The 144,179-nt window shown below is 33.0% G+C and overlaps 12 protein-coding genes and 1 long non-coding RNA gene across 20 annotated transcripts; 4 read left to right on the top strand and 9 right to left on the bottom strand.

Moving 5' to 3' along the window:
• Positions 1-7,835: 7,835 nt before the first annotated feature.
• On the bottom strand, positions 7,836-13,249 carry LOC117680703 (transmembrane protein 163a). The gene is made up of 8 exons (XM_034443032.2): positions 12,995-13,249; positions 12,640-12,762; positions 10,695-10,738; positions 10,239-10,327; positions 9,714-9,810; positions 9,398-9,509; positions 8,560-8,701; positions 7,836-8,451 (listed from the first exon to the last, which is right to left on the bottom strand). Exons 1-8 carry the CDS (start codon positions 13,062-13,064, stop codon positions 8,406-8,408), a joined length of 723 nt encoding a protein of 240 aa, XP_034298923.2. The 5' UTR covers positions 13,065-13,249; the 3' UTR covers positions 7,836-8,405.
• A 3,041-nt stretch (positions 13,250-16,290) lies between these two features.
• Positions 16,291-20,434, bottom strand: LOC105318798 (elongin-B). Its single transcript, XM_011416083.4, has 4 exons — positions 20,308-20,434; positions 18,962-19,105; positions 18,278-18,377; positions 16,291-16,721 (listed from the first exon to the last, which is right to left on the bottom strand). The coding sequence occupies exons 1-4, from the start codon at positions 20,308-20,310 to the stop codon at positions 16,606-16,608; spliced, it is 363 nt and encodes a 120-aa protein (XP_011414385.1). The 5' UTR covers positions 20,311-20,434; the 3' UTR covers positions 16,291-16,605.
• Positions 20,435-21,408: 974 nt separating this feature from the next.
• Positions 21,409-22,710, bottom strand: LOC105318790 (interleukin 17-like protein). Its single transcript, XM_011416071.4, has 2 exons — positions 22,648-22,710; positions 21,409-22,310 (listed from the first exon to the last, which is right to left on the bottom strand). The coding sequence occupies exons 1-2, from the start codon at positions 22,660-22,662 to the stop codon at positions 21,780-21,782; spliced, it is 546 nt and encodes a 181-aa protein (XP_011414373.3). The 5' UTR covers positions 22,663-22,710; the 3' UTR covers positions 21,409-21,779.
• Positions 22,711-23,795: 1,085 nt separating this feature from the next.
• On the top strand, positions 23,796-30,765 carry LOC105318778 (mitogen-activated protein kinase 7). Of its 3 annotated transcripts, none has more exons than XM_034443025.2 (9): positions 23,796-23,877; positions 24,486-25,058; positions 25,285-25,470; positions 25,689-25,796; positions 26,189-26,400; positions 26,560-27,031; positions 27,928-28,056; positions 28,496-29,717; positions 30,072-30,765. In XM_034443025.2, exons 2-9 carry the CDS (start codon positions 24,506-24,508, stop codon positions 30,229-30,231), a joined length of 3,042 nt encoding a protein of 1,013 aa, XP_034298916.2. In that variant the 5' UTR covers positions 23,796-23,877; positions 24,486-24,505; the 3' UTR covers positions 30,232-30,765. The 3 variants fall into 3 exon arrangements, with proteins under 3 accessions (XP_034298916.2, XP_034298918.2, XP_034298917.2); XM_034443027.2 differs by lacking the exon at positions 23,796-23,877 and adding an exon at positions 24,037-24,109; XM_034443026.2 differs by lacking the exon at positions 23,796-23,877 and adding an exon at positions 24,075-24,223.
• A 1,536-nt stretch (positions 30,766-32,301) lies between these two features.
• LOC105319259 (serine/threonine-protein kinase WNK2) lies at positions 32,302-42,719 on the top strand. Of its 5 annotated transcripts, XM_034443028.2 has the most exons (9): positions 32,339-32,460; positions 34,801-34,845; positions 35,537-35,878; positions 36,354-36,602; positions 37,901-37,969; positions 38,454-38,522; positions 40,232-40,321; positions 40,656-40,796; positions 41,286-42,719. In XM_034443028.2, the coding sequence occupies exons 1-9, from the start codon at positions 32,412-32,414 to the stop codon at positions 42,032-42,034; spliced, it is 1,803 nt and encodes a 600-aa protein (XP_034298919.2). In that variant the 5' UTR covers positions 32,339-32,411; the 3' UTR covers positions 42,035-42,719. The 5 variants fall into 5 exon arrangements, with proteins under 5 accessions (XP_034298920.2, XP_034298919.2, XP_034298922.2 ...); XM_034443029.2 differs by lacking the exon at positions 34,801-34,845 and having other exon boundaries at positions 32,302-32,460; positions 41,286-42,703; XM_034443030.2 differs by lacking the exon at positions 40,232-40,321 and having other exon boundaries at positions 32,344-32,460; positions 41,286-42,695.
• A 4,411-nt stretch (positions 42,720-47,130) lies between these two features.
• Positions 47,131-53,819, bottom strand: LOC117680702 (blastula protease 10). Its single transcript, XM_034443023.2, has 13 exons — positions 53,701-53,819; positions 53,469-53,517; positions 51,112-51,214; positions 50,890-50,996; positions 50,499-50,616; positions 50,057-50,126; positions 49,592-49,795; positions 49,128-49,254; positions 48,721-48,954; positions 48,487-48,594; positions 47,852-47,983; positions 47,597-47,614; positions 47,131-47,442 (listed from the first exon to the last, which is right to left on the bottom strand). The coding sequence occupies exons 1-13, from the start codon at positions 53,743-53,745 to the stop codon at positions 47,351-47,353; spliced, it is 1,407 nt and encodes a 468-aa protein (XP_034298914.2). The 5' UTR covers positions 53,746-53,819; the 3' UTR covers positions 47,131-47,350.
• A 5,847-nt stretch (positions 53,820-59,666) lies between these two features.
• Positions 59,667-65,863, bottom strand: LOC105333268 (low choriolytic enzyme). The gene is made up of 13 exons (XM_011436171.4): positions 65,749-65,863; positions 65,579-65,633; positions 63,933-64,041; positions 63,742-63,845; positions 63,389-63,506; positions 62,978-63,044; positions 62,486-62,689; positions 62,221-62,347; positions 61,963-62,124; positions 61,754-61,861; positions 60,780-60,905; positions 60,421-60,456; positions 59,667-60,171 (listed from the first exon to the last, which is right to left on the bottom strand). Exons 1-13 carry the CDS (start codon positions 65,833-65,835, stop codon positions 60,098-60,100), a joined length of 1,377 nt encoding a protein of 458 aa, XP_011434473.3. The 5' UTR covers positions 65,836-65,863; the 3' UTR covers positions 59,667-60,097.
• A 17,487-nt stretch (positions 65,864-83,350) lies between these two features.
• Positions 83,351-86,082, bottom strand: LOC105333267 (mitochondrial import inner membrane translocase subunit Tim10-B). The gene is made up of 2 exons (XM_011436170.4): positions 85,921-86,082; positions 83,351-83,691 (listed from the first exon to the last, which is right to left on the bottom strand). Exons 1-2 carry the CDS (start codon positions 85,995-85,997, stop codon positions 83,490-83,492), a joined length of 279 nt encoding a protein of 92 aa, XP_011434472.1. The 5' UTR covers positions 85,998-86,082; the 3' UTR covers positions 83,351-83,489.
• Positions 86,083-86,472: 390 nt separating this feature from the next.
• On the top strand, positions 86,473-94,145 carry LOC105333266 (zinc finger MYND domain-containing protein 12). Its single transcript, XM_011436169.4, has 8 exons — positions 86,473-86,664; positions 87,750-87,891; positions 88,593-88,764; positions 90,476-90,645; positions 92,415-92,537; positions 92,666-92,786; positions 93,223-93,368; positions 93,895-94,145. Exons 1-8 carry the CDS (start codon positions 86,558-86,560, stop codon positions 94,009-94,011), a joined length of 1,098 nt encoding a protein of 365 aa, XP_011434471.1. The 5' UTR covers positions 86,473-86,557; the 3' UTR covers positions 94,012-94,145.
• A 1,989-nt stretch (positions 94,146-96,134) lies between these two features.
• LOC105333265 (uncharacterized) lies at positions 96,135-129,050 on the bottom strand. Its single transcript, XM_034443022.2, has 35 exons — positions 128,895-129,050; positions 127,678-127,993; positions 127,084-127,280; positions 126,592-126,809; positions 125,691-125,988; positions 124,309-124,451; positions 123,333-123,531; positions 118,982-119,116; positions 116,878-116,966; positions 116,604-116,741; positions 115,819-115,914; positions 113,868-113,951; positions 113,163-113,308; positions 112,824-112,929; positions 112,009-112,176; positions 110,364-110,483; positions 109,543-109,665; positions 109,167-109,324; positions 108,147-108,353; positions 107,889-108,023; positions 107,628-107,795; positions 107,261-107,429; positions 106,899-107,051; positions 106,493-106,673; positions 106,311-106,383; positions 106,124-106,213; positions 105,517-105,649; positions 103,948-104,049; positions 103,698-103,817; positions 102,695-102,876; positions 102,319-102,458; positions 101,879-102,031; positions 101,621-101,719; positions 98,886-98,977; positions 96,135-98,416 (listed from the first exon to the last, which is right to left on the bottom strand). The coding sequence occupies exons 1-35, from the start codon at positions 128,938-128,940 to the stop codon at positions 98,309-98,311; spliced, it is 5,085 nt and encodes a 1,694-aa protein (XP_034298913.2). The 5' UTR covers positions 128,941-129,050; the 3' UTR covers positions 96,135-98,308.
• LOC105331033 (uncharacterized) lies at positions 100,291-101,460 on the bottom strand. 2 transcript variants are annotated; one of them, XR_010712244.1, is made up of 3 exons: positions 100,926-101,460; positions 100,643-100,762; positions 100,291-100,487 (listed from the first exon to the last, which is right to left on the bottom strand). It is a non-coding gene; the product is annotated as an uncharacterized lncRNA (long non-coding RNA). The 2 variants fall into 2 exon arrangements; XR_010712243.1 differs by having other exon boundaries at positions 100,643-100,753.
• A 2,041-nt stretch (positions 129,051-131,091) lies between the features above and the next one.
• LOC105333263 (uncharacterized) lies at positions 131,092-136,016 on the bottom strand. The gene is made up of 5 exons (XM_011436165.4): positions 135,857-136,016; positions 134,874-135,675; positions 134,576-134,713; positions 133,863-134,025; positions 131,092-133,515 (listed from the first exon to the last, which is right to left on the bottom strand). Exons 2-5 carry the CDS (start codon positions 135,646-135,648, stop codon positions 133,263-133,265), a joined length of 1,329 nt encoding a protein of 442 aa, XP_011434467.1. The 5' UTR covers positions 135,649-135,675; positions 135,857-136,016; the 3' UTR covers positions 131,092-133,262.
• A 116-nt stretch (positions 136,017-136,132) lies between these two features.
• LOC105333262 (RNA polymerase II subunit A C-terminal domain phosphatase SSU72) lies at positions 136,133-141,780 on the top strand. The gene is made up of 7 exons (XM_011436164.4): positions 136,133-136,287; positions 139,279-139,369; positions 139,517-139,660; positions 139,894-140,033; positions 140,471-140,589; positions 140,847-140,963; positions 141,160-141,780. Exons 2-6 carry the CDS (start codon positions 139,284-139,286, stop codon positions 140,946-140,948), a joined length of 591 nt encoding a protein of 196 aa, XP_011434466.1. The 5' UTR covers positions 136,133-136,287; positions 139,279-139,283; the 3' UTR covers positions 140,949-140,963; positions 141,160-141,780.
• Positions 141,781-144,179: the final 2,399 nt, after the last annotated feature.

The raw sequence follows: 144,179 nt of genomic DNA, 5'->3' as shown, positions 1-144,179 counted from the left end.
GATGTTGTTTTCTTTGCTCTCTGAGATCTCCTTGGTAATGGTTCTGTCTGCTGTTTGTAAGCTGGATTTTCTCTAGAATTGGTACTATCCAAATCATTATCATCATCATCATCTTATTCAATTTCATCTTCAGCATCATCACCATCTGTAGATGTATCTACTTCCTTTATCTGAGTATCTTCTTCATTTCTATTTTCTTCATGGTTGTCTTCTTCATTGTTGTCTTCTTCATTGTTGTCTTCTTCATTGGCCAATGAATTCTCTATTCTCAAAGCAACAGTATCGTCATTGCAATGTGCAATGGAATCTGCTTCATGCACCATTATCTCATCACTGTTGGTATCTGAGTCAGAATCTTCATATTTTGAAGCATTCAGTTGAGATCTTCTTTTCATTTTGATGGATTTCCTTGGTGCTGGCTTTGGTTTTTCTTCTAGTTAATCAACATGTCCAATTGGAAGTAGCAGATTTCTATGTAAAGTTCTTGATTTTGAAAAGTTATTTTCCTTTTTAACTATGTATACAGGAATGTCCTTGTTAGGTTGACTAATTACAGTGTATGGGTCTTCTTCCCACTTGTCTGACAACTTATGCGAACCATCGAAAGCAACTATCTTCACCAGTACTTTATCCCCGGGTTGAATAACAGCACCTCTTGCTTTAATATCATAGTTTTTCTTCTGCTTTTCCTGAGAAATTTGGATAGATTTCTTTGGCTAATTGTACGATTGTTCTAATTTAGATTTTCAAGATTTTATTTAAGTGTTGAGATTTTCTGGTTGATTTTGTTCTTCTGTTCTGAATAGTAAATCTATTGGAAGTCTCGCTTCTCTGCCACACATTAGAAAGAAAGGTGATTGACCTGTTGTCTCTTGCTTCATAGAATTATATGCATGGACTAAACTTGAAATATGTGACTTCCAGTCTTGTTTTTGTGAATTCTCAAGAGTTCCCAACATCTTTATTAAGATTCGGTTAAAGCGTTCTGTCAATTCATTTCCCATTGGATGGTATGGCGTTGTTCTAGACTTGTTAATGCCCAATATATGACAGAGTTCCTGTATAATCTTAGATTCAAAATTGACACCCTGATCACTATGAAGCCGCAAAGGTATTCCATAATGGACTATGAAATGGTTAAACAATACCTCGGCTGTAGTTTTGGCAGTTTGATTTCTTGTAGCTATAGCCTGGGCATAACGAGTGAAGTGATCAGTGATGACCAACACATTTTCATATCCTCCTTTTGATTTCTCTAGTTTTAAGTAGTCCACACAAACAAGTTCCAAAGGCTGTGATGTTTTAATGTTGGTAAGTGGAGCTCTTTCTGTAGTTGGTGTTTTTCTGAGAAGGCATCTCCTGCAGTTTGATATGAAGTGTTCAATATCTTTCGTCATGCCATACCAGTAAAATCTATCTCTGATTAGACTGGTAGTCTTCTCTCGGCCAGGGTGTCCCATGTCCGTATGAAGGTGGTACAGTACTGTTGGAATACATGATCTCGGTATAATGATCTGTGTCTTCTTATTTTCATTGACAATTGTCTCTCTGATCAATACTCCATCTCGTAGTCTTAGCTTTTCGAAATTCTTGTCAAGTAAAGCATGGTACTGTACATAGTTGTATGGTAGATGATGTTTCTCTGGCTTATACCCATCTCGCACATATGGTATCCAGAATCTTAGTACTGGGTCATTGTACTGATGACGACAAACATCAATCTCTGTTTGATCACTCAAATCCGGTTGGTTGTCAACTGCTGATGAAGATATGGATAAGCATTGTACATATGGACCATTGTTTCCAATTGAGTTGCATATGGTCTTTATGGAATCAGATGTAATGATTTCTTGGTTTGGTATTCTGCTTAATCCATCTGCATATGCGTTAAGTTTTCCAGGTCGATACAGAATCTCAAAATTAAAGCTGGCTAGATCTGCGATCCATCTCTGGCTCGCTGCATCTAGTTTTGCTGATGTTAATACATAAGTGAGCGGATTGTTGTCTGTGTACACTTTAAATGTGCCTCCATATAGATAATCTCGAAATTTTTCACATGCAGCCCACTTTAATGCCAAAAACTCTAATTTATGAACAGGATAATTCTTTTCAGATTTTGACAAACTGCTGCTTGCATAAGCAATAACTCTCTTGAAATTATCTAGCGTCTGAAATAATACAGCGCCAATGCTTGATGATGAAGCATCTGTATGTAACTCGAATGGTAATGAGTAATCTGGGAATCCTAAAATTGGATAAGTAGTGAGTTTCTCCTTTAGTTTTCTGAATGACTGTTCTTGTTCATCTCCCCATTTCCATTTGTCATCTACTTTTAATGTCCTAACACCTTTTCTTGTTTTCTTCTTAGTATTAGGTAGGAGGTCATTTAATGGACGAGCTATTGTTGAAAATCCCTCAATGAATCTTCGGTAGTATCCAACAAAACCCAAGAATTGGCGAACTTCATCTGAATTTCTTGGTTTCGGCCAATTCTGTACCTTGCTGATCTTATCTGGGTCTGGCTCTATCCCCTCCTCACTGACAATATTTCCTACATATTTGACTTTCTTTTTAAAAAATTCGCATTTCTTTGGTGATAGCTTCAAATTTACTTCCCTAAGTCGCTGAAAAATCTTTTCCAAACGTTCTACATGCTCTTCATAGGTTTTGGAGAAAATTATCAAGTCATCAAGATAGATGAAGCATATGTCTAGGTGAAGTCCATCAAAGCATTCTTCCATAAGCCTTTGATAAGTGGCAGGAGCATTGACAAGACCAAATGGCATGCGATGGTATTCATAAAAGCCTAGAGGTCCAACAGTAAATGCCGTTCTCTCTTTGTGCTTTTCATGTAACTCAACTTGATGGTAACCACTCTTCATGTCCAGTATGGTAAAGAATCTATTTCCTGCCAATGCATCCAAAATTTCCTCTATACGTGGCAATGCGTAGGAATCTTTCTTTGTTCTCAAGTTCAGTTGTCGATAGTCTACGCACATGCGCAATTCATTATTCTTCTTTCGACAAAGGACAACATTACTCGACCATGGCGACTTAGATTTCTTTATAATTCCTCCTTCTAACAACTTTCTTAAGTGATCTTTAACCTCTTCAAACATAGCAGGTGGAATACGTCTTGGACGTTGTTTGAATGGTGTGTCGTCATGAAGATCAATCTTATGTTTCACAATGCTAGTATGTCCAATATCTATATCTGACTTGGAGAAAACTTCCTCATACTTCCTCAATAAATTCTCTGCTTGTTGTTTCTCTAAACTTGTGAGTCCCTCATCTTCAATTGTAACTAAGCTCAGGACATCTTTTGCTTGTTGGAGATTAACACAAGGTATAGCTCTTTGTTCTGGTTCACGTTTTACTGGCTGCAACTCACACAAGATAGATTTTGGTGGAACTTGCACTGTCCTGGTAGTGATATTATCAATGTCCACTCTTATCACATGATATGCTGGATAGCAGTAGTCTGTAAGTGATGGTACAATATCCAGGTCTGATGGAATAACAGAGCGAGATGTAGCTTGTAGAGCTGCTGTTGTAGATTGATATGGTATTGCTTTATCAATGTATCCAGATATTGAGACTGTTGAATTTGGTGGTATAGAAATACAAAAGTTTTCAGCTGATTTTACAATTTCAAGTCTATTGTTGTTGCGAGCAAGTTCTTTATCTCGTATGGTCATGCCTCTAAAAGCTAAATACCAAGGCGTAAACAATGCAGCTTCCTGCAGATATCTGTCTCCGTATTTGTCTTTGACAACATCTAGCATGTGTTGTAATATGTTGGTCCCAATAAGAAGTGGTACTTGGCTGTTGTAATTGCTGGTGGATACAACAAGTAATGGAAAATTAAGTGGCTGTTCCAGTGATTGTGGTATACCAGTACTTTGGATATTAGCCTCGATGTAACCACAATATGGCAACTGTTGACCATCAGCGCATTCCACTTCTAAAAGTTCTCTTATTGGGTGGAGTTCTAAATGACGAAGGTGGTTTGTATAAAAATCATTGCTGACTGTTGAAACAGTAGATCCAGTGTCAATCAATGCTCGAACTAAGTTTCCTTCTATACTTGCTTCAACTTCAGAGGTACTTCCTACTAGTTCAACTGGTCTACTCTGGTAAGGGCGTTTCTTGTAATGACCTATCGTCTGCCCCGCAACGAAGGTCTCCTGATGTTTAAATTTCTCCGGCTGTGATCAATACGCACAGTACATCTACGTGCTATATGTCCAGGTTGTTTGCATCTATAGCATATTGGTTGTCCATCTTCGGTCTCTTGTAGATTAGATTCTTGGTCACCATAGCCATACTCATATTGGCGGTAATATCCTTGATTATATCTTAGACTACGGCTATAGCTACCATATGATCTTCTGGATTGGTAGTTTCCTCTATGGAATTGTTGTTGCTGATCCTTATGATCCCAACTTGTTGGTTGTTGTTCGAATCTTTTGTACGTACTTCCTTGTTCAATAGCACTGACTTTGGTGGTAAGCTGTTGAATCATTCCTTTGAGTTCCTTGATCTCATCTTGTTTCTCAGGTTCACTCGATGTTACAGCCATGTTTGATTGTGCTCTTTTCGTTACATGTTCTTTTTCTACCAGTCTGATTTCCTTCCTAAGTTCAACAAAATTTGTGAGTGTATCAAACTTGTATCCTGTGATATCCTTAATCCATTGATGCAATCCATTCCAGAATTTGGATCTTAATTTCTCATTAGCATCTGCCTGTGTCGCAACTCCTGTAATGACCGCCTTTCTATAAATCTCTTCTAACCTACAACTCCAACTCATGCTATCCTCGTCTTTCTGTTGTCGAGCACTGTAAAATTGTTCCATAATGGTTTCTCCTCGTTCTATTGTTCCAAATACACTCTCCATCTTGTCCAGTATCTGGGTTACAGTGGCTCCAGAACCAAGTCTCATTGCAACTTTTCCAGCATCTCCTCTTAGTGATCTTCTAATTGATTGAGCGATAGATTCCTCTTTGTATTTCTCTTTAATTAAACAATCCATTTCATATAGCCAAGATCATAAGTAGTGTCGTTCTTGCTGCCGTCTCCAGAAAAGCAAGAGATCTTTGGGATATAGGAGCTAGTGTTGCTTCCTGATGCTGCTGATTTAACAATTTCAGTTTGTTGTTCTGTTTTAACATTAACAAACTCCTCTTCATTCATTTGTGTGACATATTGAGTCATCCATTGTTTGAAATCTTGAGCAGAATCAGCTTTTGGTTTTACATTCAGTTCTTTAAAAACTGACGCAATTTGATTGAGCTCATCTGGGGATAGTTCTGTCATGCTGAATTGTTTATGTTTCGATTTCGGAACACGGTTTGCTAGCTATTTTCAACGGATTAAATTCAGAATCGGTGTTTCGGAAATTTATAACTTAATTTTCTAAATCAAATTTCTAATTAAATATTTATGACTACTACTAACTGATAACTTATCTAATACTATCTTAATAAAATCTTAATGTTAATTTAAGTAACTAACTAGATTAATAAATTGATTGACTTGTAATAAACCTTAATTAAATATACTTTGTTAAACTAATGCTAAATAAATATTCTTATAAGAATAACTACTGGGTAACAGTATCTAAATAAATACCTTAATGTACTAAATGATGCTCTATCAAAATGATAAAAAAAAAATGAAAAATATCTAGTACTGTAGTACTTGAAATAAATAGAAGATACAAAAATTTAATTAACTTTATAGAAAAATAATTACTTTCAATGAAAGATAACTCTCAAGAAAATGGCAATGTTTGGCTTGTGCACTCAAGCGTGACAAAAATTTAAACAGGAAAATATTACTTATATGTCATTATATTTCTTAAATGATAGTGTTTTAAATCATTTCAATGCTCAAAAAGAAAATCTTTCAAAAAAGAATTTATGATTACCAAATAATTAAAGAATATGAAATGAAAAATGAAATGACAAATTTACTGAAAATAAGTGCTAATTATAACACTTAAAAAATAACTATGTGATGTTTATGAAAAAATTGAATATATATTACAAACTAATCTAATCAAAGTCTCTTAGATGACAAGAATCTAACTTAAATACCAATAAATACTTATTACAACTCAAGGGGAATTCAGACGTCTGAAACTAATTATAAGGTAGACAAAAAATGTGCTAAGTAATCTTAAAGATTAACTTAAAAAATGTTACATGCACCAAAAAATTCTACCTTACCGTGCTGGCAAATCTTGAAACAATGAAAAACACATGCAGTTCAATAAATTGACTGTCAGAGGTTCAATGGATAACACTGAAGTCACTATCTTCACAATGTGAATGATGCTGGTCCTTGACAGGGGTCCTAGTCCTGGGGTTGATCCTCAGTCCTGGTCCTGATAGGTCCCTTCTGGTCCGGTTGATGGCTCCTCCTGGGGTTCCTCCTGATTCGTCCTGGGGTTCCTCCTGGTCCGTCCTGGGGTCCTCCGGGTTACGCATCCATCGTAGGGCGCATCTGCTTCAGTATGTATGTCCAGCCAGTCCCAACGTGGGCGCCATTGTAATGATGGTGTTATTGTAGATAAAGACAACAACTCCAACGTAGGGTTCTCTATTATGACTTTATATTATATCATAAGCTCTGAAATATTTAACAATACATGTATCACAATAAGTAATTTATCAATATCACATCATCATAAAAATAAAATAAATCACACATAATATATCATTTCATTGTATAAGATCAAAACATCCATTTCATGATTTTGCCAAGCACAGTTTACAAGCAAGAGTTATTCCCCTTATCACAGTGCTAACTGACATATAAAGAGTTCAATAATATTTATCCTGTGTAATTAATAATTTAGATAGTTATTAATGTTTGATAAATAAAACATATTAAACTTGACTTCGGCAATAAGTATCAAATCTGATATTTATATATATGCATACCTATGTGTGACACAAAGCCTAATTGATCTGCATCTGCATGATCCTTCTATATTCTTCAGGTATGGAATCTATATACATATAGCAATACTCTTAAAACTACATTTAGGTTATCTAGCTTAAGATTGTTAAAATAACAGTTATCAAATAATGAGTATTGCTCAAACACTAAGTTTTCACTCATGATAATTTACATTTAAATAGATTTACATTTCACTATATATCATTTACTTATCTAGCAAATATAACATACTTTATTAATAAGCAGTAATCTTAATAGCATAAAATATAAAACAATTACTTACAGTTTATAGATTTCTTCTGGGTCTTAAGATAAATACATCTGGTCAGTATGAAGATCAGATCAAAAAGGACAAAGCAAAGAGAGGGAATTTAAAGGACCAATGAAATTGAGAATTCAAAAATAGAATTGACCATGAGATATATAATTAACTAAAACACTGACCATAATGACCATTGTGATGTCATACTATATAAATAACTATGTAGCTATTTACATACTGTAAAGTTGTACATAAAGTTGTTTATATTGACAACTTTTATAGTAAATACTGTAAACTTATAATTTATAGAACTATTAATTAATAATTTCATGATAATGAAATTATGACTTAATTAATATGAAATACCGGGTATCACCCTATCACATAAGTAAATTCTTAAGTGAAACCTGCTACGAATGCGTTCGTGAAAAGCACTTAAGATTTCTCGTAAGATATTCTTCAGTTGAAATTTTACGCAAAACGTTTTAAAGATTTTTTGTGAAAAGGGTTACTGATTTTTTTTTATGGTTTTCATTTCTTGAAAATATTCTTAACAATTAAGACATTTTATGATTTTTTTAAGAGATCATCCCCTTAGATTTAACTTTAGTGAATCAATTTCTCAATACTTTTCATTTTTTTTAGCATACCTGTAGTTGGTAAATGTCTACGTAAGGTTTTTCAGTTAAAAGGAAATTTCGCCCATGTTGTCATAAATGAAATAAGTGCCGTAATAAAATAAGATGTATGTTTCTTATTTGGCTTTAATTGGTGAAATAAAGCAAACTAAGACTGTGTTAGATTGTTACTTTTCACTTTGTTAGTAATCAACGAGTTTAAAAATAAGAGCCTGTTTTATTTATTGAATAATTATGTTCTTTGTAAAGTTTCGTCAATGATAAGAAATAGTCAACATTAAAGCTTTGAATAGCATTAATTTTGTTACAATTCGTATTAATAACAGTTCATTCAAATCCATGCAATAAAGTTCACTTTGAATTACGGTGAAATATGGAATAGAATGAACAAATGCAAGTTCTTGAATATCCACCAAATTTCGACTCATAATTAAGTGATTCATTTATACAAGTAATTCACTATCCATCCAAAATCATCATTTTGCATCCAAAGGATTTGATGTTTTGAAAATCATCGTTTCTTAAGTCTTAATTGCTCATTTTTGATGACTATCATTGGCAAGATATCGCTGGCAAAAGAACCTGAAAATAATCAAACAACAGCGGTTTTACATTTACATGTATATAAATAAATATGAAAACCATTTCAAACATAGTTACTAGTAATGTGAAACGAGAAACTCTACAGACCTTATTGCAAATAAGTACAGAAGCACGCTACAAACAATGGCAAACACGTGGTCTATGTACCAAAGCGAGGCATCGTGGACATACAAATTAATCGCCAAAAAAGCTGATAAACTCATCAGGAAGCCGACGAAAGTTATTATACCTGTTAGAAAAAATATAAGAGATGCTGAGACAGAGTTTTTGTGACTTGTATTTGTACATAGACCTACTTATACATACACTGGTTAACTCGTTAACATTAAGTGAGCTTATAATCAAAATCGAACAGTTGAGTTGTTTACTTCTACTTTATACCTTGCTCATAAGCAAATTAGTGAACACGTCAAGTTTTATACACAAAGGGAAAAGGTATTTTTACATCAAAATATTAACCCTAGATCTGTTGCTATGGCTATCGTTTGAGTACTTCTTGACTGTTCGATTTTGTATGAGTTAATTTGTCATCGACAAAAAGAAGAAGAGGCAGATTATACTCTACTAGTTAAAGTATTAAAAAATACTATTGAAGATGAATTCATGGATGAAGTACTTAGCAGATTCACATATGAAGTTTATTATGATTTATATTTTGAACCAAATATATTAAGTCCAATTGGAAAGATGCAATCACAACAGAAGGATTTCCCGTCTATATAGCCTTTTTGTTGTTGCATGAAATGATTTGCTTTCATTCAATTTTCATAGAAAATGTTGAGCACAGACATGAACGAATTTCGTATCTTATGCAACGATGTTTCAGACAAAGACTTTATGTTCTGTCATAATTTATATATACATGTGATCACATCCAATATGATACGGTGCCTTGAAAACGCCATAGAGAATCAAACAGACTTACTATCGGTCATAAGAGATTTGCTCTCCAGTTTGTATCCTAAACAAGACTTCAAAGTTCCTAGCACCAAATTACAGACTCCGTTTGTAAGAGAGATAATTTCCAGTGTAATTAGCTGGAAAATATAGACTGTCAAACACATGCATATCCATAAAATTATTAACATCTCTTTTGTCAAAATATTTTGCACAATATGCTTCACAATGTTTTGGGTAAAAATAAGAGTATGAAAAGGATAGATTGAATTTATTTAATATATGATGTGGTAAAATGTACAATGTTTTACTGTTAATCAAACACGTTTTAATCATCATCGTACCTCTTTTTCTTTCTCTTTTCTGACCAGAGAAATGATTGTCATCGTCAGCAGGCTAGTACTCGACGCCACAAATAGAATGGCGATGACAAAGCAAGCTCTACAGAGGAGAACAACAGCATGATAAAAGTAGAAATTTTGGGAATAAATCTTTAGCAAAACTGCGTGGATCTGCTTACTGCAAAAAATAGAAAAACTAAATAAAATATGTTGCAAATTTGTAGCAGGTATTGTTCTGTAATGTGTACGTTTCACAAGATAATGCAATATGGACCCTCTTTGTGCTGCACACTGATTTTAGGGTACTTGATGTTGTTAGGATAGAGTCCAATGTATATTTTAATTTAACAACGCCAAGAACCTGGAAATCAGTGCGCAGTGAATAGACTCCTTTATATTGCATTATCTTGATCAACATACTAGTAACACAGTACAGAACTACATGTCACGCAATATGCAAATATTCTGCATTCACGTCCATGTATACTACATCAACATTAACAAAGAATAGTTAATTATAAGACATACTTCTGTTCTCGACTTTCTGAGTACAGGTCGTTGCTATGAAACCGCCAAAGTACAACAATGGAGGACAAACTATCCAGTATTGCATTAAGCTGTGGGATAAATTGTCATGATTAGATTGTGAAAACCTTAAATGTAATTTTTTAAGATGCTTAATAAATTGAATAGATTAGCGCATGTAATATTATGCAAATTATTCTTCAACAACTGATAAACGGTATCACAAATAAACCTATCCAATTTAAATAAGATACTAATTTTTTCAGACACATGAAAACTGCTTTATTGTTGCGGATCAATCAAATATATCAAAATAAATATCAACGTACAAAGCCAAAAAATAACGCGCGAATGGGTTACAGTATTATTTCCAATACTAGTAAATCAAATGAGTAATTTATTTTACATTTGACATTTTACATTAGATAATATTTGAAGATTATATGTTATTTGACTTACTCCAAATCCAAATATAGTGTCACTACCCAATGTTGATGCGTATACTGAAATTGTGGAAGTTGAAAGGTTCGATTATTTATCTAACATGCTGAAGATTCATTTAAATGTAAAAATTCATTGTGAAGCATTGCAGAACAAATGAACAGTCTATTCTTAGACAAATAAAGACTCGGTGTTTTTTTTCTTCATTTTATCAATGACATAAAATGTTTGGTACCAAGATAAGACCGCGGAACATTAACTGGCAAGGTTGGAAATATACACGTTAATTTCACCTGTTACAGTCAAAACATTTGAAATAGCCGGGAGCAAATTGACGCGGACGTCTGAGAAAACATTGGATTGAAACTGTAGCTGAAGGAATTGAATGAGTGGCGACTAATTCTCGAAGTCATCGGGCAATGCTTTGCCTTAATTGCGCATAATCTCTCCCGAATCGGGATATCCTCATATTTGCTGATTATATCTTATTAGTGAAAAAAAATGTTTTTCAATCGCTTTGCTGATACTAAATAAAATGTGTTTCGATCGCATAACTTATATACATGTAGCAAGTTATGAACACTGAGGTGGATTGAAAATACACTTCCTATGCATGCAACTACAGTTTCAATCCAACGTTTTCTCAGACGTCCGCGTCAATTTCTTCCCATCTATATCAAATGTTTTTGGCTGTAAAAGGTTAAATTAAATTGACGTAAGCTGTATATTTCCAATATTGCCAGTTAATGTTCCGCGGTCTTATTCACATCATAAAATAAAGTTGATCAACTATGACTGTTTAAGACAACATATGTTAATGTTAATTGCCGATATCAAAATCTAAAACCGCCATCTGCTGGTTTTAGAAAGACGGCAATAATTTCCTTCAGTTTTACTTGCATCATTCGCATTTTCTTCTTTTTCTTTTTTTTTTTAAAAATGAGGCCAGGTGGTCAATTAATTGTAAAAGAAAGATAGAATCAACAATAGAAATAAAACAATATTATGTTGTTGATAATTTTTAAAGTTTATTTCATTCCTTTTGGCAAAGTAATTAGTGAAATGCGTAAGAAAATGTGGGTGTCAAATGTTTCCGAGTGAACAGATTAATTCTAAGCTCTACGGCCTGTCAACATATTTTTTTTTAAGGATAAACTACACAAAAATTTCATTTTATTCCTGATTTTAACTGGTTTTCGAAAATTGATATAATGTTTTCTTTCCACAACGCATTAATCGAATGCTGCATTGTATTGTTGAAGGTTTAGTGTCTAGATACAGAGATGTCAGAAGTGCTGTGAATATTTACTCTATTTCGCTTATTTTTGTCAACGCATTCTAACTTTCTTCACATCCAGTTAAAACTGAAGCCCCACGTGTTTGTTAATTTGATTCTGAATGTATAAACATATTGCTGTCGAAATGTGGTACGAAAACCAAGTTTTTAAATAAGGAATAAGGAATCATTCTTTGAGTATTATGAGGTGATAATTTTGGTCGGGGCGTGATCAAATCCAATAAAGCCCGAAGGGCTTTATGATAGATTTGATCACGCCCCGACCGAATTTATCACCTCATAATATTCAAAGAATGATTCCTTATTACTTATATTTATATAATTTTAAGCAATCGTACGATTAAATATTTAAATATCAAAAAGCAAACCCCGCTGGCGCCTCAATTTGGCGTCATTTGTATTATGGGTTTTATACTACAAAATCGATACGTAGTGTTATCACAGGCAAAGACACTTGAAAATGTAAATATAAGCGAGTATTTTTGTACCGTACTTTGTACGCTTCTGTTTGTTAAAGTTAACTATTACAACATATTAACTTCGAAGAAGAATAATTTCACAACACTTCTTTATTTTGTATTTTATAACAGCCCAAATTCTGTTACAGTATACGTGCGCGCTCGTGTGTGCGTGCTGAAGTACAGTACTTGTCAGAAAACAGCCTACCGGTTGCAGTCAGACCTTGGGCGAACCCAAACACAACAGACACCCATGATATGACAATGGCGGCTTTGCGCAACTGCACGGCTACTGTCATTTCAACCCGATGTTTTATGAGAAGCAATTCCGCTACAAAACATTAGCATGTCAAAACAACACAAGATAACGATCTTAAAATGTTACAAATTCTGCAAGTGTTATTCAAACTTTTTCGAACAGCTGCATAAATACTAGTATTTAGTATAATATAGTAATTGCTACAAATCCGTTTAATTATCATTTGGGGGAAAATTACAAGAACAATATAGTGTTGTAATAAGAGAGAGAGAGAGAGAGAGAGAGAGAGAGAGAGAGAGATCACCTTTTTCATTTCCCACTGCATTATTATAAGTAGGACATTTCTGAAGTGTAGATCCAGCATCTTCATTCATGATTCGTCACCTAATTAGTTGTTGGTGATTATTTTATGCCAGTACAGGTACTTGAATTCATCAAATATTTCCCTATGAATTATCGTGGCGTACATGGATACAGTATATTGAATTTCGTGCAGCTTTTGGATCAATTATTACTATAACTGGAAACATAAGTATTTTATTTGCAGTGTATACAATCGATAAATGAATTGATATATGTCTCCAGGATATTAACAGATGTATACAATGTACAATGCATCTATAGTTTTATATATGAATTGAACATAAATTGACAAAAAGTTGAAGGGATTAGACGTCAGTTCATAAAACAGCCTCTTCCTTGAGAAATAAAAAAAATCTTTAATATTTTCATATGTTGATATTATTTAATGTTGATGTCGTCAACAATGGTTTACGAGCAACCATGATCTACTGTATAATAATTCTAGTGAACTTACTGTTCAAAATTTAAAGAAAAAAAAAAAAAAAAATTTCGGCGTACTCTAAACTTTTTCTTCTGACATCTCATTTTCACTGGTTGAGAAACTCTTATTTTGCCAGGCCCTCTTTCAAAGAGAGATAATCAAAAATTGATGAAAATTTGGTATTTTTCAAAAATCTTCCCAAAAACCGTTTGGCCAAAAAAGCTGAAACTTGCGGGGAAACATTCTCAGGTAGAGTGGATTCAAGTTTGTTCAAATCATGATACCTGGGGGTAGCTAGGGTGGGAACACATTGGGGTCGAATTTTTACGTACTAGGGATATATGGAGTGAATTTTTAAAATCTTCTTAGAAACCAATCGGCCAGAAAAGCTGTAACTTGTGTGGAAGCATCTTTAGGCAGGGTACATGTACATGTAGTTTTATATTTTTATAGGTTTGTTCAAATCATGATCCCCGGGGTAGGGTGGGGCCATAATGAAGGGGTCAAATTTTTACATAGGAGTATATGAATAGCCCGCCCCTTCTGCAAAATTCAAATTTCGTTATTTACATTATAAAATTACCAAAAATGCACCTCAGACCCTCCCTGGCAAACTGAAATAACCTTGAAAAAATTTCTTGATCCGTGCATGTTAAGTCTTAATTGTGCCCAGATGCGCCATAATAATATGACACTTCTCATATGTTTCTTCTGTTTATGCAGTTATTTTCACAATTTTAGTTATGGGGAAAGGACAGTCTTTCAGTGATATACTGGTTTGTGAGTTATTGTATTTGAACCTTTGTTACCGGAACTCTGGAAATCTCTTTCCCTCGACATGGGGAGTAGCCAAACGCTGTATAAAATAGGGAAAACAAGACAGCTTTCACTCAACTACTCATTTATTGAAATATAATTGAAACTTATTTGAAAACTATTCAAGCGATGTGCTATACTACAGAATCATTCTACACGTACAATATTTCCTGGACCTAATTGTGTGACTCCATCCGCCAAACCCCAGAAATGCTCAAAAACTTTTATATTTATATGTATGTACATCATTTTTCATTAATGCATTCACCTAGGATTGCAGCTTTGCTAAATAATTTTCAAATCTTTCTACAGAACTCCGTTGTTTTAGCCAACCATTAATAATTCTAGAGCAACTGAGGTATTACTTTTGCTTCCATTTATAGAGAAAACATATTTCAGTTCTGCATACAAAGATCAATAACTTTCATAGAATTTCAAAGCTGTTTGTTTATCACAAGTAATCTTGACCATCTCCATTTGCATGGAAGCATATCGATTCTTAAACAGGCTGACTGTTGAATCATTTGTCACAGAGAGACTGTAACATCATATGCTGGTTGAGCAGTTTAACGCTATGTTCGAAGAAGCCGTATCCATGTCCCTCTCCCAGCACGCCTTGGAATACATGTAGATTGAGGAATGGCTGAATCTGGGTCATATTTTGCTTTTAAACGGATCTCATTTTATCCCCGTCCAAGTTTTTACCTTGTGTCTGTCTTTTAAAGTAATCAAAAGTGTGTCCGTCTTATTTCTAAAGTCCCGGAACCAAGCTTAACTCTACAGTTATTTGAAAACACGTAAATCTAGTATCGACCTTTAAAGCAGAAAGTTGGAAATGTGTATGAGCAATTTGGGGTGAATTCATAGCGAAAAAGTCGCACCATCCAGTCATGTATTTAGTAATGTATAGGTATGATATCACGTGTCTATCGAACACGTGTTTTTATTTATTTATATATTATATCATTTTATTGTTATTAACATTTTTTCCTCATTATTGCAGAGAATTGAGATTTTACCGGAAGATATTTGTGTAATTTACATGTAATAAACTGCACTCATGAGAGCGCTTCTGTACCTACACACTGTGTTTATTTATTTTATAAATTATTAATGTTCTGTTGAGCGTAACGAATTAGAACATAACGTTAATTTAATATTTACAAAGAATTAAATTTTGAAGCCAACTGTCTGTCTTACAGTACATGTATATTGAAAGCATAAAAAATAGTAAAATAAACTACACAATATATCTTTATTAACTAATATTTACATTTTCAACTGTCTTTGTCCGTGATAACATTACGAATCAATTTTGAACCCTAAAACCCAATAACTTCATAAATTACGAGTGACACAAAATAGGCGTGTCTTATAGCATAACCGAGAAAGGTATTGGCTGCGGCGCGTAGTAAATTAAATACATAGCATGTGCTACACAAGAAAATAGTGGTTTTAAAATAATATTGTTTTAAAGTGTACAAATTGGAAATAATATAAATATAAGTAATAAGGAATCACTCTTTGATTATTATGAGGTGATAATTTCTGTCGGAGCGTGGTCAAATCTATCATAAATCCCTTCGGGCTTTATTGGATTTGACCACGCCCGGACCGAAATTATCACCACTCATAATACTCAAAGAATGATTCTTTATACCTTAAATAACCCAAACCCTTATTTTTAAGGTATTTTAAGATAAAGATTTTGCGAGGCACATTGGTTTTTTTATTTTTATAAATATCATTTGGGAAATATTTAAACCCCCCCCCCCCTAAAAAAATACCTTGAAACACGATACTACTTACCAAGGAAGTTTATAAATGTCGATTAGTTGGTACATGTACTTCCTCACTGAACAAACGCCTGTTTCAACTTAAAGGTAATTGGCCACAGAATACTTTTGATTTATTAAAATTCCAACAAAAAATATAAAACGAAGACATTTTTTATGTTTAAATTTTAATTATTAAAAACAAGACTGTAACTTTTTGAAACATTGAAACAAATTTACACTGAAAAAAAATCTTACATAGTAATTTTTGTAATCAACAGCGCTTTGAAACTTTAGCAAGGTACAGACTATATTTAAACATTAGTGACTTTCGTACCTGTATTATATGACCGCACTTTACATACCAATAATAGCTAATGGAACAAAAAAGAAATCTCTTAAAGCTTGGATATGCACATGCAGGAGGGTACTCACATGGATATTTGTATCACCGTTATTTTTGTTTTGTTTTTGTTTTACATAACAATTATAATAAACTTCCTAATGAACTTTGAGAAAATAAGTTAGCTATGAACAAGATTAAGATGCTGTTTGTTCTTGTGCATGTGCCGATGTGGAGTCTTGTTGTTTCATCACATCTGGTAGCTCCGGGGGACTGGATAGGGGGGTGATCTCTAACTGTTCAAACTCGCCATCTACACAAACAACAAACAGGAAATATAATATGGTCAAAAGATCAACCCATTTTAAAAGTACCTTAAAGTAAGTAGCATGCATGTCCTATGAATGTTTGTAAAATTATATCAAATAGAAATAGATTCTCTTACATCAAGAAAAATATTTATCACACAAGTCCTAACTAAGGAGTCTTCGGGCAACATTTACGTTCAAATTGTCATCCAGAGCATTGAGAATATGTGCCGCCCTTGATCAGTGAGTGTTTATAATTATTTTGAATTCATTATAAACATCAGACATTTTTCTAAATTAATCATTTTGTAAATAGGAAAAATATGTGAATGTACTTTATTTTCTAATAACATTTTCACTGTACTATCAGTTGGTACACTGTAAAAACTAGTGCATAGTACCAGTCTATGAACAGGTCAGCTACAAAATATTTACATTCAGTGTATATTTCCCCTTATGTTTGCATTGGAAATCTGCAACGTTCAATTTCCTTTGTTTACAACTAGCTGATTCATGCACCATAAGCACAAATATATAAATGCATTTTGAGTGTATTTATTGTTGCAATATTAAATGTTCAAACTTACATAACCAATTTGATATAAACTAATGAAAAATAATTGTTTATTCATATCTAATCGTTAATAAAAAATATTTTTTGACAAAGTTTCTGGCACTTTATTTTTAGGCGCAGAAGTGAACCAAATAACATGTTAATATGGCTGTTCCATGTATGTTTCATATCCCCGACTATGAATTTATGTAATAGCTTTAAAGAGACAATACAAATATATTTCATACAAATTGACATCAATATCCATATAAATATAAGCATTGAATGCTTGTTTTGGGGTGTTGACTAACCTATAACACACCAAGCGCTGCAGACAAATTAACATATTGCCCTAACGCACAGCATTCAATTTGTCTGCAACACTTGGTGTGTTATAGGACCGACGACTTCCAAATATAAGCATTCAATCCTTAAGTGAAAAAAGGAACTGATATAAGTACAAACAATACTTATAGACATATACATGTATAGGGTATTTGAATGTTTTGCTAGATTTTATCTTTTGCAACAATACAATCAATCAAGTAAAAATCTGACAATTCCATTGATTGTTAAAAATTGATACTGAAATCTAATGATCCGGATACAAACTTCAGTGTATGTTAAAAGGAATATGGTATGTGAAATATTACTTCCAGACATAGTTCCAGTAAATTGACAAAAAATCAAAATTTCTGTTCACTTTTTTGTGTAACTTAACACTCATAGAATGCCTTTCCTACCCAAAAGCAATCACATGGAAGCGTCACAACAAATTCCAGAGTGTTAAAATTTCAAGATTTTACAAAAAAGTACCAATCGCGATGTTCTTAATTTCACGCTTTCAAGAAAACCAGTTGATCAAAGTATAAGCATTAACACGTTTTAAAAAAACTTATGTTAATATTTACGATGGGTTTAATTTAGCAAAAAAACGATAAATCGGGAACAAAGTGAAATTAAAACCATCCTGATTATTTGCCAATCTACAGTATTGATAATACATACCATCTTGTTTACAAGCCAGTCCGATAGTAGCTGGAGCTTGTGCTCTTGCTGTTGCAAAAGTAAACCCATAATCTCCTAGCGTTTTGTTGTCATCTAGTGGCTACAAAACAAAATAAATCCTCAAAAACAGTTTAACAATCTATCATAGGTATTAATCTGCTGCCTGTTTTTTGTGGGGGGGGGGGGGGGGGGGGGTGTTAAGGGAAGTTCAATAATTTCCGAACAATTTGAGCCTCTTCCTTCAGATTTACATGTCAACTGACTACTTTTATGAAATTTTAAATTTTATATTTCAAGGATGTAAAGTTATTTTGTAATTGTCTGTTTGTGCATTTAAAATCTTTGTTATGGGAAGCTAATTTGTCAAAAAACATGCAGGTATCTGACCGGACTTACATGAAGACTTAATTTACACTACAGTATTACTCTTTGGCATTCTCTTGGTTAAGTATAAGCCAAAGTGACTAAGGAGAGAGAAATTATGTTCAAGATAAAGATTAACATAAAGATCCATCATGACCTTGACCTCTAACAGATACATAATTCAATGTCAATACCCACTCTATACCCTTTTGCATTTTAGGGGTGAAAATGATTTCCTGACCAAACTTTACAAAACCTTTGGCATTTAAATATCTCAAAATGAAATTTAATACTTGGGAGACTGCAAAGAAGAAATCCTACCTGATCATCTTTGAACAGCTTTTGATCTTCAGGTCTGATCTTTAGAATACCTTCTACAATTTTTTTCACATCGCTAACTGGGGTTGACTCTTTTGCATCTGTAAAGATGGTAGTCTTTTTTCTTCTGATCATCAAGAACACATCCTAGAAAAATACCCGTATATTTAATTTATTTACATCACAGAAAAAATCTGAATAAAAAGGAAAATAATTTACAAATTGAATATATTCAGCTTTTTTAAGCACTTTAAAAAAAACATGGATTTTTATTAATTATCATTTTTCTTTTTCGTTCCTTAATGCAACAAATACACAATTTAAAAAATTTGATGATTTGATATTGATCTTAACAGAGACTGGGAAACAGCTGTTAATTTACATTAAAAAAAAAAAGAACTGGAACTTTGACATGCATTTTTTCATATATTTTTCAATGAATTATGCAACAACTTAGACATATTTATAGAAACAGAAAAGGTGATAAAGACTTTGCATTTCTTTTATATAAGAGGGCTGGGTGGTCATGACATTTTTAGACTATACAAATTTCCTAGATATTGAGCACTATGTAAATAGGTAGGAAATTGCTCAAATTTTGAAGTTAAAACATCGGGATATTTTCTTCACAAAATGATAGTTTACAGCCTGAAATTTCAAGTTAATTTTAATAGGTTATTCGTTGATCATCCAGCGTTCTTGTCAAATTTAACGCCTTATACCAACAGCAAATGATTGGGATGCAAATAATACATTAAGGAGTGGAACCTTACACCAACATCACGCAGCCTATCTTTACTGGCTATCAGTTCATTGTCTAACATGCAAATCAAATTAACAGAATTTATCTTTTAAAAAAGCAGGTATTTATCATCAAAGAAAAATATAAAAAAGTGCCAGGAGAATGGATAACATGGATCATGGAAAATGCTTAACCTGATAGTTTTGTTTATATTTTGGCTAAATTGAGGTTAGGAAATTATTAAGGCAACTCTATAACCTTTTTAACACCGCCTTTCCCCCACTCTTTAAATTTTTGCGCTTCCCTTCATTGTTTTGCGTGAATGATTTCAAGATACGCAATATGAAATTAAGGAATACACGAAAAAGACTGCCAGGGTAGTGGGTACGATAGGACACGGTGATTTTTGTCATGCTTTGCCTTTGGTAACAAAAACACTAGTCACTTTCATACGATTCAGTCAAATAATTGATTAATATTTCTCGTTTTGAAACGTAAACATAGTTGATGCTTTATTATACAATCCCCTCATTACGATTTCTTAACAGTTTCCATACAATCGTAATAAATTTCTCAGAGATAATGTGTTTACAACAAATATACCCACCATCTTGGATAACTACGGTTAACTGGTTCTCTTTATCGCTCAGCGTTCTTTCCTTCTTGACGAGGACCAGTTTTTGTGACTAATCGGGCTTTTCCGTAATACCGAATGTTATCGGTGTTTTTCAATATTCCGTTTATACGTCAAATCGGTAACATGAGTTTATTTCTACATAATTCCCATTAAAACATGAATTAACATAGTAATGAACCTGGCACTGTAAAATAAACAAAAAACCATTTATCAGACTTTTACGAATAAGTTTTCATTTATTCTAATTTGAATTTTACATATAGCAATTATATTAACATCAAATATCAAGTGCTATATATTGTAAATTATTTTTGATGTAGAATTATATGATAATTATATATTTAAAGTGGTGTGGGACACTCCCATATTGTGACGTACATGTACATGTACTTCCTATCAAAATAAACAATATAGGTATCATTATATAATTTTTTTTCTTTGCAAACATTTAAGTAGTGGCCAAGGTTACCTATAATAGCGTAGCGCAATGGATTAGAGCATTATCTGCGAATCTGTGAGTCATGAGTTCGAATCTACATGTAACATTTTAAACGATGAAAGTATTTTGATTGTAATGTACTTTTATCCACAATAATATCCACAGGTGACCCATGCATACCACCTTAAAAAATGGAATCCGAGTCATTCTTGTAGTATTATTAGGTGATCAAATACATGCATACGGTAGGGGTGATCAAATCCAATAGAACTCGAAGATATATAGATGATAGATTTGATCACGCCCGACTGACCGTATTTGCTCACCTCATAATATTTATAGAATGATTCCTAATTACTTATGTATTTATGTAATTTTCAGAAATTGTTCGATTAAATATCAAAATAGTTTTGGACTACATATGTAGTACTATACATTACAAAATGGATTCTTAATGTTATCAAAGACTCACTGAAAATTGTAAATATACATGTGTACATGTATAATAATTTTAGTATACAATGAATGAGCTGAGTAAGTAAATATTTCAAAATCAATCGATATATACAGAGCAACCTAAAGTAGAGTCAACGTTCATGAAAATGTACATGTATCTAAATTTCAAATTATAGTGAATTTAAATATATTTTTATTTGAATATTAAATCAACCAAGGATGTGCATTTTATATGTATTTAGTGCTACACATTTATCCTGGAACAAATCAATCAATCAATCATAATTAAGCTAACTTAAGAATAAAAAGAAACACATTTGTTTTCAAAACTAAAAAAAATTCATTATCTCATGTTTTATTAAATAATGTAGCAAAACATTATCACGCCAATGAAGTTACGATTTACGGATATATAAAGAATTTGTATTCAGTAAAGTTTTAAAAGATTTACAACAACAAAAAAACGTTAAAAAAAAATAATTATTATTATTTAGCTATAGTTGATCTGTCGAAGCATGGTCTAAGCCTCTTTCAAAATTTTTAAAAATTAAATCCGTGTTCTTGTTGCCACACAAGTGCATGCTACGGGCACTTCTTCCACATCCGAGGTGTACATCTTAAAACCTTCATTGTCACATTGATTCGGAATTTCCCTCAACACTCTCCGGTAAGTCTTCACTGCTGCACAGGAGAAGTCCGGATGTGGGCGGGTCTTCGTCTGACAGTCCTTACACCTGCATCGTGCTTTCGCCATTGTTACGGGGATTCTTGTCTTATCCACGGAGAGTTCGATGTACCATGGACAGCTGGACCGGAACATCACGGGAAACGCACTGGTGTTCAACTCGGAAGGGCACGTGCTGTTGCCAAACAGTCTGGTAAATTGCTCGTGTGATTTGTCACTGATGGAGCTCCGCTGCATCTTTTTAAACTGTGGAATAATGTGGAAGGACATGTCCGATTCTCGTGGATTATATCCAAGTTGTTGTTTTATTTTCCAGTTTGAAATCTCCTTGCAAGAACTAGTTATATACATTGCGTCGCAAGGTATCAGGAAAATAAACATGTGTACCAGAATCTGAAAAATATTAAAAAAAATTATACATATTATATACCTTATGTACTTGGATTAAGAACTTAAAGCAATCTAAAGCTATTAATTCCGACTATGTTAGAGAAAACACAAATAATCTAAAAAAAAAAAAAAAAAGTTTATAAACATACTAGATATTCTATAAATCTAAACTCAAAATTTATTTACCGAGTTCTAAATACTGTCGAGCCATTACCGTTACTTTTTATCAAGTCTTACAGGGTTATTTTTGTAATGGCGCACACTCATTTATAATATTACTAAGAATTAGCAAAAATTTCATTCTTAATAAATGCACCCAGCGTTAGACAATTAAACTTACGCAAATTCTCAACATCGTTTTTTCTTCTAGTTTCAAACCATTGTACACTATCTAACAATTTATATATATACTCATGGATATTCATCTATTTATATTTTTTTTCCTTGTGCGTTATTTTATTGGTTCATAGTATCTCTACGCGGAAAGGTCAGATGAATTGATTTCCCTGCCTTAATTTTAGTCACCCTTTCTCAGTATACAATGGAAAATACGTTTTAAAAAGACACTGGGAAGTAAGAATAATCAAATAACAATCGCTTTGGGTTTCTTTATCGAAAACGTCACGATAATATTTGCTCTAATCAATATTTCGAAAGACACTCGAGTACTTCCCTGGCTAAAAGACTACCTCTTCCTATATCTTAAATGCGCTAAAAGTTGTGTAATGTAATCTATCCAAAATAGTGTTCCGCATATGCAAAATGTATACATACATGATCAAGTTGAAAGAATACACTGAATCAAACCGACCAGGTAATTTCGTCAGTTAAGGAACAGAAAAATCAAATTTTTCTAGCGTATTTAAAATGTCACATGTAGGAAGAGGTTTAGCCCTTTTGGTAGGAAAGTACCCATGCAAGTTTGATTGATTAGAGCGAATATGATCGTGAAGAGTCCGAATAACAAATGAAATACATACATGTACATATGATCAAAACTGTACATCTTGATTTATTTAACCCTATCTCTGAAAAATCATGTTACTGTTGCATTCATAAAAAAACTTATGTTAATTAATCAACTTCATACGTACAACTCATCTAGCCATGTAAGATCTGTTAAGTTTTAAATTACCATGATTAAAACTATGATCATTTAGTAAATTAAAAATCCGTGTATTTTAGCTTTAAATCATTAATGTTTTCCTATACATGTATGTCTTTAAATTATACAGAGGAGATGTACATATATGTACCAATCAGTAGTCTATCAGGGACGTATATCTAGTATTTATGTCCCTCGGGCCTGAGTCTATAAATTGCCACAACCATCCAAATACATTTTTTAAATCACCAGTCCCTGACACAGAAAAGAAAAAAAAAAGAATAATTATCTTGAGTGTTTTCACGGATCTTATTCTTATATCGATACTTGAAATTACAGACCAAGACCCATTATAAGTACTAGTTAACTAATTTTGCCTATCCGAATAGTTTCGAACATGAACTATCTACAAAAATGACAACCAACTACCTTCAAAAAAGCTTCATTAGCTTGCTGAAGTTGCTGGTAAAAATATTGTTTTTTCCTTGTCAAACTTATTATCAAATTCAATTTTTAGAATGTAAAGATAAATTATGAGAATTCTCATCGAAACGTAGAACTTTTTCACTCGTTAACAAGCAGATGACACATAATCTAAATATACTTTATCTAAATTTAGAACATTTCTCCATCTATAAAATTATTTTGCCTGACCGTTGTTTTATCAGACTGTAGTAAACTGGTGCTTTAAGCGTGTGTATGTGACCCACTATTTCATCCTCTTTCCATATTTGAAGTCGTTTGTTAAGATAATCTGATAATGATTAATTATAAGGGACACAGTGATAAGGGACAAATTATTACTTGCAGGGTGAGGGTAGTATGCATGCAAATTTCTCTATGTATTGGTGATTACTCCAGCTAGATGCAATTGAATTGCATTATCAACTGTTTCTTTTACTTATTCTTAATCGAAATGTTGTCACTTTTATGTGGTAATCGCAGTTGGGTTTTGGTAATCTGGTAGTTAAACACATGATTTTAAAACCCTTTCCAACTAAATAAAAACCAACAATTTTAAGTCTGATTAAATGATTTGATGCTCAAGTTATTTCTCAACATTTCTGTTACAGACTTGATTTAGAAGCCCAACATGGAAAAGGAGAAAATATTAGGATTTAGATCCAACATGTCTAAAGAAGACATGAGGAAAAGCTTGATGATGAAAGCGTATGAAGTTAAGTTTGATTTAAGTGGAACAGACTACATTCCTTTAGACAATATTGGGATTGGTGCATACGGAGTTGTTTGCTCTGCCGTCCATGGGAAAAGCAAAGATCGAGTGGCCATTAAAAAGATTCCCTATATCTTTGATGACAAAAGAATAGCTACCAGAACATACAGAGAAATAAAAATTTTAAAACATTTCAAACACGATAACATTATTTCCATTAGAGACATTTTAAAACCTAAAGAAACCATTGACAAATTCAGAGATGTGTATGTTGTGTTTGATTTAATGGAAAGTGATCTTCATAAGATTATATACTCCAAACAAGAGCTGACTGAGGAACATGTCCGATACTTCTTATACCAGTTGCTGAGGGGACTAAAATACATTCACTCAGCCAATGTCATCCACCGAGATCTGAAGCCAAGCAACTTACTGGTAAATGAGGACTGTCAGCTCAGGATAGGGGATTTTGGTATGTAGAAAAGTTTTATTTAATGTTTGCATGGCATTTGTACATACTTGTACTCATTAATGATCAATAGTTTACTTCCTCCTATCCATTTTTATGGATTTGTCAAACTTTGCTACAATATGTAGTAAGTATTAAATATTAAATGCATGTAAAAATGTATGTGTAGCAGGAAACCACTAAAGTCCAAAAATCAAGGCTATTCATATTTGTAAACATTATTTTGTAGGAATGGCACGAGGGGTAAACATGTCTTCAGAAGAACAGAATGCCTTCATGACTCAATATGTGGCCACAAGATGGTATAGGGCTCCAGAAATTATGTTTGCCTTAATTGAGTATGGTACAGCAGTTGACATGTGGTCAGTAGGCTGTATATTTGCGGAAATGCTGGGAAGGAAGCATTTATTCCCAGGTAATGATGCCTGACACAAATTGCCAAATACATGACAATACAGAAAACTGTCACCAGCTTTGTTTAAATGTTTGAAGGACCCATTTTTTCAATCCCCATCTTCCCTTTATCAATTAATGTTTTATGAGTTTGAATGATAACGACAGAACTTTATCAGTTTGTGTATTTTGAATTCATATGATTTTTAAAATTAGTTTTTAATGGTTTTCAATTAACAGGCAAAGACTACATTAATCAGCTTAAATTGATCATCGGAGTACTTGGATCTCCTGAACAGGATTTGTTAGATCTCTGCCAGTCTGACCTCATCAAAAAATTCATTATACGTAAGTTGCACATGCTAACCATAGTCATTAATAAGAAGGTAGAGATTTTAAAGACTATGAGTTCTAATGCTAGAACATGCAATCAAATTACAATTATTCTTTCAAGATATTCTTTGCTACTCATGAAAATTTTAAGGAAAATTTAGTGCACATTTAAACCAAACAAGGAAACATATACTCTGTACTAAAGTTTTGAGCATCTATGAGTTGACTTATGGGTCAGGTTAAAGCCTTGTGGTGGGACAATGAAAAGAATATTCTAAAACAACCATAAACTTTTCATAACTATTATATGACCAGCAGACATCTCTCATTTATTATTTTATCATGTTAAAAAAGGGGACAGCTGAAATTTCCATTAAACTATCTCATTCATGCAATTATCTTTCCAGAACTTGGGAACAAGGAGCCATTAGCCTGGTCATCGCTGTTTCCCAAAGCTAGCAAGAAAGCGCTGAGTCTTTTGAGTAAGATGCTTATCTTGGACCCAAGGAAAAGAGTCTCGGTTACTGATGCACTCAGCCACCCATATCTCAACAAGTACCATGATCCAGACGATGAACCCATCTGTGTTCCTACCTTTAACTTTGACTTTGAAAAACAGGTTTGTTATGTTTATATTGTCTTTATGACATATATTTGATACAGATGTTTTTTCATGGTAGCAACACTAAAGCATGTAGTCTTATTAAGTTTAAACAAGAAATTCTACTTCTGGGATATACCGGTAATGGTTAATCTATAGTCAACAACTTTTTTTTAGAAATTGACCACGGAAGTTCTAAGAGAGCAAATTTATAAAGAGATAATGGGCTACCATAAGCCAAGAGCCCCGTCGCTGAGTTTAAGTGCATGTTTGAAACCTGTCCCAAAAGATCCAGCGGATAAGAAGACAGACCCAAAGCAAGAAGTATCTACACCAGGACTGACCAAGGATTTCAAAGACATTCAGCTTTTCCCACCCAGTGAAATTAAAGGGGACTTTTTGAAACCAGACATCAAGCCAGCTGGTGTTGCAGTGGATACCAAGCAGATAGAAGTATCTGCAGCTGATGTTGAAATGTTCAGTGCCAAGTCCCAGGTCAAAGCAGACGAACAGGAAGGCAGTGATCAGGAGTCCAAAAAATTGGAGCAAGGTTCAAAGGAGGAGCATCATGAGACAAAGACAATCTCCTCAGATACAAAGGCTCTCATTAAAGCAGCTCTACTCAATTCAAATTTCAGGAAAAGAAGTGGTAACAGGTTTTATCTTGCTTACTTGTAAATATTAATGAGAAATACTGTGGAATCGTTTAAATTTGTGGGGAGGGGGGGGGCAATTTTTCGTGGATTGTGGGTTTTTTGCTTACTGGTATTCTTGGGGATGTAATTTCATGGATAACTCTTTCTAAATTTGTTTTCACCGAGGATATAAACAACTATATATGATAAGAGTTAAATTTGGCCCCCATAATTCACCATTTTTTAAAGTGTTTCGGGTACAATAAAATGTTATGTTATAATTTTGAAGAGTTGATATAAAATATATTTTTTCACATATTTGTTTGATTTATTTGCACTCACTTGCAGTATAAGACGTCAGAAGTGACGCTTTTACTATAATTCAATCAAAATTAGTCGAAAATTGACATTTTTCTTATCTTTTTACGAATGGGAAATATAGAGCACATGCTTGAACCAGGACTTATTAGACTTGGCTAGATACATCTCTGATTAAATTATTTTGTTGTTCAAGCATGCGCTCTATGTTTCCTGAAAGAAAAACTGCTTAAAAACAAGCTTTTTTATGCTAAAATGCAAAAATGGCGGGAAAAGGTTGTCTTTACAATGCCGTATTTCTAAATTGTGGGCACTTGAATCAAAATGAACATTAAGTTTAAACATCACATATATATCTGTACAAAGAAAACAAAGAATTACAGTAAAATAATGATATTCCTTTTAGGGGCCCATACCATATATAGTCCTTTATGTCGGAGGGCTACCCATGAATACCATCACAATTGAGCCGCCTTGAATTCTAATGATTCCACAGTATGAGACAATATTAATAGGTTGTGAATGGGTATGTAAATGTGAAATGCATTCTGGATTTTTTTTATTTTTTTGTTTTGTATATTTTTTTGGCAAGATTCATCAACTGAAGTTGATGATAAACCTAAACCAGTCACTGCAGCCCAGCGACAGAAAGAGAGAGAGGAAAAGAGGCGCAAAAAGAAGGAAAAGGCATTGGAGAGAATGAAGAAAAAAGAGAAGAAAGGTACAAACATTTTTTTTTAACCAAGAACTTAGTGTGATGAAAAATGAATGCATGTAATAGTAGTTACAAATTGTTTTATGTGTATTGTATTATTATAACAGTAACCATAACAATTGCCAAGCTAATTCAGTTCAAAAGTTTACAAGTTTAGGAATATGTTAGGAACTAATGTGATAGCTACTGAAAGTATGCAGTCATTAACTGCAGTACATGAAGGTTTGAGCAGTTTACTGCAAAGCTGTTTATAAAAAGTGTGAACTGATTCAACTTTGTTTCTATGAGTTAAAATTATACATACAAAATGTTAACATATAGGTAGATACATGTATCTGTGTCACAAGATTTTTTATATTTCTGTTTTTGGTTCATTTTTTATTCCATTTTAATAGTTGAATCTCTTTGGTTCTTTCCTCATAGTGATGTTTATTTGTCCCAACAGAACAAAAGCCAGATCAACTTTTAACTGATGAAGATAGGGAACTTCTTCAGAGGTGGGCCAAAATGCAGAAAGTCAACCCACCTTTGGCTCCAAAAGTAGAAACAAATTCACTGCAGACCAGTCCTGGTCCAAGTGCTAGCTCAGCACAGAGCAACTCTGTGCCACAGGCAACCCAGGGGATTCAAAATCCCTCACAACTCAAGTCATTCCAAGCCTCGGAGGCCACAGGAAATTCCAGTCAACAGTCAAACAGTTCTGGGAAATCTTTAATCAATGTTGACACAATGCATATGCTACAACAGAAATTGCAAGCAAGGAATTCACTGTCAAAAGATACCACCGTTACCACTGTTCCTCAGACTGCAGCAACAAATGAAGCAGTAACTTCAAATTCTAGTCTTTCAACAATCAACATGGATGGAATGAAAATGATGGGACTAAATCCTAATTTTCAAGATTTGTCTAATACTGTTGTTAGTTCTAGTCCTTCACAGACAGCCAGCACAGCTGATATGGGATTGAACAGATCAGAGGCATCCTCAAGTTTTCAAGACTTTCACCAGTCTGGGTTTTCTACTCAAGATTCACCTCAAAGAGACTACAGCAACAATAGCTCCCCAGAAAGCTATCAGTCTCATGGCTCACCTGATCCTTATAACCAAGACTCCAATTCAAGTTGTGATGCTCAAAATCCTAGGATGACCAACTTTTCAGATGCCAGTGTTTTACCAAGTCACCAACTCCCTTCGCAGCCAGTTGGAATTGCTCAACAGATGAACCCACAGTTTGATGTCAGTGCTACAAATCCTTTTGCTCTAACTAGTGGCCAGACCCGGTCATTTTCTTCACCTTTCCAGACCGAAAATGCAATGTCAAATGTGATCTCACAGACGCCTCAAGAATATTCAACTCCACCGCAATTTGGAAATATTGCAGCCATCCCTTTTACGCGAAATGTGCAAGCAACTGGTGCGTCTCCCAACCCGCAGTCTTTCTTTGATGCACGATACCAAACACAACCAAGACAACCAAATTCTTATCCAAGAGTCACAATTGATACAAGTCAGCTAGCGCAGGACCAGATATCAGTTTTAGCAGAGCAGTTTTCAAGTACTCAAGTTGGAGACAATTTTCATCCAATGTTGCCCTTGACTCCAAGGGGAACAGGTGCTGGTTATGGTGTGGGCATGGATCTAGATTCTTTGATGGATGACAGTTCCAGGTAAAAATGTTTGATCATGTACAAGTATTACTGAAACATTTGAAATAAATCTTGAAAACTTTATATGTACGGATAAATTATTCAGATGCAAACATGTAAATAAATAAGTAGAAAGAATTTTATTAGACATTCATTCATGTATGGGCTATTTTGTTTACTCTTACATGCTACAATATCATATATAACTGCATGTATTTTCATATTTTAAAAATTTTACCTATGCAAATATTTTTATCATGGATTTCAACACAAAATATCCAAACCAGTCTCTACATAAAATTTTCGAAAGAAATGAACCTGTGGTGCCTCTGTTTCAGCAGCTGTCAATACCTGTCACATCTTCCTCTATTTCAGCCTGCCCCAACAGCAGTCACCCCTCTCCTCCTCCCTGCTGACCGACTGGATGGAGGTCACCGGGTCCCTCAACATTGACATGGAGGCCCTGGAACAGGAGCTAGGACTACAGTCCCCCATGTCTCTCTCCTACAATGACCTGTCTCTGTACCAGTCCTGATCTCCAGCATTGTCTGTAGTAGATTACAGGTGTCAGCAACACATGCTTCTGATGCTGGCTCATATTGTTTGTGTGTTGTTTTTATCTATTAGCTGTTGGCAGGAACCAAAACATTATGAAATTGTTAAAAATATAAATGTTTTATTTTTGAGTGTTAGATATAGAAGACAGACTTTATGATACAGCCATCAAACAATGTTGGTGGGTTTATTAGAATAGATTTTTCCATCTTTCATCTGTTCATGTTTCTAACCATGTGTCCATTCAACATTCATTTCTTGGCCATAAATGTAACAAAAAGAAATATCAGAGGCTTAAACTTTGAACAGATGTTGCCTGTGACCTTAAGGAATGCCATAAGACTTATCTGATGTTATTCACCAAGGTCTTATCATTGATATATCGCCTGTCCTAAATATTCCATGTGTGAAATATTAGTCTTTCCTAGACAATTCTAGTTTGTTTTGTTTGTTTAAATGCTAATGCATGCTCTCTCTCTCTCTCTCTCTCTCTCTCTCTCTCTCTCTCTCTCTCCACATACAATGGAATTGGTAGTGGATATACTGATTGTTACTTTTGTACTTAGCTCATAGAGACAGAACTTTGCATTGCAGTAGATAGATTTACATTGTATGAGTTATCTGCCAGCTTAAGTTAACGATACATGATAATGACACATGGAATATTGCACACAATATGTGTCAATTCTTGAGCATACAGCGATTTAGATGTTTTTAAAACCTGCATAAACAATGAGGAAATGATATGTAGAATTTATTAAGTTTTTTAATAGGAAATAAATCATTTGTTACCAAATGTCAGCCTGAATTACCAAGTGTCAGCTACAATTTTGAGTGTCTAAAGCATAATACTAGTACAAGAAAAATTAAAACAAAAATAATGAAAACTTTTAACATGTGTTTGTTATATTTATTTAATAGGTATCTTTTAATGTACTTGTATTTGATTAGATATTCTGTTCTACATGTATTAGTGAAAGGCGATTCCAAAATCAACCTTGCATGTTTGATTCTTTTTAGAAACAAAAACTTTATTTTCGTATGACAAGTTTCGTGTGTTTAGATACATTTATTACATATTTATCCCCCATATTATGATTACATGGATTACCGTACGTGCAATTATTTTTAATACATGACTTTCTTTTACTACTTGTGGTTTTCATGTTCTTTGAAAAAAAATTGAATTGGTTTGATTTGTTATTACTGTGTCATACGGTTAGAAACAAACCGCTGGTGCACAGCCATACTAGGTGCAGTAGCACACAGATCTTTCATTATCAATAAAATGCTGATGTTTATAATTCTTACGTAGGAAACGCAAAAATCTGTTAATTGGTGCACATACTGTTGTGTTACTGTATGATAACCATCTAATTACTCTTTTTCATTGCTGGAAAAGACGTTTAATCGGTAATTCATAGCTCTATTTAAAAACTCGTATTGATGAAGTTTTATGTTGCCTTACTGTTTAAAAGCCACACCATAACAAAACATGGGTAATAAAGTAATCTTTAAGAATGAACTTTATTTAGAGTTCATTCGTTTGTACATTTCTGATCTTTTTCCCCATTTAAGCTTAGTTCGTCTGTCATGTTTAAACTACATTATTATTATGATAGTCTGTTCTTCTCCACGGTTTGAGAAAACCGCATGTGTAGACAACGATTTGTGGTTATTAGTACCAAGAGACGTCAAAGTAAAAAATAAAGAAAAAAGCGTATAAAACAAGAGAAATATCGAATCGATGATATGTGTATGGTTCCTCTTTATGTTATACGAAAAGCTTTACAATGAGTTATCAAATAAGCATAAAGAAAAGGGGGACAAAGGGAAAACCCTGTATTACTCCAAATTAACAGGTTGTTGACCAGTCTATATAAAACCCATTTTAAGAAATTTGACAGTTTGAAAACCGTTACGGAAATCATTGAGATTTTATTCTATCACAAAAATTGGATATGGAGCACTAAGAGTATGTTATACGTTAAGCATATAAGTATGAATAAGTGAGTGGATGATTAACTGACCGCGCTCCTATAAATCTGACACCGCTGTAGATGACATTCACGCTCTGCGTTGTCCTGACAGTACATTAACGCTGCCCCTTTGGTGGTTACTCTGTTGGTAAGCGGTACCACTCGGCAGAACTCTCTCAGGATGAGGGCCGTAGTGCCTTTAGTGTTGTTGTTTCTGGGATTCACTAATGGTAAAGTATATGGTACATTTATTTCCAACTGTTTTATAATTTAGATATACACTGTATTGTAAAGAGTTAGGCAAAAACGATACGATATTATAATAATCTCGATGCGATTTTCATATTTCTTTTTCAGTATATACACATGATTTATTAAGAGAGGATATCAAAATTGTATGCTATTTTGTTGTTGGCTTTAAAAATATATTTTGATTTAAATTTTAAAATTCATTTTTTTAAGAAACAAATTGACAAATACGTTTGTCTCATGAACCTGCTTTTGTCTCTCTTTTTTTTTTTAAACAAAAATAGTTATACACAATTTCCGGACAATGTTTTTTTGGTTTTTTTAAATATCTGGTTATAGTCACTAAAACAACTACGTAACGTGTAGTTCTCTTGATGGAGTGGATTTTTTTTTTTTCGTCAATTCGACTGAATATTTAGACGGGAATTTAGCTGGAGTATTCAGTGGGGGAATGTGCTGCCTTTTGATTTATCTTCCTCGTGCATAAATCATCATCGCCATATGATATGATTTGGCAATATTTATCAGAAATCAGCCATACGAGGGTGATTATTTTCGTACAATATTGGACATAAATCTGTAACGAAGAGTCGTTGAGGCGGAACGGCTCTGACGGCCCAGTGTCCGTTTTATGACTTGAGATGTCAATACTGATTGTTGACCAAACTTTGAATCGTGCATCAAGTATAACGTTTGGCAATTAGATTAACAAATAGTGGCTGTATTCAGTTTCACCACAAAAGTAATTATTCGGGACTGTAAAGTGCTGATTTTGTAGAACAAAGAGACACATCTCATAGCTGAATCAAAACGATGCATTGAATTGCATAATGATTTGATAAAACACAAATTTATCAGTTATGAACGGCCTGAATTTTTCAGATATAGTTATCAATTTGTATAGTTAATTGTATCATGATTATGCTCTACGGGTAAAATTAGTTGAACTCGGATTTATTTGAGTGTATGGTAAAAATGATTAATGTTATGAAAAAAAAAAAAACTAAACATAAATGGACACCAAATGCAAATGTCATAGACTTCAATTCATTTTTTATTTACAATACTCTTAAAATTCCTGTTTCTTAGAACAAAAAAATTATATGTCATTCCTTTCTACATTTCCTTCCTAAGTTTCATTTTTTTTTTACTATGTATATGGAAGAAAAATTATCATATTTTTTTACGTTTTGGGGCGCGGGTTTAGATAAGAAAAATTCTTAAGCTTAAATGATTATAATTTAAACCCTGGTTTAAGCTTATTTAAAATTACAATTCTTAAAGGAAAAATATACAATTACTATATATTTTTAAATTACATTTAATTTCCCATCACTCTGAATACCTCGTACGTAGAAGGATGTTTTTATAAAATGTGTGAAATTTTCATATATTTAAATCCTTTGTGCAATATAAAAAAATAAACGTCCGCGTTGTCTGCTGTTTTATTGGTACACGTGTGACGTATAATAAAAACACCTATCCATTTTAAAATAAAAGCTCGATTCTTAATAAAGATATTTGGTTATTTTTGGTTGGATTTATAAAACGTGTAATTATATTTTAGATGTGCGACGTAAGCCTTTTCGTCATTAAAAAACGCCACCTCCAAAAATAGTTATTAAACAAACTTCTTCATTTGCCGAAAGCCCATTTTCACGGTACATACAGGTCACACTTTTTGAGGTGAGGGGAACTAGACTTGTAATGATTTTCCCACGATATTTATTTCAGGCCTCTTTTGCGATATATTGCAATGCCATTTGCTCGATTTGATCGATTTTGTCCTATCAAAGAACAAAAAAAAAAAAAAAAAAAAAAAAAAACTACCGTGAATTTTCAGAAAGGGGGGGGGCACATTCATCGTCACCCGAATTTTCTCCTACTCAGTGTTCATCTTCTTGAAACTAATAAGATTCGTCAAAGGTAGAACATTAAATAGATGTAAACATTGATATATGAAGAAAAAAATAGACAAGTAAATGGTCATGTTGATCCTCGTTATAATTCGTTTTTGTAATCCTAACGAGGGGTTGGGTTCACAGACACATGACGTAATATCTATTTTTCTCATAGTAAATCAAAAAATATATTCCCATTCACTTATAATACACAAGTCTGTATTATTAGGTAGACGGTATGTATTTTTTATAATAAGAAAAATATACAATGTTAAGTGCCCGTGGCTGGGTTTGACCAGGAACACCATATGTACATGTATGTAAGGAACATCATATGCAGAAATGTAAGGAAAAAAATCAGCTAGGTAATATCAGCTACTCTGTGCTTTTAAAGAAAATTTCCGTTTTTCTTTCTTTCAGTACTTGGTTATGGAAAAGGTGTAAGAAAGAGAAAAAATCCTTATCGTATGTGACATGTTTTCCTACAGTAGGTTTACTTTGATAGAAATGCCTAGAATCGGTTATTAATTAATAATCAGCCATTCGGATAGAACAAAAAAGTCTATGCTTTTGCGGTAGTTTTTAGTAGTTTTTCAATTATATGGTGTACGCGTAATATGTGTAAAATTACAGTATTATTGTACAGACTGAATGTAAATGATATTGTATTAGTAGCAGGGCAATAAGTAGTCTGCATGATTAAAATGTTTTTATCACATATTATTTTATATCTCAAACAATTTTAAGTGTACATGTATTGTTGTACTAATACATATATTTGTGTATACAGTGTTTACCAAAAGTATTAGTTATATTACAGGAATCTTTCTGAAAAATAAAAACTTCTATCAATAAAAACAAACAAGCTAATTCACTTAGTAATTTCCGGAAGAAAAAAATTATTAATGACAGTTTTTACAGGTGAGGTTGATTGAGGAATATGGAGGTATATAGGTTCAAAAAATTGCAGAAAGAAAATAAGCGAGTTAACCTTAGTATTTTTTTCACTAACAATTGAGTAAAACATAACTGAACCAAAAATTGATGGGGAGAAATCCACTTAAAAATAAATTAAAGTAGTATTATTTAAAGTAGTGAAAATGAATATCTTTGTACATTAAAAAAAACCTTAACATTCTATTGTTCTTCTGTACAGCGGGGTATGCTCCAGTTGGATTTGTTCAGCCTCCATTTATCCCTTTCCCACAAACAACGGTCACTAAACTGGATCCTATCCACGTCCAGACGACAGTGAGGTTTCCCAATGGATTCACCAGGGTCTTTTATCCGAACAAAGGTCCGGGCTTTCCATTCTTCGGGGGGCATCCACCCATCATGCCTGCTCCTGTTTTCCCTGTCGCAACCGACCTAATTAGACCCGCTCCAATCCAGACTGTGATTCCTGTGGAACCTAAAGTCAAACCGGAACCAGTGCCGGTTAAACCAATCATAGAAAAACCGGAAACACTCAAACCAGTTGAAAAAGTCGGAAAACCAGGTACTCTCTCTCCACTACAGATTTGTTCTTTTCTTATTGGGGTTTTTTAATACAAGGGCAAATCCATCCTGGAAATGTTTAAGTCTTCAGTTTTTATAATTACAGTTTTTCTTAATAGTAATCTAAAATACATGATCGGAGCATGCTCGGATAAGATAGAAGACCGCGATTTCAAAATAGACAAACTTTGCGTTCAGTTGTTCGTAATAGATTCCCTGATTATGGGTTATTTCTGTAGTCGCGCAACAAAAGTTGACTTTATGGTGGATTTATTTTTTGTATATTGCATAGATTACACATATTGAGTAAGACATATTATGTAAAATAATTCAAGAAACAAAGCGATGACATTTCTGTTAGTAATTAGAAGTGGAAGTCTGCCAATGTTTCAAACTCAATTTTTTTAAATATAAAATGCGATTAATACCAGCTGATGCTTCTATTCGATTTATTTTCCACTTATTTTCTATTTCAGTATATGGCGGAACATTCGTTGTAAATATCGATAGGACCAAAGATTTCCGCCCCGAACCGAGTGTTCAGCATATCCACAGTTTTGAGAGAATACGACTTCCATTACCCCCCTCTCCCCCACAACCACAAATCCCACCCCCGCAAATATGGCGGACCGAGGTCCCACGACCTGTTGTCCAACGACAGAACAACTTCTTTAGAGATAACTTTCAATTTGATTCAAGAACATTTGAGAGAAGATTCAATATAGGTAGGTTAATACAAAATTAGAATATGTCAATGATTACCAGATTTTAAGTAGAGGCATAGTATAGTTAATGTTTTGCAAAACCTATTTGTTCATAAATTTTCACATACATGTAGTTTTAATCTCATGATTTTATTGTTTTGGATTGTTTAGGCAACCTTTAAACTGCAATGAATTCCATTAAAAAGATATCTGAGTAAACTTTTAACGATGAACGTTATAGAAGTTTTCTATTTTGATTAAAATATTGATATTATACCGTTTGTCTCCATTCTTTCAAACCCTTTCAAAGTTTTTAGTTTTATTTGAATTTGGGAAAACCTTTTCCGGGCTTGTAAATATATTTTACAACTGTTAACACTAATCCATTTTTTTAACTTTGTATTTCGTTCAATAGTCAAAACAAAACAAAATATATGCGTTTACATATTTTTATATTATAGAGAATTTAATAGAATAGAATAGACCGGACTCTTTTTAAGTATTGGTAAAAGGAATGATATTTTTTTTGGTCATCAATTTAGATGGATAAAACACAATCATTATGTCTATTAATATCAATTTTCTATAGAAAAAAACGCCATCAAAGGATCACTGTTTGCAAGATCATCGAATTGCATACGATTACAAAATTAAGTAAGACATATTATGTAAAAGTAGAAAGGTGGAAATAGTTGGTTGCCAAGGATATCTGTGGCCATGGAAACAGATTGAAGATGGAACAATCTTCCTAACTCAAGTTTTATAGTAAATTCATTCAGATCACATAAGTTACTGATGGTTAAATTTAAATTCGTTGTATTGTCTATTCTAAAATTAAAAAAAATATATGGTTAGCAAAACACAAAATTTATGCTATCGTTACCTTTGAAAATTTTCAAAATTATATTTTTTTTTTCGATTTTATTAGCTGAATTGGACTGATGTTAAAAAGTTTACACCCTTTTTTATAAAGAAAATATCATAAATGGAAAGTTGAAAAAAGGGAAGAATAAATAGTTAGAGTAGGATTCAGCAAATTTTTCTAGATTCATTTGCAATTTATCTTTGACTAAAAAATATTTTGTATATAATAATAAAATTGTTTAGATTTCTAAATCTTTATTAAAATCTGAAACACTGCAAGTTTTGTTAAAATAAAACTTTAAAATTCATTAATTAAAAATATCTTTTAACCGTTATCGATAATTTTTTTTATCAATTTTAAAGTTTTCATGTGTAACATCATTAACGATTTAATCAAACCTTTTTCTATGTGTTCACTTCTGTTTTGGTAATAAATGAGTTATACCTGTTAACAGTACCTAGAGTAGATCGCCAAGAACCTGTACAGGACTTCAGACCACCAATGCCTCAGCCCATCCGACCAGGTAGTTTAAGCTTTCACAACCATTTCTAATGAAGTAATATTACGGTATCAAATAACCTCATTAATCATTAATTTGTAGGTAACCAATTCCAAACTTTAACATTGTTTTAAATATAATTTATGTACTTAAATGGCGAACTGTTTTCCCTAGTAATTTTCTTAGCTAGGAGTTTCTACAACAAATCAATTAAAAGAAAGAAATAAAGATTATTCCGGCGTCCCTTAGACCTTTTGCCTTTTAATTTAAAAGGCTGACAAAAACTGCTGTAAAATTCTATTTTTTAAGAATCAAGGACAAAATATCACCCACAATAATTTGAAATCGGGGCATTTGACCATTTACAGTACATCAGTATCACAATCCAAATCGTGGACATTAGCAACACAATTATTTTATTTCTAAATATAACAAATATTTTTTTTAGGTTTAATCTGTTCTTTAACTGCTATTTTTATGATTTTTTTTATGAAACATCTTTAAACAGTTCCACAAATAGATCGCCAAGAACCTGTAAAGGACTTTAGACCACCTATGCCTCAGCCCATCTTTCCAGGTACATGTAGTTTACAAGTTTTTTGACGATTGCTTAGTTGTTAACTGATTATTAATAACTAGCTCAACGGCATTAATTATGCAAATGTACACTACCATGACTAATTGTAATCTTTCTTTTTATTGTTAATAGAGGTATTTGCTACTAATAGTTATATAATTCTACCAGTACTCAGTACTAGTATTTAACAAGGTTTTAGCATTTAAATAAATGTCATATATTAAGTTTGGTTTGTATGGTTCTTCAGTATAAATATTCATCATAATTTATACAAAGAAAAGTTGCCCCACATCCCACGTACAGATCGAGTTTATAACATGAATTCGTTATGCTACTATTCTCTTCGTGAGAATAGAATACTGGAAACTTGAATTTTTTTTTCTTAGGGGAACTTGTGCACGATCTTTTTTTTTTAATTTCAATTAACATGCAGATAACAGAATCATAACGTTAAAATATTTTTTTATAGTTAGATAGTTGCCTGTGTAATAATAATTATCATACTATAAAAAGAAACTGTTTAACATGAGTGCCAATAATGGAAAAAGGTAAGGCATTTAATTCTAATATTAGGGTCAACAAATTGAAGTGTTAATGGTGGTAAGCTTAATATTCAACCGATATGAATAACTGTATTTTTTTACTCGTCTGTCATACAACATTTATTCTTGTTCATGTAGAATGAGACTATTTTGGAAATATCTAAAACGGAGTATTTAAAGCAATATGATCTGTATTTTTTAGAATTTTATTGTTAAATCATGTACAAATACAAAATCAAGTGTGGAAGAGTAGAAGTACTTAAATAAATCAAGCTAATATTTTTTTAAAACAAATGTGTACAACTTTTTCAACAGATCAGTATCTAAGTGTTCACATTTGTTGAGTATTTTTCCTCATTCACTTTGTGCAGGCCAAAGAAATTGCTTGGCATTCCATTACACTGTGGTATTTGTCACCCAATGTGTTTTTAGCACACAATAAAGTTTCTAAAGCCACTTTCTACGTTATTCCATTTTCAAGTTTCAATTGGTTCTAAATTTTGTAAAAATGACTCTTAGATCGTTTGGATGTTCTCTTTTGTCCAACGCTTTTCTTTAAAATTCTGTAATTCAAGCATTTGGGTGAATTCTCTTCATTTCTGAACCAATCTTAGTCAGATTTTAGCCAATTTATACTATAAATGCTATGAATGACCAAGACATAAGAATTATCACATGAGTTAAGTAAATCTGTAATAAGATTTAGATTTTAAATTTTGTTAGAGGAAATATATAAGATTTAAGATTTAAATTATTAAATTTTGTTAGAGGAAATATTTTTCTAAAAAGGAATAAATTTTCCATCGGGGCTGAGATAGCTTTTCCCACAAAAATATGACTTACAACAGTTTATAAACCATGATTTTTTTTAAAGTAAACTACAATTTCACGATAGAAAAAATTATTAAAGTTAAAAGTTAAAAATTGCAGCTCATATTGTTTAATATCATCGTCCATCTGTCGAGTTTTGATTACCACTATAAAATAATCTTATGCATATTATTAATGCATGTTTATTATGACAATTGAAATAGACGCTCATGTATTATGATATCCGAAAGATACCATCACAAATTTGGGGTGCACTGGTAGAAACTAATAGTGTTTACGACTTTGCACTGGAAGACCTCAGATAAACTATATTACAGAGTGTTGCCCATGTTTTAGAGATTTTGCCGAGAACGACAGGCCTTGATCAGACGCCCATCAGAATTAATAGAATTGAAATTGTGCTTCAACGTGTGCCCCCACAGCCTGGTAATAAAAAAGGAAACTACATTGTAGTTTTGAAGTCTTTTGATAATACTTTCGACAGTCTTTTTGATTTCATAATGTGAGGCATATCACATTTTTATGATTCCAATTTAATATTAATAATTGAACATGTGAAAAAATGATAGCGTTGTTTTAGTGTCAGTTACTAATAGTAACAGTTTGTAGTTATAGAAATCACTATACTTGTAACAGTATCTATATATTAACTTTAACAATTAACATTTCCATGTAATTTTTATTCATCCGTTTCATCATTTTTATACGTAACAATACTCGTTAATTCGTTATCCTTAATGAATATAACTTTGTGTCATAGTTGATAATGTTGAACCAGTGATACAGATTCAGACGTCACATCCGGTTGTCCCGGTAATGCCCCCAGAACCGGTGTCCCCACCAATTCTTCCACCGGAACCGATAGCGGAAATAAACCAAGGACCGATAATTCCACCGGAAGGTGCGTATAATCTCATTTACTTATCTATATTTTGAAACTATAATGAACAAAAATGTTATTGGTTTTTGTATGTAATGTTGAATAAAAGCAGAGGTAAAGACAATCGAAGTAATCTGCAAAATTAACTGTTTAAATGACTAAGATTTCATATTTATCATATCACAACGGCTTTATCACATAAAAACGGACCCCATGTACACTGTACCGGTGTATGTATATTATATATTGACATTTATTACTACTTTTTAAACAGACGTATATTTACGTATTTATTTACGATTAAATAGAAATAAAGATGGTTCCAGCAATGATTGCTTGATTCATAACTTTTTCTGGAATTAAACGTTTTTGAATTGGGCACTAGTATCTTAATACTTAAAGTGAATCATTTATTGACAGACGTGGTAAAAAAAAGATAGATGTAATCAAAATCGACCATTACGCCGTATGTTAACAAAAAAAATACTTATATATTCATATATTGAACAGGCCCTACACGAGGAGATGTTCCAAATATTGGAATTATATCCCCAATCCCGGGCGACCAAGGAAATGTTCTGATGGATTTTAAGGAGGCTAATGCTGCTTCCAATAAACTCGACATGATCCGAAACGAATTTACTGAAATAGGGGGTGGAGTTAATGCCATGAGAATAAACACAGACAAGAAAGCAGGTCAATTAGTAGGAGGTCCTGGGCCTGCAGTTGACATTGGCCCTGGACCGGGCCCCGACCCTTTAGTTGATTTAGGCATGAATAGTGGTTTTGTTTCTGGTGCAAATATGCAAGCTGACAATTCTCTATTTTCGAATGATTTTTCCATGAGCCATTCCAATTTTGCTGCCGGTGATCACCTTATCGGAGGAGGCAATGGGTTTGATCATGTAGACAGCATAAATATTAATATTGACCCAAGCCTCGGTCTCGACTTTGGCCCCCAGAATGGTCCATTATTAGGGCCCCCCGATATGGACCCCCAGTTCAACTCAAAAGATCTAATGGCTCAGGCAGAAATAGAAAACAACCTCGCTTTTAACAACCAAAAGGGATCGAATTTTGAAGCAACATCCAATTTTGTTAAACCTGCTCCAATATCTATGGCCGAGGCCTCTTTCGACAACTCAGCCTTTTCATCAAAGTCATCCAAGGATTTTTCTGCCAGCGCAGGTCACAAAGATGAAAATCGTGTTATAAGAAGAACGACAACTGTCAGAAAAATCAGACGGACGCTGATATGAGTGTTACTATCTTGAATAAAGGAAAATAATTAGTAATTCTGAATTCAGACAAAATATATTGTACATTAACAATATCAGGAAAAACCTGTGTCATCTTCTCCTTTGCCTTTATAATCTCTGTGATAAATGGTATTTCTAAAAAGATCCCTGAATAAAATTGTGTAAAGAAAAATTTAAAAATGCACTTTTTATGTAATATTTCATTAAGAGGACAGGACGGTCATGACCATTTTAGGACTATATTGACCTCCTCGAGAAGAAGAGTCTTTGTATTAGTCTATAGATAAAAGCAAATATTCATTATTTTAACTAAAAGAATTTAAAGTTTGAAATTATCTAATGGGTGTTTGTTGACCACCCAACATATTAAATTATCTTTAACAAGTTCGCTCATATTGAAAAACAAATGACGTAACGACGAACTCCAATTCTCAGGTATGCTCGACAAATATGAAAATTGCAAGTTTGTGTCATAGATTCAAATTTGATAGAGGAAATCAGGCTTGGGGCGAATTACATTGTAAAGTAATGCATTACATTACCATTACTTCATGAATTTGGGCATTAAATTACCATTACCATCAGGAAATATACGAAGTAACCAAATATTGTTCTCATTTTACTCCTAACTTTATCATGTTGTAAGCTTATTGAAAATTTGTGTATCCATTAAAAATATGTTTGTGCTGAGGTTTTTTGTCTCGAATTGCCGATGAGCCTTTTTACTAAAATCTCCTTTTTATTATGATTATTTCCATTGCAATTTATCTGGGTAGATATAATAACAACTTTGTAACACTTGAATACCACAGTAAAAACATCTTTCAATTTCAATTTATGTTTTCGATATAAAGAACAAACATCATCTTCAGCTATAGTACAAAACTTTCAAATGTATCGAACTGAGGATAGGAGAACCAGAAATTATTTGTTTGATTTATAAGGATCTGTAATGTACGTCAAACTCAGCATTCCATTCCTGATTCTTATTATAGTGGCCGCTATTTTTGTCATTACAAACATGTTCTAACTTACCTCTCAGAATCACATTAAAAACACCGGTAAATAAATGATAAAAGCAAGAATTTTTAAAAAATGGAAGTTCATGGGGGGTTGGCAATTGCTCGATACGCTTGGGTTGTTTAACCGAATAAAGAAGTTGCATGTAAGAAGTTCCGCATGGAAACGTGACCTTGAATGTATACAAATACAGGAATTAAGTTTATAATAGTGACATAACTAGATATCCTAGTTGCTTGCGAGTACTTATGACAAATTAGAAGCTGGTAATCGTTAATCAGGATGTTGCAATAAACCGGATTCTATCATAATTTGTCAAGTTGGTTTAGGTTCCGTATACTAGTATTACACACTCAGGAATCAATGAGCCTATTTTCCATGTACAGCTAGTTTGCAAAAATTGTACCGTAATTGTACTGAAAATGTCTACTCCAGAAACCCTACCCTTTTTTCCAAACATATTGATGGCGAATTAGATAAGTTAGATCCCTAAAGAAGGGTGGATAAGAAACAGAAAAATAAAAAATATCAACTAATCTGCTATATATTTTAAAAACCATGTTAAAAGTATTTAATGAAAATAGAACACATTTCGATAATCAAATGCTTGGAGAGATGTCGCACTGCAGGTGCAGATTTCAGAAAAATGATAGAAGTCAGTGCATTTGTGGGCAAAGTACTAGTATGATACGATGTATAACGATGGTTTCAACCAGATGTTATATGTTCGTAATGATATAAGGTTTTTTTACTTGATGGTTCGGTACTTTCGATTTTTTTTTAGATTTTATTCCCTTCGTGGTTTTTTTTTAAATATTTAAACTAACTATAGTTGGAAAGTTTGCTCTTGTTTGGTTTTGTAATGCAGGAAAGCAGTTAACGTTTATTTAAAATAATCAAAACTTAGAAGTGCTAGTTAAAATTTTCTCCAAAATAAAGCAAAATCTAGATAGGGGGTCAGTACTAGTATTCCGCCCCGACCCCTGAAACTCAGACTTATTAAGGATCCGCGCCAGCCACCTTATGACAAACATACTCGTATGAAGATGATTTTGCACAAATAGTAAAGAAGGTGTTGCAGCTCCTATGCTATTTTTCCTAAAGGATTTGCAGGTAAAATGAGGAAAAAAATCACAGTAACAAAATTTATCGTAACACCTTTTTGCATGCAGCGTTGTATGCAGCGTTGTACATAAAACAGTGCAAAACTTTATCTGGAAAGTTTGTACTAACTTTTGTTAGACCATGATATAAATTTGAAAACGGTTATACAGACAAATGTGACAGATTTCACACTGTATAAACGGGGAATCCTTACTGTGGAAAACTGCTTCCTTGAAGCAAAGTCAATTAATTTTACATTGTAACCATTAGAGTCAACTTCTTGAAAATGCCATTTCAGATTTTTTGTTTCAAAGAGGCAATTTTTTGCCCCCCCCCCCCCTTTTTCAAATGAAATAAACGGGTATGACGTTTTCAATGATACATATACGGGCTGTTAAAAGCAAATAATTCATTTTTTTTAAAAGTATGAATCGGTGATGAAGCAAAAGTTAAATGAAAATACGTACGGATAAATGTTCAAACTTTTTATTTAGACTAGGTGTTTATCTAGATACTATAGAAACATGCTATATCTATAACTATAACTCTGGTGATTTTGAAAAGCCAGAATTCATGTAGCTCCAAAGAATGATATTTTAATCACGATGGAATGTAGATATCAAATTGACAAAAAGGCAGAATACTCGTATATGGTCATCTTTTTAACTGTTATGATGAAAATAAAATGGCGAGAAATCTGCGTAAAATGTTCGTGTTTTTTTTTTTTTTGCTTACATTCGGAACATACATGTACCTGTAAAAAAACAGTCGTCTACGTAATGTGTTTATATTTATAGATATGACTCTTCAAGCAATACTGATATTGGTCTTTTCCCCGTCAGGGAATAATCTCGGGTTTTTTTTCTTTGCAACACCCTCTTTTTAAACCAAATTGAATTTTAAAACCAAGGCACCGCTATGCAGAGCATCCCCTCGCAACATTACTTGTTGTAGGGGGAAATGCATTATTTAAGAAAATACATGTAAATTTGTCAGATCCAAATAAATAGGACACAAGTTATTTCTTAAAACAACTTTGAATCCCCAAGCTTTGTGGCGGATAAATTGGGGGAGGGGCTACATTTTCGTGGTTGCACAGTTTTCCTATTCCTAGCAGACACTCAACACATATGCTTTAAAGTTTAATAATTTAGATTCATTTTGTGATCATTGAAAGCTGCTTGGTCCGATTTTTTTGTTATTACAGTATCAAAATTTTTTCCATACTAACCATGTATCCTAGAAAGTTATGGACTTTCTCCTATTTACACGAGCAGAATCAGTCTCCTTTCAAACTTAGAAATATTCAAAGTAAATAAAAATAATTTCTTTTTGGGCAAATGAAAAAACAAGCCAAAGTGTATCACGGAAATTTTTAGAAAAGGAAACCGTTTGGTTTCGTCCCCCGAAAGATTGGGGTAACTGTTATGTTATTGCATTATAATTTGTTTATTGACATAAGCGACAGTCTGTATCAGATGGTTATCTGTGATGTAAGCATCTTGTCACGTGGTCATATTCAGTAAAGAGTTTGAACACCATTATATTGAGTGTTGTGACTTTACAGTAACTAGTATTCAACCCGCATGCTATGCATCGATTGTAAAGAAAGCAAACTTCAGGAACAAACGTACACATGTTTATTTGTAATTTGTCTGATTATTTCGACCTTTATTTATTACGATGTCAAAGTCGTAATACAACCATGATACCCGCCTTGTCGTCAGGGGTGAAATTTATCATGAAGCGAAATAACGGTACCCGTTTATGTCGTTTTTTGTTAGCAAATTTTGTACGTATTTTCTTCATTGAAATTTGGCATAATTGACTAAAAAAAACTACTGCAATATCTATTATTATACATATACTAAGAATAACCATCGTTTAAAAGCGTGCATAAAATCTGATATAATATCGGACCAAGCAGCTTGAAGTTTTATAAAAGCATACATAAACGATCCGTATACATTATGAAACGTATCTGAAGATTTAGCAATCTGAAGTCTGCTCTGATGGACAATTCTAGTTGCTTGTCGTATTTAAACCCTTAGTAGTAGATATGCAGCTATTATTAATATGAAACAATTTTCGCGTGATAAATGTTCGATATCTGTCAAAGTCTCTTCTTAATTTCGGACTAGTTTTATTGTATGTAAATTTTGTCCGAAAGTGGACTGTTTGTTTCGCTGTAAATCGCCGATGACTTTAATCTCTTGCCCGCTTCAACTTTTCATTATGGGCAATCTTCTAACCCTCCAACACTGCAAAACGTTTATTTTTACCTTTACTAGATTGAAATCCCCAAAAATGTCAAGTTGTTGATTTGAACTGCATACGGTAACGATTTACTTTAAATCGTACAAAAAATTACCGGAAATGTCTATTGCCAAGTCGTACAAATGTACATAAAATTCCTGTTTTAGCTTCGCTTTTTTACGATAATTTAAAAAATGTTGAATCAATTGACTTGGAAATCAATAGGGTTTTCCCTCTTATAATGCCAAAGAAGTGTACAAAGTTTAATAAATATTTATGAGAGGGTTTTCTTCGAATTTTGCTAAAGAGCTGACAATGGACACACACACACATACAAACACACGCACAGCAGCGATGCTATATCCCCCTCGCAACAAGTTGCGCAAGGGGATAAGGTATATAGATCAAAGACTCTTCTAAACAATGAATTGTTCACAAGTATATTTACCGTGCTTTGAACAGATATTCATAAAATATTGATGTTGATGATTATTACATTATTCAAAATGCCATTTAAATAACGTGTTGGAAATTTTAAAAGTTTGTAATCATAAAAAATACATATACGTAATACTAGTATAATTATTTTGATTGCAAAAGTTCAATTGCAACAAAATACCACGCACTGGAATAGAATGGAAAATCACAACTCTTAATTTTTTCATGTGAGGCCATTTATTGCAAACACTTAATAAAAGTTTTCAAACATGATAAATCTTTAGAAAGCCTATACATGAATTTTTTTAAAGAAATATAAAATCTTATTTCATTAGTCATGTTCATCAATTAAAGATTTTATCAAATGAAAAAAAAACACGTGATCAAAAATGTCATACTAATGTTTGATGGTTGCAAATGTGGTTTTTCAAAACGGCTGCGTCATTAAGTTCATTGGTTCATTAATAACCACAACTTTGAACTGTTCATCAGACATTCCTACAAATGCAGCAACTGACTCAAGACCATCATTGGAACTAGAAAGATTAAACTAGTAAATCCGAGTCCAGGGGCATTGCTTTGTGCGTTTACTGTAAAAATCAAAATAGAGCAAATTACCAGTCATTCTTAATTCCACAAAGAGGTTCTATTCCCCCTTTCTAAAATTTTAATTCAAATCTATTTATGATTTAAGAATAAAGCTTGCGAGTAATAATACATGTAGCTCAGGTTAAAAAAACATACCTCCAAGTAACTGTCCAGCTGAAATGAATTTTAAAAAATGTAAATGTTTAAATGAATTCGTTACTTTGATTGTAATATTACGACCGAATTAAACCATTAATCAAGATGACAAATTTACTTAAATAATTTACTCAATCATTACATAATCTACAAGTCGGTGTGTTTCAAAAGATGGGATTTCCCCCCGTTTTACATTAACTATAGCGATGTTTTTACTAGGCTGATCGCGATGCAATAACGCTACTGTTCACATACCTTCACAGAATTCGCAAGTAGCAGCACAACTAGAACGCATATAACTGCTGATTCTTCGGTTTCTGCTATTACAAAATCCTCGTCTCATCAAATATGAACAATGCATCCCGAAGTCCTCGCACCTTTCCACGGCTGCAAATATAGAACACTGTTGATATGCTACTAACGATATATTACCCCAAATCATTTTTTTTTCATCTTAGAATATTTACATTTTTGCAGTGTCTTTGCCTGTGATAACACTAGGTATCGATTTTGTACTATACAGTCCAATAAATTCAAATGACATATTATTGGGGCGCAAGCGGAATTTGCTTATTTACATGTATATGTATATTCAAATATTTCATAACAATGGCTGCTAAGTATATAAATATAAGTAATAAGGAATCATTTTTTGAGAATTATGAGGTGATAATTTTGGTCGGGGCGTAATCAAATCCAATAAAGCCTGTAGGGCTCTATGATAATTTGATCACGCCCCCCAAAATTATCACCTCATAATACCCAAAGAATGATTTCTTATTCTTTGATTAAAACTGGGGGGAAAATACAGAATATTTACAGAAAAAAGTGTTGTTCAATGCATGGATTCTTAATTAAATATTTAAATACAGTATGCAGATAAGTATTACCAGTGCATGTGTTGCAGGATACTTTACAGTACATTCTTATAAATCGGCTGCGTGAACAGAATCCAAATCTGCTCCAAAGTCCACATAATCGGTGTCTGTTCTGGCACGCTACAAATGAAAGATACAACAAAACTGATTTCATTTTACATTACTGAAAATCTGCACTGAACTTGCAGAGTGATGATCTGAGAATACATCCGCATGGGAAAGCAGTGTTTAGTCATAGAAACTAACCAGGTTGAGTGGTTGTTGGAACCACGGCAGGGGTGGTTGTTGAACCGGCGACAGGGGGAGCGGCGGTCGTGGAAGCAACCACAGCACCACTGGTGGTAGATTGGGTGGTTGTGGTGCTCTGAGGGATGGAAGCACAGTTCTGTATAGGGGAATTGGGATTTCCGGTTGGACATTTACAGGAACAATCTTTGCCGACAAAACCTTCTCCGGGACAAAGTAGGCTTGGACAATTTGCTGAAAGAAGGTCATAAAACAGAGTGAAACAGTGTGCTGCTTTTTAAGGATAGCAAAAGTGCACAGTATAGTTAAACAGGACCTGGATGAAGCAATGTTAGCCCTTATTATTTTAACAACTTAGAGCTTGCAGGTATAATTGTGTCCTATTTGAACTCTTCCGTATAGCGTACCAGCACAATTGTACATCAAGTTAGCCAGCTTGATATCTCTAAAGCTGAGCGTTGGTGCGGTTCCAATTACAGTTTGGAAAGCGGGGTCTATGGTCCGGATTGTAGGCTGACCGTTGACACTGAAAGCCTGAAAGTATATGTTATTTTAGTAAACAGTTTCATCTAATGCAACACGCAATTTGGTGTTGTTAATGGTGGCATTTTGATTATTTCAATGGGCATAAATGCCAATTATGATAAATTGTGTTTTGGAAGGAAATGCCAAATATAGAATTTGCAAATTGGCAAATTTTGCACTTACTCTCTGCAAGTACTTCTTAAGATGATATTTTACAATACTATCCTACTGACACCAATAACCTTCTTTTTATTCAAAGACATTTAATTAATTTTTCGAAAATATACTTTCATAATAAAATTCAAAAGATATTTCATTTTACACAATACTTATAAATTTCACATACGTTCTGTCCATAGTGCATCACGCTGCGGTAGTCGTATGCGACTTGAAACGTGTTCACTTGAGAAACTGGCTTCTTTTCAAAATTATACAACAGACTGGAAATAACATTGCCCTCCACAACAGTAACGAATCCATCTCTGTCGGGCCGGCTTTGCTCGTGCCAGAAACCAATAGCGTGCCCTATCTCGTGCTCAACAATATCTCTCTGAAATGAAATAAATTTGATGAAAATGAATTTATTTGCTCCTTTTTTAAAAATAAATAACAAGAAAATGATATAATAACTTAGTTTAATTGTGATCAAATATCATAAAAAGACATTCTGGCCTTAAGTTTTGATCAGTTGAATTCATATTCGAAGAAACTCTTTTAAAATTTTATTCATTTCTTGAATAAAATAATTCGATTTTTTTCTTTGGAAGATCTTTGTTCTGAGTTAAGTGTGTTTTTTAGAAATGAAGCTTACAAATCTGCAGCCATTAGCAAGATTGATGCCTTGACTTCCGCCAATACGTCCAACGAAGGAAGAACAGCCTCTAAACACGAAAACAATAGCCCAATCTTTAATTCCAATAACACAAACTCGATGTCGACTGATTTGTGATAGCTATATTTGACAACTATATTCAATAAATCAGTTATTAGAAAACATGAATAGACGTATACTGTCTATGTTAAAACCAGGTACCAGTGTACTGGATTCATTAAATCATATTTTTATTATGTATTTGCCCGGTAGCCTATATTTGATGAATACATAAGGAAAATAATGGCGTATTTTTGGATAGACATTTAACATGCTGTTAAAAGAATTTCAAGAAAAATGGCTTAATGCTATTGATGTTGCCAAATTGTAATTGTAGAGATATTTGGTAACGATGCTAGTTTTAATACATTTTCAAACTTACCCATTGCCATTTTGAAATACGACGTAATCATTCTCAGAACTCCTGGTTTGGAATCTCAAACACGTCTGGGTGTTCCATGTGTTGATAGCGTTATTAATCACGTTTATGTCAGAAGAACCTTAAACAAAACATTTCTACATTACAGTACCGATCAGACCCAATCTAACATTTAACCTTCATTTAGAGGCATTTAAAGATCACAGAATTGAATAGAAAAACACAGTAGATTTAAATATATAGTTTAATGTTTAAATATCTTGTTGTATATGGATCAGAATGATATACGCACCAAAACAATAATTCATAACAATTTATGTAAGATACATGTAGTTGGTGCTTTTAACATACTGGTATCAGACTATCATGATTATTATTTTTATGATAAACTCACTGAAAGTTCCGGATTCTATCGTGTACGGGACGAGGTTGTTTGGCCATCTTGAGCTCTCTAATCTATAAGCCTTCCTCTTCTTCCTTTTGCCTTTTTGTTCTTCCTCCCTTTTAAAAAAAATTTAAAATGCCAATCTACCTTTTCATGGCAAACACTACTGTAATATCAGATTTACTTCGAAACATGTACAGAAACAAGTGTACATTACGTCATAATGGTTACCTTGCCTTTCCTTCCTTAAGGTAGTCGTCCATAAACATAAGGATATCAAGTTCCACTCGGACGATTCCGGAAGACTCGCTGGAAACCAAGTCAAAAGCCTGGCCTGAAAATAACGTAGATTATTGTGTTAATGTATATGTACTTTCCCCATAAGGTAGATAACGTCTCTTTTCATCTCAATATTACATTTGTTTACACGTAAATACCACACTCAATTCATCACAATGTTCCTCATGGAAGAATCTAAGCGTTTGGAACCAGACGTTCATATGTATGTGTATTTATTTTAACAATATATTTTAACGCCAAAAAGGATAAACAAGAAGCATAAACAGTGTTAATTCTTTTACAATTATATTTTAAGGGGTCTTGAATGAGACTGATATAACAAGAAAAATTAGATTCTTTTTCAAAGTTTCACAGAGATAAAGAATAGCTTAAACATCTGAATCTTCTATTTCAAGCACATCACAGCAGTTTCCGGCATGCGCACTGCAAAGTTTATGCATATTTTCTTTTGAGGTTTATATGCATTGTAGCTAAATCTTGTAATTTGTAACCGATATTTGAAACTTGAATTAACAAAGACTTGTATGATACAGCTGGACGTTGCATGATGTTGTCATTTTACCTACATGTATCTATAATCATAAACTATACATAAATCTTTTTTATCAGTCAAGATTGGCTAATTTTTACCTTCTTTTGGTCAACAGCGGTCGTCGCTTTTTGATTTAAGAAGTCGATTCAAAACTAAATATGATTAATATTTACACATTTTAATGTTTTTAGCTCACCTGAGCTGAAAGCAGGTAGTGTAGATACAAAATTGTGAAAATCATGAAATCATGACCCTCGGGGGTAGGGTGGGGCCACAATGGGGGGTCGAAGTTTAACATAGGAATATATAGAGTAAATCTTTAAAAATCTTCTTCTCAGAAACTAATTGGTCAGGAAAGCTGAAACTTGTGTGGAAGCATCCTCAGGTAGTGTCGATTCAAAGTTGTGAAAATCATGATCCCCAGGGGTAGGATGGGGCCCCAATGGGGGGCCAAAGTTTAACAAATGAATATATAGGGTAAATCTTTTGATATCTTCTTCTCAGAAACTAATCAGCCAGATAATTCTTTATAATTGTTAAGACTTTGGCTCCAGGACAATTCTTTGGCCTCACAAGAAGGTTCAGAGTTTGATGTAGGTTTATATCCCATATATAAACTATTGTTAAGGATCTTTTTGAGAACTGCAATACTCAATATATGATATGACTATAAAATCATCCTGTTAGAAAAGGGACTAATGATTATAAACATAAGAATATCCAGGGGAAAAATGGATTTTATTTATACAGGATCTACATGTATTATTGTACATTGTCCAGATAGTTTGTATTATGACTCCATTAAGCTGATTTTATCATACCTATTGTTCATCAGGTGAGCGATGTGGCCCATGGGCCTCTTGTTTAAAGTTTTTATGTTTTAATAGTCAGTTAAAACGTAGAAAACGATTTTTACTCGAATCTGCCTGGTATACGTACATGTAGATACATGTCGATTCCATTCCATTGTTGATCAAATTGTTTGAAAAAAGAAATATTTTGGAAACATCAATTTCGCTTGTGTTTACATAAGTGATTCTATGATATTCAGTACACGACTAGTTTCTGATCTATAGCAATAGAGAGTAATAAAATACTATTAGACTTTATTCTTGTAATGTGTTCTAGATTGTATACAAGATTTATTTCATGTTCAGATGCATTTTAATGTGTTCTTGAGCTCATTAGGTACTTAGATCAAACCAAACAAAAGAAGAAAGGGCAAAATCATGATGCTGTGTCAAGCAAGAAACATAAAGGAATTGTATTTCAGTCTCTCTTAAAAATGTTTATTACTACTCCAATTTTCAACTTAACGTTTTTGAAATAAAATTTGGTTATATTTTTTGTTCATTGAAGCCCAAATGGTGGTGGTGGAATATATACTGTGGGAATGCAAAATGTAGATAAAATAGAATCTTTTCTCCGTCAAATCAACCGTTTTATGTTTTTCGATTTCATACAATACGAACAAAATGAAATTTTTCAAAGTTGTAATGGTCAGCTTGACAATTGTTCATAGAGCAATTACAAGATAAGGTTTGACAAGGAAAAATAACAGAGACTACAAAATGACAAAAAACCGACGACCATCGTAAGCTTATAATTAATTCTGCAAATATGTCTTCGAAATAAAAAAAAAAACCTAAAAAAAAAAGGGGGGGGGTATGTTTCATTAACTGAAATCACCCTATCCGTTAGAAAAATAAGACGTATCTAAAGTTACAGAGACATTTCATGCGAGTGTGTAACTTACTATTTTCCATGGCGCTTGATAAGGCCTCATCCATGGTTCTGCTTTTCGCCTGATGAAATAACCATTAACCATTATTATCAAAAGGAGTCCATCATCATCATCATCATCATCATCATCATCATCATCATCAACACTACTACTAGTACTTCTACTGATTGTTGCGTTTATTCTTTTGCGCATAATTATGTTAAGTATAAATTACGTGATTTAAAATGAAAACTTGACATTTTACCTGGTAAACGAAAGCGACCGTCAAAACAAATCCCAAAAGTCTCATATTGAGTGTGTATGTCTATATCTCAGTGACCTGCAGTCTATATCAGTGATCAGAGTCCCCTTTATTTATACTGCAATTGCATATGTAATAGCATTGTGTCAGATCCTCCTTCATTACACGCCATCTGATGTAGAGAAATACGTCTGTTTCAATTCGGATGTAAATTTGTAAATAACTCGTTACTCATGGTTCTAGTTTTCTTACGTTACCAAATCAGGCCAATGGTCTATGTGCCCACATGTTATTATACAACAGGAAAAATTAAAGAAAACACTGATACCTTCATTCTTGTTATTTGCTAATTTTGCAACGATCTAAATGTCTGCGTTTCTTTTTCATGTTTTTGTAAGTGAACAAAGTCTTTGTTCTTAAAGATTTTTACTTGAAATGCCAAAAATGGTAAAATGATGTTTACGTGTTTCAGTTATCTGTATCCGGGATAATGATGTGTTGACGTAGCGGGTCTAGATTTTATGTTTCGTTGAGTCAGACATTGCTCACGATTTTGCTCCAGCATAAGTCAATGTCCGAAGGTAGTACATGTAAGCATAGAACTTATCTCTCTTATTTTACTGGCGACAGACCATCAGATTTCTCTTCATAACTAAAAAAAAATTTAAATAAAAGAATCTAGAGGGGTTTATTATATTTTGATTTATATATATTTGCCATGGTATTAAACGAATGCAAGATTTTGAAAACATATATTGTAAAAGTTATGGACTAAGAACGTTACTATCATGTTTACTTAAGGACGTTGGATCCTACAATCAAAAGTCTTAAAGTTTTTTTCTAAAGTATTTTTTAAAAATCTACAAACATAGCTTAATCAAATTTCAAAACAAAATGTTGGGGTCTATATGCTTCATTTGGCGCTACGGTGTATTTAAAATGACCTCTCTGCACTGAAAGTGCAGATTGCAAACAAATCGCTTTCCCCTCTATATTTTATTATCGGAATGAACCATGGCATCAAATACAAAAAATATAGTATTTGAATTAAATAAAATTAAAATTATCAGAAAGAAAAATGTGACATTAGACCCCTTCACGATAACTGCGGTACTGCTCTCTTGCAGGGCAAAATGATATACTTTGCCGAAATTTCAGTAGGTAGATAATTAAATGACGTAAATGAAACAATTGACGTTATGTCATATTTCACCAAACCATGTCATTTTGCCCTGCAAAAGAGCAGTACCGCAGTTACCGTGAAGGGGTTAATTTCTTCACCTAATTGATATTTTGACCTATTTGCACTGATAAAACGATATTTTTGTCAACCAAATTTTTCCATAAATGTAATACATAAGCATTTCCAAGAGGAACACTTTATTAATTTTGCCCAACTTTGAGCTTTGTTGCTGCAAGTAATTTACCCAATACAAGTAACTGAATCAAAAATCTTCCAATGAGTCCAAGTTCATCTGCAATGAAATAGAACAACAGATTGCGTTAAAGGTCGTTTATTCAATGAACCCAATTTGTATTGTTTAAATTGAAAACAATAAATTAAAGAAGAAAAAATCATTGAATAAATGACAAATTAATTTGCAAAGGCGGGGTTATAAACCGCCAACTCACTATAATTCAAATACTCAATGAAAGTTAGAATAAATGACAAATTTCTTTGCAAAGGTGGGTTTAAAAACCGCCAACTCACAATAAATCAAATACTCAATGAAAGTTAAAACAAAATTTGACTATGATATAATATGCGTGCATATGTAAAGGGTGTAGGTGGGTGGGTAAAACAAAGTTCATGGAAAAATTTACATCCAGCAGCAAAATCAGAGAAAATAAGAATGAGAGAATTTACATGTGCCAGGTTCTGATAAGACAATAATTTATTACTAAAGATGACTGGATGCTGGACATGTTAATTGATGTAATGAAATTATTTCAAAGTCTCAAACTTTTTCTCAAATTATGATAAACTTTTCAGAAAAGGCTTAATATTTCAGAAAATAAAACAAAAAGTATGGTCTATTATGTCAAATTTGAGATATGGCATGAAATAATCGGATTTTAGGCTAAAATTGGAATTCATTTTCCCTTCCCTTTTATGAATTATAAGTTAAATTTGCCAATACATGTCGATAGAAATATTAAAAAAATTGTAAGATTATGTTTTTCGTAACACAATGAAGATATCCTAATGCACAAACTGTCTGGAAATTTTGTTTAAACTGAAAATAAGGAAGCTTAAGTGACGGTACTCTAAAACAACAGAGTTATGAAAAATGTTCATTTTCTTCTTAAAAACACTCCGCCACAAAATATAGTCCCATACTAAACTCTGTAAACATGTAATTTTTCCTTTTCTATTTTATTTAAGATAGTTTAATTGGCATATAAAATTTGAATTTATGAATAGAATCAATATATGATGCATATTTTCTAGAATAGAGGTGACCCAAAATGGCTACCCAATCTAATTAAAATTAGACTTTTCATCTCGCTCTCTGTTATGTATGGTTACCGCACGAAAAAGGAGCGGGGCTGCGTTAGATCCTTTCACGAGCGGTAACCATACATAACAGAGAGCGAGATGAAAGGTCTAATTTTAATTAGATTGAATGGCTACCCAAAAACACAGGAACGAACCTCTTTAATTAAGATTGAGTAAACGGTTCAACATATTGTATCGATATGACAGTATTGATCTCCTCAGGCACGTAGCATCGTTTTTGGAAGTAGGGGGAGGGGGGGCAGACTCATCCAAAATATCTTGACAGGCAAAAAAAGGGAGAAAAACCAACTTTTCAAAATCGTCAAAATCCTAATTTGGGGAGGGGGGGGGGGGGGCGTAGTATATCTATAACTTTAATTTCACTCTTCATTTCCTCATTTTCATTCCATTTTTTTTACATGCTCCCCAAAAAGTAGTGGGGGGGGGGGGGGCAACTCCCCCCCCCCCTGCCCCTGCGCCTGCGCCTGCCCCCCCCCCCCCCCTTCCACCCGATGCTACGTGCCTGCTCCTTTAGAATAAGTGCTCTATGCACAAAATTATAAAACTTATTGTTATACCCCTGTAAAACAGTTACTATAAACTCTATACGAAAAAGTCCAGCAACAGTTTACGAGCCGGTCCGACAGATCAACTGTTGCCCTCGACCCCAGTCAACAACTGTATAATATTTTCCTTAGTAAAACTGCGATGAATCCCTCCGAGTGATCCTTGCGAGAACCATCTCGACCTGTTAATGTCCCTCAGATTTTCTCTTTTCTCGTCAATAGCTTGTTGAAATCTATTATTCTTGTTCAATTCAGAAATTGTTCTCATATTTTACAGGATTTGCTTAAGTAATGATTGACTTAGTTATAATGCGGTATTGTTCTATCATCCTGAATACGGTTACATAATTATATGTTCACAACATGTGTAAGTGCAAGAGTCCTTAAGGAATAACTGCATCAAGACCGAACTGTGCGAGCAGTCAAGAAATATACAGTATAACGCTTTATTAGGAAGAGACTATATCTTTTTAAGGTAGTATGCGATTTCTTTAAGTATAAGAAATTTCCTTAATTATTTATAAATTCTTTTCCAGAGGGTTTTAACGTACATCTATATTGATGCACTTTTGATTAAAAAAAAATATGTTTCAGCATTAAGGTGGTATGGGACACCTGTTGATATAAATGTTGATATAAGAATGCAGTGATCAAAATACTTTCACCGTTTTAAAGTTTTCAAATTTCACCGTATTTATATAAATTATATAAAATTAAGTTTAAAAATTTTAAAAAGGTAAAAATTATGAAAGCCCCAGCGGAATTCGAAGTCATGACTTACGGATTTGTAGTTAACGCTCTAACCAATTGCGCTACGTTGCTTGGTACATGTAACTACTAGTATTTCGGGAAAGAAAAGTATCATAAAATCATACTTGGTTTTATTGTTTATTTTAAAGCAATATGAGCTGTATTTTTTTTATTTAATTAGCTGCAAAAACCTGCTAATATGATAAGTTTACATATAACTTAAACTTTTATGATAGACAAGATTTGAAAAAAATCATTAATTTTGTCAGAGGAAAGATTTCTTTTCTAAAGACAATAAAGCAGATCAATTTTTTTACAGGACGTCAAAAGTTCAATTTTGCTCCAATTAAGGCTTCTTAACGGCCTTTCCACAAAAATATGGCTAACAGAAATTAAAAAACCATGATATTTTTGTCATTTTAGTAAAAAATAACATTTTCGTTGAAAAAAATTTCAACATGAATATTGCAGCTGAAATTGCTTTAAAGTCCAACTCTGCTAAGATTTCTTTTCACGAAAAATAATTCCATTTCCTTAAGAGGGCTGGGTAGTTGTGCCCATTTTTAGACAATATTAATCTCCTTTAGAAGGAGAGCTTTGAATGTATAAAGATACGGAAAAGTAATTGTAGTCTTGGAAGCCTAAATGTTAGGATTTTTTCTTATCTTAATATATGTAATAGTAAAAGGCAAAAAATCTTTTCTGAATTTTTACAGTAGATCTGATTGGTGATTTGATAAACATCAAGCCTCCTTTAACTACAAACTTCATTTTTTTTTTTACATCTGTATGTTTGGATCATAGGCGTCGGAACCGGTCCCCACTTTTTTGCAAAGTTAGACCTAACCATTAGGCACATGGCATCATAGAGGGTTCAGCCCCCCCCCCCCCACACTTTTTCTCGCAGGAAAGATAATTGTTGGAAATATTGAGAAGTTGGAGACATACCCCCCCCCTCCCACGGATTAGGATTTTCATGATTTGGTGGGAATTAAGTTTGGGGTTTTTTGTGGGGTTTTTTTTTTTTTGGTTGTTGATAGACGTATACGAATATTTTGTAATGGCCAGTGAAAGAAGGAAACGGTAGTACTCTTGTAAATGCGTCTTTATTTTGGAGGGTGGCAAAATATGATTGTTGACCAATGAATATATGGTATACGACAATATGTTGATAGACTCTAGATGATAGATGTAAGGCATAAGATGATTGACGTAAGACGATTTACTACAAAAAAATAGAGAAAAAATAATGCAAATAAACTAATGCAAAAACACACATTAATTCATCTTAGCAAATATATGTTAACAATGATGAAATGTATGACTATCAGATATATCAGTATAACCTAATTCAATTAATCACAATAAGATATGCATCTAGATATATAAATCTGAAATGCCCAAGCAAAGTTTGACGACCGACAAATGTAAACAAAGAGGCATAACCCTAGACAACCAGGCACGTAGCATCAGGGGGCCAAGGGGAGGGGCCTGCCCCCCCCCCCCCTTTTCTCGCAGCAACAAATTTTTTAAAATTTACATATAAAAAATTGAATTATCATGGAGTTGCCCCCCCCCCCCCACTTTTTTGGGAGTATGTAAAAAAATTGATATGAAAATAAGGAAATGAGGAGTGAAATTGAAGTTATATACCCCCCCCCCCCCCCCCCCCCCCCCGGAATAGGATTTTGAAGATTTTGGAAAAGTTGAAAATTCCTTTCTTTTTTTTTTTCTTTTTTTTTTTTTGCTTGTCAAGATTTTTTGGATGAGTCTGGCCCCCCACTTTCAAAAACGATGCTACGTGCCTGCAACTACATGATATCATACATGTTGCAAATGGAGTTACTTTCCGTAATGTATCAATTATAAACCTAACATAATCCAGCGAAGTTGCATACATGCCTCATAATTACACATAACTACCTCCATATAACTTTATCAATGTATCATTAATAATGACCTTGAAATATCCATGCAATATGCATAAATAGTATCTTTATGCCTACACTAAAGGATTAGTCTAACCCCCCCCCCCCCCCCCCCCCCCCCCCCACTTTCAATTTCCTTCCGACGCCACTGTGGATGAATTTTTTAGCTTTGAAACAAATGATTTTTAGATTAAACAAGGTACATAAAAATCAACAGACAACGACTAGAAACTCGGCAGAACTTTATTTGGCCTGACATAAGACATACATATACAATCACCTTTGAAAAAAAACTAGAACTGGCCTACATTTGTCAGTTACTGTCACAAGCAATGTCATTACAAGGAATAATCATGTTTTAAAGTTCTTACCTACCGACAAACACCTAACGGTGAAAAATCATTGAATCTCCGTAAGCTTTCGGGCCAAAATGAACAAAGTAACCAAGAATTGTATCGCGAGAAAGCCACTGTAAGCCCATTTAACAGTAAACAAGACTAGCAGATAAATAAAATGGTAAATGAGATAGACCCTCATGCATAAAAATAAAATCATAAGTCTGTTGATGATATGCTCTGATGACAAGAACATAAAACTACATCGGTTTACGTGTCTTTTCTATGGTTTATATTGCACGTATTGCAACACTTTCAGGATCACAAAATCCTCCAAACAGCGACCACGGCAAGCATTAAGAGCGCACTGGCAGATTCCAGGATGGAAGCTTTGTCTGTAATGGGCAAAGAAGAGAGATTTTATTTATTATAGGATCTACTATAATGCCAGGATAATGGAAGTACAAATACAGCATCACATTCTTATCAAACGGAATTGTTCACTATTTTGGAAAAGAAAACAAAATTACACGTGACAAAGAGCCAGTATTTTTTTTTTTTGGTTTTATCTGTAGCTGGGTGCTACATGAACCTTGATTTATACAATCAGAACAACTTTTGATTAATGACAATGCTTCACTTACTTAACGGGCTTCCGTCAGCTGCAAGTAACTCCCCCGCTACAAAGACGAAAAACCATACATATAACACATAATAATAACCCACATTTTCTATTCATAAAAAAGTATATTTGATATGTAAGTATACAAAAACGAAAAGCTATCAGTCGTCTCTACTTTAAAAAAAATGGAACATTCGCATTGAAAAGGTTAAAGTTTTAAAAGTGTGCAAGGGTTAAAACGACCAGGTATTACATGTATTTTTTATGAATACAAAATATAAGTCCTTATTTTTGGCTTTAATAAGACTAACATTACAGTGCACTAACATTAAAAAGTACTATAAAGACCAAGATGTTGAGACTCGGACACCTTGTTCTTACCTCTGCAAAAGCCGCATGTAGCTGCACAGTTTGCCTGCATGTAATTTCTAAAGAAATTAACACTGCAGAAGCCCCTTTGCTGGAGTAGTCCGCATGATTGTCCCATATCTTCGCATCGTTTTGGGGCTTCAAGGAAAGAAAAAAACATCAAAATTATTTTAAAAGTTTATTAAATGTGTAATCGTAGAACTCAAATTCGTGGTCTTGATTACTGTACATATGATTGGTGGTCATTGATATTGGTCGATATTGTCAACGTTACTCCGGTTTTTTTTAAACCTATAATATTGAAGTATAAGGCACATAGCATTAGAAGAGGGGGCTGTGGGGGTGTCAGCAGACATTTTTTCTGAAAATTATACATAAAAAATTAAAACATCATGGAGTCTTCCCAACACTTCCTTTTTGGGGAGCACCCCCACGAAATAGGATATTCATGATTTGTAAAATTTCCCTTTTCCTTTTTTTGCTTTTTGCTTGTTAAGTTTTTTGGGATGAGGTTGAGGTTGCCCCCCCCCCCCCCCCCGCCTTTCAAAAACGACGCTCGCTACGTGCCTGAGTATAGAGACAGTTTTAAGAAGTTTTCGAATTAATATTCACATGTTCAAATTTACTAGATTATATGTTGGTTGACCATTGTAATGGTCTAAGATGGTTTTGAAAATTGTCCCTTTTAAACCATTTTCCAAGACCATTTCATAGTTTTTATGAGTCTTAAAACTTAGATACCTCAACAAATGATATATCAGTATCAGTTATTGGTATATCGGGAATTGCCAGTTATTATCAAAACTACATTCATGAATTCACACACAAATGTACAGAAATAATTCTGAATTCGATCTATTTAAAGGAATTTCCGTTTTCAGAGACAGTATAATTTGCTTCTATATGTCAGCAAAACACTTCAGCGAAGTGAATGTAAAAAACGCTTTTTTATGGAAAAGCTAGAAATCAATGTAAATCTGAATTACCGTTACAAATTCTGCACGATTCTTTGCAATACATCATCATATATCTGCTTGTTTCGCAATAGCCTTGTCCAGCCCAATAGCTGCAGTACATGTTCATGTCAGAGCAATCTAAAAAGAAACAACATTACACAAGTAGAAAACCAACATCTTGCTTAAATGTTTAATGGTCAATTTTCCAATGGACAGTTTTCCAATGTAAACTGCCATACCATTGGTTGGAGCGGATGTGGGTGGGGCTGCAGTAGTAGTGGTAGACGCTGCAGTTCCGGCGCAAGTTTGGATTGGGTTATTTGGATCGTTGGTTGGGCATTTACATTTACAGTCTTTGCCAACAAACCCTTCTCCTGGACAGTTCATCGCTGGACAGCTTCCTAAAATAACAACGATTCTTTCACGATAAAGAAAAAACTATTCTAACATCATTGGTTTAAAAGTAGTTTCGCAAGACAAATGTAATAAAGACTTACCAGCGCAGTTGTACATGGCGTTTGCAAGTCGGATGTCTCTAAAACTCAATCCTGGAGCTCTACCTATGATGTTTTGGAAATTTGTATCGAGAGTTTGGACTGTAATTTGGCCATTTGTTGAAAAATCCTAAAATATCGAGGTCATTTGCGTAAAAAAAGATCAAACTTTTCTTCGATATTTACCTTAATTAATTCATAGACTTCTGATGTTATAAAACACAACATTTTTATTGAATCGTAAAGTATTACCATTGTATAATCTTACCCGTGCTCCATAGTGCATCACACTGCGATAGTCATAAGGAACGCCCAGATTGGTCACTTGATTAGTTGGCAGCTTTTGGAAGTTAAAAAGAACAGGCTGTGGAATATTTTCGGTTCGAATTCTCACAAATCTGTCTCTGTCATTTCTCGATTGCTCATGGTTGAACCCAATGGCATGCCCCATTTCGTGAACAATGATTCTTTTCTACAACGCAAAGGAATAGAGTCAATATCGGTCCCAATAGATTTGAAAGATGCTTTGTAATTTTGTAGAGGAGATGGCATAAGATATAATCATATATTCATATATTACACTTACTGGCAGTGCATGAAATCATAAATGACGCATATTTTTGCAATTCATTCAAAATGTTAAGCTTAACCAATTTGAAAATCGAGTTTCTACATAATCGATTTGATATGTTAGAAATGACATTTGGAGGATGACAGAAAGAAGATATGTGATACCTGGAAAGAAAGAAAATCAACTTACGATTCGACATCCATTGGCCAAACTAATAGGCTGAACATTTCCAATCCTTCCGACAAATGACGAACATCTAAATGAGAATGATTTCTCATATTATTAGTTTGACATACATGTATTTTTAAGTGTATTCTTTAAAATTTACGTTTTTCATTTGGCTGTTGTATGGTAAAAATATAATTTTAAAAGAACAAAACGTTCTTTTAAAATTATTTTTTCTTTCAATATTTTAACGTTGTTTGTTTGTGTCGAGGTTTTTTGGTGGTTTTTCAAACTTTTCAACTTCAAAGAGTTCAACTGTAGTCATTTCATTTTGTACGTTAAGAAAGAGATTACCTCTTTGTCAATATGATTTTTTGCAAACTATGGAAGTATAGATTATTGATCAAATTTGATTTGTGATTCGAAACTGCATACCCTTGGCCGTTTTGAAATCTGACGGCGGCCGCTTCACCATTTCTTGGCCGAAAGTTCAAACAGGTTTCTCTATTCCAATCCGCTATGGCCTGGTTAATTTGTGTGAGTTGTGCACCGCCTAATGAGAAATAGAAAAAACAAGTTACAACGAACAACTCGTATTAAAGTAACTTATGTATATGAACTACAAGTATATAAGAATGATTAACACATTATGAATAATGATACTTTTATATCAAATTGAAATACTAGTACAGTGTATGAATAATTTAAAGTATTTATACAATACTAAAACACAATGCATTTGTTTTTAGCATCCCTCTTTACCATGGTGGGGACAATTTTAAACTTACTGAATGTGTTAGGTGCGATTTCATATGGAACGATTGCACTTGGCCATCTTCTTGACGGTGTGGCTTTCCTTTTCATTCTTTTGCCCGTCTTTTCTTCCTCCATCCTACGAAACATTATGTTTTGAACCAAATAGTATAATAGATAATAAAAAGAAACACGATGTTATAGTAACAAATATTATTTGACTTACATGTCTTTCTGTCTATCCATGTACTCGTCCAAACTCACGAGGATATCCCTCTCAATTCTGACCGTGGGATTAGAGGATGATCCACTCATCACTAGGTCATAACTCATACCTGTTATAGGAGAGATCAGTCGTAATCAAAAAAATAAAATGAGGCGTTTAATGACCAACTCACACAGAGCTTATCAATTTTACTGATTAGTGATGTATAAATATTTCGATTATACTCTCTCTCTCTCTCTCTCTCTCTCTCTCTCTCTCTCTCTCTCTCTCTCTCTCTCTCTCTCTCTCTCGGCCTGAAGGATATTATAGCATAGGGTACTCGAAAGAGTGATATTAGCTCTTGCATGTATCCTTCCGGCCGGAGACAGACCAGAGAGATGTAAGCTTGTCATTAGTCATCCTTCATATGAAAGGGAAATGCTTGTTAGGTTGTGGTATTACGGACTTTTTTGATATAAAAGCACGCATCTTTAGTCAAGACTGCTTTAAAACTATCAAATTTTATAAAATTTTGGCTGATAAAAAGAAAAAAATATCATTTGTAACATATTGTTTTGATTTAAACCACGCCTTGAAAATAAGGAAATTAAGTTTGCGGAAGCTAACATTGAAAGCAATATGAGCTGCAATTTTCATGCTGAATTTTTTTTAAAGAAAATGTTATTTTCTACTAAAATGACAAAAAATATCATGGTTTTACAATTTCTGTTAGCTCTGTTTTGGGGGGAAGAGCCAATAATAAGCCTTAATTGGAGCAAAATTGAATTAGTGTCGTCCTGTACAAAAATTGATCTGCTATATATTCCTTATAACTGAAATCTTTCTCCTGACAAAAATTAATGATTTTTTCAAATCTTATTTATCATAAACGTTTAAATTACAGGCAGACTTATCGTACTAGCAGGTTTTGGCTGCAAAATAAAATTCTAAAAAATACATCTCATATTGCTTTAACACATTCATGAGATTATGTCCTTGAAGTACAAATCAAAAAAGAGAGAAAATAACCTTTTCCGTATATACAAACGTTTTGTTTATTTAGCGATTCAATCTTCCCATTTTAAAAGGTGAAAACTCTTTCAATGCTTTAATTATTCATAATCTAAATTCATAATTACGGCATACACGGGAATGCGTCAGGTTAAACATACGTTAAAGCAATATGAGCTGCAATTTTCCTGCAGCATTTTTTTTTTACGAAAATGTTATTTTATAAAATGACAAAAATATCATGGTTTTCAAATTTCTTTTCGTCAAATTTTTGTGAAAAGGGCCGTTAAGGAACCTTAAATGGAGCAAAATTGAATTATTGTCGTCCTGTACAAAAATTGATTTGCTATATGTTCCTTAGAAGAGATATCTTTCCTCTGACAAAAATTAATGGGTTTTTTCCAACCTTATTTATCATAAAAGTTTAAGTTTTATGCAGACTAGCAGGTTTTTACAGAAAAAAAAATTCTAAAAAATACAGCTCATACTAGTATTGCTTTAAATATATGACCAGCGCGCAAAAGCATTTTCTAGTAGTTTAACGGTTATACCATAAGTTCTGTCAAATAAGGCTTTGATACGATTTGCACATGAAATAAAGCCCAGAATGCACTATTTAAAGAAGTTGATATTGAGGACGTAAAAACGGCTCTTACTGTCGTTATTGGCTTCCTCCATTATTTCATCGATTGTTTTTTCCATAGCTTCGGCCTACAAAAAATGTAAAAAATAAATGTATATATATATAAATGTAACCATGAGATAATCATCAAATTTGTAATTTTAAAAAAATCATGGAAAAATTAATGTTATAAAATATATCTACCTTCATTAGAAGACACAAAGCTATCAACATTGCAAAAGACTTCATTGTGAGTCGACGTTTCACTTGTTTGACTATCCACTCCAACATCCCTCTCTATATATACATGATGGGGTATGCGTCATACACGCTACATTAAGGGGGTTCATTGCCCAAATCAGGTCTCGGGTGCAACCAAAGCGTCGGCACCCCCAACTGCATGCGTCATCAGGAGATCGTCTTTTCTAATCCATATTGGGAAATAATTGATTTGGTAAAGTAATTATGATGAACAAGCGAGTCAACTTATTTTTTTTTAAAGACAGACTAAACAGTTATTAATTTGGCAAATTTATGAATAGTATTAAACTTTGGTGTACAGAGGTCATTGAAAAATGTGGGACAGGTGAAGAATAGTAGGGACTCAGTACAGAATAACTATACCATTACAAAGAAGGTATTCGAGCAGTTATATTGGATTGCAATCTTTCTGATTTTTTCACTATAATGCCTATATATATATATGTGTGGAATCGTGGGGTATGTGTCTTTTAAAATACATTGTTTAGTTTAGAGTGTTTGTATCGGTTTGTTTTAGGTTTTTGTATGGGATTTTGTTTCCTCCATTGAACTTCCCATTTCACTGAAAGTATCTATGTCTTTGGGGAGTTTTTTGTAGAAAAAAAACCCCGAACCAAATAGATACATGTATATCATTTTTTTCACAATAGTCATAAGACTGCAATTATATCTAAATGAGCACTTTTAGGAGAAAAATGATTATCAATACCCCCGTAATCGGCATCTTTATCATCTGGAGATGAGTAAGGCCAAGCGGTGACATCCGGGTGCTAACAACATGTATGCTAGTACCAATCGTGATTTAAGTACACTCCATATATGACCATATAAATGTATTATGAAATTGTGTGTTTATATGCTGAACGTTATAGTCTAAGTGTAGGCCATTCTTTCCTGGATTTTTTTAAATTATTGTTTGTGCGTGTTTAAAAAAAAGTACTTGTTGGGTTTTTTTAAACGTAGTTTTTTTAAATGGATAAATTATGAAGCAAAGCTTTTGATCATAACATAAAAACAGCGTTGCTGATTTTTTAAGGCGGTTCTTTTTCCTTTTTAGAAGGGATCAAAAGAATTACTTGTAAATAAAGTCAATTAAGTTTTATTCTTCAAGCAAACAAAAGCAGGCTTATAGAGAGAGAGAGAGAGAGAGAGAGAGAGAGAGAGAGAGAGAGAGAGAGAGAGAGAAAGAGAGAGAGAGAGAGAGAGAGAGAGAGAGAGAGAGAGAGAGAGAGAGAGAGAGAGAGAGAGAGAGAGAGAGAGAACCACTTCCTCTTACGGGTGAAATAAAGTATATATATTAGCTCTTAGAGAGAGAGAGAGAGATCACCACTACCTCTTACGGGTGAAATAAAGTATATATATTAGCTCTTAGAGAGAGAGAGAGAGATCACCACTACCTCTTACGGGTGAAATAAAGTATATATATTAGCTCAGAGAGAGAGAGAGATATCACCACTACCTCTTACGGGTGAAATAAAGTATATATATGAGCTCTTTTTTAAAATCAATAAAAATGGATATTCTACATTAGCCTTGAGGGGTTTTATTATCACTAGAACTAAACGGTTCACTTATAGAAGCCCGGTCCTTTGGGTTGCAAATATGATTTATTTTTTACATGTAGACAATGAAAATTTAGACCGATGCGAAATAGCATCCGCAACGACTGTTTTGTTGTTATTCCCTCTTTTCTGGATCCGTAAATAACAATTCTGGTCTTTTATTCTGCTTTAATGACTTTACCGATAGCTGTACGTATGGAAATAGAAATAGGTGAAGGGTTTGTTTTGCAGTAACTGCGGTATGACGGTATACTCGGTAGAATGAGTGTACATGTACGTACATGTAAGAGAGGACATCCTGGGTCCTTCTTTGAATCATACATGTTTAAGTACTTTTAAGAACCAAAACACTGACGGGCTTTAATAGCAACTGTGTCCGTGTCATCATTAGTAAGATACCACGCAAGACACATTATCGTTGGACGAATATTAATTGCAAGTCACGTTCATAACTGCTAATGAATACCCATTAGCAAATGTGATTTTTACAAGATTGTATCATTTTTAAAACAGCATTTAACTTTGATCTTATTGAAGGTGTCCATTCCTAAAACAACCTGTTTCTCCAAGTCCTGCGCAGTTTTCAGTTTCACTCAGAGGCACTTGTTTCTGTAGTTAAAAGATTACTTCAGAAGTATTATACCATTTTGTAAGCTTTTGTCGGTGGAAGACTTCCGTGAACGTGATTTTTTGTCATGATCTTTACCACCAATACATTACCGCCATATCGGTGAAAAATCAGCAGTATTCATACATGTATATATTTCCGGGTACACTTTTTAAATAAAACGTTCTCGCAACGTGAACTTAAACCTTAATTGTATTCCGTAAATCGATAATTACATGTAAATTTTTAATTTCATTTAATAGTTTTCATTATTGTAGAGTATCGGAATCCCTAGCCTTGTGTATGGGTCGCCGTTTTAAATTTGTTGAGGTATTTTCTGATATCAAAAATTGTGTTTTTAGTATCAATAAAATGATTTTTTGATATCAGAAATTCGATTTCTTGATACCATCCATTTTCTGATTTGTCAATAAAATGTCGGACATTTAAAAATCATTTCTGGTATCCAAAATTAGATTTTTTTATATTAGAAAATGACTCTTTGACATCAGATATTCAAAGTGATTTTTATATCATAAATTGCTGATACCAGAATTTTTTTTTTAGATATCAAAAAATTGAATTTCGAACAGATCAAAAAATTATTAAACCGATTTGGTGATATCAAGAATTATTTTTTGATATGAAAAAAATATTTTTTGAATTATCGATATCAAAAATTTATTTTTTGATATCATAAAATACATGTTTAAAAATATAAAAAAAAACGGCACCTTATACTTCACATTCTCACCAAGTCAAGTTAGATACTGACTTTATACTTAAGAGAAGTAAGAAAAATAACAAAACATGTTATAGTCAGATACAAATGCTACCTATCAGTTTATTTTTTAAATATATCTTCTTACCTGGTGTTTGGTAGCAATACTATTTAAAACTTCAAAACTAGTTAACAGCATCAAGAAAAAACCCATAAATACCAGCTGTTTCAAAGTTGAATATTCTACAGTTTAATTAAGATTACATTTTTGAAGAAACGAAACAGTTTCGCATTTAATTTCATTTATTTTGTATTCTGTTTTTTTGTTTTGCTATTTTATTTAAGCGGTTAGCAAACATTTTAAGTCATGTAACCAAAATTATTATGGTTGGTTTTTTTTTTAAACCTATGCAGGCATTTACTGAGTTTTTGCCCAGTTTTTAGAAAACACTTAAACCTGTATTACAGAAAGAAATAGATACTGGCTTGTCATACCGTAAATCGTTGATATTTTTTTTTACATGAAGTTCTAATGCAAATGCATGGACTCCAAACAAGCTTGCTAACCACTTTCCATCTCTAACAGTACTTTGATTTATTTAGTTCCATTTGTAGTATGGTCGTTTTTTAGGGGGGCAGCTTAAATGGTGATGGGCATGTGAAAAGGGATAACAGAGTATTAAGAACGTGTTTTTATTCATTTCCGGGTTTTTATTTTTTATCATCTGTGTGTTCAAAAGAAGATCTAAGAGACGAGTAACATACCACGGTCAATGACTTTCCGGCAGAGCTCGGTGTATAAAGTCTAGTTTACATACAAACTCATCTTTTATCTTAAAAGTTGGATGGAAAGTTACACATTTTAAATGACTGGTGTAGAAAATACAAATAATTATACGATCGAGTATCAACTTCAGTATACAGGCAAATGAAGCACAATATGAATGACGTTGTTTACTTATAGTTTGAGTTCTCAGATTCAGATTGTTAACGTTATAGAGTTCAATGCCATGAGTAAGATTAATGTGTTCTAAACACAAAATGTATTAATGAAATGAATAAATATTGATATAAGATTCAATATTTTTTTTGTATATTAATTATGGAATTCGGCTCAAACAAAATTTGGCTTTAAGCAGAATAGAGGTAATTTAAACTAAAATTTTCAAATTTTGTCATCTGATTAACTAAAAAAATCTTTACACTTCATCTAATAATCTCCCCTGTTAATACTGAGTATGATAATTATAACAGTTTAATACAATAATGCAAACAAAAAATGCCAACAGCAATATACAGTGGAGTTGTATTTTGGCAGTGCTAAAATATCAAAAGTTAAAATTCTATTTGTTAGTCAATATAATTTTGCATATTTCCTCTTTGTTTATCTCACTTTTTCATTTAGATAATCGCATGGCACACACTACTTTAAAAATATTGAAAATGCTTAAAAACGATACAAGATGCAATATCTCAAAATTTTGATCATTGACCTCATTTAAATTTTTTATTTTATGTTTAATACTATAAATGTTTAAGCATTATCATCATTCAGTTTTTTATTAAATTGAATCAAAAATGGGTAGAGATTTGAAAACTGATAGAGGAAATTCGGACTGAAATATTTTGTAAAATTTGTGAATGAAAACTTAATGCTTTGTATCAATTTAGTGTCATTGCCATTCATAAACTGTATTTCATTATTAAAAGTGTTTAACAATTAGTATTATTTTCACAATTTAGAAAATTCAAATCATAGTGCAAAATTTTTAGGGATTTTTTAAAATGTTCAAAATATTCAATGGGCATTAATTCTAAAAGTAGGTCACTGACCTACTTTTTTGAAAGTGAATAATAACACTACCATAAAAGGTCTATAACACACAAATGGTGTTTCATTATCATTAGTGGAATTCTTTTCTATGAGTAAACATAATCCTGAAGTTTGAATTTTAAAAAAAAAGAAAGAAAAAAATAAAAAGTAAAAAAGACAATAACACTTTCATGTCTAGAAAAAATCAACAAGCCTGTTGTTCATCTTCAGCTACATAAACTGGTCAAAGTAAATATCGATTTCACTATCAAAGTTCAAGGTCAAAATGCCATTACCAAGATTTTACAATCATTCACTATGTTACCAGATATGACCCCTCCCCCAACTGCTCGATTATCTATATATAGCTATGGAAGCCCAACAACTATTCATAGATGAGATCCAATTTCCTAAGATGTATAGACTGTCTAGGCAAAAAAGAAATTGCTGACATGAAACAATAAAAAGTCATTTTATCTGAGTACGAAAACTATTTTCGACAATGCAGTCATGATAAATGTATGAAAATATGCATTTCAGGATATAATGTGTTTGATTTTGGAGGGGGAAACGACTGAATCGGGAACCAGGAACTGTGGCGGAGGGAAGTTTAAACGGCCAAGTACATCCGGGTGGCTATCCGCGGCTGTGATTGAAGTAAAGGACAACTAAATCTGAACACCATAGAATCTAATATTAATTTTAAATGATAAAGTGCATCATTACGTATGCGAAATATATACTGTAGATGTTCGATTGGAACAGTTACAGGAAAGTTCCACTGAGTATTATTTTGTCCTTATGACTGTTGTAAGAGTATTCCCTCAATATGTACAGAACTATATATACATGTATCAAGATGTTTGGAAACATGAAGATTAAGTGGCATGCTCATAATAAAATTCAAAATTATCTAATAAGATATAATTAAACCATACAAGTAATTGTGTATTTTACATTTTTCACGAAACAATGTGTATATCTTGCACAGAGAGGTGTTTCCTCTTCCTTCTTAATATATCTCCACTTCACGAAACACACAGTTGTATATAAGGATGTCCTTATGAACCTTTGAAGTATAACCAATAAAAATTAAAATGTGCCGAAAAACTTTTCAATTATAGAACTTCACTGTATCCCTAAAAAGCACAGTGGCACTTGTTGCAAAAACTTTTAAAAGTTGACGTTTTCGGGGGAAAATATTTGTTTAAAAAATGCTTTCTGTGATGTTTCTTGTGGGTTTGAAAGAAGCGAGTGGAATCCCTCACTTTTTCTAATTAAAAAAATAATTGTCAATGATCTCATTTATAATTAGTAAATGACAATTAAACCGGTATATCACGATTGCTACATCTTTGGTTTAGTTATTAAAAAAAAAAAAATTCTTTATTACGAAGAGATAAACAGGTATGCGAAGGCACTTAGCATCGTTTTTGAAATGGGAAATGGGGGGGGGGGGGATGCAGACTTAAAAAAAAAAACCCTTGTACCCCAATCTTCAAAACCCTAATCCATGGTGGGGAGATTGTGTTAGAGTAGTAAATGTTTTGCTGTGAGAAAAATTGGGGTGGGGGGGGGGGGTGTTCAATGGGGCCACTCGCAACCTTCACACTTTCGCCTTTAGAAGAAAGATCATGCAGGAGTCAAACGTGCGAATTTCTTTATTGCATACAGCTTATTTCATTTACCAGGAATTAATGAAAGAAATAATTATACATAGATGTAGCTGCAGGTCTATAGCTCTTGGTCTGAAAAATGCAGGTGGACGACCTGGGAGCTACAGTGCCATTTATTGGAAAAATTGTGTATTTATTGCGCACTAAAAGCTAGTTTTGGATTGATTAAACTTATTTATACGCAAATTCTGTGAAAATAACTAGTACCAATACATTCTTCGTGAAATTTACTACTGATATCGTCTTTTTTGCCTCTGGTAGTCTTTTAAACACCATCACCAGCCCCGTAAAATGAAGTGGTGCAGTTTGTTTACATGTTGAAATGGCGAATCTCGATGTAAAGGACTATATGGTTTGAGCCTAAAATGGCCCCCTTAAATGAACATCGTCATTTTACTGTAATTGTTTGTTTTATTTGTACAGATGTACATTGGATTTTTAAAAATTATTTTCATTTTGATTTAAGAGCCCACAATTTAAAAAATTGACATCATAAAGTTTACCTTTTCCCGCTTTTTTCGCATTTTTAGCATAAAACGGCTTGTTTTCAAGCAGTTTTTTCTTTAAGAAAAAATTGAGCGACTGATTGAACAAACAGAATGTTTTTACCAAAGATCTATCTATCCAGTACTTACAAGTGACAAAAAGTTCGTTCTTGTTCAAAGAGTTGCTCTATATTTCCCATTCGAAAAAAAGATAAGAAAAATGTCGATTTTTGACTGATTTTGATTGAATTGTAATATACATGTACTAGTACTTGATTTTCTGAGGTCGGTAGTTTGTTCCGGAAAAGTATGAGGCAAGTAAAAGGACGACATCAGTAGTAAATTTCATGACAAATATAATGGCATTTATTGTTTTCACTAAGTTTGCGTATAAATAAAGTTAACCAGTCCAAACCTAGTGCAAGTTTTTGTGCCCAATAAATACATATTTTTTCAATGGATGGCACTGTAGCTCCCAGGTCGTCCATCAGAATTTTTTTCAGACCGGGAGCTAGACCTGCAGCTAACACAGATGATATGTATTTCATTGTAAGTAATGTAACAACAACGATAAACCAAAGCTTTATCCTGATATCTGTCTAGAAACATACGTCATGTGCAAAATCGATCTGGTCGTCTGAATTGTGCTGAAGTGTTTGAGAAAACTAAAACGTGTACGATGGAATCAGACATACATTGTATTTCTAAATATCTGCATCGTATTTCTAAATATCTGCAACGTTCAATTTCCTGTGAATACACTTACCCTTTTATAAATGCCATTATGCGTTTTGAATATATTTATTTTAAGACTAAACAATACGTTCAAACTTCAGGCACGTAACATCAGGGGGCGGTTGGGGGCTGCCCATAGGAGAAATAATAGTCCCATATGCCCCCCCTACACTGCCCTGTTATTCGTTTGATGCACACTTCAAAGATAAGGAAGATAAGGGACCACTTTTATACCCTATATCATTGTGAAATGCTAAAATATGACAAAGCTCGGGTGAGCTACCGGACCCTTGTAGTGTGTTTCAAAGGTTCACGTCTAAACATGGCTGACACAAAATAATCCCAAATTCATGTTTAATGTCTTTCGTTTTAGCTTGCGATTGAGGCTTGTTTTTTTTTAATGAGAATAAAATCAAAGTAAATTGTCTGATCGTCCCACCTTAGTAATAATACGAGGATTTTTATGATTTTCAATGCATGTTATTTTCGGAGAAGAGTAAACAGTCTCGGAGATTAATTTTAAACATAGGTATATACAAATACCAATATTCAATCGAATTCAGCAGACACAAACACATTTATAATTTTATCCAGGCGAGCTTTACTGCCTCCGAAGTTGTCAATGCTCAGAGAAATTATTCAGGCATAAAATTAGAATATACCGGTAATAAAGTAAAATATAATTTTCTGTTCGAGTACTCTCAGTACTTTGATGAATTTCCTTATTGGCTGCTAGCGTCTACGGGCTTAGTGGCTGCTAGCTTCAGTCTGGTCTCTTTAGATCTGGAAAATTTTGTATATAATGACTCTAATATAAGTATATACATATACTTATATAATAAATACGCGTTTTTATTATCTTAGAGTAGATGCCATGATGCAACAAATTGTTACAAATACTGATATAGAGCTCGGCTGAATAAAGAAAATATAACCAAAAGCATCGTTATCGTTAGCACAATTTTGAGACAACAACCTCACCCCCTCCTGGAAAAAGTTGTCAATAAGAAAAACAAACATCTAAAGATATTGTTTTTAAGATTTTTAGTTAGATTAAACATGAGTAGCAACGCCCCCCCCCCCCATTTTTTAAATAAAAAATTCCAAAGGTATGGTTAACTGTCGTGAAATTAAAATGTCAAAAGAAAGAAAGGTTTTTTTTTTTTATTGGTAATACTTGTATATAGATTAAGAAGCCTAGGGTGAAAATTGACAAAAAGGTTTTGATTTCAAGCAAGTATTACGGAATATTAGTATGGTGTCCCTATTAATGTCGATTTAATTCAGACTCACTTAGTGAAGTTGTTTATCAAAAATTTCCGGAGAGCTATACAGCTTTACAGCCACTTGTGAACACGTACTGTTTATCATAAAGCAGCTACCATAACTTCGTAAAATTACTGTCAATACAGTATATATTTCATAATCAAAACTCTACCAGTTCATATACGATCAAATTTATCTGACCCACCTGTTCCTTAATTTTAGAAATCCAATTTTCGAAGAAAACACATGATAATAAAAACATAAACATACTACCATCCCCTTATATTTTCTTCAAAACTTTACAATTTCTGATAAAAAAAAAATTGTGCTTAAATGATTACAAAAATTTCTTTTCAGCTTTATTTAATTATTTATCATGCACTTGCACAGCAAAATCATTTTGATATTGAAATATATACATATATAGCCACACATTTTTTCGCAAAAAATTACCAAATTTCTGTTCAAGTCGTTAAATTCTAATACAGGAAAATAAAATTCTCTCTCAAAATTCTTACAACTCAGAAGCAATGGCCAGGAGCTACAGGGGCCTCGCGGCGGTCTCCAAACCCACATGCCGCTCAAAATATATTCACCCCAATTGGAAATTTCTTGGTCCGTCTCATTTCTAGAAAAGAGTACGCATTCAACTTGTATTTTACAGTTTACATTACATGTCAAATTATTTTAGAGACATAAGATATTATGCATTTCTTTTTGTAAATAGTAAAAGTTGACCCTTGTCGTATAATACCATGGAAATTATATTACAGAAACCATTGGATTCATCACACTGGCAACGATTTTTACATACATGGACCTCTTCTTGTTGGTTCCACTTTCAGTCATGTCTCAATAATTTTTTTAAAAATAATATTTTCGATCCAAAGAAATGGCGTCGTTCAATGAAAGCTTACTTGAAGAGTTTGACTGAATATTATGTTTATTCTGGTCAATTCCGGCGATTACGCATACCTTTACCTGCAGCAAGCATTTGCTCGAAATGTCAAAATTCGACAATCTTGTAACTTTTCATTTGTCTATTTGTAACATGTCAGATTTGCTATTTCCAAGCATGAAGATACAAATGCATGCAGGATCTATGGATTGAAAATGAGCAAAATTGAAGGTTAAATTAACTAACAAAAAAACATCACGCTGCAAAATGTGTATCATCTGAAGGAACTGAGTCAAATCTTAAAGTGCCCGATTTTTATATAGGTTACACGATCAGAATTACACACATTCATACTCCGGCTCAAAAACCAACAAATTGCATAATCCAATTTACAAGTTAAAGGGGCATGGTCACGATTTTGGTCAAATTCTATTTTACTTTTTTTATTATACACTATGCTTTAGGAGTGCATTTCTAATGATCAATTGAAATTTAAGAGTAAGTCAATAGAGCTGTAAGCAGGTAAGGGCTCACAATTGTTCGTCATGTAAACAAGGCTTGCGGCTTGTTTTTGTTTACATAGGTTCAATTTACAAGTAAAAATCTTTTTCAAACTGATTTGTCTACCTTCTTATTCATTCTAAGCATAAATAAACAGTCCTTAAAGGGGCTTGGACAAGATTTTAGATCAAAATTAGGTCTTTCCACCTTTCAGGTGAAAGACCTTTTGTATTTCTTATCTTTTTTATTATTTTTTTGTCTTCTCTTTTTTTCCAGGGACAGCTTTTTTGTTTCTAGAGATATTGAAACCATTTTTTCTTTATGTTATTGACCTTTAAAAGTTATGGTACCAAATGACCCTTTGCGTGATCACTCCCAGAACTTACAAAGTTATTGTCCTTAGTGTACGAAGTAATTGTTATCGCTGCTCCTCTGAAACCATGAGAGATAGAGACTTGGAACTTTTAACAATACCTTCATTACACTTAGAGAGTTCTTCAATCTATTCATACCGAAAGGATCTGAGGCCCCCTTCTAGTAGTTATTGCCCTTGAAAGTATTTACATTTCTATAAAATCACTTTCAACTTTTTTATTATTTGTCATAGAGACTTCAGACCACTTGGGATGGAAGCGTCTACCTTGGCCGAACAAAATGACATAAAGGTCAAAGGTCAAGGTCATTTGGAAATCCGTTAATTAATGAGTTTTTAGATCTCTTTTGTTTAGTGTGTTAGAGAAAAACTTTTTCATGGATGTGGTAGGACATCATTAGACATTTCAAAATATAACCTTTTGACCTTTACCATGTAACAATTATAGAGTGTACAAAATGCTTGTTATCGCTACTTCTCATTAACCGTTAGAGATAGAGACTTGAAACTTTTACTAATGTATTCAGAACACTTAGACTCCCCTTCAATCTATTCATACTGAAAGGGTCCAAAGTCCCTTTCTGGCAGTTATTACCCCTAAAAGTTTCGAACAATCAATAAAAACACAAATAACTTTTGAATCAATAATCATAGATAGATCGGACCACTTGGTATTGAAGCGTCTACCTTGTCAGATCAAAATGACAAAAAGGTCAAAGGTCAAGCAATACTTAATCGTTTGACACTTTTTTATGAAGTAACGCAGAAAAAATACTTTATTCTATTAAAGCAATCTTATTTCAAACATAAAAAACAATGAAGTGGAAAGACCTCTAATTGTTCGAGAACAATTAGTCTACTAGTTTAATTTCTTATTTTTAAATATAAAATGTATTACTTACACATTTTGAATGATTGACCAAAATTTGAATGTTATAATTTAAGTTATAAGAGAGATACAGAGGTAAGAATTCATTGCTATGTAAACAAAGCTCGAGTTTTATATTTGTTTACTAATGATGTAAAGTATGGATTTACCATTTCTTTGACAATATAACTCGTAAAAAACAAGGCAAACTTGTTCAATGTATTTATAAAATATATTATCAATAGAAGAAAGCAACATTTAATTGAAACTTATACCAACACATATGTTAACAATAACAAGGCTCAAGCTTTGTTCACAAAAAAAAGAATTCCAAACTCTGTATCTTGCTTATAACTCAACATCGGACTTCCAAGTTTTGAAAAAGCATTAAAAATACCCATAATAATTGTATTTTCCCGCGTTTCGGTAGTAATAGCGGGAAAATGTCGTATTTACGGAACGGTGCATTATTATGGAAGGGTCCATTAGTAGCCAATAGAATTGGAGAGTAGAACAGGTTTTAGACAGGTGTTATTCAGGTATTCACTTCTAGCCGCCGCGCGTCAGGAGTTAGACGCAATGGACGCCGAAAAAGTGCAAAGACAGATAAACGAAACCGTGCGTTTTGCAAATAATGAAATGCTCAGCAATATATCAGAACTTTTAGATAATAGACTGGCAGACATGCAACGCAACATAAGTGAAAACCAGAAAGCTATTGCTGAAAAACAAGAAGCGCGCATGGAACAAGTTATTTCAGAAGGATATAAATTCAAAAAAACGTGGAAATGAAGAACAACACAAGCATAACGTCAAAGTCTTTGCAAAAATGCAAGAAGCAAATGAAAACCTGAAGGAGAATAAAGTTCAAAGTGCCCAAAGGAATATTGCAGAAGGTTTGGACATTATAAAGAATAGACAAAAGTTAATTAAGTTAGCAGATTCCTCTGAGGCCGGATGGAGGGCGGTGGACGAATACACAAAAAATCCAATTGCTTCGGACTCCGAGGACGAAAAGAAAATATGCAAAGCGCAGACAAGGGCTGAAAGAAAAGTCAAAGAGGCTAAAGCGAAGAAAAGGAAGGACTTCCGAGATTCAGCAAGGCCGTACCAGAAGCCTTCGTGGTCGCAGACATCAGCTGACAATACAACTTGGAAGTCGGGGCATTGTTATCGATGTAACAAGAGGGGCCATTGGAGGAAGGATTGTACGGAGAAACTAAATGGAGACAAGATAAGTACAACTGTTACTGAAGTAAATCATTTGATAAGTCAAATCAATAATGAAACGCCTATTGGCAATACAAACAAAAGTCAGTCATGCATTAAAAATATTTCACCTGTTGGTCGTTTAAAGCTGAACACCGCTCGTAAATAGGAACCGTCACACAGGCACCTGGTATATAACCCTTCGATTTCGTTACACCCGATTGCACATCTGAAACTCGTGGCCGACGTGTAGTGTTCCTTTCGTTGTCTTTGGATTTTTAAGCATTTAATTGTTATTTATGTGCACATTATGTCTGTAAATAATGCAATGACCAGTTCATTTGATGTTAGTACTCTCCTGGTTTGAAAAAAGTGCGTAAAACTTGACAATTTCATCGCGACCGAGTAACATGGCGAGGCAAGATGTACGTCCACACAGGTGAGACCTCTACAGCGATATACTTTGAACTGTTAAGAGGTCTATGGCTTAAATAGGGGTGTAGGAAGAGCGGTGCTGAAAGAGAAATATGGCGGACAGTGCCTATTTACGAGCGGTGTTCAGCTTTAAAGGAAAATTTAGGTCACTGGCGTTCGATTGGAACAAACAGGTATGTGTTAGACGTGATAGAAAACGGATATAAAATGCCATTGTTTACAACACCTGAGCATATTGAGTTAAAAAATAACAGGTCTGCATTAATGAATCAAAGGTTTGTAGCTCAAGAAATAGAAAAACTGTTAAACAAAGGTTGTATAGAAGAGGTAAAGGATAAGCCAAGGGTGGTTAATCCCTTAACGGTGGCTGACGGAAAAGCAAAACAGAGGTTGGTATTAGACGCTAGACATGTCAATCCTCATTTGTTTAAATACAAGCACAAGTATGAAAATGCAGAAGTGTCAAAAAATGTATTTGAAGCAGGTGATTTTATTTTTTCATTTGATTTGAAAAGTGCGTATCACCACATTATGATGCATGAGTTAGACAAGGAGTATTTAGGTTTCAAATGGAATAACAAATATTATGTGTTTAAAGTTTTACCATTTGGTATTAGTACTGCTGGTTACATTTTTTCAAAGTTAATGAGAGAAATTGTAAAGTTCTGGAGGACAAAGGGTTATAAAATTGTCCTGTATCTAGATGATGGCATTGGAGGTGCTTCAACATTCCAAGAAGCAAAGGTGGTAAGTTCCGAAATTCAGGGAGATTTAGATAAGCTTGGTTTTTTGATAGCGGAGGACAAAAGTCACTGGGATCCAGTACAGGAGTTAGTCTGGTTAGGGTTGGTCTGGAATACAAAAATCAATAAAATTATGGTCACAGCAACAAGGGTAAAAAGGCTTAATTTGTATTTCGAATGTTTTCGAAAGTTATGAAGCAGGTCTTATCTGGTTTGATGTTAGAAATAATGCATCTGTTGTTGGACAAATAATCTCAATGCAAACAGTGTTCGGTAGTGTAGTTAGACTAAGGACACGATATTTGTATTATTGTATTATGAATCGCTCCAGTTGGAATTCTAGCATAGTGTTGTCTGAAAAAGCTATGAATGAACTCAAATATTAGTTTACATCTCTGGATGGAATAAATGAATCTGGTGCTAAATTAAGTCAGTTGACAAAAGAGGATGTTAGCTCCATTGTTGTTTATTGCGATGCCTCAGACACAGGGTTTGGTGGTCATTTGACTATGGGTTCAGATTTTGAACAAACTGAGTCGGAAAGTTATGGAGTATGGAATGAATGGGAGAATAAACAAAGCTCTACTTGGAGAGAGCTTGAGACGGTAAAGAGAATTTTAACAAAATCAGTTGATATTGTTGAAGGCAAGTCAGTTGAAGTGTATTCGGATAATAAGAATGTACAGCACATTCTGAAGGTGGGTAGCAATAAGAGAAAGCTACAGGACATTGCAATGTCAGTGCATACTTTTTGTGACGAAAAAAAAAAATAAAGGTAAAATGTAAATGGGTACCTAGAGAAGAAAATGTAAGGGCAGACTGTTTGAGTAGAATGTCGGATTGTGACTACTGGTCAGTTAAACAGTGTGTGTTTGAGTATTTTGACAATATCTGGGGGCCACATACAACAGCAAGTGTAAAAGTTTTAATTCTAAGCACTGGTGTAGAGGATCGAGTGCTATTGATGCATTTCACAGGTATGGACAGATCATTTAAATTGGGTTGTACCCCCGCCAATGTTGATTCCTAAGGTGGTAAGAAAAATTGAAAAAGAAAAATGCAATTGCACCTTGGTAATTCCAGAGTGGAAGTCAGCTCCTTTTTGGGCGATGTTAATTGATATGAAGGGAAATTTTAATACATATGTAAAAACACACTCCAAGATGCATAATGTACATGCAATTTGTAGAGGAATGGGAAACAATGGAATATTTGGGAAAAGGAATTTAGCACTTAACATGATTTTTTTGAAAATAGAGTTTTGATATTGGAAATATATTTACAGGAATAGGACTTCAGGACAGAATTATGCAGACTACAGAAAAACATGGCGTTGAACCTGGAAGTTATTTATCAGAATTATGTCCTTCTCTAAGTGACTGGATTCTTTCAAGTAAAAGTGATAATACCAACCTATCTTATTCCAACGCTTATAGAAGATGGGAGGTTTTCATTAAAGCGCAAGGACACAGTGCGTTACCGGCAAGTCCAATACACGTGGCTCTATACTTGACGCATCTGCTCCAGACCGGATCATCTCAACATCCAGTGAATAATGCTGTTTATGCGATTAAGTGGGCTCATGAATGTGCGGGTTTTACGGATCCAACAAAAAATTTTTACGTTACATCTCTACAGGAGGCAGCGAAGCGTAAAGCTAGTCGGGCTATCAATAAAAAAGAGCCGATTTCCAAGGATGTTCTGATTGAATTGTGTGATAAATATATTGATGATAGTGACTTATTGATTGTTAGAAATTTGACAATGATTTTATTTTGTTTTGCGGGTTTTCTCAGATTTGATGAAGTAAGTTCTTTAAAATTTAAAGATGTTCATGTGTATGACGAATATATTGTGTTGAACATTCAAAAATCAAAAACTGACCAATACAGGCAGGGAAATGAGGTGCTTATCGCAAATGGTGTAACCTCTGCGTGTCCAGTAAAGATGTACTTAAGATATTTAGATTTATTAGGTACTATTGAAGACAAAGATTTTTTCTTATTTAGACCAATTTTTAGGTCAAAAAATGTATGCAAATTAATATACAAGAACAAAAAGCTTAGTTATACTTCAGCTAGGAGCAATCTTTTGTCTATGTTAAAATCAGTTGCAGGAGAGCATGTAAACATAGGAATTCATTCTCTTAGGTCAGGTGGGGCAACTGTGGCAGCAAGTTCAAACGTTGATGAAAGATGTTTGAAAAGACATGGCAGGTGGAAGACTGATTCGGCCAAAGATGGCTATATAGTAGATTCCATAGATAAACGTTTGTTGGTATCGAAATCGTTGAATTTGTGATATAATGGTACAGTTGTATTCACCCCCATCTTTGTTTTTTCTAGACCACGGCTGGCTGTCAGGCATTTTGATGTTTGTGTTTGTTTTTTAATGTAAGTACGGTAGTAAAGTTAATACTTGTATTTTCCCGCGTTTCGGTAGTAATAGCGGGAAAATGTTGTACTTACGGAACGGAACTTACGGGAGTATACCTATACTTCCAAAAAAATTTAAAATATTTATCCGAAATTTTTTTTCCAAAATCAGGGAATTCCTAATCCGTGGGGGGGGGGGGGGGGGGGGCTAGTATGCTTCTGAATCTAACTTCTCAATCTTTCAAGGTAAATTTAGGAACAATAATATTTCCTACGACAAAAAGTGGGGGGGCTAAACACTCTATCATGCTATGTTTGTAATGGTTAGGTATAACTTTGCAAAAAAAGTGGGGGGGCTAAGCCCCCCCTAGCCCCCCCGGTTCCGACGCCTATGCCATATATGTTGTGAGGTCTGTTCACAACCTCCCTGCATCCAGCGGCACCTGGCAACAGACACAGGTTTTCTAGAGTTTTTATACTGCGATTTTTATCGTTTTATCTCTAGTTTTTTTTCCTGGCCGGCCCTGATGCATTGTGTAAAGGGAGATATTTTTTATGACTCCGATATTTATTTTTGATGTATATCGGTATACTAGCAATTTTCATATATTTATATATGCTAGTTCATCATGATGTTTTTCTGCAAGTTTGTCTATATAGATAGCAATATTTAATAAATCAAAGGCGTCCAGCAACCACGGCTGGCTGTCAGGCATTTTGATGTTTGTGTTTGTTTTTTAATGTAAACTCTTGTTTACATTTTGAATGTTGAAGTGAAAATTTGAGTTTTAGACACAAAATGAATGTGTTAAAACTTAAAGGGACTTGGACACAATTTGACCTCAAAATTTAGAATTTTATTTTTCCATTTTTAATGATTAAAATGGGTATTAACTTTACTACTTTGTTTGCATAACAAAGAATTGTAAACTAAACAACTCGCTTATAAATCAACAAAAGACCCTCAAATTTTGATTGTCTTTTAAAAATGCCTTACTGAAGCATTGTAAACATTAAATTCGGAAAAATAATTTTTGACCAAAATCGTGAACATGCCCCTTTAATGGGTCTGGATTTTTGAACACAATTACCTCCATAGTCAGGCACTGTATGTTAGTGTTTGTTTTATATGACAGTATAGTTATTATGTATTACAGTCAAGAGCACTGGAATACAGTTTTGAGGTAGTTCTATCGGTCTCAAGTTAAGAGGTGATGTGAGAGGAATTAAAATGGTTTTATCTATTGAAGTAAGACCAAATATAAAAAAAAGTACATGTTTGACAGGTTTGTACAAATATTTTTCATTAAAACACACAACATTACAAATCATAATTACACTGCTATAATAATAAAATGAATACCATACATGAAATGATACAATATTTAACATTCAGAAACCTCAAAAATAAAGGTTTTTAGGATTGCTGTAAATGTGCTTGCATCTGTTTTACTCTGGCTTCATCCTCCGTTGATAGTTGTGTTAATTTTTTGCCTATTCTGTCATGGATTTCCATGTACTTGGCAACACATCTGTCTAAGCACACAGCCTCTCCTTTTGATAGTTCAGCCTCCTTGTACTTTGGAGGTATACACTTCTGTAAACAACAGGCTGTCATTCTACAATTGTGAAACATCAATATTAAAGTCATGTGTTGCTTCTGCTAATCCTCTTGCACATTTGGATAAAACAGATTGGAACATTTAAATTGTAATTGCATGGGATGTGTTTTTCTCTCCCCCCTCCCCCACCCCAAAAAATATATTTTTAAAATTGCCAAAATTTTATGTCAAATTAAGTGTCATCAAGCCCTCAACTTGATGTAAGATCTCCAACCTGGTTTATGCCATGAAAGATAAACAAAAGATGGCAATTAATATCTTTAATTTGGATTTTACGCCAAAATCAAAATTTATTTGCACTGTATGAGGAAAACCGCATATCTTAAATGGTGTTGAGAGAAAGAAAATTGAAGAGTTATAGTTAAGGGGATAACTGGAGGTTAATACCGAAGTAACTCTAAAAATTATATCGACTCATTGTATGGGGAACTCGAGGGAAATTGCAAAAAGTTAAGGCGGCGGGTAAGTGGAAATATTAAATGAACTTTACTACAACAATTGTACATAATAGCTTTCGTGCCTCGATCTTTGTAATCGTTAGATGATGACATGAGACAATATTCAATATCTGCTGCTGATGTCGCTCATTCAACCAACTGAAATAAAATAATCATATGTGACCCACTGCAGATATTTTGAAAGTACGTTCGCATAATATCAACTCCAAGTAAAAATTGTCTCATCATATAATCAGCAATTTGTCAAATTCGATCAAAGTGATTTAGTTTATATCATCCCATATTACTTTCCCATTTAGATTTCTTTGCTAAACTTGATGGGAACACCATAACAGCTTATGAAACCTGCAGATAAATTACCTGCAGTACATGGATAAATGTTTGTGTTGCAGGTTCCACACAGTTGTTTTATTAACGTATAAAACTTGATTAAAATACAAAACTTCATTACATAAATGTAAGCTTTTCTGAATATCTTGATCTCTATTTGTCATAATACATTTTTCTTTAAAAATGTATTTTCTCTACACAAACAAAAAGACTAACTGTAATGAAGTCAAGTAATGGTTTTCATTTAACAAGGCCGAGTACAAATTGAGTTCACATGTTTTCGTGCAGCGTTTCATTTGTATTGTGACGTCATCTTTTCGCGTGGTCGACACCATGGCAAGATAGTTTTAACTGCAAATATTCAGCGAAATTTTTTGAAAAAAGCTCGTTTGATGCGTAAAATTGATATTATATTGTGGAATAAACTAGATGTCTCAAAGTATATGCTATATTTGGGCTCAGGTCGAAAACGTGAAGAGGGTTCAGCACGCTTAGCCCTCTGTCACGTTTTCTTAACCTACCTAAATAGAGCTTAATTCATATATTTCAAGACAGTAACCATGTATTTTATATTAATGACCCTTAATATGTGATGTTATATATTTATTTATTATTCAAATATGTCTGAATATTTTAATAATACTTAAAAGATCACCATTTCTGCCTTTGTGAAATAAAAAATAGCCATTATCTGACAAATCTTGGGCATACAGAAAATAACTTTGATAAGACCCCTGGAACAAACCAGGAGGTAAAAGGGTTTTTTTTTATTTGACCATTGGATACCTTTAGGCATTAACTTTAATATGTAGAACAGAAAAAGAAATCTCTAGGGCAGAAGTTTTAAAAAAAAATGTAAAAAATGTGCAAAATTGATACATTTCGAGCAAAATCCCATAGGGTCCTATGTTAAAAATTAACAAACTTTGAGATGACCCCTTAAACAAATGGTGTGGTAAATGTGTTATTTTTTTTTTATCTTAAAATAATAATTATATCAGTAGAAATTCATGTGAAAAATTCCATTCAAAATTTAGGGCAGAACAAATCAGACCCGGCCTCGTTAAAAATTACTCATCAAACCAATAATATATTTTTCTTGTTGGCAGTTGATTATTCTCTTTTGAGAAGTGGACAGGCATAGTGGATGTAGGCTAGTGGATGTAGGCTATGCCTGTCCACTTCTCAAAAGAGAATAGGCAGTTGATCACATAAACAGCTGATAAAATTACATTATTATAGACGGGTTGATGTTTGACAACAATAACTACGGAAAAATCATAAGTGTACAATCTGCTAAGCTTCAAATTATATACGATTAAAGGCGTAAGTTTGGAATGATAAAGGTTGTGTCAATGCATGTGTATATGCAGTTCGAATTTACTCTTCAATTGGTAAATTACCAATTCATTAACAATGTATTACCAAATAAACTTACTTATTGTACATATCTGCTGTCATTTCAATTTCTAGATCAGTGAACAGCTTCATCTGTGCTTCGTTTACGGTTGTCATTTTGATTTAAATCGTGATACAAAAGTTAGGTTGATGAAACAATCACAGTGTCAAAATCACACGTGTTTATAACGGAACCGGAACTTGTAATTAATTTGTACATAATAGAGTTTTGTCATTCGTATAGTTCATAGACAACCTCATTGTGAAATTCTCCAAAAACATAACAGTCATAATTACAACGTGGATATATGAGTGACAGAGTAATGGAGCTCATTGTTTATGTATCATTTCTCTAACATAAATAAAAAAAAAATATGCCCCTTTATGTTTTTAGTATGAATGATTCTTGATCATGTTCACCAGCTAGATTTTTTGTTGTATAAATCACAATTCTGTTATTTAGTTTGATCAAAACAGACTCCAATGAAGTTATGGATTATTTATTTTTCATAAAGTTGATAAAACATTCCAATTTGATTCAAATTTGCCACCAAACATTTTTGTAGTAACAACGGAAGTGAATGGGTTAAATTTCTTTAGCAACCACTCAACAATATGGCGGCGAATGGTATATCGAAGAAACGTAGACATTAGAGATAGTAACTTGAAAGCTTAAAATGACACTGAATCCTTTAGCAAACCCAAAAGGGTTGAAACTAGTTTGTGAATTGTGCCAAAAACCAGCATATATACAGTGCACAAAATGTCGAGTCACATATTATTGGTAAGTGTATTTTTAATAAAAATTTTATGTGGTGTATTTGTACGATGTTCATGTTAATTAATAAACAGTTGCATACACAACCTTCTTTTTTATCTGATAATCCTGATACATGCAATTCCTACTATTCTGAATCATTTTTATTCGGGATTTTTTTTTTTTTTGATTTTGTGGTGAAAAACTAAAAAAAACATGGGTAAAGGAAGGGGGTTAAAAGGTTTACAGATGTGCTGAAACTTTCTGTGCATACATTATTTAGGTCTTAACTAAAAAAAAAAAACCTTTATTATTCATAGGGGTATACAGGCACAGTTAGCAGACGTACGCTCACAGTGTAGTAATTATAGCGTTTGGGATTAATCTGTCCAGTGCAAGTTATTGTGCTGTCACTTTTGGAAGATTTTAAATAAAAATGTACATACTTGTGGAATAATTACAATTGAAATCGATAAAAGGAAAAAATCCAAGATATCTTCATTGACATTTTTCACTCAGAAAAATTCACAGAATCAAAAACATATATCTTACAACATTGACATTTTCTTAAATTGAAAGTCACTCAGCTAGAATATCTCTCACATGATATTTTGGGACAGAGTATAGTCAACTTGTTATAATTATGTGATACATTGGAACCGAGTGGATAATTATATAGGTTATTTATTGCACCCTTGTAGTCAACCTCTATATTATAAGATAAAAAATTCAATATACGCATTACTCATTAAAGGTATTTGAACAAACTTACATTATCACTTTAAAAACTACAGCTGAACACTGCTGAATTATGTGTTTGAAGGCAATTTTAGAAAGTTCAAATAATTATCTTTTATATTCATACAAATTGAGGGAAACATTTAGATTAGGATATGGTTTTGTCTGCATGTCTAGATGTATGACTTTAACACAATCAACCTCCTTAATATGGGAAAAAATACTCAGTTGATCTAATAATACATGTACATGTATATACTTCCTAAATGTCATGATGTAAACACTGGGAGCTTTTTCATCTATTGTAGAATATGTAATAATCTGATAATTGTTTAACGTGTGATTTATATCCAATAATTTTGAATCTTTTTCAGTGGAGTTGAGCATCAAAAAGCTGATTGGATGGGAATACATGAAAAAATATGCCAGAGTTTAATTGCCTTGAGACAGGCAGCTCCATTCCTTCCTTCAGAGGAAGAGAGACAGAAGAGGGAAAAACAACTACTTAGTAAGAAGGTTAGTCATTTGTCTCACAGATGAGACTCTTTCTTTGTCTGTGTTTGGAATACCGGATATGTGCACTGCTAGTTTTTATATTCAGGTTCTTATATTTGCTAGAATAGAATATTATATTCCCTTTTTGTGTTTAACAATTTTGCATTTCCCTCAAATATGTCAGAATGTTAAAAAATACAACAGAATGAGTTTTTAAGGTGGCTCTCTAGACCTTGGAATAGTTTCTCAAATCAGCAGAAAATTACTTGATTATGATTGATAGCATGATATATAAGAAGAATATAAGTCAGTTAGCAGAAAAAATATGCAATTTTGGATAAAAATCATGCGTTTCAAAAATCTAATTCTGTTAATACATGTAAATATGAACAATAGCCCAAGGTGGATTCAAGCTCTTGATCAGCTATTACAAGCCAGATACATGTACTTTAACCACTAAACTATGATGTATTCAACCAAATAGATTCATACAAATATTTAATTAAATCGCCTTCTTGTGACGTAGTGTCATAAAAAGTGTAACTCTTGTTGCAGTGAGGTCTATGAATAGAAGCCTCTCTTATCTAATTGAAGAATTTTTATTAACATATCATATAGAGCTAGATGCACTGTTATTGTTACAGTTTGAACTAGTGAGAGCTCTATAAATATTCTTGCTGTTGTCTATGAATATCCTATTGAGTGTGTTGTTTGGTCTTTAGGAACACATGATTGTATTGACGAGAACTACTGGACAGAAGTTGCTGTTTGAGGGGCGCCATGAACAGGCAGTGCCAGCTGCCATGCAGTCTTTGAGGTTTGCCATTGATGTACATGGTTTGGCAAGCATTGAGCTGGTACCCTCCTACCTAATCCTTGGAGAAGCCAGCATAGGTATGAATGCAGAGTTGGTATGACTGGTTAACCAACTTGTATTACATTATCCTGATTTTTTCATATCAAAATGTTATCTTAAAAACTATCCGTTGACAAACAAAATAGAACTGGTTCAATTTTTCATGGAATAGGATTTATATATAATTAATACATTCATAATGTAACAGGTTTATCCGTTGATGTAAAGAAGAAATCAACACTCCTGTTAGGGTTCGAATAACGGGCTTTTATTATCATCACCAGTTATATAAATAGATTGATTTGACCCTGTAAAAACAATATAACAAGTATGAATATACGACATAAAACACATGAACTTCAAGTAATTACGTATTGATGTACAATCAATGTATTGAAGTAATTTAACTTTATAAAGGGAGATAACTCATATAAGTAAACTACAATTTACATAGTATCTCCTTTATATCAATTTACATGCATTTACATTTCAGTTATAAAACCATTGCTATAATTATGTAATGCATATAATACATTAATCTGATATTCCAAGCATATGAACATACACATACCATTCTATGGGAATAGGCCCCATGTACTAGTTGAACCAAGTTCAATCATGACTCAATGGTTGCAAGGTATATGTGCATTCTGTAATTAATTACACATCTATTACACTATCATAAAAGTAGTTTTGATTAAAACACATCTAGGGAGACTTCAGTTATAACTATTTTAACTTTAACTTATTATTTCAAAAGTCTCTCTCTCACTATTCATTCAATCAGAGAAAAGTGCAAAAGAATTATAAATATGATTAAATACTGATTTGACAATTAGTAGGAATATTATAAATGATATTAATATTAGTAATATTAGATTAACTTACCAAGAAGAGATGTAATTTGTCAAAAACGTCTGTACACCTTTATTACAGTCCGCTCTCTTCAAACTCTTGACAAAGATTAAACTAAAACCCAAAGAACTTTTGGAGGGAAATCGACCAACCAATAGACAAACAAGAAACAAACTAAAACACCAATGAGATTAAAAGACACAACTTAACTTTGACCAAAATATAATCACTGCCCTAAAGGCAACTCTGGACCTTTCTACAAATTAAGTTGTCATGAATGAATGCACACTAATGTATTTCAAGATCAATAAAATAATTATAGAATCCAATATATATGCATTCAAAAAAATCATGAAAATATCAAAATGAAATGATGCATATGTAATATACATGTACTTGTAATTAAATCATAAAATATGAGACTGCTACATTCTCCCCCTGGTGCAAGAATGGCGTCCGCGCCATTGACCAAACCTGAGAATGTAACTAACATAACTGGAGAAAAAAAAATGACAGCTTAAAAAAAAAATTAAAACACTACTTGCCTGTGATGATAGTTACCAGGGCTTTTGCAGAATCTTTATCAATTTTGTCGAATACTCCGGTTGTAGCAAGTGTTTGCAGGTAATTAGCTCTTTGAAGCCATTCCGGAGGCTGCACTTGCTGGGACATTACGTAATCTTTTGTCCACTTTGGCCTGACTCGGTTTCTTGATGACACTCTCTGTGTTGTCTTTGGGGGAATACAACTAATATGCCAAAATATCAGTATTATTGCTCTACTCTACTGCTAACAGTAAACTACTAATTATGTTGCATTAATTAATAAAGTGTTTTGACATAGACCATCCAAATCAGTGTCTCACTTAATGCCATTACATGTATCTCTATTCAGGACTTGGTCGATTGAATCAAGCGGAAGAATATCTAGCACAAGCCCAGTGGACAGTCCTTAAAACACCAGAATGTTCAAATGCAATAAAATCCAAATTGTACAGAAATTTAGGACTATTGTATGCTGCCAAAGGAGAATATGACGAAGCCCTGAGACAGTTGGCTGATGATGTAAGTTGTTAAATCTGTTCTATCATCAATGTGTACATATTTTACACTGGAAAAGAATGTTGCAGGGGAGATCAAATTTATCATAATTTATGTCTAGTCTTTAGTTTCATGCAATATTGCTTTATTCATTTAAGGTGATTTAACCATGCATCGGACATATACCTTGGATCGGACAACTTTGGTTTTAAATATACAAATAAATGTGCATGCGCTCATGTGTTGTTTCGTATATTCCTGAATTAGATCTAATGAACTTTATCATTATTAAGAATTTGACTGTCACATTGTCAAAGAAATAGCAATATAGGTGTCATAAAATGACGTCAAATATGGCATCATTGAAAATTTAGTAACGAAGATTTTAAGCTAAAGCATTATTTGAATGTTGTGCATTTGATTGTGAGTTAGTGAAAATGCACTCTCTGTGTAAAATAATTAAAAAGAAGTAAGTTTTGAAACAAAATATGATTAAAATAAGTCCAAGAAATTTGAACAATAATTGCCAAGGTCATTTTTGCTCTATATGTTCAATTCACCATGGATCGGACATAAATTAATCATGCATCGGACAGTTTTTATAGTGCATGATTTCTTCTAATAATAAGGAGATTATGTACCCATTCCTTGTGATACACTTTAAATGTGAAGTAAAATAAAAATTGAAAAAATAGTTGATACAAACATTTTCCTCAGACCACTTAAAATCCGAGTTTTATAGACACAGCCTATTTAGTCCAAAGTTACTGTAGGAGCTGGCATGATAAAGAACCCCTCATGATGAATATTCCTTTCTTTTTTTTTAAACAGAAACACTAGTCGAAATTCCTATGTGCGGATTTAAGGATTTACATTGAATAAATTTATTTTTCCGAACCTTTATATTTTTGCATTAAAACCAGAAAATGTTATTTTTAATCTCTACTGTATAGCTGTCCGATGCTTGGTAAATATTGTCCGATCCATGGAGAAATAGTTCAAAACATCATAAACTTGCTTTATTTTCTACATTTATAACAATTTCATAATTTTTTCTCCAATAATTCAGCAAGGGGAAAACCTGTAACTTTCAAAACAAGTTTTACTTGTATTTGGACGATATTTGATGCGTGAACAAAGGGAAAAATCCAAAGGTGTCCGATGCATGGTGAAATCACCCTATGTGAAAATCAATCAAAATGCAAAGATTTCATATCCCCGTGATATAAACCAGCAATGAATATTGTCAAAACATAGCTTAATAATGTTCATTCCCTGATTTAAGATAAAAAAAACAAATATTCAATTCTGAGGTCGAGTTAATTGGGAAAAAAAGCAACAAGACTTGTTTCCATTAGTACATGTACATTTATTTAAAAGCTGCTTTTTACTGACTCCCTCTCCTATATAGTGGGCTTCATTTTTGTACTAATCAGACCTTAATTTCTTGTAAAATGATGCCCTTGTTCAATTTTAGCCTAAATTTACGACAAATTTAGTCAAAGATTTCTAAGCAACTTTTAATCACAGATTCTTGAAATTTTAACACTCTCCTTGTTAGGCAAGCCATATAGTGGGATTTATTTTTGAACAAATTTGATGTCAACTTCCTGTTGAATTTCAACTTTCATCTACTTATATACTTACATCAGAGCAGGGGTATCACTATAGTGAGCATTGGCTCACAGATATCCTGTTTGACTTATTAGGAACAAATTATACAATGTTTTCAAACTACCAAAGTCTGCTCATAATGATTTATTATTCACTGGTAATGTTTTTTTTTTATGTAGATCTACCATTCCTCTGAAGAATTTGGCACTGGAGACATCAGAACCTCCGGAGGTTACTTTCACATGGCCAATGTTTTCTTTCGTCAAGGACGCATGGATGTTGCAGATTCTTTATACAGTGAAGTATGTTAAATTCATTGCTATTTATACATTTGAAATCATCTTTTGCGTGGTGATTTAGTTTTTAAGGATTTAAAAAAAACCACATAATTGTGTATGTATTGTCAAATTTCTCTTTCTTTCCCCCAAAGGTCTCAAACATTTGGTACAATCACTTACTAAGAATTGTCCAATTAAGAACTAAAACTCCGGCAACCCAGCAAGGCATTGGACCCTTAATTCCTGAACAGCTAGAGGAGGAAGACTCACTAGGTATTGTAGAATGGTCTTCTTGGCACAAATCTGTCACTATTAATGTGTATGCTACATGTATGTTCATATCTAAAACTTCGAAACTCTGACATACATGTACTAGTAAATGTACTTCAGTTAGTGGTGTAATTATAGATAAAAAGCGAAACCAAGAATATGATTAATAAATACACATGTAAATCTAAGCTTCGGAATAATAAGCTCAAACAAGAGTTACTCCCCTTGAACACACTTTTTAACTTTAACAAAGTTCATTGACATCAATTTACCCCTGTTCCCCTCTTGGTACATATATTTTATATAATTATATACAATTATGTATACAATTTAACTTTTACTCTAAAAATTACTTATAAATTTATTAGCTTTATGCCTTATGAATAGCTTTAATAAAATAAAATCCAAATATTTCATATCAATTTATTTTTTTTCACAGATGAAGCTCAAGAGGCAGAGGCCATACAGGTGCTAAATGCAATATATGATATGAGGGAACATCAGTCCAACCGAAAACCCCAAGACCTGGCCCTGGTCTGCCATGCACTGGCCATGCTCTACTTTATACTCTATGACATACAAAAGGTATTTGTTAACCAATCAGCTACCTGTCTCAACAGTTTTTCAAGGTCAGGGCTTGGTATCCCTGTAAAAGGACCCATTTCCAATTTAAAATTGACTATCCCCCCCCCCCCAAAAAAAAAATCTTATTGAAGAAATTCCTAAAATAGTAGTGTCAAATTTTGTTAAAAAATATAGAAGTTATGATGCAGATTTTGTATCTATGTTGAGTGAGACACCCATATATATGTCAATAAAAAATCTGAGTGCTCTGTTAACTGTGGTTTATGATGATGATAACAATTATAACACATGATTACACCTGTAATATGAAAATGAAAACCAATAAATCTGTACAGAATTTTGTTTGTAATATTTTAAACTATTTTAAGTAATTTGTTGACAAAATATCCCCAATTGAAAGGGTACAGGACCCTGTATCACAAAGGTTTTATTATCTGCTAGATTTTAACACTTTCTGCAAACATGTTAAAGGTTGATGTGATTTTGAAATTGAAATAAAATTAGTTTTTTCTTTTTGTTTTTCTAGGCAAAAGAATTTGGTCGTAAGGCAGTTGTTGCAAGTGAAGGAGATCCAAATGACAATTTGTCTCGATCCGTGGTGGAATTTATGAAGATCCTCGAAACTCAGAGGGTTCCCAACTAACTGTGATTTTTCTCTCTGTTTGAACATATATCTTATGAATTTTACATGAACATGTATTTGTTGTACTACCTGTATGATAATTAAATCATAATTTGAACTTGAAAATTTTTACATATTAAAATGTTCACAATACATGTACCACTTAATTATTTCATCTTAAACTTTACCTAAGTTCTTACTGTTTTACCCAGTTTCCAAGATTTTTATTTTGAGAACAATAATGGTATTGCCTTCACCATAAGTTATTTAAAGAAATACAAGCATATATTTCAGGTTGAAAAAGAGGTCTTAGTATTTCTGTTTAAAACAGATCTTATGCCAATAATCTTAACACCGGTATCCCTGATCTAGATACTAGTATAGCTACAGAGTTTACACAAGTGTAACATTAGAAATGTTTTCCAGTTTTTAAAGCATAAGCTGTCCAACACAGTTTATATGAGTGTTAATTTCCAGTTGGAATTTATTCCTTGATTGAAAAAAAGGCCCATGGGCTACATCACTCACCTGAACAACAACAGCCATATTGATCAAAAAAGCTTTATAGCATCAAATACAAATAAAGCTAGACAACTGAGTAGAGTAAATCATGTTTAAAAAAAATTCACAAAATTTTCTTCAAGTTTTATGTACACATCAAGCTCATTTTGTTGTTTCAGTTTTTGGTAAGATTTTATCTTTATTGATTCCTATAAAAAAAAATTAACCCCCTATTGTGGTCCCACCATGCCCCTAGGGATCATGATATGAATAACTTGAATCTATCCTATTTGAATAAAGAAGCTCACTCCAGCCTTCAGCTTTATAGGTGAACTAAAAAATCATTTACTCCGCTTATCAATATTGCACTGTGGCAGCATTTGATCAAATGAGGAGGTTCCTACAAACATTTTTCTATTATTCCTTCATAGAACAGAAATGCAACAAATTTCATCAACAGGTACCAGGTCTAAACCTGTCCCAAGGCCTTGAAAATTTAGATGAGCTTTGCGTTCTTCTTGTAAATGAAGGATGAAAAGTGAGTTCCTCCAAATTTTCATGACCTTGGAAATGAAAAAAACAAATAAACAGCCAACTCCATACAACAAAACATCTTTTGAAAACAAGTGAAAAGCTGTCAATGTGACAGCAAACCGGGTTTTCTTTTATGTGAACTGTATCCATAATCCATCTCAACCCGTATCCAGTGAAATGGATAAGGTGAAAGGGTACCCTATATGCCACACTACCCATAGTCCTCTGCGTCTCCGAACTCTGGCGGAAGTTTGCCTATATGCAATATTTTGCCAAAAAATGACTAAGTTCAAAAGCTGGTATTTTTTTCATAAATTATTGGAAATCTAAATCCTAGCAATATGCACACCTCTGATATATGTACAATTGATCTGCAAAAGAACAAATTCCTATCTTGAAAACTGTAGGAGGAGTTATCCATACAATGAGGGTACCCTATATGCAATTTTTTGCCAAAAAATGACTAAGTTCAAAAGCTGGTATTTTTTTCATAAATAATCAGAAATCAAAATCCTAGCAATATGCACACCTCTGATATACGTACAATTGATCTGCAAAAGAACAAATTCCTATCTTGAAAACTGTAGGAGGAGTTATCCGTACAATGAGGGTACCCTTTTGGCAGCCGCCCGCCCGCCATTTTCACCATTTTAATAACCGGATTTTTCTGTTGGAAAACCCGGTTAATGATAAATAAGGTTCCGCTCTGTAAGGGAACTTTTTGTGATCAGTCTGTCTGATCAATAGTTAGGAGTACATTTTCCCTCTCCTTGGCCCAGTCTGGCTCATACTTCTGTGTCTTTGGGTAAAGGGTGTGCAGTGACCTTGAATCAAGTTCTAGGTCAAAGGTCATATCAAACTCCAACAAAATCTTTGTTCAGAACACATATAATTTGTGCTCAAATTAAACCTATAGGATTTCTGTAGGTAAGGGATGAGCAATGAGTTTGTATTAAATTGCAATGCCTTAAGGTCAAAGAAAATTCCTTCAAAATGCTCATCCCATTGTCCTTTTTATAAGTGTGGCCCTTTTAGATGGTCACCTCTCAACGGTGTCCTGTTATGGCTGGTCAATAACTAATACTATGGTAAAAAAACGAAGGAAAATGTTTTGAATTTTACAAAATTTATTTATTGAATTCTTAATCCAAGTAACTAAATACCACAAAGAAATGGTTTCCTTTTATGACATTCTCAATTCAAACATCAACAAACATTACATTCACTCAGACTGAATTTTTTTAAAACAAGACACTTTATTTATCCACTACACCCTTGCAAAGACAAAGAAATAAGAGAAAAAAAATCTTATTCCAATAGAAGGTACAGTTTTTCATATTTTGCCCTGTTTTAAAGTCATATTCAAAAATAAAAAATCTATGAATAGCATCAGACTTTCATAGAAGTAATTGCAACATCATAAAAAAAGGTGATTTTCCTGCATTTTTTGTAAAACTTAGGAAGACATCATTTTCAGTAGTTTTTTTTAATAAGAAATTTATGTCTTTAGAATGAAATTTCAATTTTACTATGCAATTTCACATTAAATATATTAATTTTGTTGATGATTTTTTCATCATTTTTACAAGATCTAAGGAATATGACATATTGTTAAATTCATCATTTACTTCTGGAAACAGATTGAAAGTACACAACATGTTACATGTACCGGTACTTTTCACATACATGTTTTCAAGAATGTAAAAACTTACGAATTTTTCAATTTTAGGGCGTATCTTTAAAGAAACTGTACCTTCTTTTTCAATGGAATAGAAAAAAATATATATAAGTGATATTGGGTAACAAGATAAAATCCACAATAATGTACTTTTACAGTCTCAAACAAAAAAGTGCCTTAATGTGTTCTTTACAAACTGTATATTCAAACTCTTTTTTTTCCAAGATGCTTTCCTTTTTACAATACCTAAATATGTTAAGCATTTACCGGTAGAACTGTATGATTTTGGGTTGGATAAAAACATATTCACAAATAATTCCATTAGACTAATCAAATGTTTAAAAAAAAATAAAACCTTTTTCAAATATGACAGAAAATTAAATGCCCTGATCTCTTTTTGTAGCACATAAACCCATGCAGTGCTTTTTACATTCTGTAATGTGTCCATTCTCATGCTTCAATACAATACAAGTATCAAAAATAATTTACAGTAAGAATATCATATTTATTTCTTAATCAATCGAGATATATTTTATCAATTTTAAATCGAATATAAAATCTAAAATGCCTTCCCCAAATCTGATGTATTTATGACTATAATATAAATATTTTTTATTCACATGTCTATAAATAATGTACTCTATAGAGTGCAGAAGGTATATATACATCTATGCATCAAAAAACAATATTTTAACCCGCAAATAGCAAACCTTTACACTAACAAGTTGCTAACATATTCTGGTGTCATTTCATGCAATGTGCATCTAAAAGTCAAGATCTACTTTTATACTGAAGTAATTTAAATGACACAATGAGCCGCATGCCACAAATCAACTTACATGTCTTATTTTCTTTAATTCTCACAAAATTTTCAAGTCATTCTTAGATATTGAATATATATAATACTTTGCATTAAAACTTGTCATCTTTGTTTGCAACATATGCCTATTTCATATTTTTGAAAAATGAAGAATGTTGAAAACTATGACTGTATATAAATAACAATACAAAGAAACAATTTCAAATGGTCTTAATCAACTCCATTATGTCTCAGTCTATTGTATTTGCATGTTTTTATTCATTTTTGAAATGCTTTAAAGAGTTAAGAAGAAAAAGAAAATAATGCCAGAAGTATGGACCCACTTTTTGATCAGGCAGTATTATTTGAGATTGATATAAATGCTATAGTTGAATGATTTATAAATCACTTTTCATAAATGTACATAAAAAATTACAACATATATTTAACTAAAATGTACTGTAAATTGAATTGTGACAATGTCCATATCCTCTAATCTCTCTCCATTTTCAATGAATAAGATCTTTCAACAAATATGTTAACGGTTGGCGAGACAAAGGTCTTTTCAAAATGGTGGCTTCTTTGTTCTAGTCTTAACTTTGATTCACAGAAGACAGAGACAAAATTGTTTTGCACTGCAGACATATACTTTACAAAATCTCAATGGAAAACACAATCTCTATGGAAATATCCAAGTACACTCTTGTCATGATGTACGTAGCTCAGATGTTTACGTTTATGGGCTAATCATTTCATCATCCTGGTAAAGGATAGACTTTGAAGAAGTAACTTTGTTCTCCTTCTGACTACTTGAACTCGTGCTGAGACAATGATACCGCAATATCTCTTCCTGGTAATGGTTTGTCGTATCCATCTTTTCCATTCAACCAATATGTTTTCATGATTCCTTTTCCCTGTAATTAAATATTTGACAAAATTATCTAGGAATCAATGAATACTCAATGGTCATTATGCCTAAAATGCAGCAATCAAGGGAATTAAATACTGTGCACTCAAGACCATGTCTATAGTCTGTAATCGACAGATAGTTTTAATTACCAGTACATGTAATTCATGAAATAAAACAAAATTAATTAAAAGTCTTAAACTGAATTGTTGGCACTAAAAATTTGTTCAAAGAGAAATACCAATTTCTAGCATCATTTCATTTTGAAAATGCTCCTGCAGCTTTTTACTATGAGATTGATTATGGTAATCTGTATGTGTAGACATATTTTCATGGGAAGTAAATCTGGCAAACTGGGCAAATCATTTGACAAACCCTTCATATAGTCCTAACAATATACCAATTATCTATTGTCCATCTTTTGGATTTGATTTATAGACATTGAATACTTTGTAAACCACTGCTGCAGATCATACCTTGACTTCTCTTTCCCCTCTACACTCTAGATGGTAGCCTCCCAACTCTTCCAGTATCTTTGCAGTACTTTCACTCATATGAGCTCTTAGAGCTATTGAAATGTAGTACACAAAAAAAGAACAATTAAAAAGAGCCCAACATTCCTTCCATATCAATGATTTTTCAAGGATTTGCTTCGATTTGCAGAAATTAATACATGTTCATATTCAAAATATTCAGTTCTTTATAAACAAGATTTTCAAAATTAAGGTGGGTCACGGGTTTGCTTTTGTCGTCAAATTCTGTACTCAATTTAGACAACTCTACTGGCTGTTTTGTGCACATTTGTTTATGACGTCATAAAGGAGACATCTCAAGGTTTCCCGCTTCACATTTTCTGATGTCAAATTCTCTTGGTTATAATAAAGTAATCTGATTTAGGTCTATAGTGTAAATACTAAAGTAGTAATTCATACCAAGTCTTACTTTTCATGTAAGAATCGTAAGTTGGAAATGCAGATTGGAAGCAATACATCATTACTACGTAGATTATTAGCAAGAATTGGAGCGTTACTTTTTAACTCTATGTGAAATTGTTCATAGAGTTAAAAAGTAGTGGAAATTGGGAACTTACATAAAAATTTGGTACCACCCTTTCCTCTAAATTTTAGATATACATGTAAAAAATACTATGCTCTGCATTCTCTAATTTAGAATAAGTGGGCTTTTTTAATTTTTTTTAAAAAAGTCTTTATAATACAAAAGTAAAATTCAGAATTATTGTTTTTTACAGGCCAATGCTAACCGGGGGTACACGGGAGGCCTTATAATTTCGAATTCATAATAAAAATATGCTTTTTTATCCCCGCATTATTTTCATACTCTCCAAAATTGCTTTTTCAGAAATGTTAGCTTCTAGTTAGCTTCTAGTTTAAACTTAAGAAGTCTAAATTTGATTTTTAAATGATGTTATCACTAAATAAGTGGAACGGGTTAAAAATAAATGATGTCGTACTTACGAGAATTTTCAATAAATTATCAAAAATGAAGATAAAATAGCAAAAAATCTAGCAAGAACACATATAATTTTTTTTTTTACATAAAATTATTTTAAATCACTTTTTCTTTACGCACAGAAACAGTTGATAAATTTATCTAAACTAATTAAAAGTTACTTGCAATTTCTCAAAATAACTCCATCTCCAAAAATGCTCATTTTCCTATGTATTCATTACAAAAGCGTCAAAACAGCACCAACATACATGCCAACTTTTGAAAATCTCCATGGGGGATTTTACGCGCGACGACATTTTCCTAGAAGGAAATTTCGCGGCATTTTGTCGTGTAATTGCTTTGTATACTATAAACAATTGAATTCTTAGAAATTCATCTGTTTCTTTATCTATTTATCATTCATTATCCTAATGTGTTTATCAAACAATCTCCTCTTTCAAATGAAATCATAAATAAAGTACATAACTTTATTTTCATATATTAAATCAATCTTTATTAAATCAATCTTTAAAATCTCAACAAACAATAAATAGTATGGTATATAGCAGTTCAAAAAGCACTAAATTCTGTAACGCAGTTGGCAAACAGGACCTCTGCTCTTGTGACATCTACAAAATAAAATGAATAATTAATTAAATTAGATATTAAAAAGCATTTATGGGTCAAGTTACTACAAAAAGTGAAAGAAAGTTTTTATAATTGTTTCCTGGCTTAAAATTCTTTAGAGATATTATATACTAGCTTATTAAAATAATTTAGTTACCTTTATCTTGCTCCAATTTTGATTTCACAAAGAAGTTGGTAGCAGCATGTGGCTTGATGGATGGCTGTTTTCGTGTTCTTTATAACATCATTCATTCCACCATGGTCTACCCTAAAATCCCTCAAAATAAAAAAAAAAATTGTTACTCATACAGTTTAACATATCTATTCTTCTTGTAGATAATTTATTATAGCTGTCAATCTCTCCTTGTGTCATGTGTACACGATAGAATGAACCCTGTCAATAAATATATTCAGTTGTACTAAATATAAGCTAAACATACCTATTGCACGGCAATATACATGGTTGTCATCCAATTACGATCCCGATAGTCATCCCGAAAATCGGGAACCTTCCTCCCGATATCGGGATGAAAGTTTCGTTTTCTTTGGTGGTGTAACCCCATTCTTGTCGAAGTTTGTGTAAAAAGTGTGGCATTTTGCTATCCATCCCGATACTTCCCGATTAATTACTATCAAAACATGCTCCTCAATAGGTTTGCAAACACCCAGACACAGGTAGTGTACAGGTAATTACACCAATTCACACATCCCGATATACACACACGCGATACAGGTAAACAGCAATGGCGGTCATAATCCCGCTTTTTGATTGGTTAGCGTAGACAAGCAGCGCGGGATTTGAAATTTTAGATGAAAATCGGGACTTATTGTCGTAAAACGGGTTGGATTTTTTGAGAATCGGGATTTCGGGGTATTTTGACAATCCCGATCGGGATATCGGGATTTGTATTTTTGACGACGTGAAATCGGGAGAATCCCGCAAAAATCGGGATAGTTGGCATGTATGCACCAACAACAATACCAAGTTCAAGGCGGTATTGCATAAAATTTGATAAATATTTTACATAATGAACTGTAAATCCTACAGAACGATTTGACAAATTTTCAGGGTAGGTTTTCTCGTGAGATTTTTTATGGGGTAAACCCACGACCCACCTTAAAAGCATTGACTGACCTACTGAACTGGACTCCATTCTGGATGCAGTGTTCACAGTGTCTCCAAACAGACAATACCTCGGCATTTTCAATCCAACAACTCCCGATACACATGGTCCTACAATACACAGCAATTCAAAACAGTTCAAGCAATATCTATATATAAATTAATACAAAACAAATGATTTGATTTTTCTATAATATTAAACTTGTGAAAACTTCATTATGCTTAAGATTCTTTACAATTTTACACCACAAAATAATGCAGTAAACGAACCCGAGTGCATTCCACAACGGAGTTGAAGGAATTTCTCTGGCATGTGTCTGATCTTAAATGTCAGCACAGAAGACAGCAGTTCCAGGGACATAGTAGCTATCTCCCCTGCATGGAGATTGCCATTCCTGATGGGCAATCCACTCACAACCATATCTAAGGATTAATAAAATCTAATTATTATTATCTTATTTAACAGTTCTAATTTGTATTTTAAAAAAAAAAACCTTAGTCTTCATGCATAATGAAGTAGAGCATAATGCTTGATTACCGGTATACATTTGAGAACTAACAGGCGATAGTATTGTACAATTTTACTGTTTTAATGGTAAAGACCTCGTATTGCTACGTTGTTAGAATTTGTGTCCTAACCATTTGTGTATTATATATACAATAAAATATGTTCAAATCAAATCAAATCCAAAACTTGTTCTCTAACTCACAAGCATCTCCAATTGTCTCCACTTTGTATACATCATAGTGATCTAAAATGGCATCAAAGCATGTGTAGAGGTCATTGAGCAGTGTTACTACTTGGAATGGAGTACTGTCTCTGGCAATGGCTGTAAATCCTACCAAGTCACTGCAAGTTTGAATAGCAAAAGTTTTGATAGCAAAGAAGTAAGTACTGGTAACATCAAACAACATTCATTTAACAGTTTAGACCAGTGCTACATAGGTCATTTTGATAATGCTTAAAAATGTGATTTGCATGTACCTGGTAAAAGGTGCAATTTTTTTTGGCAAACAAAATTTTATAGTGAATTTTGCTCCAAATGAAATGAATAAATAGTTAAGTTTTACAAAATTTTATTTTACCTAAAATAGATTGTGACACATTCAAATGCTTCAGGCTCCACAGTTTTACCATGCTTTAAATCTTCTGCAACTTTCTTTGGCAACATTTGACTAATAAGTTCTTCTGTTCTTGCTTTTTCTGCTACAAGTTCCCTTGTTCTATCAGATACTATGGCTTCTAAATTACTGGAGTACTTCTCCAGCTGCAAAATTAATCAATGTATCTCAAATTCATAATAAATATCTCTAAGTAAAATAATTGCATTAAAACATTTGGGCATCTTTTTATGCATATACACATTGAGATGGGGCTGAGTGTTCAACAAATTACCCATCAGATTAACCTTGAATTTTTGGCCCAAACTACATTGTTTAGTGAAGAAAGAATCCAAATAATTTTAATACAACTTTTTCCATGTCTTTAAATAGAGTTATATATTTATTGTCTCAAGGAAAACTAATACTGACTTAAATGGTCACAACAATCCTTTTTTAGCCCTTCAGCTAATAGACTACAAATTTAATTGGGTCAACCATTTTATTAATATAACTCCTCAGAATGCCTCGCATGAAGCAAAGGGAAGACAAGTGAGGATTGCAGATTTTTAAATATGGTTGCTATGGCTGGTAAAAATGCAGTCAATCTCTATACATGGATGATCAACAAACATTTAAATATTGTGATGACAATTAGAACCAATTACGTTTCAAAATGGCAGGCTTAAAGACAAATTGGGATAAATGACAGATGCATAAAACCATGGAATTAAAAGGAAATTGCTTTGGAAAAAAAGGGTGTTGGATTAAATATGGTATAGACCTATTTCTAGGAAGTCTGAATATTTAAAAAATTCTGTTAAATCAGGTTAACAACATTTTTTTAACGCCAACACAGAAGAATATTCTCCCTCTCCACTGAGAGAAATATTTATTTCATTGAAGATCATGATTTTTATGTTCAGATTCATTGAGTCAAAATCCTATGAAAATATTACCTGCGGAAAAATAAGCCAAAAAACCATACCATGTTGACAAGATTGTCGATCAGTTCTCCCTTTACTGGGAAGATTTCATTCAACCTGTCCAAGGTTTGTTTGAAGGTTGGTCGTATATCTGGCTTGGCATTCCAACACTGGGCAATCAACTGCAAATAATACAAGGACTTGTATTTGTGTTATGGTGCAAGCGCTTTGACAGTTAATATCATCTTTATTTTGTTTTTTATCAAAAGACTGTAAACATAATGTCTGGAATTACATGCAGAGCATTTTAACCTTTTTCATTCCTGATCTGGCAGCATATTCTTCTGGGAGATAACTGTCCTCCAGTTCTGGACGGAAAGGTTTTGTTGTATCTCCTCCACTTTTAAACCAAGCCTGTATTAATATATAGACAATATACATGCATCTAATATACACAGAAAAAAAGTATTTATATGAAGAAATTTCTGTGATTCTGTTTCTTGTATTAAGTGAAATGCAATTTCAAGGCCATATCAATACAATATCCACCGTCAGATATTGTTCTTCAATCAATACTCAATTTCTTTGATCAACTCAACCAATCCATGAAAATTGACAACACCAGGATTATTTGAATTTTTGGAGAAGCCTTTTTGGAGAAATTGGGAAAATCATCCGGGAGTAAGAGCCCTGCTGAGGGACGCAGAGGGAAGATGCCCCCTTGGCAAAAATCAAACTGAAGCATTTTTATGAAGGTTTAGAGTACATCAAATTCTCAAACAATTTATATATTTAACCCTGATTGAGGTTAAGCTATAGACACAACATAAAAAAAGCATTTTATTATTGCAAGGAAAAATGTTTACCCATTAAAAGGGGAAAATGGATATTTCAATAAAAAAAAATTTGGGAAAAAATACCATGCCCCATTTTAATCCCTGGGTGTTAAACAAAACTTGATAAAACATCAATAAACAAAATTCTCATTGACTAAATTAGGCCTTGGGAAGAGAAAATGTGGCCAATATGATATAAGGTCATGCACACTCTTTATAAACAGGCATTCTTGAAGTATGATTCAGATTACCAGTAGGTCAAATTGGGAGAAACTCTGACCCTTATAAGAATTTTTCAGAGGTTTACTTTGACATTGACTTTTGACCTAAAAACTTTGTTCAAGCCAAGGTCACTGCAAACTGTTTATCTAAGGGCACTCTGACGGTGAAGTTTGAGCCAGACTGGGTCAAACAAAGAAAAGATATGATCCAGACAAGAATTTTACATAAAAATGAAAGATTGCTTTGACTCAAAATTTCACGTAGCATATAACCCATACACAAACTTGTCAAGGAGTCTCATATTTAATTAATTGCATTTAATTAATCAGGTTTCATTCTGGAATAGAAAAATTATAAATTTGTAATGACGACCACCTCCCTGCCCGAAATCTTTCAAAAGGAACTGTGAAACCTATATAATTTTGGCGAAAAACTTAAAGATCTGGTCTACAAAATCATGAGTTCAGCTTTCCTTTCAGGTGTGTGGGATTAAAGAATATAATTTTTAACATTATATGCATTAACACCTATACATCTATTTGGGCCCTGCCCTAGAGTCAAAACCCATACTCCAGGGGACATGAAAATTAAATTTTCAGTAGAGGACTTCCTGGTAAACATAATTATAAGTCAGTTTTTTATACAGATGTGTGAGAATAGAGAAGAAATTTTTTAAACATTATATGCATTAACACTATATTGCCATATTGCCCCCCCCCCCCCCCCCCCGTCCTGAACTCCTGACCCAGGGGCCATGAATTTCACAAGTTAAGTAAGAAGGAAGGGCGTCTTTATGTTTGAACAGTATAATTCTTTTACAAACCTTCTTAGCCTCAACAGCAGATGGTGCATCTTTGTCTATAACTAGCTGAAGAACCTGGCCAGGATCCATAAAACTAAGTTCTTTTGTATAAGGTTCTTCTCTCGTGCACATCTCAACCATAATGATTGCAAAGCTGAAGAAAAAAAAACACCCAATAGCTACTTCACAAAAAACGTTTCAAGTTTTATACTCTATCATTTTTGTTCATTTGTATCAGTGAACATAAAATAGAAATGTGTTTATATGTACTGTATTTACATTTGCAAATATGCTTCCTTATATGAACCTATAAAATAGTGGAAACATTCAATTCTGCGTGAACTTTTAATGACATCACAATAATTACTGCACGCTCTTTATAACATTTGACAGTTGCATTATTGAAAACATAACAACAAGGTTATGTTAATAATTCTACACCATTTTCTTTTTTTAACCATAAATATAAGTAACAAACAGCTATAGTTACAAAAATTCACGACGTCATCAATTCTTCTTCACAGGATTTGATCATGTGACCAACTTACCGGTAGTTCATAACCTGGTGAACTTTTAAACTTTTTAACTTGCATTTTGTTTATAAGTATGCAAAAAATAATAATCTTACGAATAAACATCGCCTGCTCTAGTTCCACATCTGACATCATCTAATGTATTGCACCCTGGTATCAATTCAGGAGCTGTCCAAAACATATTGCTAAAAAAAGATAATGCCATTTCATTATGACCATAAATAATCAAAGAAGTGAATAAAAAACATGCAATCAATGATTTGTATATTCAAATTTGCATACCTGAGTTTTGGACTATGTGATTCACCATAGTATCTTCTGGGTCCATCATATCTGAGAGTTGGAAGTCCAAATCCTGTGTTTTTACAACATCAAAATAAGGCCAAAAAATTAATGTACCTGTATTTCTCCAGGTCATTTTTCTGCTTTTCATTAATTGATACGCAATTAAAATGTTAAAATACCTGTTATTTTGCATGTCCATCTGTTATCTACAACACAATTAGAAGATTTTAGTCTCCCATGGGATCCAATATCCGATCGATGCAAAAACTCCATTCCCCTGCAAATATCCTTCAGCAGAGAAAACCTGAAGTCCCATCCAAGTTTGACAGAATCATTCAGGAGGAGATCTTCAATACTGCCCTACAATAGATCACAGCGTTAAGATAAAATGTTTCAGGCAAATTTCTGTACATTTATATGTATAAAATCAAAGATTTTTGGCTTTTATCAGCACAAATATTATAATATATACAGTATTTGCCCGACTAAATACATCCCTCATTGGACTAATAAGTACAATAGTAAATTATGTTGTATTTCCATATAATATTTCATTTGACACACTGAATTGTTTTGGTGACTTACCTTAGGAGCAACTTCTGTCAGAACACAAACATTAGGAAAATCAAGGCAAGCTCCAATGAACTGAATAAGATTATTATGACGTGTTTCTTTCATCTTGATAATTTCAAATCTCAGGTCTTCACTTTCCACAGCGAGGGAATCACAGTTGAATTTCTAAGAGAGAGAGAGAGAAAGAAAAAAAAATTAAATCTTTTACCACTTGATAGAAATATTATCTACCAAAAAAAAAAAAAAAGCACATAGATTACTTCAATATTGCACTCAATTCTATTTCAGTTCAATAACAAACTTTACTGTCTTTGAGATTAAATTTTCAAAAAATTTTCAGGATCCAAAATATATTTAGTACAAGTAAATCTGACCTGCATGTAACATTTCTGACTCCTCCAAGTACAGATATTAGACTTGTTGGATATTGCTAGATCTTCTCCTGCCGTGGACACAAAGCTGAGAGCTCGAGCATCTCCTATCATTACTTCATCAAACTTGACCAGCCAGTCCAAGTTCTGAAGGGCATTCTTCAAATGAAGCCTGCAGTTTGAAAGAATAAAATTTACAATTAACACTGAATTTTCAATGGGAAAGTTTAATTCATAAAATAATTGATACTTCCCTTTCAAATACATTTCCTGAAAGGTAACAGCTGTAAGGTCTTGTGAGTGTATTATATTAGTTAGATTCTCAAAACAATATTATATGATGAACTTAATAAATCTCTTGAAAACTAACCTCCTTAGCAACCATCTTCCAACAAACACGGCAACAACAATAACGATGGACACGACCAGGATGGGCACCACTATGACCACCACTAGTGAGCTATCACAGGCGGCCCCTGTATAGGAGGAGTCGCAGGTACAGATCTCAGGGGACGTACATCTTCCATTCAAACAGGCACTACAACAATCATTAAAAAGTATAAATATCTATAAAATCACGACTAGATGAATTTTCTCATTATCATGTCATAACACAGCTATCAAGACTTACCTACAAATGGCATGTTGGCATCGGTCACCATACCAACCTGCATCACAAGTACAATTCTTGGGAACAGTACAATACCCATTTAGACATGTACACACCATCTTCTCACAGTTGTCACCATAATATCCATCATTGCAGCTGAAATATATGTATTGTATTATTTAGAATCTTTTATAAATCTATAACAATAGGAATGCAATTCTTTTTTTTACGTTCCTGCGAGATGCAAGGAGTCTAAATTTTGATACAACTGCAACATACTCGCATTTATCCATGGATACACATTTTCCAAACTCGTATTTTGTGACATCAAATTCATCTGTGTTATTTCCACCACATCCACCATTACAGTAGAAGGGAGCTATGGCATAGTCTGCCTTTTCCTCCATTTGTGGTGGGGCGGTGTCAGGAGGTATAGGTACAATTTGTTGTGTAAAAGCACTGATCATTCCAGTAGAGCTGTTGTAGCTGTTCAAAGTTAAACAATATATCATTTATAAACTGTACAACATGTCCTGAAATTCTTATTTCTAGTTGTGACAAGAAAGTTACAGTTTATTTTCTTGTAGCTGATCAGTATTTCTTGAAATGTTTTCTTAACTTTAGGTTTTTATTAATAATACCAGATAAATGAAAACTGGTTGGCATTAAAATGAATGCCATTCAATTTTAACTGAATCAAGGAGCATGTTTATTTAACATTGGACTTTTTAATATGGTAACTGCAAGGCATACTCCTACAAAAGTTTGCTAAAAATGAATTCAAACTTAAAAACTTCAAGCACAAGTAGAAGCTGTCCATTGGTAAACCCACCCACAAATTGTTTCATCCAAACTGCATAATGTTTTTTAGGTGGAAAAATATTAAGTTAACTAAATAGAAAATCCAAATTATATGATAAAATTTGCAAAGGTGCATGGATCAGGACCAAGTCACTTCATCCCGAGATTGAAAGTGACCTATTTTTTTAAAGAGAGAGAGATAGAGAGAGAGAGAGAGAATTTTTTCTTTCTGCAAAAAAAGATCTGCTGTCCATACACGGGAAATTTGATGAAGGTCAATGAAGAGCATTTACCAAAAGCTACTTTGGGTGAAGTAAGGCTCACAGTGTGTCATGGAAAGAGAAGATTTGCAATTAATATCTGACAAGTAATGTCAGGTGGAAAGACTTTAAGCAAAGTTTTGAACTTTCTGCCCAGTTTAATGTTTTATAAAGTGTATTGTCTAGTGTTAACAAAATTTTTGTAATATTCATTTTTGCAACATTTGTAAATACTCACAGAAATTTATTTTTAAAATCTGACTCTGGTGAAGTGAAATTTGCGACTATATGATTGTATGGTGGAAGACTTAGAGGTCTCTTTGCTTGCATAGGTACTTCTAACTGAGTGGTGGCAGCTGTATTTTCCAAGATAAATGTTCTTGCAAAAACCGCAGTCTACAAAAAGGCGATTCAATATAACAACAGTTATCATGAAGACTTTCAAGAACATTTTGGATAATAATTCTATAAGCTATCAAGACAGCATGTTTATTATAATGTTAATCGCTTATTGATGTTAGACACATGTATCTTTAAAAAACATTATTTTTCAATGTTTCTAACTATAATCATTTTTCAAAAGAATTCAGACATGAAGAATACATGGTACCAACATGTGAAGCAGGAGCGTAAGTTCCCAGAGGATGGGGATTGACGACACACATAAACCCTCGGAATCCTGGTCGGTCTCCTGAAGCTTCAAATGTTATGTTCCCTGTCAGCCCCTCTATGGTGACCTGGGACAATTATGAGCAATAAATTAAAGAGTTTATATTTTTCCATAAGACATTCACAAAATACGTTATAATTTTGCCAGTGGGGGTCTAACAAAATTTTCGTTAGCCGAAAATTCCTTATAGCTGTGTTTGTTATATACAGCAATTTTCTATAGATTTATATAAGAACTTTGCTGGGACATTAATAAAAACTCATTATAGCTGTAAATTCGCTATATCCATGTTCGTTAAATTTGAGTTTTGTTGTATTTCATCAATCAGAAATGGACAAAACTCCAAGAGTTGTTACTTTTTCCTTCATATTTCAAAGAAAATGACAATTTAAAACATGGTTTTTCATTGTGTTTACAAAATATTTATGCCCCGTTACAGTCCCTAAGAAACAAAGCTGTTGTTATGAATCATCATGGAAAGAATATATATCTTGAATTTTATAAACCTATAAGCACCTTTCATTTCTAGATCTTGTATAGATGAGTGATAAAAATTCACACAAACGTATAAGCATGCTCACTCATACACACTCATTCTCAATTTCAGAAAAAAGGGTACTTAAAATCAAAATATTTTCCAAGGCAAAATTTACCGCAAACCATAATTAAAAAAAATTCAAATGCCATATTTAGTTTTAAATTGTGTATCTCTGCTGATACATCTAACCCATTTCTCACCTCAAAGACACGTGTTTAATTTCTTACCTTTCTGATTTCAGCAACTAATTTGTCCGCAGTAATTGTTTCCTTCTTCTGCATCAAAACTGTCATTGCTTCACAATACACTATCACTGCATCATAAGCTAAGGCATACACAGCTAAAATCTATGAAAAAGGAAAATTGTACTTATAACTTAAGTTTCTGATTTCATTTGTCACCAGCCTTATAAAGTTTTTGCAACATTCAGTGTTATATTTTTCATATATAAATCTAAAATCTATAGAACAAAAAATAATTTTATATTGCCTCATCTTTATATTTAACAAAATAGGCCAAAATGTTTGTATACAGGGTTATTTTCACCCAATGTAAGTTTCACCCTTTTACACTTGCAAACAGTTTTGCTCCTTCTTCACCCAGACACAGTTGTGTTTAAAGAAACATATTATGAGTCATTGACATTCACCTAGTCTTAATTAAATTTGCCTGCTGGCAAGAGAAAATAGTTTAAAAGAAAACGGGGCGAATTCTCTGTATACAGTATATTGCAGCATAAGAAAAAAAGAGGCCCAGGAGCCACATATCGTTCACCAAAGCAACAATAGCCTAAACTCTGATCAGATCAGCACTGCAGCAGTCTCAAAATCAAAATATCTTGACAACTAAGTACAGGAGGTCTTTCTCAGAAAATTTTAAAAAATCTCCCGATTTTTATCCACATATTTTTAAGGTAATTACTAAGCCCCTTTTGTTGTTTTAGTATTTGTAAGAAGATTTTTCTCTATTCCATTATAACTCCCCCCCCCCCCCTCTCCAAACCCACTTTTCTCTAGGGAATCATGGTTTGATCAAACTTTAATCTGCCCGAACCTGTGCTTTTACATAAGTTACTGCTTTTTGGACTGAATACTTTTCCAGATGATTTTTAAAGATTTTTCTCTTTATCTTTCTATGTAAAAATTTGAATCCCTTCCCTCCCCCAAAATGTGGTCCCATCATACCCCCAGGATCATAATTTGAACAAACTTGAATCTACATTATCTGAGGATGCCTCGATCCACACAAACTTCAGCTTTTCTGGCCTAATAGTTTCTAAGAGGAAGATTTTTGAAGATTTTCTCAATATATTCCTATGTAAAAATACATCCCCCCATTGTGGCCCCACCCTACCCCTGAAGACCATGATTTAAACAAACTTGAATCTACACTACCTGAGGATGCTTCCATACAAGTTACAGCTTTCCTGTCCTATTAGTTTTTGAGAAGAAGATTTTTTAAAATACCAACAAATTTTAAATACATGTACCTTTAAAGAGGGCCTGGCCCTTCATTTTAATAAAATTGAATCCCTTTTACCCAACAATGCTTTGAGCCAAGTTTAGTTGAAATTGGCCAAGTGGTTCTGAGGAAGTCAAAAATGTACACAGAGTTCACAGATGGACAGATAGACAGACAGGCAGATGGACGCTGGACAAAAAGTGATCAGAAAGGCTTACTTGGTTTTCAGCAGAGTGAGCTAAAAAAAAGATTGCTACATCACTCTAGCAGTGCATAGCCTTTAGAGGCTTTATATCTTAAATTGAATGTTAACATTAGTTTGCTCCTATGGATAACCCCAGTACACATTTGACTGTATAGGTGAAATGTTTGGAAAGACATCAAAAGTTGCAATGTCTCATCATACCTTACCTCTAACCATTTATTTTTTTTGTTGGTTCCTCTATAATTTTCTTGAATTCTGTCAGTAAACAAATGTCTTTCCATCACTCTCTTCCAGTGATCAGTGCTCAATCCTTTCAAATCATAGGTAGAATCAATTCCAATCCATCCTTTAAATGCTGTACTACAAGGCAACGCCTGAAAAATGACAGAAAATTAGCAACATCTGCATTCATCATACCTTTAATATCAAATCGTTAAGTTTGAAATATTTTTGATAATCTGGCACATACAGAAACTAATTAATGAAAAATCCTAGATAGGATGAAGATATTAATACCATACTTTGCAGAACATATACATTGTAGTATGAACTGGTTTAATAACATGCACACCCCCTCCCAACACACACTTTTGGTCTGAAAAGTTAGGGGGGAGTGTAGTTTGGTTTTATTATAAACTAAAACTTTTGATTAAGTGGAAATTCTGACTCACATAATTTTCCAAATGTTGATTTTTTTCTTGTTTATAATAAAATCATTGTAAATAATGTTGATTGATTTACCCATCATACGGTATGTATTTTGATATAAACAATCAGAAGTCAATATATACAGTTTAGTATAAGTAATACACATGTATATACATTTCATATAATAATAAGCTATTTCAGTATTAAATCCTTTGCTTCAGCTGAAAGAAAACCTGGTAAAAAAACAAACCCACTGTGGAGTATTATACATACCGGTACCTCTTTCTTACAAAAAAATATTATAGAAAAAAGCGCCTTCTAGTCAACCAATTCCAGATATCATGACTATATAATTTTGACCAAAACTGCTTACATTTGGATCTCGGCACCCTTTATAATACTGGTTCTCATACGGAAAGTACCAGCCGTACTGTCCTATAGCTCCCCACTGATAACCATCGTATGATGTCATGTTGTTGCTAGCAAAAAAAATAACTGGTTTAAATTGCTTCATTAAAATCAAAGTAAAGAATTATCATCCACTCAACACTGGTGTATAAATTAGTGATATTTAATCGATACTTAAAATGACTTTAAAACTTTAAAATTACTCTGAAATTTTCACTCAAGATGGTGATAACGATTCCAAGGCGTATCATAAGAAAAGTCACATTTACAAATTTTGTAAAATTGAGCAATAAAGAAAACTTACTCTCGAGCCTCACAGAGTGTTAATGCCATAAGAGGTGGAATCATAAACATCCATATCACTCTTACTCCGTAGGACTTGATCTTGTCCATGTAAGATTGCAACAGTCCAGCTTTATAAAGTGGTGGAGGCAAAAATGGAATAGAAATCTGTAAAATACCCAATAGGACACTAAAGTCTTAAATAAGAGGTTTACATCTATTTACCTACAAAGTTTTACTAAATAAAATTCCATGCACCTACAAACTGTTCATTTCTATATTCAAATTCCCATAAAAATAAAGTTTATAATTTTTCAACATAGGGCCTCTGCCTTCTACAATCAGAGTGGACAAGGGTCAGTCAAAACATTACGCTGAAACTTTTCAGGAGTTAACGCCAATTAAAAAGCTTCTATGTAGTTCACTGGAAATCAAAATAGTGGCCATATGAATTAGAAATTGTGATCTTAAGATCAACACCAAAATTTGTACAAATTAAGTCTCAGTGATATCCACTATCCAGCATATTGCAAATAAGTTTATTTTCTTGTTGTATACTCTCAGATTTTTCAGTGGCTGTGCTTACCCCAAATTATGAAAAAAAAATGTATTAATTGTGGATTTAGCAAATCAATAAAGCCTATAAATTAAGATACAGAGTATTATGAGTGTATTGTAAACACTTTCATTTCCTTTTTTTTAAATAAAATACAATATACCATTTTACCTCAGCAACAAATTCAAGTCCAAAGTCTTTGGCTTTCTGAATAAGGATGTTGTTGACTCTATAAGTAGACTGCCGAACTATGAGCTAAAGAAAAAAATGTAAAACATCAATGAATATTGACATACAATCATTTCTTACAGAAACAAATTAAATACTTCCTAGATCATTGTACATACTATGCAAATATTATAATTGATATAAATGAAAGAAAATGTCTCCAAATGATACTCTGAAAGTTTCCTGGGATGATATTCGAAGAACACTGGGAAATATGAACCTTTGATATGATGTAACTATCCATCTTATGCATCTATAAACAGGCTTATATGCCAAATTACTTTGTACACAAACTATCCCAAATCCATGGTTGAAATGGTTTCATTTCAATTGATTTAAAGGGAAAATACTCTTTAAATATAAAAATTATGTGACAAAAATAATTACTCTACTAGACTTTGACCCGTGCATGCACGAGTTGGCATTGAATCGTACATTTACGAAATAGATACATCGACACGTCGTACATGTATAGTTGACATTTACATAACAAAGCAATGCTATTAATTTCACTACACTTTCTTTAATTAGAATAGATCTAATAAATCTAACAATGTCTTAGGAAAGGCCCTCACCATGGACAGTTAGAACGCCTCCCATATTCCCGTAATGTAACAGAAAATTGCAGAATCGCCCCGAAACGATTTTGGAGAAAATTAATGAAGTTGCATTGAAAATAACAGTCAAATAAATCATAATAAAAGATTTTGAGAGTGACTTAAAATATACCTTTCATCTAAAAATTTAATCTATATAATGCAAAAATTCAACACTTTTTCAACAATGTACACATACCGGGTATTTTCTTTGCTACAGAGAAAATACAGGGAACACATATTCTATCATAAAACCAGATCCGTAGGACATAAATATATATTTTTATCATTTTCACAATAAAACATTCTATATATTACATCTTCATTCTCTTCAGAAATATATTGTGAGATTTATGCATGAAATCAAATTTTTTTTTTTGCCATCACGAAGACAAAAGTAAGTACTAAGCAGATATGTATATTTGTTATTTTATAATTTTTCTAATAAAAATCATAAATATGTATGAACAGAATATATAGCAATTATTTCCAATGAAAAATTTACACGTATTTGTTTTATCATTTCTAAGTTTACATGTATTAATGCAAATAAGATATTGTGGAAACATAAACTAAAGATCCCGTTAGCGTGAATGTATTGCGCTTGCTCTAGATTGTAAAATCCAAAAAATTCAGATGATTTCCGGGATTTTTTGAGGAATTTTCACTGAATATTAATTTGCGAAGCTTAATTGAGAAAAACAAATTGGTAATTGTCAAGTACCAGTGATGTTTAAAATATATGAAACAAAAGGCAGTACTCTTCCGATTTATCGGTATTAAAGCCCAAAATTTTGAGTCTATTATTTTAATACAGTAGTATAGATATGGGGAAATATTCGCCCCTGTTTTATTTTTGCCCCTTTCACCTTCGTTCTCAACAGATTTTTAGTCTTGGCAAATTCCAATATCTCAAAAAATCTTTCTTTAAAAACAACTGTGCCTGGGCAAATTCAAGACATGGCAAACCTGTTTGCAAGCGTAAAAGGGGGAAAATTACACAGCTAGGGCAAAATAACCCTGTATACAGTAAAATGCATTCATGAAGCCATATACAAAAAATCCTAAATTACTTTACAAATACTTCCAATTTATTTGTCATAAGTTTCACACCAAAAATTTATGGATTAAATTGTGAGGATGTTTTTACAAATTTGGTTACATGTATCTTATCCAATTATATCTGCAAGAAAATATTTTTACTACAGCTAAATTTAAGACAAAACCAAGTGTTGTTTGTTCCAAAACATATACTAGTGTCCTATTTTTAAGGTCTTCTCTCATATCTTGTTGCTTACCATCTTCTTCCAGTTACGATATGAAGCGGCCATCATGATACTGTGGGACAAGGAGCCTAAATTCCAGGACAGTCTGCTGTAGTAAGGGTACACTTGCTGGAAAAGTCAAATGTAATTTCTAATAACAGAGAGGTTGAGTATTTGAACGTGTATGTCTACGGGTACATGTGGAGTCACAAGTGCGAGCTCATGTAAAACAATGATTTAACTTTTTGAACATGGTAAGCTTACTCTCACTATTTAAACAAGAGAAACACTTTTGCCCCCTCCCTTGGAAACATCCACAAAGAAAAATGAACGTAAACTGCAAATAACTGGAATTTTTCTGTGTCCAAGAGCCATAACTCTGTAGAAAATTGCTCGAACGTACCCAATACCAAACTTGACCTAGATATTATCATGATAAACCTTGAACCAAATTTCATTTCAATATGTATATCTTTTGCGAAGAAAATGAGTGTAAACTGCAAATAATATCAATAGATGCTTTGGTGGAAAGATGCATTCAATCATAAGGAATAGGAAAACTTTTGAAAACAAATTTTATGCCAGGCTGATTTTTTTAAAATTGATTTTTTATATATTACAGATGTATAAAGCAGGGAGGGGGAGGCAAGTCTTCAAGAACAGGAAAATTTCATTTATTAAGACACATTCCGTTCTAGCATATACTAGCACTAAAATATGAAAATTATGTCTAAGTTTACAGCGTATTAAGCCCATAGATACAGTTGTGCATTAAGATTCATTGAACAATAACTAATTTTGATATTCACGAATGGTACCTTGTCATTAAATTCATACTGATCCTCTCTAGTAGAAATCTGGGGTATTTTGTTAGATAATAGTACTGGAGCTAGTTTCTCTGTTAATGTATTGGATCCAAGCCCAATTATTCCTCTGACTCTTTTATGTGGAGTTGCCTAAAAGTTCCAATAAAACAAATATATTAATTAAAAGTACATTGTCAAAGATAATTCTACATGCAAGAATTCTGATTTAGATTTTTAATACTATAGCTGATAATCATTCAAAACTGCATAGTAAAACTATACTGACCTCCCCTTCTCTCAGCATAGCATTTAACTGCACAGTTGTAGTAACTTCGTTGTTTTTAGTATCATACGAGTTAATGTGCAGAGTTCTTCCTGTACCAAAACAAAGAAAAAGAATTATATAGCTATTTTCTAGGTAAATCACAAAAATTATCATGTTTTTTTTAAATTCAGCTGGAAAAATTTACTAAATAGAATGAATTAATATTATTAATCACACATCTAAAAGTTTTATATCATATAAGAACAATTAGAGGCTAGCTATTAATAAGTCCACCTTTTGATTATTAAGAAATGAAACTGGTATTGTGTATCAATGTTAAGTAATATATTCATGGAAAAATATTACAGCATACAAATTTTGTGCAAAGTAAAAGCAAGGGATGAAATTAATGGCAAATACTCTGGATTAATTAAAAGCAACCTGTGGTTGCCAAACTTTAAAAAAAAAACAAGTGAAAAGCTGTCAATATGACAGCAAACCGGGTTTTCATTTATGTGAACTGTATCCATAATCCATGTCAACCCGTATCCAGTGAAATTGAGTACCCTATATGCAATATTTTGCCAAAAAATGACTAAGTTCAAAAGCTGGGTTTTTTTCCATAAATTATCGGAAATCAAAATCCTAGCAATATGCACACCCCTGATATATGTACAATTGATCTGCAAAAGAACAACTTCCTATGTCGAAAACTGTAGGAGGAGTTATCGGTACAGCTGCCTGCCCACCCACCCGCCCGCCCGCCATTTTCACCATTTGAATAACTGGATTTTTCCGTTGGAAAACCCGCTTAAAAACCAAAACATCACAAATTTTAATTTTTCTGGTTTATGGCTTAACTCTTACTTTATCTTGGGCATAAAGAATGCTTATACAATGATCTAAATACTCGCAAGGTGTAATGCTGAAGGGAATGCAGAAATTTTTTGGCATTATGTACATGATGAATAATCTGATGGTTGTTGCCAGTTACCATCTCATGAAAATAACAATGGCAATCCAATCTCTCAGGGGTTTGCCGCTTCATCTGAAGAATACTTCCATTAAAACTGTGAAGTGGGAGAGGACATTTTATGTATCCTTGTAGCACAGAACGAAGAATGTTTCCAAACTTTGGCGAAAAATATGCCAAGATTATGCTATTGATTGCTCATCCAATATGAGGTAATGAAAGCATCTTGCATGATTTATTACAAATTTTCAATTTACTCAAGTTACTTTACATAAAGGACTATGTGCGGTTTTATGCATTTTTTGCCCCCAAAATTAAAGTTTTATAAAGAGCTTTAAAAATAAGGTGAAAGATAGTTAGAATCATATTTAAAATAAGGGTGCAAAAGATTATCACCACAGTGACGTCATAATGTAAAAATGACGTCATGAAGAATGCCTAATTTTGATATATTGATGTTTTGTAACAAAATATGGGTGTTTTCCGATGGTTTTTCGACTGGGAAACATCGAGCGCAGGCTTGCTCAAGTACCATTTTTTAGTATGATGTGTATATTTATCAGAAGAAAAACCTATGTTAAAAACTTACTTGAGCAGACCTGCGCTCTATACTTCCGAATGCAAAATATAAAGCAAAATTGGAAATATTTTCAATTGTTTACAAATTTGCGGGAATAAGGTCATTTAGTTGACGTCATAGATAAATAGCAAATGGGCAATGGTGACTAAAATCATGATTTTAGTTATAGGCATCCACTGTACAATGATTTATAAAGATTTGAATTTTATTGGACACTATTTAAAAATTGGTTAAAATTGGGGGCAGATATTTGACCATACCGCACATAGTCCTTTTAAAATGTCATTGATCAACACATCAGTTGCACATAAAAAATTATGCAAATATTCCATTTAGCTATTTCGGAAATTTTCAACTGTGTTACGGAAAAAATGCTAGTGAAACTTTAATTTTGCTAGTGCATGTAAATAAATTTGATCAGCTAAAATTTGCTAAATGTAAAAAAAGTTCATTTATTTTGATCCCTGTAAAAATGTCTGGATTATTCTTTTCTAAACTATACATGATTTTAAATTGCACAACCCATTGAGCCCAATCCATTTTGCTGGAATACCAAGAAAATGATCAGTCACCTGGTATAAGATGTGAATAAACATTTGCTTTTATATCTTCCAATGCATGCCAGACAAAAGAATCAACATTCGGTCCAGTATCAGAGGTTGATCCAGATGAGTAATAGTTAATGAAATTTCCTAGATAAATGTCATCTACAATATATAAAAAAGAAAAAATTAATGAAGGATAATAAATTTATATATATATATATATATACATATATATATATATATATATACACACACACACACACACACACACACACACACACACACACACACACACACACACACACATATATATATATATATATATATATATATATATATATATATATATATATATATATATATATATATATATATATATATATATATATGCCATAAATATATGAATAAGCTATCAATATGACAGCAAACTGGGTTTTCTCTTGTGCAAACAGTATCTGTAATTAATTTGTCCATCAAAAAATTAAAGTATGATGTTTGTCTCTATGGTACATATCTGTACTGTAATTGAACTGCAAATCACTTCCTTAATATTTTGACCGAGTTTAACAGCTGGTATTTTTTGCAAAAATTGTCATGAAGAGGCGACTAGTCACCTGAGTACCATAGCCCTTCAAGTTTCAAGTAAAAAGCACACAACATGCATACAGTTAATTTCTGAAAGCATACAGCGCATTTTACAATGTTTTGTGTTCTTGCAAGAGTGATGCCCGATTTTGAAAGGTCGTAAGATGAATTGTTGCTGTTTACGCATGTGTTATACGATCATGAGACTGTTGCTCAACGTGTCGCATTTAATCTTGCAACGTTCTACTATCACTGCACGATTTATCGGCTTTAATTTGCCATGCTTTGCCCCTAATATAATATATACCCTGTATAAGCATTGCCGATTCCAACCTCAATTTACCGTGAATGCTGCTGCATCTCTGTTTCTTCCTTGGTGGCATCTTCTCTCGCTTACAGCTACATGTATGTCTACTGAAGAGCGTCAGAAAAGGACGGTATATATAAACCCCCTCTTACTCGCATGAACATTTGTAACAAGGACCACATGATTACATGTCCAATCATATTGGCGCACGTTCAATCGTCCAATCACCTATTCATTAGCGGGATCTATGGCATTATCTTACAACGCTCACTTTTATTGTACAACAATTGCAAATAGACAAAAAATATATACAAAGATTTAATGCGTTAGTATTGCACAACACTCACTTAAGATCGTGCAAATTTCGTCCTTTTTCATATGCGATTATTTTGGCAACAGTTTACGCTCAAAATTGATCGGTCGCACGAATATTAGTCGCTTCTGCTTGTGAGACAATTGTGAAAAGGGCTTAAAACAAAACGTTTAATATAATTTTCAGTTTATGGCCAAATTGGCTCAGTCCTCAGGCTTTGACCCCTGAAACAGGGATGGTGAGTTTACCAATTTAGGTAGAGGGTTTCATGAATATCATTAAACCATGCATTCAGTTTAATTCAAATATATGTGAGTAGAGAATAAGATTTTATAAGATTAAATACCCTGACCCAGGGGCCTTGAATTTTACTAGTAAGGTAAAGGGCTTCATTGACTTCATAAATGCATTTAGTTTTTCTCATATGTAAATGGGAGTGGAGAAGGTTTTGTAAAATTTAATACATATTCACTATATGGCGATCAGGGTTTGAAATTAACAGTTGCCCACTCGCCATTTGCGACCAAGTTTACGTGTGGGCGATTTGAAAATGCAATTCCAGGGGTCCACATGGCGATTAAACATTTCCTGATGGTAACTTATCTTTTTTCCAAATTTGTCCGATTGTTTCTTATTTTCATTTAGGTTGATCACTCAGACGCTTATCTTTACCTATCTTCACTGTGAAGCCTAAACGTCTTTATGATCAAGACTAGGAAGGTCTTCATCAGTCAAGCGTTTCATAGTGTAACAAGAAACATTACTTTCAAAGCGTCTAACTGATTTCAGCATTGTTATAATATTTCGATTGATGGCAATGGTTGTATCAGCCAGCCAAAAGAAAAGGATTTTTATTTGTAATAGGGGATGGATTAACCTATATATTTGTAAAGGAACAACAAGACATGTGGTTGGATTCAGAAGAATTGAGTTCTGAATTTTAGAAAATAAAGTGTTTGAAAATTTTAACAAATATCGAAATTCAATATGAATGAATATATATATATGTACAATGGCATGTTATTAAATAAAATAAAAAAACATTTTTTTTAATCTTTTTTAAATTAAAAGTGTGGGCAACTAAATGTTGATGTGGGCCCCTGGAATGATGAAGTTTAGTAGCCCACATGGCTAGCAAAAAATTCAAGTAAGTTTAAAACCCTGGGCGATATTGGCCAAGTCCTAGAACTCCTGAAACAGGAGTCACAAGTGTCAAATTTTGGTAGAGGGCTTCATGAATATCATAACCATGCATTAAGTTTTTTCAAACATGTGTGGGAGTAGAAAAGAAGATTTCCCAAGTTATAATACATTTTCATTACATGGCAAAGAATATTTTTGAAAATTTTGCATTTTTTTGGCGTACTGGCCCCACACTTGAGGCCCTGGGGTGGTATGGTCATAAATTTCAATTTATTTTCCTTTTATCCTAGAGATGCTTAAAACCAATCAAAGTACTTAAGTACTGAAAGCCGGGCTCTTTTGGTGTGTCTTTATGCATATTATGTAGTAAAGACCTTTTTAAATGTCGGCAAAGGGTCAGAGAGTGACCAAATTTTGTAAGCGGCTACAAACAAGAATATGTCTCTCTGGTAGAAAAAAAAATTCAACAGTTGCTGCCTTGAATTTTGCAGCAAGCATTATAAATTCAATCGTCATTTCTTCAATGCACAGCAAAGTAGTTCATGGAAATTCATGCGCATTGAATGTCCAAAATGCATAGTCTTGTCTTTAAAACACATAATTAATAAAAAAAACTAAAAAGATAGACAATTCTCTCGAAATTAAAAAAAAACAAACAAAAAAAACCAACACTTGCTCTTTGTGTACCTATTTGGTATAGCGGAAGTTTTTACCTTGACGCTGTTCGGTTTTTTGTTTACTTTTGAAGTAGTGCTATTTATAAAAACATTAGCGATTTGCCTGCCTACAGCCAGGACTCTGCTTTCAGCAGAGCCCGGCTAAAAATGGTAATAATTAGTCTCATTATTTTCAAGATTAAGATAACTGTAAAATTGTTTACTGACGACACACAAGGCATGACAACTGACAAACACCAATTGCAATAAGTCACCCAGGTGACTCAGGTGACATAAAAATCAAAATCCAAGCAATGTGCACATCTCTGATATATGTACAATATCTGCAAAACAAAAACTTCCTATCTTAAAAACCGTAAGAGGAGTTTTCCAGACAAAATGGGTACTGTTCTGGCAACAGCCCGCCTGCCAACCATTTTTATATTTCAATAACCAGAGATTTTTTTTGTGTGGAAAACCTGGTTAAAATACATCAAACAATGCCAGTGAAAAGTTACTCTCAATGTAAGAAAGCTGCCTACTGTCTAATATTGTATAGGTAAAAATCTCTGATCACCTTAATTTGTTGAATGGTAGGTCACATCAATGCGATTTAAACATAGCTGAAACTGCGATCACAGAGCATTAACCCCATGGTGTATTATAGAAAGGATTGGTTTAAACATATTTTATAAAATTTATCAAGAGAATTCGAAAAAAGGTCTTACAACTAATTATTTTTCTCCCTAGCAGAAAGGATAAACTAACCATAGAGGGAAAGTGGTTTAATATGGATCTTCGTTGCCTTCACTGTACCTACAAAGTTCCTTGAAATTCTGTCCAGCTGTTTAAAGCTGAACACGGCTTATAAAAGGCAATATGTTAGCCACATAACTCTTTTATCACCAGTGATTCACCACTAACCATTAAAGTCTTATATATATATAAGCTGCAAGCCAGGAGAAAGGTAACTTCAAATATGAAAATCATGCATTATTTACAACCTTAAGTTTTTGTTACTATGTGAAAAAGCCCTAAAATCAAGGAATTCAAATTTTCGCCCTGTGTTATTTTCACCCTTCTACACTTGCAAATGGCTTCATCCCGTCTTGAATTTTCTCAGATACAGTAGTGTTAAGAGATAAAATTTGAAACATTGGAAATTGTCTATAGTCTCAAATTCGCACACCAACAACTTGGGCAAAAGGGGAAAATAAAACAAGGGCGAATATTTCCCTGCATACAGCAATAAATTTGTTGACACTGGGATATTAGTCAACTATTAAGTTTTACTCAGTTTTATACCAAAAAAAAAACAAACTAGTTCAATGACTAACGCCATTCTAAAATTTAAAAAATTTGGTTTGCATATACCTGTCACATCAAAGGCTGCTGTAGTAGGACTCAATTTCGGGGTGCCTGTTATAGTACTTTTTGCCATAAAGGTCAATTTAACTTGCTGGAATGTTCCACAAATTGACCCAATATACACCGCTCTGCCATCTTTGGCCTGTACAGTTGCTGAATCATTTGATAAACACACAGTTGAGTTGTTCACCTTTACATCTAGGATCTAAAAATTAATTAATACACTCAGCGTTTCCTTAAATTATAAACAATAAGTAAACCAAATTTGCGATAAATTAAGCTTTTAACAATATTCTTGCCGTTTATTTGTATAAAACAGAAGAAAAAGTGAATAAGCTTGCATACCCCACCCTACACTCCCCAATCACTTGACAACGCTACATACAATAAATGGCCTGGGTATATGCATTAAATACAAAAATCATTTGATTTTAAAAAGGGGCATAACTCCTAAACAAGGTCAATGAGCCACATTGCTCACCTGAGAAACAAAAGCCATGTAAAAATCAGCTTTATGGGGTCATGTACAAGAGATTTTTAAATTTTTTTTCATGTACTCTTATGCTATACATTGAGGCTCTAATGAAACTGGATATTATATATATAGCAGCATGTTGAGCATTTCATATCTCAAGAAGGTCAAGATCAGAAGATCAAGAAGAACTATTCTTATAAACACTAAGCTACTTCAAACCCAGAATTGCCCAGGGGCCAGTCTTACAAGTGTGAATCAACAAATGTATAATACTTGTTTATAAATAATACCATATATAATATATTTGAGTTTTTAAGAATAATAAAATTCATTTTCTTTTTAAAAATAACACCTTCCCCTATTGTGACCTAATTATACCCTCAGGATCATGATTTGAACAAACTTCAATTTACACTACCTGATGATGCTTCAACACATGTTGCAGCTTGTGTGGAAGCATCATCAGGTAACGTAAATTGAAGTTTGTTCAAATCATATAAATTATACCAAATTTGAATCTCTTCCAGAGTAGATTCTCTGACCATCTGCATCTTGTAGCTCCAAAACAATGTATGGTTCTATGGGGAAATTGGCACCCTGCTTTGGTTTTAATGGATCACTTATAATCACAACTTTATTCAAAGACTGTTCTGGAAAAGCAAAAAGGGTTAATATTAAGACATAAGTAGAACTGTTCAACGACTTATACTGTAAACGTCTTTAATTCCACGTGTCAAAAATTTCACGATTTCCTGTTTAAGTACCTTTCACAGTGTTTTTAATTTCACGGATAATCGATTTCTTATCCTAGAAAATTAAATCCTGATTGTAAAATAATCTGATGAGTGATGAACCTGCATCATGTAATTGTCATTATTTTCTTTGGAATAACATAAAATCAAAGCATTTCAAAATCAAAATATTTACGTTAAGTGCTATAAGAATAATAAAACATGTTTGTGTCGAATGTAATAAGCACTGGTAGGGCTGTCTCTAAGACCCGGGAGGCGGGGAATTCCCCCGCCTAAATTGACGTAATTACCCGGCTATTATTGCATTTCAAACACAATCTAGTTATAAGCTAGACATTCAGATCCCCTTCTACTTTTTTATTTCTCCCTTCTACTTCAATTTGTAGAGACAACCCTGCACTGGTGTAAAACACGTATTTGATATTTTGGGCATGAAAATTAAGGGGGAAATGTACATGTAATCTGTTAGAAAGAAGTACACCTTTATAATCAGTCAATCTTAAAATGAATTGCTCAAGATGAATGCCGATGGCAGACAACGTCATGGTTGTACAGGGAGATGTCCGAGATAATAAGTGACAATTAGCACCCGTGTTCACAATGGCTTCGATAGGGCCACAGAGATAAAGGTGAAACGAATATTCCGTTTAATAGTATTAAATTAACGTAATACTCATACTTGCTATTTTTAACAAATTTTAAATATACTATGATTATGATAAACAAGTGGTAACTTAGGCCCCGCTCAAGCACACATGCATCTGTAATGGCGGCCTACACGGAGATGGTGAATGCACAGCTGAATATTCACGGTGGCTTAATGTTCACGAAAAAATGTCTGACCTTGAACATAGTGAAATTAAAAACACCATAATTTTTTCCACTTCTACAGTAATATACGTCCTGTATTGAACAAGCAAGGCTCGTGCCTCCTCTAAACATTGTTCAATCGTTATGAAAAGATCAGGTGCAAACCTTAACATGGTAATGTATTGAATTTCAGAAAAATCTAAGACCCTTGATACATGCCAGACAAAATCATCTCTATAGACTGATCAGTTATCATAACTGCAGTTTAATAGATTACATTAAATTAAGGCATTATGTTGAAATTGATCAGACACATGTTATTCATACCTGTTACATTTATGCAATCACTAATCAAGACTGCTGGATCTGAGGTTCCATTGTAAACAAATGCTTTCTTTTTTCCAGCTATATCATACACAAACTTCAGGGTATTGTCTGTGTAGGTATTGGGTAATCTTGAATGGGGATAGCCTGGCATTTTCATGGTTATATTTAATTTGACACAGGAGTGTACATCCAGAAGTCTGAGTCCTGTGAAGGATGCCTTGCCTGTCACTGCTCTCTCATTGTGCACAAAATCATATGTTGCTTTAGACTGAATAACATGATCCCCAGCTAGGCGAACCTGTTGTAGAACGCAAATAAATAAATATTACTTCACTAACTGAATATATTTCAAAAATACACATCTCTGTCCAACAGCACTAAAATAAACACATTTGATCGTTTTTCATATTTGCTCGATTCTCCCTCAGAACCTGCAACCAGCTTTCCTCACCCTCTACTTATGTTTTAAATTTACTTCCTATTTTCTTTAAGGCTTTAAAAAAGTTGTTTTAATAATCCAATATTTTCTTTCATTTAATAGAATCACTATCAAAATCAACTTCAATTCCAAAACATATTATCGTCTTTGAAATTCATGTTTAGCAATTTGCAATTTCAAGCTAAGCTGGTTACCATTTAGGAAATATTTGACTGGGTCAGTTTTTTTTTTTTAATTTTAAATCTAAAGAAATTCTGAAATAATTTGCTAAAATATTTAAGCGAGTGCGAGTTACAAAAATTAATATTTGAATACCACAATTGAGTTTTGCTATTGGCATCACCTTAATCTGAAAATGACCATAAAGTAGAAGGTAAATGTAGCCATTTGGCAACTTTGTTCCAAAGTCAAACTGAGGCAGATGATGATCTGTTACAGGATATGACTACATTTTTAACTTACATGCATTTCACTGACCATATCCTCTAGTGGCACTGATGAATAATGCTCAACAAGACCCTCAAAGTATGCAACTTGCAAAGTCAAAGTCAGAGTAGAATCGAGTCCTGTCGTTAAAGTAGTGTTATCACCAGCCCAAATTTCAACAGATACATTGAAATTAGTATTGGCAACAACCGTCGATGGTGGAGCTTCAGAGAACACAAGTAACTTTGCTGGTTCTACAAAAAAGTTATTAAAATTAATACAATTTCCAGTAAGTAATGGAGACTGTAATTAAATCAAAGTACACATGTATTTGTGTAAAATATAACAAAACTTACGTTGTAAATGAGTTACTGGTAACTTAATTGAGCAAGTATACTCATTAAATGTAAAATATTAAAATTAATACTCAAATACTTCAAAAAATATTCATACAATATTTAATTTCTTAACTTTGCTGAGTACATCAATGCATAATTACAAATCAATTCCTATTTTATTTGGCCTTACTTGAAATCGTGAAGGTATTTGCAGAGGCGAGATTTATGGTTGATCCATTAACAATACTTTCAATAAAATAATATCTTTCCTGTGGAGGTAAAGTGTCCTGTGGGTGCTGATGATATAAATGATCTGCACGGAGTTCTCCATTATAGAATGGAATTGTAAGCATGGCATCAGGAGTCGAGTTACTGGAGCATCTGAATCTAACAATAAAATTCACAGTACCAGTAGTTAATTTTACAAGAAGGCTTGAATTGATATAGAAATATATATTACACTTTGTTATACCCCTGTAAAACAGTTACTATATAGCTCTATACGAAAAAAAGTCCAACATTTTGACTGTTGAATTGGAACTTAGATTGGAACTGTTAAAATCGACTGTTAAAAAAGACTGTTGACCGGTGACGTCATATACTGCGAAAACGTGTTATTGATTAGAAGGGGTATAACAAAACAGTAATGTTGACTGTGTATCAGGTAACAGTTGATCTGTTGGACCGGCTCGCAAACTGTTGCCCGCCGCCTTCGGCCTTTTTCTTATTTCTAATAATGATATTATCAATAAATATAACAAAATTCATTTTCAAAATCACTTACTTCCAATAAAACCCTTCATAACGAAGAGGAAATGGTTGATTTGGTGAGTACTGGCACAGCTGGCCACCACTTGAAAGCCAAGTGTCTCCACTCTGAGGCGCTCCTCCGTGTACCAGTTTGTCAACTGATGATAGATTAAAAGTTCCAGAGGTGGTGTTCATAATGTTCCCTCCGGGACCATCTTTTAGCCATGCTATTAATGGTTTTCCAGAGATGTGATTCAAGGGCAAATTGTATGCCCTATCTGCATCTGCTGGGGGAGTATTTGGTACTTCATAGTTGGTATCCCATTCTAACACAATCTGGGCACTTTGTTCTGTTAACAAAGATTCTGAATAAATTATATAGTAACTTCATTGCATAAATCTACTGTAATCTTAAAATTGTGCAACTTATGAGTAAACTAATAAACACATTTATCACGTTTGTATGATCCATTTTGTTTTAATCTTAATCTATATTTATAGTACATCATATGAATTTAACACTCCATGAATAATATTTTACATATTAATAAAATATGATTGTATGGCCTGTCCAAGAACTCGATCACCTTAGCTGCAGAACTACTGACCTCGAGATTTCAGCATGCACCTACAATGACCATACTGATACATTTCACATTCACATTTCACATTCGTAAAGTTAGCCGCTTTAATAGTGTAGTAGGCTGCTGTAGGCACCTAAGTAAATAGTAGCAACTTACAAAATTTGTACCGAACATCATTGTCTTCACAGATCTCTACAATATGCTTGTAATTTTATACCTGATGTGTGTTCAATAGAGCGAGCAAGCGCTCGCCAAAGTTTGCGTTGCGGAGACGTTGCGGCAACACAAATTTTGGCGAGCGATCGCGCTCGCTCTGTTGAACTCGCCTCAGGCATAGGGAATATTCTGGAAAACGCTCGCAAGTGCTCGCTCTGTTGAATACGCCTCTGCAGTCTTCAGTATATTATTATAATCAATCATTAACAAGATCATGAACTTTCGGTATCACGTAAAATTGAATCAAAACAAGTTGAAATTAACGCTGGTTTAAGCAAATTACGAAGGTACAGCCTCAACTGATTATAGTTGGACAAACCTTGTTAATTTCAACAGATAATAATTGAATTAAAAGAGTGAAATAGACATAACTTCGTCACTTGTAAACCCATTTTAAAGTCTGTCATATTGTGCGATTCACAATAATTACAGAAAAATTGGAAAGACTTACCGGCGACTAAGATGAGAATACACCAAATGTATAAATGCTTTTCCATTATTTTCTATGGTTAGGCCTATCACATGTCAAGCCCCTTGTCACATATGATGTGTGTCGGCCATTGATTGGAAATAATCATATCAATTAAAGTGTCAGAAATATTCATTGGTTAGATTTACGCAATTTTAAATCAGACGCGCGCGCGAACAAAACTCATCACACATGTTAATTTTTGGCGCCAAAAAATGAAAACATGGCGAACTGCGTTTTCCTTTCTTTTTATCAATATATGCACAGTTGAACTCGTTCATTAAAATGCACGTATAATAGGCTTATCTTCAACAAATATGGCTGTCCCTGCACTACGACAAAAAAGTTGATTTCATATGTATTTTGAATGGAGCGGCGGATACAAATTTTTCGGTTACGGCTTGACGCAGATTTATTTATTTCGTATTTATGTTATATATAGATATTGGGCATGTAGGACTACATTTATCATGTGCGTATTTAAAAAAGGGGGAAGGGTCCCGCGGGACCCCTCCCCTTTCCTTTTCCCTCAGGAAAATTCAATTTTGCACAGTTACCGAAAATAGTTTCAGACCCCCCCCCCCCCCCGACAATCAAAACTATCCCTTGGGACCCCCCTCTCTTGGAAAATTGATCTGCATGGTCAACTGACATTCCAACACATGTAGATCTTGATCTATCAGATACACACCTATTTTAGATATAACAAACTTAAGTAAACCGTTTAATCGCTGTGTTTTGTAATTATATATTTATAGATATTTTAAAAAATAAAGAGGTATACACTCAGGTGCCAAAAGTATGACAATTTTTTTTTCTTTTCATTATATATTTAATTCAAAACCAACATTTTTCAAAGACTCATTAAAAAAAACTTTAGGCCGATTTTGAAAAGACTTAGATTGATAAATTCAGAATTTATCTGGGTTTTTTTTTGGGGGGGGGGGGGGGGTTTGGCATCAAATTTAAATATTTTTCCCACTTTCATTTCTTGAGATTTGATGTTCACAATCCAAAGTAAGATTTTTGGCTCTAATATTGCAAAGGATATATCGCAGAGCACTTAAAAAATATCTTCGTGTTGTGTTTGAAATATTTTACAAATAGGTTGTCAAAATACTATTTCAATGTATGTCAAAAAGTGCAAATTGAATCTACTTTAATCAATAAAAAAATCTTCAAAATCTGACAATAAATAACAACAAAAACGCTTTTAAATATAAGTCTTGTTTTCAATGAAATATATAGGGAAAAAGGAAAAGTTGACATACTTTTGGCACCTTAGTGTAGCACACTTAGTTTACTATTTCGTCTGTATAAAGTAAAACAATATAGCGCTTTTGCAAACATCGGGCATACATTATCAATATTATACAAAATTTAGTTGATATACAAAAGCAATGTCACACAATACACGCGCTTCTCATTGGCGTTGTTTTATATAAAATGACATATCAAAATTTGCCCAGTCAAAATTTTAATTAGAAATAGAAATGTGATTAAATTTCGCTTAATAATGCAAAATATATTGATGTTTATTCAAAACGATAAAATGCTGTCTTTGGCGATTCATGCGGGATATGAAGGTGGCGACATTGCAGAAAAAACAATGTTAATATTTTCTGCAATGTTCGCTACCTTCATAACCCGCATAAATCATCAAAGAAAGCATTTTATTGTTTGTATTTACATAGTCTTTCTTATAACTAATGAATAAATAGTTTATCAAAAGTAAGTAAAATTCACTAAATCACTGTTAACGTACGTAAGTACGTTTGCTAAAAGAAACAGCCAAATCGTCTCCTGTGAGACTTTGAGTCTGATACATCATGATTATTTCGTGCAGTCCGTTATTTTTCTTAGTTCGCTGTATGTTTCGACCATATCGATAAACAGTGCGTGTCGATTTCAGTCCTGTCAGAAATATAGTAGATGTAAATATTTGTTTATATTTACATCTACCAAATATGATTCCCTTTTACTTCTTACGGAAACTTATAGTCAATTCATAGTTCTATAGAGACAGCCAGACTGAAATCTACACGCCCCATTTATCGATTGGTCGAAATCTACAGCGGCTGAAACTGACCGGACTGAAATCGATACGGCCAGCATTTGTTTCCAACAGGTTTGTGAAAAACTAACACCTCAGGGAGAGGATTTATAAGACATGGAGCATGCAGTATTTGATGTATTTATTAACATGTAAAACTTTAAAACTTCACACATGTAGGACAGCACTGTGTATGGACAAACAAGAACACACACACAAGTTTAAAATGTTTAAACTATAAATCACACACAGTAAAATAAAACCCAAAACAATATCATGAATTATCTAAAATTATAATAATGTTAAAGACTGTAAGAACTCTCTCTCTCTCTCTCCTCTCTCTCTCTCTCTCTCTCTCTTCCTCTCTCTCTCTCTCAGTGTCTAGATTCTTTAGGACTAAAATTTAAGTTTTCTGACATAGCTTAATTTAAAATATGATAGTGATATAAACAACACAACCTAAAATGGGTAAATTTAACACTCTGTAAATTCTGTTCTCAACAAATATCTCATCTGATTATAATTGGAAGAGCCATGTAAAAATTATACATTCTGAAAGATGGTTTAAGTCTTATAATGCATGATTCAGAAACCCCTGATTCTGACCAAGAACAGTGTTTGTCTTAATACCATAATCTACTCAAAGATTTAACAAAAATACATAGATTCCTGTGTCTCAAACATATAATCAACGATAAATTTATCACTAATGTAAAATAAAAAATAAATAAATAAAATACAATAAAATAATTTAGAAAAATTTAAAAATAAGATCAGTATTACTTCATATATTTTCTACTCTTCTGCATATGGAATGTGAGAAAAATATAGGACGGAAATATAGTCATGAACAAACTGTCCAAAAATTGGGATGGACTGGATTTATTAGGGAGTAAAGCTTCGAGACCAAGCACTGATTGAATGTATGGAATAAATGCATAAATTATTTATCATTTGTCACCATGAATTAACAATAACAATATCACAGTCAACATAAATATATAGAGGGGCAAATGGACGGCCATATAAGAATTGAATGAATTGTCTTAATGTTACCATAGATGTTCAAAACAGGACAAGTTTACCAAAAAAATGTTTGAATTGATAAAATTACACTTATTTCAAATAATTCAATGACAACATATCAATGTGGCACAAGACAAGAAAAATAGCATGATTTTGAATAAATAAAGGTACATTTCAATTTCAATATGAGATGTACTTTCTAACAATAACTCAAACTTTCCATTTGAAAGTAACATTATCTGAACAACATTTTAGAGGATTATAATGATTTTTTTTAAAAAGAACTGTTCTTGGGTGAAAAAAAAAATTCATATTTAGAAGCAGCTCCATTACTAAATTGATAAACTGTAAATAATGAAAAATAAATTATGGGGAAAAAACACAAAGCCAATGATTAACTTATTTCATTAAAACTTTATATCCATTGAATTTAATCAAATGAATTTTTTAAAATAATACCTCTAATCATTTATAATAAAACTTTTGGCTAAACTTTAACCAAACATACTAATATGTTTATTTCACAATTCAGAGTTGATTCATCTTCACTTTCCAAGGGTTTACAATATACTACAGTGTACTTAAAGTATTTCATCAGCCATAAACCCTTGGCTAGCGAAGATGGGGACTTAATCTAGATCTTTAAATAACAGATTAGACATGTAAATAAATATAACCCTGATAGTATACATGAACTTGTGACAGAACCAAATAAGTACAAAAAATGCACCTTAATATTAATAACCATTAATTATAGTGTCATGTACTGTAAAAATGTAAAGTTAAATTTTTCGCTTAATGACTTAAAATGAATTTGAACAGTGTTGCAGATTCAAGTAAAAAATGTCCATTTTAACATTATATGTTAATTAATTAAGGAATCACCTTCCATAAGTATTAGATGTAAAATAACAACACTTTAAAAAAAAAACTCAACAACATTAAATAAACCAACTGCTATCACAAAAATAATGGCAAATTTGTATTCGAAAAGTCGAAAGTCGTACAAATTTACCAATTTTGTGTACACATTAGTTTTAAGCATCAATAAATTAATATATACACATGTATATATACTGTACATTCTTAGTCTTCTCCTTTATAGGTATTACGGATTTACTGTCAGTAACAAACTATTAAATAACAAATAAATTAAATCCTGATTTTAAATCAATCATTCAGCCATGAGATCAAATATTCATGGCCAGGACCAGAATATCATGAGCCAACGTAGCAGATACTGTTCGAAAAGGAGTTGGTTGGCAGGCATATTAGATATTCATCGCCAGGTCTGACAGCATCTGAGAGTAATTTTGTTCTATGCTGAGTGATGGCAGAGTGACAGACTTATCCCCGTCCCTTAGGGTCACCAACTGTAGGGTGGTGGACCCAATCTGTCCCTGCCGGGACTCCAGAGAGAGCTGAGGGAACAATTTCTGTGTGACTGCATCCACCAGATAAGGGTCATCTCCAGATATAAGAGCCTTAGTGCCTGTCTCTCTTGGAACAGCAATTTTTCTTGGTCTAAACAAAATCATATCATGATCTTTAGCAATGCCTGATTTTACATATTAATTGCTACAATGAAGTGTTTGATTCACATCACACATTCCAAAACTTTTGAATGTTTTATCCAAAGTGAGTTAGTCCATATTAAATTTTAATATATTTGTAACCATGGTACAAAATACATATTAGCTTGCAGCATTTGCACAAAACCAGTTAATTTCAATCGTTGTACATTTATTTTAATTCTTATAATACTGGTACCAATACATTGTTGATAAGGATTGGCATTGTGATCATTTTTGATAAATTGTTCAGATTCCTTACAAATAGCTATGGCCTATGGATGGTCAAGTCTTCCCTACCTTCCCCTCTTTATTTGTGGGTTCTTTTTGTCTTCAACAGCCCTATCAAACAGATGTTTGAGGAGTAAGTCTGTGTCTCCTGTGATGTAAACTTTTCTCTCAGACTGTTTGGGCTGTTTTTTGTGTCTCTCCTTCTCATCTGGTGGAGTGATGGGTCTCATGTCTGCAATCAGACAAGTTAGAAGATCAGGACATGCATTACTATCTGGTAATGTTATGGTCGACTTCTCATATAAAACAGAGTACATACAACATATCTACAATCATATTTATTATCAAACAAATAATACAAGAGTTCATTACTTATGGATAACATTTCAGTTCTGTGATGTATGTTTTGAATTAGCTTTTTAATACTCAATAAAATGAGCTTAAGTTACAATGTGTTCCATTCAAAACAGGCCATTCTGATAGAAGTTTTTTTCATATATTGCATCACATAAAACTGTTTTTTAAAATTTATTTTCTTTTTTAATTTCCTCTACTCATATTCACTCATTGACTTCTTCTTCAAAACCACAAATCAGAACATTAGTTTTTCAATTAAAAAAGTATTTAAAACAGTCAAGCCTGAATTTATTAAATTTGTTTAATTTTCAATATTGCAAAAAAGTCATTGTTCTTGATTTGTGCACTTGCAAGCTGAAAATTGCACTTGATAACAGAGATTCATAATAAGTTATAAATGGTTATTTTTGCATCTAAAAACTCACCTGTTATATCTTCACTTGAGTCTTTTGATCCAAGTGGGGGTAATGACGGAAATAATGGAGCTGGAGAGACAGGGTTAGGAACATTTGGTTGTTTCCAAAATGACTGTGGTAATGCTCGCAATCTCATCGGCACTGACTCTGTTGCAATACAAAATATTTAGACCATTTTAAAGTAAGTAAATTTTAGTAGTCATAAATCAAGTTTATAAAATTCATACATACTACTTGATAGGTTTATATATTAATAAAATAATAATTCATTTATGTTTCAGGAGTCAAAAATAGAAATTAAAAGCACCTCTTTTTGGTCTAACTTTGGGAGGTGTTGGAGCTCTCTTTTTCAAAGCAGACTTAAAATCAAACTCAGTAGTCTTCTTCTTTTTCACTTTTTTAATTTCTTGTGCATGATGACGAAATCCGGGGGGCCTTATATATACTGGACCACTGGCTGTACTGCTTCCACTAGGAGAGGCCACATTTTCATAGTCATGATCATGTTCATATGCATGTTGGACGGATGAACTACTATTCACACTAGAACGTGGGGAAGGAGGTAGACTCTCTTCTTCATCACTGGACGTTACTAGAGGCCCTGATGCCCCTCGCTTAGACCCGTGCTGTGGTAATGTCAATTTCTCACTATCTAACTGTCCTTCTTCTTTAATATCTGTTAAAGGAATATTTGAACGTTTCCCTCCTTGTGAGGTAGCCTCTTCATTCTCTTGACTGACTAGACCATTATTTGAAGAAATAATTTTCTTTAATCCATAGGATTTATAGCGTGATGACTCCTCGTCCTCATTCAGGACAATTATATTTGATAATGTTGATTTTTTCACACAAGTTAACTTAGAATCCTCATCCAAGTTAACTGTAATTAAACTTGACGTTGGCGCCCTCTTTCCTCCATATGATTTTGTTGGAATGTTACTGGTTAAGTGCAATGGTTCATCTTCCTCTGTATATGAATGGAACCCATGTGGAGCTTTTTTACCACCATACGATTTTTGAGTTGAACCTAAGCCAAAATTTACATCCAACAAGGGAACTTGTGCTGCAGAGAGTGATGCCATTTTGTTAGCATAGAGCTGTCATGATTCCTAAAAACAAAAAGACTGCATAACTATTTGTGTCAAATCTATGGCGTAAAATTCTAAATGCAATTATGACAAATATAGAACGAGTGCATTAACTTGCTTCAACATGTCTTTCGCAAAATAATCAATTACGAGTATATAACGCATAAACAACATGGTATAAAGAGATATCATAAGGGTTTACCTGGAAACAATATATATTGTTGAAACTATTCTTTGTGATATAAATAAGAAGTTCAGCCATTGCTGTTATTACATGTTGTTTACACGATCAATTCCCGTCGCCATGCATATGTAAACAATCTCCGATCGAAATATAAACTGGTTCTAAATCAGAAAAGAACCAGAAAAGAATGACGTCATTTTTGCATTAACACACAAAAACACACTTTTTATTCTATACTTAAATGTAAATGAAATATTTTATCATTGCATTATCTCATTTTGGTAAATACTACAATTTTCAACCCCAACCCCCCAAAAATAAGCATTTTTTTAAAAGACGGAATAAGAATACGAACGGGTTATTTAAATTCTCTTTATGTTTTCTGGATGGATTGACAAAAATCCGCCACACCGGAAGTGAAGGGATCTCAGCCCCTGCTAAATTTGCAGGTATTATTTTGCTACCAAATTTTCCCTTTAATTTTTTCCATTGTGTTCAAAATGTTTGAAATGAGAGAAAACCTTAAGCGAAGAATTTCTCTGTAGATACAGTACAAGTCCTATATGGATAGATTAATTTAATGTGTTCCTATTTTATAAACACAATCTGAGATCGAATTTTTATTTTTCATGTTTAAAAGCGTTTACTAGTGCATTATTAATAGTTTACTAAAGTTTAAATGTAAGAAGTCAAGTTATGAGAGAGATACAGAGGAGAGAATTCATTGTTATGTGAACAAAGTTCGAGCTTATATTTGTTTACAAATGTAAAGTAAGGAATAACAATTCTTTGACAAAATGAAATGTGGTAAACCAGATAAACTGCTTCAATTTGTTCATAAACAATATAGTCAACAGAAAAAGCAACATTTTATTGAAGCTTATACCATTAAAACACATATGTATTTAAAACAATAACAAGAATTGAGCTTTGTTTGCAAAACAGAGAATTATAAACTCTGTATCTTTCATGTAAGATTTTTTTGACTTTTATATCTTGAGGAGGCATTTAAAATATCCATATTACCCACCCTAAACATTAAAAGGGGGAAAATGAATTAAATTTTTTGAGCTAAACCTCTTTTACGACTGACATTTAATTAACAAAAATGTGTTTTACAGTGTTTCTGTTTTGAGGATGAGGCAATTAGAACAATCACAACCTCACTGTCAATTATTCAATATGCTTTAAGGTAGCCTATATTATGACGTCTTTCAAAGTAGAGGCTGAAATCGCTTGATAATTTTCCTTAATAGTGACAAAGCTCTGAACAAATACTAATTCACGGTTAGGTAATTGCAATACTGCTCATAAACTTGATAAAATATGATGTCACAGCAAATAAATAGCCTGGGGTCCTATGGTACCAGGGGAGTTTACTTTTAAATCAAATAAATGAAGTGAAATAAAAATAGAATACACAAGTACCAGTGAGAGAACCACTGGTATCATAGGAAATGAGTACTTAAAATCTATGTCATAATTATAGGCAAACTGAAATTTTGACGAAGTTGAGTAATTTGCCCTGCATAGAGAAGTAACATAGTACCACTGTAACTCTAAGGGGGTCTTTTTGCAAATATGAATTACCATTAAATAAATGGACCAGTTGCAGAAAAATAGTTGCAGAAAAATTTCTTTTAAAGTTAAACGATATTTTCAAGAAGATTTTGTATTTAAAAAGTGGGGGTTTTAATCAAATCAGAAAAATCTCTTTGGACAGGTTTCCAAATGGACCATGATTATGTATTGCTGGTACTCTCAAAAATATTCATACTTTCACGTTATCAAAAGGTCTGCTCTCCGCACTTCAGGCCAGTGAGAAAGCTTTGCCCTTATTATTTTATACTTACTGTGGTTTTGTAGTTTTTTGTTTGTTTATTAAAGATTTTATTTGGTTACGCACAATTCTCTTAAGGTCAAGATCCAGTAACTGATTCCAGAGTGTCTTTTTGGTGCTAGAACCATTATGACGTCATAATTAATTTGATGAATCATTTTACTGTATTTTACGGCTTTAAAGAAATTATGTAGAAGATGAAAGAATTTCTTGACGTTTTATATTAGTAAATGGGAAAAATAATCACAATACCTATATTCAATGACATCATTTTGAACAGAAGGTGAGGAAGCTTGTTAAATGCCATTTTTTGAAAGACTCTGTCTAGATACATGTATATTTCATTTGTCAAAAAGAACAAAACTCTGGTTTTGGTTATTTATTTCCTTCATATTTCTTTGAGAAAGACAGTGGAAAACATGATTTTTCATTGCCTGTACCAAAAATTTAAGCCCCGATACACCCTATCAAACAAAGCTATTGTTATGAAGCATCATTGAAAGAATTTATATCTTTCATTTCATAAATCTGTAGGCACCTTTGATTTACAATATCTTTACCTTAAAAATGTAGTATCTTGCTTAAATTGAATCATGGTATAATTTAAATATCTTTTACAGTGTGACTTTTGGAGAACAAAGGCAATGAAAACAATTGTATTTTCACCATAATCTCATGAACTTAATTATAATTTTCTCGCTCGCGAATAAAAGTTGGTGATCTCTAGGCGGGTTGTTTCAGATGTTCGAGAGCGGAAGCGTATCAGAACGGCTGATTTTAATCAGATTGGATTTACAGTATTATAATTAAGTTCATGAGATTATGGAGAATTATCAGCATATTGTTTTACTTAAAAACAAATGAATTAAAAATAAAACGCTGTTTCTACGATTCGAACACCCTCTCAATTGAGAAGGATGGACTACGAGCCTCCGCCTATCACTGTGAGCTACGTTGACACATTTGAGTACTGGAGAATAAATTTAACTGTTTGGCAATAATTCGTAAAGTAGAACCATTTTGGTAAAAACCACGAATTTGACCCATTATGGGTCTATACTCCATTTTTATAAATCAATAATAAAAATAAATGAAAACTTATTCTTTAAATAAAAGAATTTTTAGGATGGAGTCAAGACCCATTCATACCTAAATTTTGCAATTAAGAACAGTAATTCGTCCAAGATTTTGGCATAAAACGCTGTGCAGCTTAATTTGGAAGCCTATATCTGTCGTGTTTATAGAATAAAAGCACAATATTGACTTCCATTGTAAAATTTATACTAAAAACAAATAATACAAGCCAGAAATTAATATTCTAACTTAAATTGAAATTCTTTCATCTTTATTGCTCCGAGTGGGGGATATATAACGCCTTGTACGCCCCTTTTCTTTTATTTCAAATTAATTTCAGTGTGTCTTAAATTGTTTGGAAGAATGAATAGCAAGTATTCTTCATCTTAAAAATTATTTAGAGATAGAAGCTATTTTATCTCATTGAGAATAATCTTTCTTAACATAGGTATTTTGTATCTTAACATCTTTGTCTGAATTAATATTTATATTTTTCTTATATATCTGGATTTTTTTTTTTGGTCAGGCGCCATGACGGATGGAGGTTCAACCTTGTCTGTTGCAGTCGTCTGCTCAAGTAATCAGAATAGGAGTATGGAGGCTCACAGCTTCTTAAGGTTCCATATCTTTATTTCTGTATTTCTAGGGGAAAAAATGAATACTTGGATCTTGTTTATCTCAAAAGTCATATGTGTATTTGTTCTTAAATGCATTGACTTATTAAAATTGAACATTTAGAAATAATCAAAGAATTTTTTTTACAGTAAAAGGGGTTACAATGTAAGGTCTTTTGGAACTGGAAGTCAAGTAAAGTTACCTGGAGCCACTTTGGACAAGCCAAATATTTATGATTTCAACACAACTTATGATGAAATGTACAGAGACTTGATGAGAAAAGATCCTGAACTGTATCCTTGGGTCAAACATTTTACCAATATGTACCATGATCTGATTAATGTTAGAAGTAGACGCTTTAATGATCTTATGCAGATTACTACATATTGATCTGAATTATCGGTAATATGAAAACTCATAATAAAGTTTACCAATAGGTGATCATGAACTACATGTATGATATAAAATACAAAAGTATCTTTAGACATTTCAAAATAACCAGTGTTGAATCCCTAAATAACACAAGATACACACAGAATGGGATCCTACACATGCTGGACAGGAATCGAAGGATCAAGCCAATGCCAGAGAGGTTCCAGGCATGCAAAGAAAAGTTTAACGTCATCATCACCTGTGAGGAGAGAGTTTACGATCAAGTTATAGAGGGTAAGAAAACATAATACAGGTACAATCATCATAAGAGAAATGATTAACCCTTTTATATAATAAACATTTTTTCGTTATTATTATTCATTTTCTCAGTTTCATGTTCCTCTTTTCTATTAATATATATATATACATGTATGAAATTTGATTACTAGAATTATCATTTCTAAAACATGAGTACATCATGCACTAGTTGAGATAAATAGCATGTGTTGAGATAGATACATGTATGATGATTCATTCCACTGTATTACCCTTGATATTCAAAGATTGTGGTTGGTTAAGTCACTTATATAACCACTGTGAAAAACTGTTTGAAATCACCAACACCTGATGTTATTTATTTTCCTCAAAATAAAAAATGCTAGTTTCATCTGCTGGTTTTTTTTTTTACCATAAACATAACTCCAGGAAGAAAAAATTGATTGTTTTTGTAGACTTTGAAACAAGAGAAAAGGAGGACATGCAGCCTGCTCACATCATCAACATTGACATTCAGGACAATCACGAAGAGGCCACAATTGGAGCTTTTCTGATAAGTGATTTAGCCACCATGGTAGGTTTTTATAAAGACTTTTCATGGTTCTTTATATGTGTTCTTCATTTTCAAAAATTCATTTTTATTGTTATTAATTTTTACTGTTTGAAACATTTGCAATCATTATGTTTATTAAAAAACAGGATTTAAGAAAAAATTAATTTCTTAAAAATTAAACTGGTATCTTGACATCTAGTTGTGAAAGTTTCTTGCTTCTGCCATAAACTGTGTACAAACTCACATTATTCCTTATTCTTCCTGCATTTCATTCACAGCTTTTTGAGTCAGATGATCTGGATAATGACATTGATGAGATTTTACAAGATTTTGAGCCCAGAGCCAGGCGCCCTATTCTTCACACAGTCTGCTTCTACTGAACTGGGTTATATGAGGTGATTTTATCTCTTTTGTTTTAAGTATACACTTAACTTACTCTCAGGCAGTAAATTTGTACAGTGATATTGGGATAACATGTATACATGTCTTAGTGTTTGTTAATTACCTGTGAACTTATGATGAATTTATTTTGTAAACATGAATTTTTATTTCAATTTCTGTATGTAATTGGTTTAAATTTTTTGTTCACAGATTCTAAGCATTGCTACAAGATTGCAGTTGATACAATTTTTAAAAAGAGTATAAGTTTAAGTTTTTATTATGTTGCTGAATCTTCATAATAAAACTATTCATACTTTTTATGTAGTACCAATTTATAAAGCAAGTACTTTGTACCTTCAGTTGTTATCTTGAAGTGATGTTTTTTCAGTAAATGGGGGTCACTGAGGTGTATGCTGTGCATTTTATTTTAAAGTGTGGCCCACAAAAAAATGATAGATGTTTCTGTAATTATGCTCTTTCTTTCTGTGGTGGATTATCATGCATTACAAAAATTAGAGGGTGCATCTTGTTGGAAATAAAGTGAAATACCAACATACTTTTAATTTTTTAACAAACAACTTGCTGTAACTGTCATAAAAAAATAACTTTTTTTTTTATAAATTAATGTTGTAAGAGATGTGAATGTATGTGACATTGAACTTGAAAAAATTCTGATTTTACTTTTTGATGTACATACCATAAATTTATAGAAATGAAAATGAATGTAAATCTCTCCTTATATATACAGATGATTTAAGAGATGTTTGTAGTCTTTCATTACAAGACTATTTGTTTACTGTAAAACAGAAATAAACTTATTTTTGTTTTTAATGTTCCATGTTATGTTGTTAATGAACACATGAAGTAATTAAATCGCTTGGGGATTTCTACATATGGTATTTACACCTTTTACATTCGAGTAGGACGATTTATATCTTTTTGCATATATCGTACACTTAAAAGTGCATGCAGGGCTCATAAAAATTTCATGCTACTCACCAGCTTTTACACAATTAGGTATAAAGTCATGTATCTGTTATCATCAAAAATAATGTATCCTGAATTAATGTACCGCATACAGTAACCTTACGAACAGAAATTGTGTAGATTTTCTCTGCAGTTTACAACCGACTTTCAATTTGGACACTTTGTTCACGGAAAAGCAATATAAAGCTTATATTTTAAACTTAAGAAATGACTTTTTGCTAATTTGCACGAATCTTTCGTGGGTAAACTCATCAATTTCCCGATTTAATGCGCGATTCTCTCATAATTTTCACGAATGAAAATAAAACAATGAAGTTTAATATAAATATTGTGACTTGGTCAATGGAGTCTATTCCTTAAAGTTCCGTTTTTATTTGCGAAAAACTATTTTTAGCAACAAAAATGAGCACGAAGGGAAATTTTTTTTTTAGCGTTTTACAAAATATATTTTAATTCTTACTTGAGACTTGAGCGAGGGTTTCAATCAAATTTATTAAATCACAAGCATCAAAATTCAACTTGATATAACAACAGGTGAACTTCAAATCAACGATTGTAAATGACTGATATTTGCTTTTGATCTTTGACCAGTGTTGACAAAGACAACGTACATTGCCCGTGCACTTTTACTTTACTGACCGAATGAATTAATCCAGGAAAACAAAATTTATAATAGCTGGCAAAAAAAATTCATATGAAATACATTTTAAGATGACAGGAAACTGTAATAATGCGTATTCAGTTTCATATATTAAGACTTCTGCAAAAAAAATGTTGTCGCAGAGCCCGACCAAATTGTATGATCATCTGCCCCTGGTCAGGCCGAGGGTAGGAGAGAGCTACATGTGGACTCCTGCCTGACTGTTCGTCGCTTAACGATGGTACATGTACATATATATACAAGCGTTTAAAAAATCCTATCAATGACTGTTGATGCAATTCTGATTCGTGACCTTTAGTCCCGCGCAAAGCTTTAAAAAGTTTTGGGTTTTTTTTTCCATACCTCATAGGCGTCGGAAACGGGAGGGGGCGCTCAGAGATCCCCACCCACCCACCCACTTTTTTTGCAAAGTTAGATCTTACCATCAGGCACATAGCATAAACTTACCTAAAATTAATAGTGATAATGAAAATTGTCAAAAGATACTAGCCCCCCCCCCCCCCCCGGATTAGGAATTTAATTTATTAGGAATTTCATGATTTGGGAAAATTGTTTTTTTATGGTAGGTAAGATTTTTATCATCTTCCCAAGTCAAGGGTTTCAGATCCGCACCGCTCTATATAAATGTAGAGATGATCAGAAATTAACCCTTGACTTGGGAAGATGGATTTATTTTTTTTGGAGTTATATAGGTATATACTAGTCCCCCCCCCCCCTCCCCCCACACGTTCAATTTGCTTCCGACGCCACTGTGCCTAACGTTTCATATTACTCTCTCTAAAATTCACAGTACTAATTTTATCATATATTTTAAATTATAAGAATTGATAACTTTACATACAATTTTTTCCCGTGTCAAAAATTAATTTATCAATCCTTAGCATCCTAATCCCAATGGGGTGTATAGGGTGTAGAGAAGGACTCTAATCCTTCTATTTTAATGTCAATTTTGTTATTTCCCCTAAATATTTTACATGCTCCCCCAAAAGTGGGGATGGGGTTGCAGCTGCTTTAAGATTCAAATTTCTAGATGTAAATTTGAGAAAAATTTCTATTACGAGAAATGTTGGGGGGGGGGGGGGGGTCTGAACCACCTTCCTTCCCTTGATGCTACGTTCCTGGTTTGGGTAGAAATTGTGTCGATCTACTCTAGCGAACATGTGTACAACATTCAATGTTGTGATTTTTAACCAAAGGAAAAATCCGGTTTATGAAATGGCGGTCGTGCGGCTGCTAAAAGAGTACCCCTATTGTACGTACGGTTACCTCCTACAGAATCTTCCCAAGTCAAGGGTTTCTAATCCGCACCTCTCCTTCCGGTCCCTCCCGATCACTCCTCCTCCCTGTGGGAAGCGGAGTGGACCAAAAACACTTGGCTAGCAAGATGTTTCTACACTGTTTTCAAAATAGAAAGTTTTTGTTTTACAGATTAGTTTTACATACAGATATGTGGATATTACTTGGATTTTGAATTTTGATAATTTATGCAAAAAAGAAAAAAAAAACAAAAAAGAAAACATTAGCTGTTGACCTTAGTCATTTTTTCCCCAAAATTTTGCACATAGAATACCCAATTTTTCTG

The sequence above is a fragment of the Magallana gigas genome, chromosome 3 (genome assembly GCF_963853765.1).
Source record: "Magallana gigas chromosome 3, xbMagGiga1.1, whole genome shotgun sequence".
NCBI lineage: Eukaryota > Metazoa > Mollusca > Bivalvia > Ostreida > Ostreidae > Magallana > Magallana gigas.
The sequence above is the reverse complement of the archived record's forward strand: the minus strand, read 5'-3'. Positions and strand labels throughout refer to the sequence as shown.

Coding starts and splice junctions, on each gene's coding strand:
- LOC117680703 (XM_034443032.2), bottom strand. CDS start 13,064: ATGAATGAAGATGCTGGATCTACACTTCAGAAATGTCCTACTTATAAT. Junction 9,811..10,238: donor TCAGAAAGTCGAGAACAGAA/GTATGTCTTATA, acceptor TCTCCTCTGTAG/AGCTTGCTTTGTCATCGCCA. Junction 8,452..8,559: donor CTGTACTTATTTGCAATAAG/GTCTGTAGAGTT, acceptor GATTATTTTCAG/GTTCTTTTGCCAGCGATATC.
- LOC105318798 (XM_011416083.4), bottom strand. Junction 18,378..18,961: donor AGCTGTTCAAAGATGATCAG/GTAGGATTTCTT, acceptor TTTGTTTTGTAG/CCACTAGATGACAACAAAAC. Junction 16,722..18,277: donor ACTGGCTTGTAAACAAGATG/GTATGTATTATC, acceptor TTGTTTGTGTAG/ATGGCGAGTTTGAACAGTTA.
- LOC105318778 (XM_034443025.2), top strand. CDS start 24,506: ATGGAAAAGGAGAAAATATTAGGATTTAGATCCAACATGTCTAAAGAA. Junction 26,401..26,559: donor ACTTTGACTTTGAAAAACAG/GTTTGTTATGTT, acceptor ACTTTTTTTTAG/AAATTGACCACGGAAGTTCT. Junction 28,057..28,495: donor GAAGAAAAAAGAGAAGAAAG/GTACAAACATTT, acceptor TTGTCCCAACAG/AACAAAAGCCAGATCAACTT.
- LOC105319259 (XM_034443028.2), top strand. CDS start 32,412: ATGAGGGCCGTAGTGCCTTTAGTGTTGTTGTTTCTGGGATTCACTAAT. Junction 37,970..38,453: donor GCCTCAGCCCATCCGACCAG/GTAGTTTAAGCT, acceptor ATCTTTAAACAG/TTCCACAAATAGATCGCCAA. Junction 40,797..41,285: donor ACCGATAATTCCACCGGAAG/GTGCGTATAATC, acceptor TATATTGAACAG/GCCCTACACGAGGAGATGTT.
- LOC117680702 (XM_034443023.2), bottom strand. CDS start 53,745: ATGAGACTTTTGGGATTTGTTTTGACGGTCGCTTTCGTTTACCAG. Junction 53,518..53,700: donor CGGTCGCTTTCGTTTACCAG/GTAAAATGTCAA, acceptor TTATTTCATCAG/GCGAAAAGCAGAACCATGGA. Junction 50,127..50,498: donor GTATTTCAAAATGGCAATGG/GTAAGTTTGAAA, acceptor TTTCGTGTTTAG/AGGCTGTTCTTCCTTCGTTG.
- LOC105333268 (XM_011436171.4), bottom strand. CDS start 65,835: ATGTTGGAGTGGATAGTCAAACAAGTGAAACGTCGACTCACAATGAAG. Junction 63,507..63,741: donor AATCGCACCTAACACATTCA/GTAAGTTTAAAA, acceptor ATTTCTCATTAG/GCGGTGCACAACTCACACAA. Junction 60,906..61,753: donor ATCGTGCAGAATTTGTAACG/GTAATTCAGATT, acceptor CTTTCCTTGAAG/CCCCAAAACGATGCGAAGAT.
- LOC105333267 (XM_011436170.4), bottom strand. CDS start 85,997: ATGACAACCGTAAACGAAGCACAGATGAAGCTGTTCACTGATCTAGAA. Junction 83,692..85,920: donor ACAGCAGATATGTACAATAA/GTAAGTTTATTT, acceptor TCACAATTGTAG/AATGACAGCCTGTTGTTTAC.
- LOC105333266 (XM_011436169.4), top strand. CDS start 86,558: ATGACACTGAATCCTTTAGCAAACCCAAAAGGGTTGAAACTAGTTTGT. Junction 88,765..90,475: donor CCTTGGAGAAGCCAGCATAG/GTATGAATGCAG, acceptor ATCTCTATTCAG/GACTTGGTCGATTGAATCAA. Junction 92,787..93,222: donor AGAGGAGGAAGACTCACTAG/GTATTGTAGAAT, acceptor TTTTTTTCACAG/ATGAAGCTCAAGAGGCAGAG.
- LOC105333265 (XM_034443022.2), bottom strand. CDS start 128,940: ATGGAAAAGCATTTATACATTTGGTGTATTCTCATCTTAGTCGCCG. Junction 113,309..113,867: donor GACTTGAATTTGTTGCTGAG/GTAAAATGGTAT, acceptor GGTATTTTACAG/ATTTCTATTCCATTTTTGCC. Junction 102,877..103,697: donor TCGACAATCTTGTCAACATG/GTATGGTTTTTT, acceptor TTAATTTTGCAG/CTGGAGAAGTACTCCAGTAA.
- LOC105333263 (XM_011436165.4), bottom strand. CDS start 135,648: ATGGCATCACTCTCTGCAGCACAAGTTCCCTTGTTGGATGTAAATTTT. Junction 134,714..134,873: donor CAAAGTTAGACCAAAAAGAG/GTGCTTTTAATT, acceptor GTATTGCAACAG/AGTCAGTGCCGATGAGATTG. Junction 134,026..134,575: donor CTCAAGTGAAGATATAACAG/GTGAGTTTTTAG, acceptor GTCTGATTGCAG/ACATGAGACCCATCACTCCA.
- LOC105333262 (XM_011436164.4), top strand. CDS start 139,284: ATGACGGATGGAGGTTCAACCTTGTCTGTTGCAGTCGTCTGCTCAAGT. Junction 139,370..139,516: donor GAGGCTCACAGCTTCTTAAG/GTTCCATATCTT, acceptor TTTTTTTTACAG/TAAAAGGGGTTACAATGTAA. Junction 140,590..140,846: donor TAAGTGATTTAGCCACCATG/GTAGGTTTTTAT, acceptor TTTCATTCACAG/CTTTTTGAGTCAGATGATCT.